Below are 144,179 nucleotides of genomic sequence, written 5' to 3'. Positions count from 1 at the left end.
ATTCCTGTTGAGAAATCCAGTTGGAACGCATTGATTCCAGTTGGAATCAATTGGAATCTCAATGGGTTCCAACTGTTTTTTACTGAGGATGCACAGGCATGAAGTGTTATTCAGGGACAGCTGACTGAATTTTCATTGACCTGCCGTGTGCAAGAATGTCCGCTCGTTTCTCATTTGAGGGGTATGCTTATACAGCATTTGTATTATATTTGAGCTCTCGAATGCATGTTCAATGTCCTGTTAGAAATTGTGACGATTTAATACGATTGAAGTGCTGCTTCTCGGGTCATTTGTTGAGGAAAAATAAGCTCAGCCAAACCCATTCAGGTGTTTTGACGAGGCGCTCCAATTGTCGGTTTCTCCTACACCTGAAGGTGAATTTTCCACCACGTATCGGGGGTTCATGGCAGTGAGATGACAGGACCTACAAGTCCTGTTAGGCAAGCACCAGTTCAACGATTGAAAAAAGGCCGCCACCGTTTGGAAGACGAAGTACGAGCGTTAACATTTTGCTTTAATGGCCATGCGTAAAACGAAAGGCATTCCGCATCCAGCGGGGCCATTGAAGAAAACCTTGAGCGGCTTGGAAAAGTAACATCTTTTCCACCTAGCGGAGCAATGGACGCCTAGCGCCATCTATCAGATAAATTATGATGCACGTCTACCCGTTGTCGAGTTACACGCCCTCAAGATACGTCCCAAACAGAATTTCCTTCGTTTGGGAGTCAAGGTGTGCCTGAAATTCGGCTTGTGGTGCAATATGGTAGAGATTCAATTTTGTTAATTGCATGTATACAGTGTTTACCTATTATATATTTGTGGTGTTATTTTCATACCACAACCCATATGGTTTTTGTTTCCTTAAAGGCCCCAATGGGGCATTACATAAGGGGGGGGGGGGGACAAATGGTAATAACGGGTCACAAAGATAGAACACAAATATAAATGGCAAGCACAAATAAACGCAGTAAACGCATTGAAATTACCGAGACAATAAATATGTAAATAAAGGGCATTCTACAGGAATTGGAGAGAAATAGGCAGTCAATAAGTCTTTAAATTTTACTGAGTTGGTTTCATTGACAATACCGTCATGGAGTACACTCCACTCAGATATAACAGTTGGCAAAAATGAATTATTCAAAGCTTTAGTGGTACCATGAATACGCTGAACACTGTTGAAATTAAACAAACGTCGAGAAAATCTCAAGGGGGGCAGAATAAGGCTCTCACGTAATTGCGGGAAATTATAATAAAGTTTGTGAAATAGGCAAAGTCTTGCTATCTTACGTCGTGATGACAGGGGGGTTAGACCAATGGAAGATTTGATATTAGTAACGCTCAGCCGAGAATCATATTTGGATGTTATGAAACGAGCAGCTCGGTTTTGGACTGCTTCTAACGCCTGGATTAGGTATTCTTGATCGGGGTTCCAAATAGTCGATGCATATTCAAGTTTGGTACGGATAAATGTTTCATATGCGATTAGTCTAAGCGTGGGCGCAGAAAATGTGAGAGATCGTCTAATGAAGCCTAGTGATTTGGAAACGCGTACATCAAGTTACTTGATGTGCTTTCACCAGTTCAGATTACTTGTTATTTCGATGCCAAGATACCTGTAAGATTAAACTTGCGATAGCACAGTCGAGTTTAGCGAATATGAGTAGAGCAAGTTAGATCGTTTCCGGGACACGTGCATAAACTTACATTTAGTCACATTCAACTTCATGAGCCAGGTAGAGCACCAGTTTTGGATTAAGTTTAAGTCATCCTGCAGCAGAGACTGATCACTATTAGAACAAATACGACGGTAGAGAACACAATCATCTGCGAACAGACAAACGGATGACGAAATTCCAGCGGTAAGGTGATTAATAAAGATTAAAAACAGAAGCGGGCCAAGAACTGATTCCTGATGGACTCCAGAGGTAACATTTGTAGCGGCGGAAGGATGACTATCAATGACGGTGTATTGCGAACGATTAGTTAAAAAGCAGTGAATCCATGATAATAATAGTGGGTCCAGATACAGGTAGGAAAGTTTAGTCATGAGGCGCTGGTGGGGAACGCGGTCAAAAGCCTTAGAAAAATCGAGGTAAATGATGTCTGTTTGAAGGGATGTGTCTAGGTTTGAGTGGAGGTCAGTCGTGAAATCGAAAAGCTGAGTTTCACATGAATAACCAGAACGAAATCCGTGTTGTTTAGAGAAGAAAAAGGAATTATTATCTAGGTGCGTTGCAATGTGAGAGTAAATTATATGTTCGATGAGCTTGCATGCAATGCACGTTAGCGAGATAGGCCGATAATTGGACGGATCGGAGTGGTTTCCTGCCTTAAAGGTGGGTACAACTCTGCTTAACTTCCACTCGGACGGGATTTGGCCACTGGAAATAGACTGCGTGAAAATTATTTGTAGGATACGGTTGGATATTAGTTTGGTACCTTTAAGAATTTTGGCAGATATGTTGTCGGGCCCAGGGGCACTTGATACCTTTAAGTTATCTATTAATTTACTTATTCCATCAACAGAGATATCAGTTGGCGCCATTTGAGGAAAATTTAAGCTGGGCGCTAAAGGAATATTTGTAACCGGTTCCTGTGAGAAAACAGACGAGAAGTACTCGTTTATAACGTCTGAACGGAGCTCCTTTAGAACGTGAGAGCCGTCGGGATCTAATAAAGTGATATAATGTGACCCGCTATGGTTGGGAGTTAACAAAGACCAGAACTTTTTTGGGTTATTTCGGAGGATGTCAAGTAGGTCCTAGTCGTAAAATTTATGTTTGGTGCTCCTGAGCAACCTGGTATAATTATGCAGACAGCTTAAGTACTTTTCCCATTTAAGAGCTGAGTTCGAGCTCTTAGCTGGTCTGAATAACCGTTTTTTCTTGTTACATAAATTTCTTAAGGAATTTGTAAACCATGGTTTGCCGGCATCATCACGAATGCAGACAAAGGGTACATATAAGTCAATTAGAGAAATAATTGTTTTTTTATACGAACGCCAGTTATCACCAACAGACCTATTAGGAGCGGACTCTGCAAAGTGGGGAAGAAATTCAGCCAGTTCATCATTGATTTTGGAAAAATCGGCTTTGCTGTAATCACGAATGTATTTTACTGAACGTTGTCGGGGAGAGATTGAAATCGATAGGTTGAACAGCACTATGTTATGGTCGCTAAGACTATCGCAGGATGACAATGACTGGATTAAATCTGGATTTGAGACAAGAGCAAGATCTATGGTGTTTCTACCACAAGATGGAAAACTGACTGTTTGAGAGAGGTTAAACGAGAGAATAAGATCCAAAAAGCTCTGGAATGGCGTGAGTCTGCACTTAGGTTCTCCTAATCGATGTCTGGAAAGTTAAAATCACCGCAAACTATAAGGTTCCCGGAGGGAAACTGGTTTTTCATGTGAAAAAGAATGGTACCTGAGTCTTCAATGAAGGAGTGATCAGAATGAGGAGCTCGCTAGCAGGCAATGATAATATTAGTGCGATGACCAAGTGAAACGTTCACACAAAAGATTTCGCTATTGCTAGTGATTTCAACAGCAGAAGAAACCAAGGTACGCTTAACGAGGACCATCACGCCGCCTCCCGTGCGCCCAGGTTTATCACGCCGGAAAAAATCGAAAGATTGCTTATCTTGCAATAGCTCTTCATTCTGTATATCAGGGGCGAGCCATGTTTCGGTAAAGATCGCGATATCGGTGCTGTTGTCATCCAAAATAGCTTCAACGGTGTCTTTCTTTGAGAAGTAGCTTCGGATATTGGTTAGTAAAACTGATACTGATTTGTCTCTTGGGGCAGGGGTGGCGCGCTCAGAAGTTTGCAAAGGTTGGCGAATCAACATCTTCTGCGACGGCAGTGAGTGCTATAAAGTTTGTTCGGCTACGGAGTCGGTTCCAGCATCATACACAAATTGTTTTTTGTTCATAATTAGCATATTAAAGCGGATTTTGAATGAGTTAGAACTCTGCAGACCATATGAAAAAAGTTTTTTCCTTGCCAAGCGTACACGTGCAGAGTAGTCTTCTCGGACTCTGAACGACGTGTCTTTAAGCACCGAGCTGGTGGAAAGGATTCGCGCTTTGTCTTTAAATGTCGTGAAATTGACTATAATAGGGCGGTTCTTTCTCGACTGGAAATGACCAAGTCTGTGAGCGCGCTCAATATCTTGCCTATCCATTGCGATATCAAGTTTCTGGGAGCAGAATTAAATGATGCGCGATTCAGATTGTGACCACGTTTCCTCTTGTTTATCTTCTATTCCGAAGAACAGCAAATTTGACCGGCGGAGACGATTATCGGCGTCATCACATTTGTCCGAAAGTAGCTTAATATCTGAGGAAAGTTTAGCTACATCTGAATCGGCTACAGAGCCTGAGCCGCCTAACTGATTTGTTTTGGCGACTTTTTATGGGGAATCAACTCGGGAAGGCTGGCAATTGAATACTCAACTTTCGACTGAGTGGTGCGAATCAGCGCTAGTTCACTTAACATAGTATTTTGAGAAAGTTCAATGCGAGATATGGCCAGAGCATATGATTCGAATGACGGTTGAGGGTTACTATCCACTGTGGGTCCGGGGTTCAGTTCTACGACCCCAGCCAACACTAACAGAAGGCAAGTGACATATGCGTTGATACACTGGTAACATGATATGCACAGTATTCTTCGAAAGCAATGCGTAGGGTCGATGGGGCATGACACCGCTAGCAAAAATGCATTATCAGAGCGGATGCAAGTTGAATCATGTAAATAACCAACCTGCATGAAAAAGGGAATTCTCGTGACCTGCATCGTTGCGGTGGCGTGCCCCGAATGACTCCACTAAGACGACGGTATTTGTAGTCCTTTCGAAGTTGCCACGCTGAGCGTAGCACTCGGTTGCCAGATGTGGAAGCAGTCCGGGCTTAAAGGCGCTAGACGCTAGACGTCAATTGCTCCGCTAGGTGGAAAAGGTGTTACTTTTCCGACCCGCTCAAGGTTTTCTTCAATGGCCCCGCTGGATGTGGAATGCCTTTAGTTTTACGCATGGCCATTTAAGCAAAATGTTAACGCTCGTACTTCGTCTTCCAGACGGTGACGGCCTTTTTTCAATCGTTGATCTGGTGCTTGTCTAAACCAAAGACTTAGACAGAATTATTGAATAGATATGGGTCCCGGCTCACTCGGGGGACACTGGTAACGAAGCGGCACACATAATAGCTCGAGGATTCGTCAGCCGAGCAGGGGACGCTGTCGTTGCTGAGAGTTTTTCGAAGGACGGCCTATCATCTTTTCACGATATTACTAATCATTTTAAACTTGAAAGGAGGATATCCCCTCCTCCAGACAAAGCCTTTAATAAGGAGCAGGAGACCGCTTGGAGGCGACTCCAGACGCGATCTTTCATGACGCCTTACCTGTTGTCAAAATTCTACCCCGGTGAATACGACCCTGCATGTACATTATGTGGTGACTTAGCCACCTATGATTACCTATTGTGGAATTGTAAAGAGGAGCCGCCCCCGAAATCTTTAATACAGGTTCCTACTCTCGAGCAGTGGGAGGCCGTGTTGGTCAGCTCAGACTTGGGAGTTCAAACCCGGGTCATTGAATGGGCTACCCAGGTCGCTGTCAGCCGTGGACTGATAGCCACCTAGCACGGATCGTCTGCATTCTGCCTTTTCTGACGAAATAAATGTTTTCCAATCCAAAAAACAGGACTTGTAGGTCCTGTCATCTCACTGCCATGAACCCCCGATACGTGGTGGAAAATTCACCTTCAGGTGTAGGAGAAACCGACAATTGGAGCGCCTCGTCAAAACACCTGAATGGGTTTGGCTGAGCTCATTTTTCCTCAACAAATGACCCAGGAAGCAGCACTTCAATCGTATTAAATCTTCACAATTTCTAACAGGACATTGAACATGCACTCGAGAGCTCAAATGTAATACAAATGCTGTATAAGCATACCCCTCAAATGAGAAACGAGCGGACCTTCTTGCACACGGCAGGTCAATGAAAATTCAGTCCGCTGTCGCTGAATAAGACTTCATGCCTGTGCATCCTCAGTAAAAAAACAGTTGGAACCCATTGAGATTCCAATTGATTCCAACTGGAATTGTTGCGTTTAAACGGGATTTCTCAACAGGAATGTTGGTTCCAATTGGAATTCTCAAGCCAGTTGGCCAGGTAAACAGGTCAGTCTAACCTTTTGTAACTGATATGCCCTTTCACATTAGTGAGTCCAGCTAGACAGAGCAGCTATCCAAGTGAAATTCAAGTCCCGAATGGGCAGTCCAAATGGAGAGGCAATTTATTTTCAGATGGAATGCATATTTCATATAGATGGCCCTATTTTTTTCCCGTTGAAATTATTATTCTGTTTGAGTTTTGTTCAATAGTCATTGCTAATTCATTTCCCACATTTCAGCTGCCCACCCAATAGTGCAAGCCATTTCATTTATATATTTATCATTCAGATTCCTTTCTTTATCAATTTTGATGGCGCAGCATTATTTTACCTTCAGCAATTTTTTTTACCAAACCGTCTTCAATAAATTCGGGACAGTCCACCGTTTGTGATTCCTGTGCGGTTAAAAAGGCTAAATATCTAAATGTGTGTGATATCAAACGCTATTTTTGTGATATTGATATCTGGATTGACTACTTAAGCCCCATCGCACTAACTTCGGTTAGAAATAACAATTTTCCATGCAAAGTGTACACGTAGGTGATGAAAGGCGCATCAGTTGCACGACTTGATTTATAATAGCGGTGAGTTGGGCTTGTTGGTACACGATAATGTTATTAACACCGCAAAGACGCACTTTGTTGTGTTTTTTGTCCTGTCCTCTTCGTGCTGTTACCACCATGATTTGATTTACCTCACATACCATCATAGTGTTCATCAAATTTAAAAAAAGCAATAAAGCACAATCGCAGTAAGTACTCTTGAAGTATTATACATTTCTTTATTTTAAATTTTCACAAATCATGTAGGTGACCAAAGCATCAATTTTTTAAATCATGCGTGGCTCCATAAGACAGAACCGCAATTACAAGAACATGAAAGACTTACTAGCACATTAAAGAAAAACTTAAAAATGATAAGCACATAAATCTTGTAGGTGAGCTCAACGTCTTCCTAGAAATTCACAAGGGAAAAAAACGACAAATGAAAACAATTATGACAAATGATTAAAAGGTATGGAACAAAAACACTATCGAGACTTTCAGAGATGCATAACATACATACAGCACCGACCTAAAAAACGTACAGTGCCTCAAAAAAGGCCCGCATTGGAAACATGAAAATTAACGCTAGATTTATCAACATTGCGTGCATCATTTTTAAGAAGGCATGAGGATAACTTAAATGGGAGTTGGGAGGTGAGAGCCACTTCTTTTTGTCAGTTTCAAGACTCGCGAAGAAGTACTACTGCTTTCCTCCTTTTACCACATGCGCTGCAAGAGTTACGCAGAACCCGAAAAAAAGGTGCCATTGCCTTTCAAGAAATTGCCTACTAGTCAGTGCCGTCATGAAGCCCTGTATAGAAGGATACAACTTAAACAAACAGCAGTTGTTAACACCGGCCGCGGTCCGCAGCGAAATGTATTAGTACGCTGCCCAGTCACAAAATAAACGAAATCAACTTTTTAATGTTCGGCTTTATAAGGAAGCCAGATATCAAAAGAGTAGAGCTTATAACTTTTTCTCGTGATTAGCTTGATGTTTAGGTGACAAGAGAAGTTTTAGGAACGGACTACATTTTTGTCATGGAGGAATTCTGTTCGCCGGTCCTGAGTATAGGTTGAGCTTCACTGCAGACCTAAGTTGTATCCGACTATAGCGTGAAATTTCATGTGGCTTGCAGGTGTCTCCATGTAAAGGTATGAACTGGAAAGAATAAATATAAAAGCTCGAAAAGGAGGTTTTAGCGTGTAAATATTTATCAGCTGAAAATAATACACTTCACAATTATGTCTAACGTATTCAGTGTGCAGGGCGCTAAGCAATACAGAATGAACTGAATTGTGCCGCTAGATGGATCACGCTTCTACTTCGTTTCAGCTCTAGTACAATGAATCTGTATTTGTTCTAACAGAGGGTACTTGGACTTTCGTTGCGTGCCTTATATCCCATCTTTTCTTTGCCCATTTTTATACCTAAAATATTGCAGTGATTTTAAGGTACACTGTTACATTATACAGACATAACGAGATCCTACAAGGCAGCATGAAGCCTAAAGCATTTGGTTCTTCAACATGTTATTTCAGGTCATTTTTTACTCTGTTGGGCACATATACGATAATAAAGTTCAAATGTGGCCTAAGTTTTGTACGACGCTCCAAAAAATAAAATTCCCAAGTGAAAAAATTATTTCAAATCCAGAAGCCCCCGCTTTGACCTCCGTCGTCTCTCATTGTCAGGAGGCTAAATGCCAGCAATGAACCCCGCCGTGGTGGCACAGTGATCAAGGTGCTCGTCTGCTGAGCCCGAGTGCGTGGGTTGAATCTCGGTCGCGGCGGCCGCGTTTCAAAGGAAGCGAAACGCCAGGCGCCAATGTGTTGTGTGATGTCAGTGCAGGTCAAACAACTCTAGGTGGTTGAAACTGTCCGAAGCCCTCCACTATGACTTACCTTATTTCCTGAGTCGGTCCGCAAAGACGCAATTGTTGCTCACTCAAGAACGACAAGATAAGCTGTTGGGCGAGTTGGTTTCAATATTCCGTGACTACAAAGCAATGAACGGGACAAAGAAGGACACAGGCAGGGACACAACACAGCGCTAACTCACAACTGAAATTTTTATTAGCTGCCAGCCGGAATAAGTACCCAACTGTCGGCCAGAAATGGGAAGTAATGAACACTAGTCGTGCAACGGAAACACAATTATAAAAAAATTTAAAAAAGCACAAGCGCGTCAACGTTCGCAGTCTTAATGGCTTTTTTCTTTTTTTGACAGCGTACAGAGGGTGCGATTTTACGTTAGTATGGGAGCATTGCTATCATGGGTGCTTCTATAATTTTCCTTGTCAGCGAGTTTCAGTGCCTACCTATCACAACGAACTCGATGTAGTACAATGGCTCGCAGGTATCGATGTCATCTTCCTCATCATCAACATCACTTTTGCAGTTTCTGCCGTGTTTCGCTACGTGGCCTACGATGGGGCCACGTCTGAAAATATAATCATCCTCTTTAAATCTTTTATTGAAACATCGGCCTGTTTGACCAATGTATTGCTGCCCGCAAAAAAACGGCAGAGAGTAAATGACTCCCTCCTGGAAGGGGACAAATTGTTTTGAATGCCTTTTCAAGCAGCCGCATGGTTCATTGTTGGCCGAATTACCTTCTTGAAAGGAGAAGTATGTCCCTGCTAAAGTGGCTGCACATCGCTCTACAGGAAAACCTCGTCATCCACCTAAATACGCGCCCAATTTGAAGAGAAGTGCAACCTCGCCTTCTGAAGAAGCTTCAGACGCTCTCTCACCGTCTGAAGCCTCCTGGGAATCATGACTGCAGCTGAGCTAGGCACTTACTCTAGGCTTAGTGCCTAGGCTTAGTGCCTGCGCTGCCACTCTGGCGGAGGTAGCTCTGCCGGCGTCTCTCCTGGCATTACCTGCCACGCAGTCGACACCTGATTCGCTGCACCAGGTCCAGCTTTGTGCTCCCGGTTCATCGGCAGATGCACCCCTCCTGCATTCCCGAAATGCTGAACTGCTCGTAACTGGTCTGCCCCCGGGGCCAATTGCCATCAACTCTACACTTCCGGATTGACCTCAAACCACGGCATAATGAACAGGACATTCCAGTGGACTTATCGGCACCTCTACTCGTGCAAAAGTGCATTCGTGCAACTCACAAGCGTCCGTCAAACGACAGCCAACCGATTCCATCTTCGGCAAGTAATGGCTCCCAAGACCAGCGCACTTGTCCTACGATCGAGAACTCGGTGGAGCCTACACTCGGATTGTCTTCTTGCAAAGCGACCATCAAAACACAGGCCAACAAGAGCCTTACGGATATACAAAACAAGATTTTGCAACCTGACTTGGACGCGTGCCTCGGAATCAAAAGTTTTCGGTGCTTCACATCCAGGTCAAAGTCCAACACCATTGCACTGTGGCTTCCGACTCTGACTGCCGTAAAACGGCAGCAAACGCTTACCAGTATTTCACTAACAAGCGAAATCTCATTGCCATTACAAGTGTATTTAGTTGAAGGCTCCGACTTGCAGCGGTGCGTCGTCTACAACGTAGATATCACATACAAACAAACTGCACTCCAGCGTGAGCTGTACTGTCCCACACACCGTGTCATTCAGGCCAGACGCATCGGAAAGGGGCTCTCTTGCATAGTCACCTTGCAAGGCCCTCTGACACTACCAGCCCGCCTGTACTATTATGGCTGTACTTTACGGCCCCGGCCATATAAACCGAGTGCGGTATATTGCTATAACTGCTTCCGTACTGGGCATATGTGCAAATCCTGCCCCTTCACTGCTCCCCGTGAAAGTACATCGGAAGGGAAAGTGGCTCATTGATGGGGCCTTTGCAAATCCGATGACGACGGGATTACATCTCCAAGCTGTCCCACAAAACAAAAGGCTACACAAAAGGCTCGCTATCGAATGACTAAGCATTGGCCAATACATGACAGTATAACTTCATTGAAGCCATCCAATTGGTTCGCAGCTCTCGAGTGGGATGACGACGAGTGGCCGGAGTTTCCTCGCATAAGCCTTCAGCTCAACAACCTTCTAACGATACTGTGCAAAAAGAACGTCTCAAAAAACAGCCAAAAAAGCAGCGCAGTGTGCCTGAACTACCGGAGGACGATATGGCCGCAGTCGACGAACAAATCGCACGTCTTTTAGCGGAGGTCACGAAGCTCCGGCAACAGCGTGAACTGCTCGCTCGACGTAGACGGAATCATCCGCCACATCTTTCAATGGCGCAGCAACATCAACTTCCTGCTGCCCACCTGTGTCATTTCCTGCCGCTTCTTCCCAGATTACCGTAGTGCCACTGGACAACTCTGCGACTTCTTTGCTCCTATTCACGGTCAACCAGTTGCCCAAGCTGACGTCCGTGATACTGCAGCGTTGGGGCTAGTAACTAGAAATGGTAGGTTCCAGTCGTGTTGGTATGCTGCAGTGAAACTGCAGAGGCATTTCCACGAAAGCGGGAGAGCGCGAGACCGGACTACGAAGTCACAAGCTCCAGGTATGGTTCATGTTGCTGCAGGAAACACGCGCCTTGCCAACGATTCCAGGCTTCAGTGCCTACCTGTCTCCTTCAATGATATACCGTCGTGTACAAACTACTGCTCCCCGGGGAAAGGCATAGGCATATGTGGACTCACGTTTTCCGCATGTAAGCCTTGCTCTTGAAAACTGATGCACGTACTATCAAGAGTTAGTGGCAGTCGCTGCGAAATTTGAGAAGGAAACCGTTCTGGTCGTTTTATTTTACTTTAGACCTGCCGGTGGCGATTTGTTCTGTACTAAACTAGGGTAGTTAATAAGTCTCCGTCGGCAGTATCCCGGGTGTCCGATTTTAGTCGGAGGCTACTTTAACGCCCCTCACCAGGATTGGGGGTACTCCACATCGAGCCCTCGAGGCAGGCATGTGCGGGACGCCTTCACGGACGCCCAGTTTGTTATGATTATCCATCCTGGGACAGCAACAGGACCAGTGCTTCAAACTCGCAGTGCTTCCTCTGCTCCAGACACGACGTGGTGGTCGGGACCGGGTACTCCCTCCTGGAAAATGGAGCCAGACAGCTGGGGAAGTGACCATCACCCTATCATCATCGGTCTTCACACCTCACATTTCCGACATTTACGCTTCAAGTGTTCTGTGATCAACTGGGGCAGTTTTCGCTCCTGTCTCGACAATCTCTCTCCAAAATCTTCGCCAATCCTTGTTGAGTGCATGCAAACAGCGCTCAACAATGCTAGAACTACCATCTGGACCTATATTGGACGACCGGCACCAGACCTCGGCCTTCTTAACTTGCGGGGGGCACGCCGTCAAGCCGACCTGGCTGCTACGCGAGACCCTACGTCGTCGCAGGCACGTACGCGACTGCACTATCTTACAGCTAAGGCACGCAAATATGAACGCGACCTCTCTCGACGGCAGGGGCATAAGTGGTGCGAACAACTTTCTGCAAAATAATCGAATCCCTCTCTCTGGGGAAGTCTCTGTACAATGGAACGCGGTCGCCATTCGACTGACGCAGCAACAACGGCATGCTGCGGCTTACTTGTCGCCAGATGATTTCGTCAAAGAAACAGCGCGAAAGTTTGTCCCAAAATAATATGCTCTGCCTTCTACACCCGCTAGTTTAAATATGGCAGGCATCCCAAGGCATGTATGCGGTCAGATGTCGACGGAGATAAAATTGCGTGTCCGTTCTCTATGCGTGTCCGTGAGCTGCTGGCTGCAATAGATGATGCGAAACAGAAAACAGCGCCAGATCCGGACAATATTCAGTAGGATGTGTAAAAGAGCCTGAGTGTCGCTGCACTCCCTCAACTACTAGACACCATAAACAAAGTATGGCTGGTTGGCGCCGTGCCCGAAAGCTGGAAATCCGCTGTCGTGATTCCTATTTCGAAACCAGGGAAGCCTCCGACGGACCTTGTAAACTTTCGACCTATGTCCTTAACTTCTGCGCTGTGCAAGCTGGCAGAGAAAATGCTAGCCACAGGATTGTCTTGGTGGCTAGAGCAGCACGGTTTTTATCACCCAGTACAAATCGGGTTTTGTCCGTAGGTTGGTAAAGAGGACGAAATGGCTGTGTTGGGATCTGCAGTTTTTTTATCTACCCGCTGTGGCAATGTGCGTAACGTTTTAGTAATGAACGTTGAAGAAGCATATGACAACATCAATCATACAGCCATTCTGAACTCCATTGACATGCTTCATCTCCCTTTGAGAGTGCGTAGTTTTGTCTAATAATTTTTGGAAGGCAGAAAATTTGCAATACGCCTCAATGGCGATACGGTCGGATCATTTGTCGCCGACATTATTTAATATTGCTTTCATCCCGCTGGCTTGGCGCTTACATGACATCCGTGACATAAAATGTCTTCAGTACGCTGACGACATCACGGTGTGAATCTCCGTACTCAGGAGGCTTCCCTTCAATCTGCCTTAGATGTTACCTCTAATTACGCATCATCCATCGGACACAGCTATCCGTGCCTAAAACAACATACACATCGGTCGCCAACCGCTGGAGAAGCCGCAAACTCGCAGAAAAGTCCAATCCGTTTGTCTCTCAGGCACACTACTGCAGGAAAGTCCGAGCGTAAAAATACTTCGCTTAATGATTCACCAATCAGGATCAGCGACGACGTGGCTTTGTCAAGGAAAAAGGCAAGCTATTCAGACTTTGGGTTTGATTAGAAGAATTGCTCCTAAAACGGGTGGCGCAGGCTCGTTCATTGCATGGCTATTGGTGGGGCAGTTCTGCAGCCACGTATTGTTTATCAAGCCCAGTTTCAACAACTTACAAGAACCAAATGACATCGCCTTGAAGCCGTGAGCCCAGAGGCTATGAGGACAATTACGTGCCTTCCACGCATCACACTGGTCATAGCTTTACAAGAAAATGCGCAGCTCAATACCATTGATGAGCTGATGCAGCAGCGCCGTGATGCGCGCAGCTTTAAGCCCAATCTATCGCACTCCACGCATGCACTGAGGACTTATGCAACGTCACACTCCATTCCTGAGCCGCCAACACCAGTTCTTCCCCCATGGAAGTATGTGGAGATCAGTGACAACAAGCTAACAGATAATCGCCGACCAAGATCTGCCCCCTTCGTCCTTTTGTGTTGAGCTCGTTGCAGTTCAAGAACCACTCTGCTCCGTGGCCGCCATAACTATGCTCCTTGCGGCCCGCGTTGTCATCCACACTGACGCTCTCCACGTTGTCCGGTTCCTAAGACGTGTTAGCCTCTGTCAAACGATACGTCAGGACAAATAACTGCTCGCGGTACGCAACCGGCAGCCGGTACGTATTGAGTGGGTCCCACAAGATCTGCTGACCTCTCAAAGCCAGGCAGATTTAGCGACCCGCATTACGAATTCAGACTCATCACTGCCTCGGCTTCTTCATTTGGACATCTTAACCCTCCTTTCATCAAGAAAGGAACTCCTCCGGCTCGGCAAACGTGCTCTCATCCCTCCGTGTGCTATAATCCTCCCCCGCGGTCTTACCCGTGCACACGAGGCTGCGCTCACAAGCATCCGGGTCGGGGTTGCCCTCACACCTGCCGTCACTCCGAAGTGACCTCAGTACCGAGATTTGTTTCCTCAGCCAGGGTGTCCGATATGTAAACACGACGACATTGAAGCCGACATTCGTAACTTATTGTGGGACTGCCCAGCTCTGAAGCCTACAAGGATCCGGCACCTGAAGGTAGTGAGTCACACCAAGCAACCCTGCTTCATACATTGCCTGGACGCAGGGACCATACCATCGTCCTCTACTGGACATCATCAAATCAGCTAGCCTTTATGTATTCTTTTAATCGCTACTACATCTTTCATTACACCTTCACCCATCATTCATGCCCTGAGGCAATAAATTTTGCTTAAAAAATGAACTTTCTTCATCAGGCTGAACAATCGGCTAGAGATTTCAGTCGCGAGTCTGTGCTGTGTTTATCTCTGCCTGCGTCCTTCCTCTACATTCCTTTGTTGCGCTGTAATTATGGAAGATCACTAAGAAAATGGCATAAGTTTTAGGTCCTAGTGAATGAAAAAAATTTGAGCACATGGTTCAACTTAAGAGTGCTATACTTCCTGACACTGCATTTTATTGGGCGCACAAGAACGAACGTGGAACCCCAGCTAATGATGCTTACAATAACTGCATAAGTGTCATTCAGGAGCTGTACCACGAGAAACCCTCGGGCTCGAAACTTTTGACAAAGGATGTATACATTTCAAGGCATTCCTTCCTTATGCAAGCCTCTGGCAATCTAAGCAGTTCAAAACACCCAACCACCACTACAAATGACCACCAAAGATACTGCATTCTAAAAATAATTTACCTTCTCCAATTGCACTGCAGAGCCAATAAAGCTGACCAATGCTTCTGACAAGAAAGCCTACGCAAACGAAATAGTCAAACAGCTATAACCTGCAATGAGCTGACACCGTATTCCTGTGCTTTGTGTCACAACCACTTAACGTTGGTACAAGCTGTTGGCGACCACATGTTGATGTCAGTTTTCTACACAGTAACTGACAGCAAAAATCCACCTAGACATTCCAAACAACACATTACATACTTTGACAGGCCATCTCGGACTTGCTGGTTCCTTGGCGTACACCAAGGCCTTCTCAAAGGACGCCTCCAACGCTTCTGCAGAAGTCATGGGCACATAACAATGATGCACCGGGCTTAACAAAAATTTGACAAGCAACATAATTTGCATATATGAAAAAGGCATGCAGTATTCGCAATGAAATTTAAAGGAATACTTTGTAATTATGCACTCCAATGAAAGCTGGCGTTCCTGAACCGACTCAAACCGCATCGTTTTTTGCATGAAGGTAGCAGAAAGCGCTTTTTTATCTCATTTTTTTTTCTTGAACTGGTGCACCTGGCGGCGGTGCCCGAACTGCTGCTTTTTGGAAACTGTCACGTCACCCGTCTTCTTGTCTCTGTGCACGGCCGGCCCAACCATTTCCGCGTCACGGCGTGCGCCTGCTGCAGTTGTGTGGACGCTAGGCTCGATGTAGGGGACTCACTGCGAGTGCCGCCGCTTTTCTCCGGAGTCCTTTGAGCTCAAATTTGATCCACGCGGCTGTCAGACCAGCGAGGGAGGGGGGGGGGGGGGTTCAAAGTATTATTTCGTTAGAGAATGAAACAGTGGTGAGGCGGGGATAGGGACACCATATGTCATGCCTTCCAAAAGGATGCCTAGCTCTGAAGAATGAATCCGTGTGGCGCACCTAGCCTTCCCGATATACCTTCTAGTTCCGAATTCTTATAGCGGCAATTTAATCGACAGCGACTGCGACATAAATCTTTCTCTGCTGCAGATCTTCAGCCTGAAACGACAGTGTCTCAACTCTGACGTTTTGCCCTAAATAAAGCCACGTGTACTTCGGAAGGAGACATTTTTGAAGACCAAGAGCCAGGCGGGAAAGAGCGGTTGTTGTTTTTGTCCTCTATATAGCAGTAATGGCAGTCGATTAGCGATATCACGAGCGTTACATCGTCGTCTTCTAGATCAGATGTACGCAACCTTTCAATAGTAGGTGGCGATATTCCCTAGTAAGTGCGAAACCAAAGGCATGAAAACCCCCTTTAGTGAAAAGGGGACCTAACTAAATGCAAATTGCACGTAACTTATTAAGAACGCTGTTTACTGCAAAAACTGTGCAGTCTGTATCGAAAGTTACTGTGCATAATTACATAGAATATTAAGGCTGAAAATGTCACAGCATTTGTTGCAGGTATATTTTCGTTGCCAAGAGACCGTTCGTAAATATTTTTACTTGTTCCAGTTTTTTCGCTGATTCAAACAACTTCTGATGGAAAATCATCTTCTATGTGACGCGGAGCAGCAATACACAGTATAAACACTCTCATCTTTCTTATTCAGAATATGCAGTACATTCAGAAAACAAACCGCCTGCACGCTTTATAGGCACATGTATGCTTTAACGGGTAGAAATACAAATATATTGCAGAGAACAGTTTTCACGCGAACTTGCGCCAATGAAAATAAATAAGTGCGGAGAGGCTCTTCGCTCATGCCGGTGACCATCGGCAAGTGAGAAGAATGACAATTTACTAACAGGCCAGTTCGACGAAAATCGCGCACCTGTCCGTGGGAGTTACGCGCGCAAGTCTGGCAGCGAAGTAACAATACTCCAGTCGCAAAAACTGCGTGCTGTATACTTTTTCTCTCTGCCGATGCAAATAAGTTGGCTGCTTTTTTATGTTCAGCACTCACTCCACTATTCGCGCTGCTCATGTGATGTATAAGTCCTATTTAAAATGTCTTCCTGCATCCCCGCCAAATCCAAACGACGTGGTTGCTCTTTTTGGGTGGCTGGAGCAATAAATGAAGGTTGATTTACCTTCGGCAAAGAAAAATCTTTTCAATACCTAATCCTGGAAAACGTGCCCGTGTAACATCAAATTGGTTATAATATCCATAGCTGCCACTGCGCGGCGCGTGCATGGGCGACATGTTGTCCTCCAGGCTCTCTTTACTCGCCGTAGTTGAGTGAGGTCTCGGGGACGTAGCCAAGTTCATTTCAATACCTTAATGATATTGTCACCGAAAGCCGGCCGAAAGCGCAGAAGGGCACACCAGGAGTAGCCAAGCAGACACACTCAGCGAACGAACGCACGAGCCGGGGGAAAACAAAGACCAGCGGGCGCTGACCCACCGCCTAGCGGCGCCAGTAAATGGCTAACACTGTGGCATTGCCCCTCCCCTTAGAAAGGGCATCGCCCCGATGCCGAAGAATCACAGAAATCCGGAATGAAGTCTGTGGTCCCGAACTTGGCAGAATAAGTCCTACCGGGCGTGGTATGACTTAATCCTGGCAACGTGGACGATTTCGAATGCCGCCTGCCGCCTGGAGGAGCGAACACACTCTTGCGGGAGCACTTCGTAGTTAACGTCATTGAGTTTGCGCAGTACCTCTTAGGGGCCGAAGTAGCGGCGCCGAAGATTTTCGGACTGACCCCGCAGGCGGATTGGGGTCCAAACCAAACTTGACTGCCAGGGTGATCAAAGCACCACCCGTTGATGAATGTTGTAAAGTTGAGCGTCGCTTTCCTGCTGAGTACTGGTTCGCTGTCTAGCTAGCTGGCGGGCGCCTTCTGCGCGCCAAAAGAGCTCTTCAGCGCCAGCGACGGAGGGACGTGCAACGTCTGGCAGTAACGTTGCATCCAGCATAGTCGTGGCTTCGCGACCGTGCACCAAACGGAGCGACGGGAAGCGAGTCGTCTCTTGACAAGCAGTGTTATATGCGAACGTGACGAAAGGCAAGAGCTGGTCCCAATTCTTATGGTCGGTGTCGACGTACATGGAGAGAATGTCGGCAATGGTCTTACTGAGTCGCTCAGTCAGTCCATTTGTTTGAGAAAGGTAAGCAGTGCTTCGACGGTGACTGGCGCCACTGAGACGCATACTTCCTTAGTAGGAGTTGATGTAAAAGCCGTGCCTCGATAAGTTAAAACGACTGCAGGGGTACCATGACGAAGGACAATGTTGAAGACGAAAAAGTTCGCAATTTCCGCAGCGGTGCCGCAGGAAAGAAATTTCATCTCACGATACCGGGTGAGGTAATCGGTGGCAGCTATAATGTACCTGTTGCCCAATGATGATGTCGGAAATGGTCCCAGCAATTCCATGTCGACCTGGTGGAAAGGGATTCGAGGCGGATCAATGGGTTTCAATAGGCCGGCCGGTTTCACAGGTGGTGTTTTCCGACCTTGGCACTCGCGGCAAGACTCAACGTAGTGCTGGACAACTGTAGCAAGCCGGGGCCAGTAATACTTCTACCGTATCCACGCCTACGTGTGAGAGAAGCCGAGGTGGCTGGAAGAAAGGTCGTCGTGGCATGCGTGCAGAACGTCGTCTGGAAGCACTATTGGCACCACGTGCAGGTAAGGAGTGTCCGTGGGACCGTAGTTTCTCTTCTAGAGGATGCCACCGCGCAAGCAGAACGATAGCCTGCGTGTGAAGAAGCGGGGCGGCGATGAAGTGCGACCTTTGAGGTACTCTATGAGGTGTCGTAGCTCGGCGTCAACTCGCTGTTGTGGGGAAAGGACGGACGTGGTTAAAGCGCCAAGAAAAGCGGGATCGTCTTCCGTGTCAGCAATTGTGTACGGGCTAGGGGTACGGGACAGGCAGTCTGCGTCGCTGTGTTTGTTGCCAGACTTGTACACGATGGTAACATCGAATTCTTACAAGCGGAGACTCCAACGAGCCAGCCTCCCCGACGGTTCGCGAGTCAGGTCGCGAGCCAACAAGGCGAGTGGCGACTGCTCACGACTCGAGGTGGGTGACCATACATATCGGCGAAATTTCGTTGCCACTTAAACAACAGCAAGGCACTCCTTTTCAGTGTTTGAATAATTCGCGTCAGATCGCTACACAGTGCGGCTTACACAGAGTGCGGCTTACAAGCAATCACGCGCTCAACACCATCTTGCCAGTGAAAGAGGACGGCACTCAGAGCACTGTTGCTGGCATCGGTGTGTAGTTCCGTGTCCACCTCCTGGTCGAAGTGGCCAAGAATGGATGTAGTATGGAGGCGGTTCTTGAGGTCGTCGAAGGCCGTCTGCTGTTCTTGGGCCCCAATAAAAGTTTGGTCGTCCTTTGTCAAGCGAGTTAAAGGCTCGGCTAGTCGGGAGAAGGCTTGCAAAAACGTCCGTAATAGGCGCAGAAAAAATGTGGCAGAAAAATTGATATCTTCAAGGTAGACGAGAGAGGATTGCTATTTCAGGCCAACGAGGACAGTGTTCATCATTGTTTGAAAGTTGGCAGGAGCGGAACACAAGCCGAAGCGGAGCACCTTGAACTCGTACAACCCGTTAGGAGTAATGAACGCTGTCTTCTCGCGGTCCCGTTCATCTACCTCAATCTGCCAGTACCCACTGCGGAGGTGAAGGGAAGAAGAGTAGCGGGCATGACGCAGCCGGGCGAAAGAGTGATCGATTCGAGGTAACGGGTAAACCTCCTTTTTGGTAATTTTGTTAAGTCTTCGATAGTCGACACAAAATCTCAGTGTCCCGACCTTCTTGGCGAGCAGCACAACGGGCGAAGCCCATGGGTTCGTATACGGTTGTATGACATCATCCCGGAGCATGTCGTCCACCTGCAGTCGTATGACCTCACGTTCTCTCGCCGACATTCAATAGGTGTGTTGACTAATAGGCCGCTCACTGTCATCAACGATGAGGCGATGTTTCGTTATGGACGTCTGCCTGACCTTAGAGCAGGTCGCGAAGCAGTCATGAAAAGAGTCAAGGATGGTTTCCAAGCAGCGATTCTGATCAATGTTCAAAGCAGGGTTCACGTTAGCTTTAACTGTTCGACTAGGTCCTCGTGGAGGGGTGTCCTTGGACGTTGAAAACGGGCAGTGGATGGTAGGCTCGCTATATTTATCGAAATAGGTGATGGCTACTTTTTCGCCAAGTGGCGGTATTCAGCGCTAAAGTTCGTAACCTGAATCTCAGTTCGCTGGTTCTGTGAGGCAATGACACTCCGTGCGATGCAGACTTGTTGAATCAGCAGTAAAGACAAGTTTGCTTCTGCGATGCCGTTGGACGCACGTAGGTAGTCGCCTTCCACCGTAACAAATAAGCTGGCAGGGGGTGGTAGAGTGACGTGTTCGTTGAACACGCAAAAAACTGGTCTTCCTGGCGCACTGTCGTCGGCTACGGTGCATGGGGCAGAGAATGTCACCATGAGTTCGCGGAGGTCGATGACAGCCCCTTTTTCGCGAAGAAAACCGAGACCGAGGATGAGGTCCTTGGAGCATTCAGCCAGCACAGCGAAGCAACCAGTGAAGATGATACCGCGAATCTCAATCCTAGTGGTGCAGACGCCGAGCGGCATCACCACGTGACCGCCAGCGATCCGAATTTGTGTTCCGTGCCAGGGTGTCAGCACTTTTCGCAAGAGAGTAGCAAGACCACGACTCATAACTGAGAAATCTGCGCCGGTATCGACGAAGGCAGTCACATGGTGGTTGTCAGCGAGGACCGGCATTTCGGCTGAAGCAACCTCATTTTCTGGAACACGCGCAGTGGGAGGTTCCGGAGTGGACGATCGAGGTGTTCGTAGAAATGGGGCGTCGAGCAGAGGCAGTTTTGTGCGTCAGAAGGGGGTCGAATCAGGTGGAAGATCGGGATGAAGGGTCAAGTCGGCGAGCGGAGGAACTTTTTCGAATTGCGGAGCAACGGCGGCCCTATCTCCGGAGGTCGCCGTCTTCAGTTTTCCCGGCGTGGACGACGGGACTGCCGGATGGACGGCTGGCGTCCTGGGGAAGAGAACTGACGGGGCGACGGCGACGTGGACGGGTGCTGTGGTGAAGACGCAGGATGGACACTGGCCGACATGTACTGCTCGATGTCACGGAGTCGTTCATCATAGTGTGAACGGAGTGCGTCTGGTGAAAACCCTAGCACGCCCTACCGACTATAAGGTAGTGGCGCAATATGTGGCTGGCTAAGCCTCAGAGGAAGCACAGGGGCCGGTAGTTCGATATGCGCCACGCGTGTGCTTTGCTAGGGGGTGGTCGTGCGTCTGCGAGGGCAGGCGAAGTCGAAAAGCGTTGATGCGGTTCAGAAGGAGCAGGGCAGTAAACGCCGGTGGTGCTGGCACAAAGCTGCGCCAAGCTTCACTGTACGTCATGACATACGGCTCAGGCAGCGACTAGAGACAGGCCACTGGCTGCACCCCTCGACGGACTTCGTCGCGAATGACATCCGAGACGGCTCCGACACCCGGGTGTTGCTCGACAGGGCGAAGCTTCTGTAGCTCCTCGCGCTCAATGCTCCTGACAAGCTCACGGAGGACCTCACTTTCGGTTCCAAGCAGCGGCAAGTTGGCGTCCATAGCGGATATACTCGTCGGACGGCAGTAATGGGCGAACCTTTGCTGCAAGGCGCGCTCCATGCTCGTCGTCTCCCGAGCAAAGTCAACCAATGTGCAAGGAGGGTCGTGCACAAGTTCTACGAAAAGCTGCTCTTTCACTCCTCGCATAAGATGACGCACCTTCTTCGTTTCTGACATGATAGGATCTGCGCGGAAGCCGAGTCATCTCTTCTACAAACATGGCGACACTCTCATTTGGCCGCTGCTCTCGGGACTGCAGTGCATCTTCAGCTTGCTCCTTCCGTTAGTTGCTGCCGAAGGTCTCGAGCAACCGTCGCCACAAGTCTCGCCAGGTGGGGATAGAGGACTCATGGTTTTCGATCCACGTCTTGGCGGAGTCTTCCAGGGCAAAATAGACATTGCGTAGCTTGTGGTTGTCGTCCGAAAGTTTAAACGCAGCGACTCGGTCGTATCTGGCCAACCAGTCTTCCACGTCTTCGAACTTGTCGCCATGAAACGACGTGAGAGTGCAAGGCGCATGAAGAATCAGCGATGGGGAACTGGCGGCATTCTGGGTGGTCTAACTTGTCGCAGTGGACGTCATTGCGCGGGGTCTTGCCGTCAGGGGTCGGAACTCAAGATTTAAGCATCGCAACCGGCGGCTTGTCTTGTGGACAGGTGTCATGTCCACGGCGTTTAGCTGGGCGTTGTAGGAGGCTCCCGGAAGCTCTTCGTGCATTGGAAATACCCAGCACCTCCAACAAAATATCACCGAAAGCCGGCAGAAATGGTTGAATGGCAAACCAGGACTAGCCAGGCCGACTCACTCAGCGAACGAACGCACGAGTAGGGGGAAAACCAAGAAGACCAGCGGGCGCTGTCTCACCGAATCGCGGCGCCAGTAAATATCTAACACTGTGGCAGTATAATTCGTTGCCTCCTCTTTTCAGGCTGTAACTTACGATCATTCCACGTTTTCATGCCGCCAGCTCTGGGCATCCAGGCGCGATAGCTGAACCGATGCCATCACGGTGCGACGGGAGCAGACTGCCGCGAGACGTGTGACGTCAGGCACGCCTCCCGCCTGGGTGGGCGGCAACTAGCGCTTGTGCAGAAAACCTACATAATACCAACATCCACGCAAACATACATGAGATAAAAGACTGCAACTTTAGATAACCGCACCTTCTGAATTCAATTTGGGCGATTCGGCAGAAAGTGGCAATTTAATAGAGTCTCTGAAGGAAACGAGCTATGCTGGTGGTAAACTTTGGTACAGCCATGCCACCATTGCACTGATAAAAAATAAGCACCTCATCAAATGGAAATAAAAGTTGCTGCTATGCAGAAGCCAAACACCTTCCCCCTGATCTAAAATATGTTCCATAAAACTACATTTCAAAGTTATACCAGGACGCAAGGTACTATCGGGGACAGAACTGCCCAGGACGCGGCTCCAATGGCCGGAGCAGGGAAACTGCATCGCAGCGCTATCTAGGAATGATTAATCTGGCTCCATGTCAAAAATAAGCGCATGCGTGTCCTAGCTTCCCTACAACCGTCTACTGCCTGCGCTTTGACGCGAGTTGCTTTTTTTGCCCACGAATCTCCCGCGAGATGCCGCCATGAAGGCATCGATTGAAAGTGTCTGCTGAGGTGGTGACAAGGCAGTTGCCATGGCTTTCGCCGAGCGGAAGCGGTATCCTCTTAATCAAGAGTGCATTGAATGATAACGTTTTTTTCCTTTTTCTGATTGCGTTTCTTGTTTCAGTCTTTTTCTTGTCTTTTACCTTTCTTCTACGGCCACCTATTCTGCTACCCGGGCCCAAGAGAGAAATGAATGAGCATGTAGCGATTACAGTTGAGGTGTTAAATGCTGCAGGTGCGCTTAGCCTTGCTTTCTCTGCCGGCAATTGCTCCACCGTAGCGTCCCTTCTATATTAACAATGTCCTAAAGCCTGTCGCATCTACCCCGCAATGCGCACAGTCTCTTGTAATAGCACACATTCTCTCCCACAGTCACCATCTATGCACAGAAGCAATCCACACAGTCAACGTCACAGTCCACTCCAGAAGTCACCATCTATGCACATATTCAGTCACAGTAGAACATAGGCCATTGTAATGCTACGATCCATACACACATTTACTCACAGTATAACGTAGTCCACTACGGAAGACGCCATCTACGCACACATTCAATCACAGTAGGCCATAGTCCGTTCCTGCTGTCACCATTTAGAAACAAGATCCGTGCCATGCAGAAATGTTAAAAGAAGGCGTGCAGCCTCCCTTCTCTATATCTGGTTTCCACTCGGGTAGACAATGTCCTGAACTGTACTGTGACGGGTTCCTGTCTTCTTGAAGGAAGCGAACATCACGTACCTTTCCGCGTTGTACTCTGGGCAGTACATAATATAATGTTCGATATCCCCGAACACACCACATAAAGAGCAAAGTAGAGACGATGCTATGCCCGTCTTATGCATTCATGCAGGAGTGCGAGGAGAGGTCGTGCGAATTCGACGTAGAAGGGTCGCCTGAAATCTTCTCCGTCCCTTGATCACACATAGCTTGTGGGACGCACTCCACAGGGTACTGAAATGATCGAGCACCGTTTTTCTGGAGAGAATTTTTCAATCTTAAGGTACTTTTTTGATGGAATCCTTGAGAGAGCTTTATGGGCGAGAATGTCTGCCACCTCAATACCGTTGACTCCTATGTGAGAGGGCACCCATTAGAAATGTAGAGTAAATCCTCTGCTGTGCAGATTCTGCACCAAGCGCAGAGAGCTTATAGACAAGGCGTCAATTGGGAATCCGTGCTCTAACCTCTGAAGGACATATTTTGAATCAGTTAGGAAGAAAACAGGTTGAGCCGGACAAGAACCTAACTTCCGTAAAGCCACTTCAATAGCAACACTTTCAGCCGTTATGGAGGATACGACAGCAGAAAAGCGTACGGACCACTTACAGACCAAAGAAGGAATGCAAGAAACCACCTCGCTAGCTTGTTTTACCTTGTCCACAGAACCATCCGTGAAAATTTGAAGATGTCGGCATACTCTGTTTCCAAGTGTTCAAGTACAAGCGAACGCGTTGCTGCCAAAGGAGAGCTGCGCTTTGCGCTCACATGGGGAATTGTGACCTTACAGTCGAGGGTCGGAAAAGACCAGGGGGGCTTGAATCGTTTCCTTAGCCTTTGGACATTAACGCCTAAAGAATTAAAAGTATTGAGTGCCAAGTAAGCCCTCAACTAATATCTCTTGCAGAGCCACTGGAGAATGGATCGCCCAGCTACCGTGTCTCCTAGGCGGCCAAGATGCATTAGTAGTCTCTGAAAAGCGATAAGGCTAAGAGGTTTCGATAGGGACTCATGAAGTACTGCCTTATTCGCAGCCGCCTGAGGAACTCCAATGGCTCTTAGGCCCTTTCGGTGGGCAACTTCGAGACGTTCAAGTTGTGATGCCGTAGGGAAAATTAAAGGTAATTGATACATTATGCGACTGACGACCAGAGCGTCATGAAGTTTGACCATTGAAGAAGGATGGTTTCTTCGTTCCGCACGTGCAATTCTACGGCTCACATTGAGACGGGAAGGTATAAATGAAACCATCGCGTCTACAGCTTTTTGCCACTGTAGACAGGAGTCAATAATGACCCCCAGGAAACGCCTGTGGTTGAATTTACAGATTCAAGAGTGCCCGAGGTCAATCTTCAACCGCGCTTGACGTCTTTCTACACCTGGAAACAGAACAAAGCCGGTTTTTTCCACTGACAGAGACAATCCCACACCTTGAAGGGAAGCTTGTGCCGAAAATAGAACCTGTCGAGCTATCAGGGCTAATCGCTTGTGTTGGTAGCCAGTAATCCAAATACAGATATCGTCACCATATATTGACATACGCATTAGCCTGCAACTTTTTTCAATGAATCGAGAAGGCCAGCCAATAAAACGGTAAAGAGCGTGGGGAAAGAACACTTCCTTGAGGCACACCACGTGATAGAACCCTTTCGGTGCTTAACGTATTCCCTAACCATACACGAACTAAGAGATTACTTATATACTTGTAATTGAATCTTAACATATGGCATTCTATGCCCTTGCCTTAAAAACTGTTTAGAATTGAGCACTGGAGCACATTGTCGTAAGCTTTCGCAACGTCAAGAAAAATGGCTAAGGTAGAAAGGCCGAAAACTGTCTCGTGCTCAATGTGACTCACCAAGTCTAAGACGCTATCTTGGGCACTAAGACCTCAGCGGAATCCTGTCATACATGTCGGCAGTGCCTTGTTTTTAAGCCACCAAGATAAGCGTTCATTTACCAGCTTCTCCATCAACATAGCTACACAAGGTCAATGACACAGGGCGATACGAGGCAAGGTCTGTCATGTCTTCGCCAGGCTTCAGTACTGGAACTACATGTGCCACCTTCCATGATGGAGGAACATCGCCAGTCTCCCAAACTCGATTGATGAAGTTGAGGAGCTCCTTTCTGAGTTAAAAGGGCAGATTATTCAGCATTTGATTGGTGATGCCGTCGGGAACTGGGGCACACCGGCGCCGCAGGCCAGTGAGCAGTCTGAAGCTCACGAACCGCGAACAGGACGCCCATGATAGACCTGAAGGAAGAAGGAGGTATATATATATATATATATATATATATATATATATATATATATATATATATATATATATATATATATATATATATATATATATATATATACCAGAATTAGCGCGTACGAGTGCGTCTGCAAATTCCTCTGCTAAGCACGCAATAAGTTTTTTCTTGCGTATTGCAAGAGCTTCAAAAGGCTTCGAAGGGCGAGATTCTCCAGGAAGGCTGCCAATAACTCGTCAAATTCTCGTCATCGGTGAGAACGCTGTCAACCTACCGCAGAATGAGGCCCATTACGACATGTAGAGCTTGTTCGTGTGCCGTCTAATACCAGAATACAGCCTATTGAAGGTCGTCTTCAGTTGCCTGCCGTCCTTCCGCACGAGTTGGCACTCCACCCTTCTCGCTGCGCAAAGGTTCCTGAGTTTTAAATCCGGAGCCGCAATTTAATCAGTTAACTTGACCGCCGTAGTTGCTACTAGCTTACTAGAAATTATTTTGTCAACTCATCACCAGAAACACGTTCTAGGTGCTCTCTGTACTTGTCCTAGTTGACCACATTGCTAATTTTAGGACTATGCATACGAAAGTCGGCAGCAAACACAAAAATCGGATAGTGATCACTTCCCATGCGGACAGGCGCTGTTGACCAACTCACAGCGGACGTCAGGTGAATGCAGTGTCAGGCATATAGCTGTTGCTGATGCTGGAGGCCGGAAGAAAGTGGGGGCTTCCGTCATTGGCAACACACAGGTCCAAACTGGCAATAACCTCTTCGAGTTTGCGTCCTCGAGAATCCGTGTTCCTGTCACCCCAAACGGCATGATGGGAGTTGAAATCACCGCAGATGATTCTAGGAGCTGCGCAGCGGTCGCAGATCTGCTGTAGAAACAAATCTAATGCTACCTTCTTCCGCGGAGACACGTACACAGATGCAATAAAAAGGGTTCGAGAGCCGAGCTGCATTCTAAAAGCCGCTGCCTCAATGTCATCCGTGCAAAGGTCGGCAACGCTTAGAGAAACGTGGAATTTACCTTCTTACATAAAGCGCAGTGCTTCCTACAGTAAATGACTTTATGCTGCAGATTTTAAGGGCGACATATCCTGTCAAACATCTCCCACTTCGCAGGCCAGCTTCTGACAGGGCCAATACGGAACACAATTCGCAAAAAAAGTTTTAGCTCAGCTAACCGACTTAAAATCCGAGCGCAGTTCCAGTGCAATACAAGCGGCACTTTTCTGTGCATATGAGATCCACGATGTTTAACCCCATCTATATAAAATCGTAAGGAAGTTCGCTGCGAAGGTGGCAATTAGGGACTCAAAAGAAAGCACCAGCTGTAGGAAGCTATTCAGGTTACCAGGCGCCATCGCTGGAATATGTGAACGCAGGGCCCCAAACAAAACATGAAGAAGGTCTGGCATACCTTGATTTTTGAGCTACTTATTTTGCACAACGCACTCACAACATCGACAAAAGATGCCGACGGGGACACACTCTTGGCTGCAGTAGCTGGTTTTTTTTTCACTGGTGCATATGAGGGTCCCCCTTGCCGTGTAGTCTGGCTGTGATCCGGCTGCTCAGGAACATGGACACTTTTTGCTGGAGGTCGAACAGCCAACTCGCGCGCACTGGACCTTGGCGTCTTGCTGGACTCAGGTATCTTAGGGACATTGTTGGGTAACGCAACAACATCAGTCTCTAACACTGGGAACTCGCCAAATCCTGGGACATGCGTCTCAGTAGGTGGGGTTTTGGGACCAGCAATAAAAGATATCCGACGGTGCAGAGCGCTCACACGGAAGGAGCAGCCTGCGAAAGTTGCAGGATGATCAACGCCGCAATTGGCGCAGGCCAAATCGGCCTTGCAGGTTTTAAAGTCGTGGTCGCCTCCGCACCGCTTACAGCGTCGATCCTTTGTGCAAACTTTGGCCACGTGCCCGAACCGTTGGCATCTAGAACACCGTGGAGGAGCATCACTGAGATCTTGAACTGCGTGTTGTGTCAATCCCAGATAATTTTTTTTCGGGGCGCTCTGAGTTGGGAGCGAATGTCAACAAGATTGAGTTGGCATGTTTCGCAGCCCATTCTTTTCCTGGAGACTCCACACGACGCACAAGTAGTTTCACGTGCAGTACACCTTTTGGTTTCAGATAATCAAGCAGGTCGCGTTCTGAATACCACTTTGGTACACACTTAAGAACACAGGTGTTCTTCATGCAGGAATGGGGCAACCGCGCGTTAACTTTGAAGCCAAAAATCAGAGCTCTGCAGGAGCTTGTCAACCCGCTCTTGCGTCGAGACATCCAGCTCAATAGCTCCGTGCATGGTGAACCGACTTCGAATAGGAACTGATCCCAGGAGTGATTCAAAGGCCGCGAAAAGTAAGATGGGATTCTTCGCTCATAAATCAACCCCTTTTTCTGTAGGCTCAACCACTACCGGGATACCTACCGTTCGTTGGTTGCGATGACTCACCAACTTGAAGCCCTCGTTGTCCACGTCAGCCATATCGGCCACTGACTCGTCACCGTCCACGATCGTTGACTCAGCCTTACTAAGCGACGAGGTCTCACTGGACGGGTGGCCGTGTCCATGTACTGGTCGCTCTACAGCCTGGGAAGCCATGGCCGCCTCTTCCGAGAAAGCCTCCATTGATTGGCGTGGACCCTTTAGGCTTGCCGGGAACGGAGCAGCCGTACTTTTCCCATAGAGACAGTACCGCCTTGAAGATTCTGCCGTCCTCGAATATTCAAATAAAACTAGGTAAATTAGAGAAAATTAGGTAAATAAACAAAGCAGAGGCGACAGGAGATCGAAGAACGTCTTCTCTGGCGATTACATGCAACCACTAAAAATGATGCTGCCAATAACAACACGTGTGCCTTGCATTTAAAAATGGATTGCAAAGAAGTCACGCTATTGGTCAATGCCCACATAGCGGCTTCTCGCGGAAGTTTCTATGGGGAAAAGCAACTCGCACGAACGAGCCAGCAAGTAGAGGCTTGCATCCAAGCTAGGGAGCAAGCTTTATCTCGAACCAGGCGAAACATCGCTAGATGGCCCAGGGATCCAGTCTGTCATGCTGCGGCCGTCGGAGCCACAGAATGGCAGTGACAGAATCGGCACGAGCTTTCCCCTGGCCTGGTGCTCGCTTTTTTCAGGGTGACATGCTTGGCGAATGATTCTTGGACCCCCCTTGTGCATAAAAAGTTGCTGGCTGGTTAGCACTGGTAAGCAAGAAACATAGTGCGAAACAACAGCATTTCACATACGGACACCACCGCACGTACCTGAACGCGCGAAAGGATTCCACTGACCCAGGTTGACGCTCAAGCGCATCTGAAACTTTATCATCATGAATGCCAATTTACATAAAGTACACTGGCGCCATACGCTGCTGTGTCATCATTCTGCAGCAATGTTGCTAACGCCAACCTGGGTTGTTCTAGTGCTGCATTTCTGCCACAACACTGTCTACAACGACGCAGGAAGTGCACATTTCACTGTCACTGCCGTCACATAGGTCAAAGCGAAAATATTAGTTTCAAAGCAATATTAGTGGAAGAAGCAGATGGTGCGCAATGCATACTGAGAGATGTGTGGCAATTTAACACGACGCGTGTTTGGCTGAGGTGACCGCCTGTACTACATTTATTACATAACGTGCATATCTGTGAAAGGTACGGAAGTAGTCCGCACGGGAAAATAAAGAGGGGCATGTTACTCCGCGCTTGTTCGGTGGCCGAGACGTCTAAGCCCGAGACAGCGACAGCGTGTTGTCTGTAATAACACTGCATTTAATCAAGATCATGCCAAATGTGTCATTTGGTAAGCCTACAGTTAAAGCATTTACTATGTTTCGCTTACCACTAATAACGCACAACTTTTTGGTCGTGGATGCAGGCATCGCGAAGAAGAGCTCTAGCTTTTGGTGTCTTCGGCTGAGCCGCACTGGCTCCGTGCTGGTGCTCAGGAAGGGACGTCAAATACTACACGAGTTGCTCTTCTTCACGGTGCAAGCAGAACGTGCTGCGGTGTGCAGCGTGTTTCACCTCTAGCGCCTGCTGCGAAGCGCGCACGGAATTTGAGTTCAGCAGACGACAGTTCAGCGAAAGTCATCGCCTGTGAGAAGTGTTGCTGGTGCCGCTGCGCAATGAATTCAGTTCAGCTATATGTCGACGGCAAATATTTTAAATGTGAGCTTAAAAACGAAGAACTGCAAACTCTTCAGGCAGGTAACAAAAAAAAAAACTCCTTTCATTGAAGGTTACGGGATGGGGAATGAAATGAACTTGTACTGAAAGGAGCCAGCTTGGCTTTTCATAGGTTGCTAATATTTGCGCATGTTTTTATGTCATTGAATATTAGATCCATCTAAAGTGCAAGAGTTTATAGCAACGCTTCAAGACGGCCAAGAGACATCCACAGCTGATGACTTGGCAGGTAAGACGTCTGTTTAAAGCTGGCGCATATATTACATCATTAAACTGGAGCGCAAAAATGGGACATCGAGTTACAGGAGTTGTGAAAGTGTTTAAAACTGACTGAAAGCAACAACGACATTAATGAACGAATTTCAGAGAACAGGGAAAAAATTTTACTTGCAGGTATGGCAACTCGAATCGTAACCTGATTCCGCCTTGTCCCAGAGACCGCAGTATGCCTGTAAAGCAGACTACTGAAACCATTCGTGGAGAGCGCGACGTAACAGCGACACGCCATGAAGGCCGGTGTACTTCTGTAATATTGTTTTGCCACGCATGTTCTGCTGTCCTCAGCGTTAGTTAGCTCAGTGTTAGCAGCCGCGCAATCGATGTTAATTAAAATACCTGATCTTCAATGAAGACATCGTTTTCTGAAATGACCTGAGATGGGCGTCACCTAACCCGTATTGTGTGGGCGGATTTATATGGGGCAATTAATGGAGGAGGAGGTTAGAAAATAGTATAATCTGTTTAATTGCATGCCATCAAATTTTTAGGTCCAAAGATAAAAATGGTGAGGAACACGGTTTGCCTATGCATCGCAAATCCCCGACCCGTTGTGCGCCCCTGCATTGCAGAACGCATGCATTATAAATGAGCTTCGGCAATTAAATGAAACATAAAATTTTTTTTCAATTGTGTTTTGTAAATTCATTGCAACCCTTTTATTCATTGTTTTGGCAGCGTTCAACTCACGTGGTATATTATTTAGGTAGCCTATTAAATGACACAAACACACACACACGCACGCACACACACACAGGCACACACACAGAGCTCGTTTTGGTTTCAGTTTATTAAAAACGCCATTGAAAAGAATATAACCACTGCGAATATGGAAGGAACAAAAATTAAACTAACCTTTTATGCAAAGAAAAAAATGAGTGAGACCCATTGCAACATATATGCTCATTTAAAAATACCATACTCTGTGCTATACAATGCAATACCATATACAATTGTAGTATACAGTATGTCATATTTGTTACAGAAGGAGAGCCTCCCGGCAAAGAATTTGTCTCCGTGTGGGACGACAAAGAAACACGCCTACTTCTTAAAAAAGTTGCCCTTTACATGCCCGACGTGGGCCTCTTGAAGAAATTCACGGACAAAAAAAGCATGCGGGCTGCGATCGCGGCAGAAGTGGAAACAGTGGCAGGAATGATAAGAACCTCGTTGCAGTGTGAAAACTGCCTTAAGACGGCGAAGAATTACGCGAACGCGCGCAAGCACAACAGACCGAGCGGGGCAAGTCCTGTAAAAATTCCTTTTCCGCAGGAAATGGTCATGGTGGCTACGGTAGACTACAGTGTATGCCCCGAGATACAGCGAGGTGCGGGGCACGTTTAGCGCATGACACCGGCACGGAGTACCAGTCAGGCAGGCACATCAGACAACGGCGCGGCTAGTGTAGCAGCACCACGTACTGACGCTGACACTGCGGGCGGGCACTGCGCCTCCAGCCGCGAAGAAAACAAGTCCCACTCTCGGCGAGGTTCTTTGGTATATACACATGGACAAGGAGGAGGCCAGGGAGCGAAGGCACAAAGAAAATATGGAACCTCCTCTCAAAGATGTATGACTTTTCCAGTTGGTGTATTGAGCTGCGATGTGTTTTTGTGTTTTTGTGTTCGATTTTTCTCTTTGATAAATAAAATAAACGCTTTCCATACGTTGCATTTATGCCTTGTTTTCAAGAAAAAGATTGCGTCAAAGCGCGCCTTTTCATTTCGACAAATTGCCTGAGCACTCTCTCTGTCGTGGTCTCATCTCGTTGCGTTTTCTTGGTGGTGCTGTGGTCGTCTGTCAACTGTACTTCTTCATGGTTCTCATCTCCGTTCATTATGCAAATATTTTGTAGCACACAGCAGGCGATAATAAATTTTGTGGCCGTCTCCATGCCGTGAAACTCGAGGTGCAGCAACTGCCGAAATCTGCATTTCAGAACACCGAAAATGTTCTCGATCCGTGCTCGTGTTTGGGTCAATTTGAAGTTGAATCTCCTTTCTAGTGAAGTCATGTGTCCATGGTCGCGGAACGGCGTCCTTATATACTCGCGAGAGTGTACGCTACATCTTCCGAGAGCATGGAAGCGCCCCGCTTCACATCCTGCAGGCAACTTCTTGCTCAAGAAAGAGTAACTGTATACGTTGTCGTCGTGGAATATTCTCGTGAGACCACAAAACACGTCTGTAAACATTATTCTCTCGTTGCAAACTCCTTGGAGGGCTTAGGTAGGCATGTCATGCCTGTCGACATAACTGGCCTTGATTCTGTTGACTGGATACCATGTAGGAATGTGGGTGCCGTCAATAACTGCAAACACGAACTGCAAATCCAGCTTTCTAAAAAAAAACGGAACAGGCACCGCTATATCACATTGCGCTGACGATTATGAGGCGCGCGAGGATCGATGAAAGCACGCGTGGTTAAATCTATACAGTGTGGTCCCAATCTTCGTATAGAAAGACGCATGCGATAATCCATCCCTACCACTTCATCGTGCTTGCAGTTGCTTTACCATTCATTCGGTCTCGTGCGTGCGAAGGCATGACCTATAGTTGCCGCTAAAACATAACCACGAACACGAACTAATAAACAGTGAAAGTTAGGATATAAATAACCATCTTTTCAATTATGAACTAACTTAAGCACGCCATTCGAAAATTGGAAATGTACCTGTATTAGCGGAATAATTATACCGAAAAAAAACACATATTTCATAAACGTTCTGCAGGAAAGCAAACTTGCCGCTTTGAAGTCAGAGCTCGTCTGGAGTTTCTCTGCCTCTGTTCCGGGCATCCTTGTGTACATTGGATCAACATCCTCCAAAAAGTCCGCAACTCTGTCCACCAAACTATGCAGTGTGCTCTCTCCCATTCCAAACAGCTGTGCTACTGATCTAAAGGTGGCTTTGTTACCACCATGCCTGCAAAAACGAGTCAAGCTTTCCAGTGACTCGGAACGCCTGTGAACATACTTGCGAAAAGGAATTGTGCAAACGCATATATGTATTGCGCTTTGAACGATAATTCATTATGCGGTCATTTACCACAGAAAGGACAAAACGTGTTCTCCGGCTGTTTTTTCAAGTGTTCCGCCATGCCAATAATTTTTTGGAAACCAGCTTAAGTCTTCAAATTGCGTCGCCAACAAATTGCAAGTCGTTCTCGTCAGGCGAAAATTCCTCCGGAACTGAAAATACACACATGAAAGAAATGAAAATGACCGAAAAGACCAAACAGCGGGACACAACAGATAGACGCAACTAACTGTCGTTATTAAACGCAGCTCTTTATCTCTGTATTGCGGCACTGCGCTGGTTACGAAGTCCTCTACTTTCGGCCCCTGGTACAGGCGACCATGATCATGAATAGCGGCGACTAGCTCATCTTCACTTTCCGATGAACAACTGGAGTCCAACAATGCAAGATGATAGCGAGCGATACATTTCTTGTCCTTTTGCTCTGTCTGCTGCATTTGGAATGCGGTAGTGAAGCTGTAGGAGACGTCCGCCGAGTCGTCTGCTCCCGGCTCTCCCGGCGCCTGCTAGCGCGCGCTGCACGACGAGATTGCACCGCGCTCCACCGTCAGGTGGCGCGCATTCGTGTTGTACTCGTCCCAGCCGAACAAAGGGCAATGCACGAATGGAAGCCAGCCGAACGTGCGGCACCGCTCGATTGCGCAGAACACGCCACGAGTGCCGTCATCCAAAGACACCATTTGACAGCGTTGCGCATGATGTCTGAAACCGAGTATAGTGCTCTCACGCAGCGGCCTGTTAGGCTGGTGTGTTCGCGACGCCCAATCGTGGAAAATAAATTCATTCCTTTTTTAACTTAGTGCATTCTTGTTGCTAGGCACCGGCACAAGGTCCAAAGATGAGGAGATTCTTGGTCAGCATTGGTGAGCTTATGAGTACTTCCGCACTAAAAATTAGCTTGTGCCGTGCCACTCAGAGGCCAGAGCTGTCCTTGTGCCATAACCATTCAGCATTATTACCACCTTGTGTTCACCTCAGGGGAACACATGAATTGCAAATGTATCCAGCCACTGAAGCACAATGGAACCAGCCGAATCGAATAAGAACATTTCTTTCGTCTCAAAAAGTGCCTCCCTCTGTAAACGTTTACGTGTGTTATCATTACAAATATCACTCACTCATTCGGCTGTCCAGGATGTCCTGCAACCTGTTGTTGCGTTGTCGCTCCTCCTGCCAACGGTTTTCAGGCGGTCTAGCTTCTTCTCAAGGGCGCTAATCCTTTGCTCTGAATCTTGTCGCACCCTCTTAGGCTCAAGCTTACAGTCATCATCACTCTCCCTGTCAGCCTCAGAATACTGGGCTTTGGGCTTCTTTTTTCATTTTCTTGGCCATCACTGCCTTTCTTTGCAGCTGACATTTTTGTGTTTTTTTTCCCTTTAGGCCACTATAATGAGTAGCAAAAGGAAGATGCAGGAAAGAATATGCGCAGTATCTAAATACCATACCAGCAGCATGCTGCACCTTTAATATTAGGAATGAATTCCCAACCTTGGAGAGTGTTGTGTGCCCTTGAGAACTGTTGTCATCAAAAACATCATTTGGGACAGCCTTATGGCGCTTGGCCATTCTTATTACAAGGCGAGCTTTGGTCACTGTGAAACAGAAAGGTGTAGGTATTCCTTTTATCTTCCACGCTAAAGGAAGAAGAGTACACGGCAATAAATACTACACACAAGTAAACAGGGAAGACTTCACGAGGGAAGCAAAAACAAAGATCCCCATCTTCCTCCCTACTTTCTTATGTGTGCAAAAGTATTCTTAAGTCCTTTTCACAAGCAGGCCGAAATGCTCCAGATTTCTGCCGCTACAGCGTAAAAACCTGTTTCAAGTGGTTACTGCTGTTCAAGAGGCCACAGCAACGAAGTTCCAACAAGTTGAAAATTTTTCACCACACCGCTCAATCGGTTGTATGTGGATTGGCTTTATGCAATCCCCGGTTCAGGCGGTCCCGGTCAGTGAGGTTATGGCCAGACTTATTATATTGCTCATTTCCTTGATTTTTCCCATCTTGACAAATTTTTCCTTTTTTCTCACAAAATATTTCTTCCAAATTAAGAATGTTGGAGTAAGTAGCAGAAAAGAATACACAAAAATAAATGCAAAGCCCATAAACAACTAAGTGCCCCTCTGAGTCCCCATGCCTAACTCTAAGAACTAAACCAGAAGCGTAGGAACCACCATTATTTGCAGTGAGAGCTTTAACTTATTTTTGTGCTTATGATCTTCGTGGCAAGATTTATTAAGTAGAGTGTTTCTACTGTAATTATAAAAGGGTCCCCGAAACAAACTTCCAGTGCATTGATTTGCCTGTTGGTTGCTTGGAATGAGTTATTGTGATGCTATTAGCATCGGTCGTGCCGCGTATACTGCAATTTTTACTATTTTAATTAGCTCGCAAAAACAAACTCTTGGCCCTGTTGGTGTCATCATACAATGGCGGTTTTTAGCAGCGGATATGACATCACTTAGTGGGAGCATGATGATTGGATGAAGAGCAAATAATCTGAAAAATGTGTTAATACTAGAGATGTGTTTGTCGTTTTTGTGTTTTTTATTACATTAATAAAACCAACTTATTTGCCCTAGATAAAAGCACACTAAAGCAAGTAAAAGAAAAATACACCACCAGAGGTTCTGGATACTTTTTGAGTCGAAGGACATTGCGCCTCTCTGTAAACATCCTACGACCCAGCACTCAACACTTAAGGCTACTCTCTGTGTATCTGAGAGCAGCTTTGCGGAATCGATCCGATCGAGCCATTGCACTCTGTAAGCGTTCGTTTCGGTCCCAAAGAAGGACTCGTTTGTTTCACGTTTAGCAGGCAGTGCATATCAGCTTGTGGAGGATCATCGGACGGCTGCGCTCGATGGCGCCAAATTCCCGTCAACAGCGCGCGCTCCTTGCTCGCCGTCACCAACCAGCGCGCTAAAACCGACGGGAAATGGTTGGCGGTAAGCATTAGGGGTACGCGCTATGCTAAATGTGTCTGATATTTTGCTCAGGCTGTCACACGGACGCAGTATCTCGCGCTCGAGTTCGGATCCATAAGGGAACGTCACTGAGCAGTGTTCTCTTCCGCGCCGTCGACGTGATGATGAAGCATCGCTGGGACAGCTGGGCGTTGTCATGGTTGCTGTAACCATCCAAACGACGCTGCCAGCCTTGGCATGAACGAGTTACAGAGAACAGTAAACCATGGAGTGCAAACTTCTGCCACGTACTCAGATAGCTTGTTTTGATTCGTCGCACTGAGTGTCGTAACTAGAAGAGTGAAATGGGAATTCGAAGCTGCGCGAAAATCGAGTTGAGGGAAGAATTTTGTTTCCTAGTATTTTGAAAGTTTTTTCTTTGAATAACTTCTGTTGTTATGCATCGATTCTTGTAATTTTTAGTCAGCATCTGTGTGACATAAAGAGTCAATCTGAAGTGTAATTGGCTTCCGTTCAAGCGGTGTTTCGCAGACCCTTTAATACTACAGAAGAAATGAACATGATGAGTACATTGGATTTGGACATTTTTTGCGGTTCAAAAGTTTTTTTTAAACTTGACAAAATATAACCGTTTTCAAAAATATGCAAGAGGCAGAAAAGAAACGCGCTGGAGATATTTCCAAAAATTACATCTCTGGGACTTTCACACGGGCTCTCCCAAGGATCTTGTGATTCCTGCGAAAGTGTAAATTTTACTGAATTTATAGCCCCGTCTCTGGGGTTTTTACCTTTTGCGACCTGTGCAAAACAGTCACAACAGTAATGATATGTGTGCACATTCGATTTCTTTTCTAAACTTCCACACCAGAAAAGACAGTGAAGGTTTGTTAACTTTGGCGTTCAGATGTATGCATATTTTAAATGTACTTTTTCACATTGGTTCGCTCAAGGTACACAGGCAATGTCTACGAAGTCCCTGCTTTGTGAGATTAGAAATTGCATCTCATCGAGGCACACGGAAATCAATGCAAACTCTTACCTAACAAAATACAATGGCGTATACTGGGTGTTTCACCTAATGTGTTCTGAATGTATAAGAATAGTCTTTTTTCACTTGAAAGAGTGATTTTATCATATCATTATTGTCAGCAGTGTATAGCGTCAGAATGAAGCTAAGACTAGCCGACTATTACACTGGTTAACTAAGATGAAATAGTCAACGTTTAACTATTGCTGTTAGGCTGCCTATTCTGAAAGCGCATGTATTTTGGCACGATGTGCCCAAAATTTGTTGGACGACAGCGCCTGGGGTAACTGCATGTTCGAAAGTCTCAACTATTATTGATATTACGTACAGTGGGCTATACTCCTGCCTAAAAATACGGAGGCTAACGGTAGCAGTTAAAAGGTTACCTACTTATGCAGCCCAGTATTTAGCACATCTAAGCTGTATTCTGATTAACTACAGCGCTGAGAATAATGGCGTGATCAAAATATTCGCTCTGCTCATTCAGAAAGCCTATTTAGAAATAAAAACTATAGTGACATCTTAGGTGAAACATCAGTCCTTTAGATTGCACAGATATTCCAGTTACTATACCACAGCTAATGCTGTATAACTAGGTTGAGCGACCGGCTGCTGAAAAATATATCTTGCGCAGCCTAGATTTTCAATGAGAGCAGTATCCGAAATGACAATTTTACCGTTAGCGCAAAAATGTGGCACATTTCCATGTGGGGTTTTCCTTCTGCCGTTCTTATTTTCGCGCCATTCAACAACACTACTTAGGTACAAAGCAAAACCGCTTCTTATTGTGTTAAAACGCAGCTCGCTTTGCCAATCTCGAAAGGCAATTAAAACTTGTAACAGAACAGTGGCAGATTTGTGCAAAGAGTGAATGCATGCAGCAAAGCAGGCAGAAATGACGTTTTCGAAAAAGGGAACGCTGCATTGATTTGCTTACGTCCCAAGACGACAACGTTTCCGTCGTAATAGCCTTCCTCAGCTTCGGCGCCTGCGGCTTCGGAGCGCCAGTACACTTTTTTGTTCTTCTCGACGTCATTGACATCGCTGGGTGCGTTGTTCTTAAGACTGGTCGCGACAATCGCCTTGCCGCCATCCTTTACACTACGCATGCGTAGGTCGGAGCGGTGGGAGGCATTGCACGAGATTAAGTCCTCACTGTCGACCATGGTAGAAGAAAATACTGCGCTTTGAACCCACCGTACGAAGAAGCAGAGATCTGAGGCAGCTTAGTCACGGTGACGAGCCTAAGAGCGATGACTGTTGATGCGCAAACAAATGGCTTTGGCTTCACGCAGGAGCTTCGTCTAGTCGCGTGACCTGACAGCCTGCGCGCTAAATATGAACAGTGTTGGGAAGTACGCGAGGCGCGGGTGCAAGGCTTTTAGCGTTACGCCTGACACGGGAAATAATTAGTGTGAACTGTTGCAAAAACGCAGTTAGACATAAAATGCAGCACTAAAAGCCTCCTGCCTGTGCTTTCCAGATTTCCCAGTGCCATACAAATCTACCGTGGTTGCCGTAGAATTCCTGCGTGGTCAAAGCCACAGCGAGCAAGCAACTATCTGCTACTCAAGCAGTTGCGTTGAGATATAGCCCTGAAGCTAAAAAAGCGCCGTCGAGTGATGGATCTACCTAACAAACTACCTATCAATATCGCTTCATCAACAGGAGGAGAAAAAAAACATAGTTATGTGCCTGGTTGAAGCGGAGATGCGTTTAAGGGGAGGGGGATTTTCGCCAAAAGTGAACTATTTTACCTCTCAATCGCATGCTTGATACCACTTATTCCTATCAAACAGGCTCAACAATTACTGGTTACAAGAACACCACCTTCCCCCTTTCCCGCTTTTCAATCGAGACCGCCTGGCTAGGCTGCATATTGCAAACATTAAGTCTTTCTTCCTGAGTGCATTCCATTTATATATCTGTACGAGGTGCGCTCAGAGTGAACACGTCCAGCTTTTGAGCTATGAAAGGCCCCTCCGCACGGAGGAAACGAAGGACGTAGTTTCACGACAGCCAGCCATTTGATGTGCCACTGTCACGCCGCCACTACCGTCAGCGTCATTTACGCGAAAATCTGAAAGATGCAGTGTATGATGGCCATCCTGCGTTTCCTGGCACCCAAGACACAGCTGCAGGAACTTCTCCATTCGCGCCACCATTATCGCCGGTACAAGGGGGCATGTCATGAATACCTTCCGCTGAAGGCTCGGCAGTACTGTCATCCGCCGCCGCGGACCCAATTTCTGCGGGAATTGCTGCGAACGCAGAGGTTGGAGACGACAGTAGTGTCGACCCTTGAGCGGAAGGTGTTTACGACATGCCTACTTGTAACGGCAAAGCTGGCGAGAAAGAAGAACCTCGTGCATCCCCGGCAAGCAGTATGGACGACGGTAGTGGCGATTCTTCAGCGGAAGCTATTCCCGGCATGCCGCCATATGCCAGCGAAAATGAAAATAAACCTTTTGGACCTGGCCCAACGTTAAATGTGCACCAGGCACTGAGTGAAGCTTGGCAAGGGTACGGACTGCCACTCTTCCTGGCTCCACTACCGCAAATGCAGCGGCGGTCGTCATGATCGTGGCGTTCATCATCGCCCACGGTCTCCCATAGGACACCGCTGACGACCTTTCGCCCCTCATCGACGCATTGTTCGGCGTTAATGGTAACGTGCTGCCGAGAAGCCAGAGTTTGCGCAGCAAACTATGGAGCTCGCAATTGAATTGTCATGTAAAGCACCACTACTAATGCGCAGGTTGTGGCAGCGTGCGGAATCCAATGCATGGCACGGACAAGGTCCACTGTGCATCTGCAGAGAAAACTCAAGTTTGTGTGCTGAACGAGACTGCATGCTTCTTCAGCATTATGAATGTGAAGGAGCAGTTTCTTCAGCTTATTTTCGCATGCAAAAAGGCGCTATACAATGAGCTGAAAAAATGGATATACTCCAAGGTACTGATCAGATCAGTGACATCACTAGTGGTAGCCTCTACAAGAAGCTTAGGCGCACTGGTGGGATCACTGGTCAAGACTTAAGGATCGCTATCGACACAAATGAAAGCCGAGTATAGAAATCTTCAAGAACTTCTGTCTGGCCAATTAAGTTTGTTACTATTGATCTGCCACAAAAGCTTCGGCAACAGCCTCCTGTATTAGATAGAATCTGGTTTGGCCGTGCGCACATCAATATGACACTCTTCATAGAAAAGCTTAATTGGGAACTGAATGCAGTTGGAACAATTGTCTGGAAGTTGTGCTATGAGACATGTCAAATCAATGTTCATGTTATATGTTGCACAATATATAGTCCAGCTCGGGCTGCTGTGGGAAAGCACACCCAGTTCAATAGAAAGTTTGACTGCCCGTGGCGCCTTACATGAGGACAAGTGAGTCATCTTGTGTATGTGCAGCCAAACTAGGCCAAGCCCGCAAGAAAACAATTCTACAGTATAAGCACAAAGTGTCGATCCACATGACGTGTTTTTAGGCAGGTTGGCCTATATCGAATAAAGCGGTTTGTGTTTCGCTTAAGGGACATTCACAAGATAGACCTGAGATGATGAGAATTGTGCAACCCATTGAAAAGGTCGGGTACTGAGACAAGCCACCAAGCTACTTTAAGGCAGGCACTCTTCTGCGTTCCTATTACTAAATGTTCTGCATGAAACACAGCTGTCAAATAAAAGTGGTGCTGAGAATGTAGGAAGCAAAGCTGTGTCAGAAAATAGAAAAGTGAAGATTTTACTTTTACTTTGTGCTTCACATGTATTTGATGGTTACTACTGTTCTTAAGAAGGTTTGTCTGCTTCATTGCATTTTGAGGTATTTCGTTTAACAATTCAAAATAAGCACGACAAATTTCCCACACTCTACTGGTTATTCAGCTTGTATTTTAACCTTGTAGTGAGTTTATGAAACCTTACATCTCAAAATTATTGATTGAAGGAGCTTGCAACTACTACCTTGAAACAACAGGAGTTGCGAGAACATCAGCGGGCATGCTTTAAGGTATGGGCCGTGCCCTCGACTGGAATCTGACCGTGAATGGCCTCAAGGGTCATCTCCTTTAGTGAACCTGAGACTCTTCGACCTGTTATGAAACCAAGCAGTGCATTATATGCACTGCGTCCTGCTCGGAGTTGCAAGACAACTCAAGGGGTTCTGGTTGGACTCATCAAACTCACTCGAGCCTTTCTACATCGGCATGTGCCAATTCCTGCTTCATAGAAAGTTCGAAGAAAAATGCATGATAAACTCTCATCAGAAAAAATTTGCGTGAGTGGAATGCTAACATAAGTGAGGGTAAACAAATTATGAAAATAATGTTACTGACAAACGGGGCATACTGATTAAGAATTGAGACAGCGACAGCACAAAGTGCCAATTTTCAACTATATTTGATTGCAGTGCGGCAGCATATCTACCACTATACCTAGGCACGTATACCACAAATAGCCGGACCCCTAAAAAGGGAAGAACAGTGCTTGCGCGTCCTAATGTGATGAAGAGACTTGATTTATTTGGTTAAAATATTAACTGATTGCGTACTGATGCACACCACTCGTAATTTTCGCACCAGATAATCTTGCAGACCTCACGATCCCTGCTTCTGTCTTAATCTATGCATTCCTGGAACAATAGCTTTTACGATTTGCTGGGACAGTGATGGCAATGCACACACAAACAACAATTTCAATGCTGTGTCACATAACATTTGCATTCACCAAGCCTTCATCTGTGCATTTTATCTTGTGACCAATGTATACCTTACCACAAGTCAGTGGAATATGGTACACCAACCTTTCTCAGCACTGAACAAACTGTCTCTGATGTTTTCGCACCCGTGAGCGGCTAGAGAATGTGTTTGTCGTATTGCAAAACTTTTCCCCGGACAAGTTTTTAAAGTTTTGTGCTAAATGACAAACCAAGTCTTCAGCCACTGCAACACATTATGCTTAATACGCTACATTTGCTGACTTCAGCCTGAGACATTTGTTGGTACGTGTAGTCTGATACTTTTCTTTGGTATCATTCAAATCTGTAGTATACTTTAGCACGTCTGTGAGTGGCAAAACAGGAAATGTATTCTTAATTTTATGTACCCATTCTAGTTCACTGAAACTGCTATGCAGATTGGCTTCTTGTTAAGTACTGACAATCTACCATATTCCCAATATCAGTGAGGTGATTGAGAAATGTGCAGAATATTACCAACCCCTATATATATATATATATATATATATATATATATATATATATATATATATATATATATATATATATATATATATATATATATATATATATATATATATATATATATATATATATAGCCTTCATTGACTACGAGAAACCATTTGACTCAGTGGAAACCTCAGCAGTCATGCAAGCTTTTCGGAATCAGAGTGTACAAGTCTTGTGTGAAAATACTTGAAGGTATCTATAAAGACTCACAGGTACCATAGTCCTCCATAACGTCAATAAAAATTCCAATATAGAAGGGTGCAATGCAGGGAGACGCGAACAGGTGGTGAGCCTCTTTGCAGCAGCTATTCTGAGGCCCCGATTGAGGAAAGTTTGGTTAAGCGCTAATATAGAATACCTGAGCATTCTGCAATCTGAGGATGGCAGTGCCTTGTTATTTCACTCAGGAGATGCAATGCATGATCAATGAGTTAGTCAAACAGAGAAGACAAATGGTATAAATATTAACACACAGAAAACTAAAGTAATGTTTAACAGTCTCACAGGGAAACAGCAGTTCAAAATTGGTAGCGAGTTGCTTGAAGTAGTAACGCAATATGTCTGCTTAGGGCAGGTAGTGACCGCTGAGCCGGATCAAGAGAGGGAAATAACAAGGAGAATAAGAATGAGAAGGTGCACATATAGCATGTTCTCTCAGATCATGATTGGCAGTTTACCAACATCAATCAAGCGAAAAGCAATCAGCAGCTGTATCTCACCGGTACTCACCTATGGGGAAGAAATGCGGAGGCTAACGAAGAATTAAGCGTAAGTTAAGGAAACGCAGCGAGCTAACAAAAGAAAACTGATAGGCGTAACGATAACTGACCGGAAGCGCGCAGAGTGGGTGAGGAAACAAACAAAGGTTATGGATATCCTAGTCGAATTCAAGAGGAAGAAATAGGCTTGGGCAGAGTATGTAATGCGAAGGCAAGGCATCCACTAGTTCGTAAGGGTAAAAGAGTGGATTCCACGTGAAGGCAAGCGAAGCAGGGCGCGGAAGAAAGTTAGTTGGGGAGACGAGATTAAGAAGTTAGCGGGAATACGGTGGACCCATCAAGCAAATGACAGGGTTAATTAGAGGAACATGGGAGAGGTTTTTGTCCTGCAGTGGGTATAGTCAGCCTGACGGTGATGATAAATAATTTTCACTCTGACAAGTACTACAGTGCAAGTAATAGAGCTCAGAACAGATCGGGAGGTATCTCAAAGGAAGTGAATCGTAGCAGACTGTGCCTGTCTATCAGAGAAATTTAAACTGAGAGACGACCCAAATTCCTCCTCTTAATTTTGCATTCACTTCATCTAGAGTAGCCATCCTGGAGGCGTTTAGTGGGCACAAGCCCGCCACACTCTTTTCAAATGGCTTCTAAGGACCCTGAACGAGCGGTGCTTTTGGAATGCCAGCGAGTGGAAGAACTGGCCGTTGTTTGACAGCCTTCCAACGGTGCATGGGGTGCTGCAGCCCTGGTTTTGAAAGCACACATTGTTATTGGTTGAAGGTGCATTTGCCCTGCTTCTCCACAATATCTCGCCAAGAGGCCTTCATCAAGCAGGTAACTTTAGCTTGTTTTAGATAGTGTGTACAATTATTATGCTGTGTAGTATTTGTAGGGTGGGAGACCAAATGAACAGCATTACAATGCACCGAGCTATGTCACCAAAAATAGGTGCCACGGGTGATTTTACATTTCGATTAATTCCAGCAAAAAACTATTTTCCGAGCACAGAATGTTGCTTCCATCTGCAAAATAAAGTAGAAAATGCAGTGGTGACTTGGATCTAATGAGTTTTTTTTATCAGGGGCATTATGTCATTTCCAGAAAAACTTTTTTCCCTTCACATGCTGTGTGCTGAAAGGGAAGTGTTTGGAAGGCAATCTTCCTAATCTGTCACCCGAGTGTCTATTCTTTTGTATTCCTTCCTTTCATTTTCTAGTATTGTTTTGAGCCCCTTTTCTTTCTGTGAAGTATTGGAAATTCAGTTAGAAGTCCACTAGTAGGCGAAGTGTTTCACTGACTGTGTGACAAAAGTAGTGTCTTCGCCACATGCACATAGTGTAAACTAGAAAAAACAAACGTATAGGTCCTGTATTGGTTGCAGAAATGGCAGAATTTTGATTTCGCTACAAAGATACTCTTCACAAAGGAAAGCCATAAATGTGTTTTCAAATTTCCTTCTTATGAATTCCTGCAAAGTAGGGCACTGCAAGAATGCAGCGTTTTGTAGCATGACCCATACCTGTCTTTGCAACGTCAGATAGCTTGCATCCCTCGGGAACAAGGGAGAACTGGGTGTGAGTTTACATCTGCATTTCGAGATATTTCTAAGGTGTTACTTAAGCGAAGTTCATAATATATAAAGCTATAACATAGTTAATGTGCCACCAAATGAACGTATCTCCAGCTTGGTAAAAAATGACATATCTCCAGCTTGGTAAAAAATTGAGAGCACTCTAATAGTAGCTGGAAGACATTCCTTTGCATTGAAGGCTGCCTTATCACGGAGCCTAGCTTAATTCATATATGGAATGTTATATCAAAGCCTTCATACTTTTTTCAGCAAGCCGGCTACATGACTTCGTGTCCAAGGCAGCAGGATATTATGAACAGCGTTTCATGACCTCCAATATCTATCAGCTCTTGCGCCTAGCCAAGAGTGTCGAAATCCTTGGACTGCTGTGGGCAAATTCTGCCGCTCCATTTGAGACTGGAAATGGAAATGTAGTGAAGATGATGAAGGAAGCAAAAGGGGCCCCCCTGCAAATTTAGAAAGGGTTGTTGTTGAGCAAGCACTGCATGTAGCCCTTCATTCACTTTTTTTGTCCAATGATGTCAAATCATTCTGTGCTTGAGTTTTTGTAATCGTGGTGCACAAGAGGCAATAAACAACACACAGGGGGCGCTGCAAGCAGCCGTCTCGAACTGACGCACGTTCGCATCGCTCCGATATTTCGAAGCTTTTTTGCCCAGACGTTTTTGGGCTAGGCTCCCAAAAATGGATGGGCCAGTGCCATCGTGTTCCTCGTCACCTGTGGACAACAGTTTCAACGCTTCCATGTCGAAGACTACCTCAGGAAACCATCCGGATACATCCAATACGCCCACCGCCGATGCCGCCAACATGGCTCCCGGGGAGCCGCAGCAAGCCGCCGAGGCAACATCGCTTCGTAGCGGCACAGATAACGCGGCGCAATCTGTCGCTGTGCTTGACGCCGACGCAAGCATGACGGACGACGAATCCAGCCAAGTGGTTGCGGCGATACCCGTCTCCAATCCCTTCTCTGTTCTTTGCACGGAAAACATGCCTGGAAATAACCATTCTCAGGTAGGATCTCGCACTTTTCAATTTTCGAAATTTGCCAAGCAGCCTAGGATGGGGTTAGGCACTTCTCAGATAACTCAACAAAACGCTCGCTTGGTGAACAAACGACACGGCGTAAAATTTGGCCGCTCGCAGACAGCAATAAATGGTTGCTACACGGATACGCATTTTCAATCGCGGGGCCCTTCCTCGGCCCCCATAATCACTACATTCGGCAGAACCGATCACTCGGCTGATAATGACCACTCTGAAGAGGATGACTGGCAGCCTGTTAGGCGAAAGAACAAAGCTACAGCTGCCGATCCAACTGTGTTAAACATACTGTGATAATGAAGCTAACTTCACCTGGACAACTAGGCTCACTCCCCGCACACTGGCTGCACAGAGCCATTGCCGATGAGCTTCAAAAAATCCATTTTCACTCAGGCTTTCAAGTACGGCCTCTTGAAAGAAGCAGTTTGCGGTCGACGTATCGCATACGCATGCCAGGGACCATCTTCTCGGACTGCAGTCTGTCTTAATTTCTGGAAAGCCTACATCTATACAAGCCTATGAAACCCTTCCCTCCGGCCAGATCCGCGGGGTCATATATCGGGCCAACGGGCTAACAAGCGAACAGCTCATGGCCAACCTCACGTGCTACTCGTGCAAGGTAATCAGTGCCAGACCAATGGGCAAGAACGGAGCAGCTCTCATAACATTTGAGGGCTCCAGCCTTCCCCGCAAAATCCATCTATACAGCATACTCCTGCCGGTCATACCTTATCACCCGAAATCTGTCATATGTGAGACCTGTCATAAAATTGGACATAGGACAAATTCGTGTCCACTTGTCGACCAACGTCGATGCTTGTTCTGCGGTCGCCCCGCACATGGAAACCTCGAGGTATACCCGACAGAACCACTATGCCGTAATTCCGGAGGTCAACACGTAGCTACAGACCCGAAGTGCCCTGTTCGGCGACAGGCTACCAAAACCCTGAGGAACGGCATTGTCCGCCGAATCCGAGTATCGCGAAGAAAGGAGCGCAAGCAACAAGCCGAGCTTCTACACGGCAACGAAACGTTTTCGACGGCTGCGCACAAGAGCCCTGCCAGCGCACAGCGATCTTCCTCGGAGCAAATTGTGCTGGTTAAGGAGGACTTCCCTCCAATGCAAAGTCAGCCGTTACCAAAGGAACGAGGCAGTGAACGTAAAACTAGAGGGAAAAATGCGCGCGGCAGCTCTACACAAACTGAGAGCACTAGTCCAAGGAATGCCACACCTCCATCCCTAACGAGATCTCTTGAGCATTCCGCGACGGCGCCAAAGCAAGCACACATACACCGTGCTTATGCTGAAACTCTCCGTGCTAAACAGCGCGGTGCAGAAACGCATCTGGCGCAAGATCGCTCACGCAAGGTGCACTTAGATGAAGACCAACTCAAGCATATTATCGAAATGGTCACTGCTGAGGTGATCAAGCGCATGCTTCCACTCTTAGGCCTGTCGCAGGCTTCTCCGAATCAAGAGACCGGAATTGGGCACACATCATCTTCTCTTCCGCGCACCTTCCAGTTTCAGAATGGCGGGCACTAGCGCGAAACCTCATGACATTTTTGCTTCGGACTCTCGTATATGGTTCTTACAATGGAACTGCCGAGGAATCCGTCGCAAACAAGCAGAACTTCAAAGGAGACTGTCCATCACGCCGACTCTTCCTCTAGCTATCCTGCGTCAGGAGACTGGTACTAATAGGCCCAATATAATAGGGTACAAACCTTACTGCACCCCTTCCATAGAGCACCGACGTCCTGGGCCAGGATCGCGATCCGCGAATCCAGTAGCCTATGGGCAGGCATGCGTACTTGTTCTCTCTCGCGCTGCCCACACCGAGCTTGATACGTCCGCGTGGTGCACGCAGACGCAAGAGGTAGCGGGAGTGCGCCTTACATTAGAAGGGGACCAACAAGCATTGGTTTTTTCGGTTTATGCCAGATCCTTCGGTACTACGACATATCGAGTAGATATATCTTTTATAGAACACTTCTTAAGGATATATCCTCAGGATCGCGTTATAGTTGGGGTGATTTTAATGCCATGCACACCAGCTGGGGATATCATCGCTCAGATGCTAGGGAAGGCATCTATGGCAGCACATTGTCAAAGACAAACTGACCATCGTTAACGGCCTTACGCTGCCCAGTCGCTGTGGCCAGCACAAAGGTCAACAAGACACTTCTCCAGACCTGACACTTGTTTCCCATCCTAATGAGATCATATGGTCACGGGCTGATGATGTCTTGGGCAGTGATCACTATCCCGTGGTGGTGTCATGGACCCCTCGAGGGCGAAAGTCACTAAAGCGGCAACAACGCCATCGAATAGAGGAGCACGTCTCATGGGACGATTGTCGCAGAATGCTCGGTGAGGTGAACGTTCCCACAGAATTAGACGAACTCATTACTCAGATCAACGGTGCCAAGAAGAAAGCCACAACAAAGCTTTCAGTTAAATACGATGCCCAAAAGCCGGACTCCCACCTTTTGAGCCTGTGGAATCGTAGGGTTCATGCTCTCAAGGCGTACCGCCGCTCTGGTCGGACATCCCACCGTAGGCGCGCCCTCACCCGCATTACTCAAGAGGTCGAGCAGTATACTATGCAGCTCGCTCTCCAAGATTGGCAGCTGCTGTGCCACTCACTCAATGGAACAGTTAACTTGTCGAAGGCCTGGCACATATTTCGAGCTGTCCTTGGACGCAAAAGGCCGATTCCCCCTTCGCAAAGCATGGCCCTGAAATTGAACGTCTCCCCGGCTGATCTAGCTATACAAGCAGGGAAGGTCTTTTTTCCCCAACCTGAAAAGGTGGATGCCTTGCCTGCGGACCCCGTCTCCGATACATCGAATGATTACGACGTTCCCTTCACATTAGACGAACTGGAGGCAGCCTTGTATGACTCAAACCATAAAAGTGCCCCGGTACCAGATGGTGTACGCTATTCAACACTTCTTAACCTTCCCAAATCACTTAAACTTGCCCTGTTGAAAGTATTCAACGAATGCTGGATCAACGGTGCTCTTCCCCCTGCCTGGAAGGAGTCAGCTTTCATACCAATTCCAAAACCCGGTAAGCCAAGTCGGACATTACAAGACCTCAGGCCGATATCGCTGACGTCCAACCTTTGTAAAGTCATGGAACGTATGGCTCTGAGAAGACTGGAATGGTACTTAGACAAGTTCAGCGTCCAGTCTCCTATGCAAGTAGGTTTTCGACGAGGCCTCTGCGCGCAAGATATTCTCAGAAGACTTCATAACGACGTTCTCTCATACCCTAGCAGCGCACAGCTCCGGGTGGTTGTTGGGGTTGACGTCAAAAAGGCTTTTGATTCCGTGCCCCACTCTACCATACTTCAACGGCTCCAGGAAGTGGGGATACGCGGGAACCTCTACCGCTTCGTGAAAGCGTTTCTTGCGGACAGAACTTTCTCGGTAATGGTTGGGGATACTCAGGGTGCACGGCAACCTAACCGAACCGGCGTTCCCCAAGGCGCCGTCATATCTCCGGCTCTTTTTAATATCGCGATGTCAGGTCTTCCGCTAATTCTAACGTCGATACCCGGTCTTAATTTTGCCGTGTATGCGGACGATATAACGCTCTGGACCAATTCTGGGTCCCCTGCGGAGCAGGAATTAGCCTTGCAGACAGGCCTTAATGCCGTCCACGACTACATCAAGAAATGTGGCATGAAAACCTCTCCGGAAAAAACCGAGTACGTGGCTGTCATAAATGGTCCGCGGCTGCGAGCCGAGGCCGAACGAAATCTTATCTCTCTTCATTTAGGGGACTCGGTTACTTGCCGGAAACAAACAATCCGTATACTCGGAATGCTTATTGACGAGGATGGAGGAGCCAAAAGCTGGATTTATAACACGGTGCTTAGTTGCCATCAGGCTTTACATCTTATGCGCCGCGTCTCTGCTCGTGGGAGGGGAATCAAAGAGGTGGGACTCTGTCAGATAGCCCTGGCACTCATAACATCAAAAATACTGTATGCATATTCCTACATGCGGCTTAACGCGACCCAACGCCTTCAGCTTGAGCGAATCAATCGGAAGGCGATGCGCCTTGTTACTGGCCTACCACAGTTCTGCCCAGTAGAGGACCTACACGCATGCAGCAAAATCAATGCCCTACAGGATGTGGCAGAGCAGCACTTGCAAGCCCAGCGTGTCCGTCTCTGCACAACGGCGGCTGACCGTCAGATCCTGCGGGAATTAGGCTACAACACTGACAAATAGAGCTGCTGTCGTCTCCTGCCCCACCATGGGAACTAATCGATTTAGTAGAGGGTATGCCACTACCAAAGAACATGAGTTCAGCTAATCCCCAAAGGCGCAAAGCTGCCGCTAAACGTCACGAGAAGATGTCATACAAGCTAGCCCAGGAAGGGGCTATCCAACTATATACAGACGCCGCTCAGTTTCAACTTGGCGCCGCAATAGCTTGTCACGACTCTGAGTCAGATACCACAAATGTTGAACGGCTCTCCGAAGAACACACTGTCACTAATCTCGAACTCATTGCCATACGCCTTGCATTACTCGAATAGTAGATCGACAGGATCCGGCTCCATGCACCTACCATGTTTACACTGATTCGCTAGCAGCGTACACCGCATGCCGCGCGGGGGGAGCAGACTATGCCGTTCTTAGCGCAATTCGAACTGAAGCCCGACGCCTGCGAGAGGAGGGCTACACTATTGTTATTAGATGGATTCCTGCACACGAAGGAATCACTGGAAACGAAAAGGCACACCAGGCAGCGCGTGCTGCAGCTCTTTACGCACCTTTGCCTGGATGCACACTCGTTTCCGCTTCTTGGGCCCGTGATGACGTTGCACATCCGTCGTCACCTCCTATGGATAGGGCCGAGACATGGCATCGCGCACAATGCTATCGCCGCCGCATCCTCCAGCACGTGGCGAACCCTGAGCAATTATACCACCGCCCACCTAGAACTTTCCGAAGGGTAGAGGCGGTACTCCTCCGCCGCGCCCAGACTGGCCAGCTTCTGTCGCCAGCAAAGCTCAACCTCATCAACCCGCACTCATACCCGACCCCTCAATGCCCGGCATGCCCGGCCAGTGGCACGGCCGAACACCTTTTGTGGCGCTGCCCTGCTTTTGACGTGGTGCGCGAGCGAGCACTTCAGTCCCTGGGCGGGCACCGACCTGGCACCTTGCAGGAATGGGTCGATCCACCATTGCAAATCGGATCATCGGACGCACTCCGGCTCTGGCGGGCTTTTCTCCTATACTTCAAGGAAGAAGAAGGGCCTGGCCGTTTATTCGTAGAGCCGACCACAGGGCCACCCCACTTCGAAGAAGAAGTGGAGACCAGCCCTCCTCCCCCTCCCCCACCTCCACCTCCATGAAGCCCCTCATTTCTGCCGCAAAGCTAGGCCTATTTTATGCAGAAATAAAGACGTATAAAAAAACATAACACACATCTGCTTGTTTGGGGCGCCACTCAAGCCATGCCTGACACTGCAGGAGGACCAGGCAGTGAATGGATTTTTAAACAAGCAGTGCACCAGTGTAAATGAATTTTTTAAAATGAGTTTTCAGGGTAGTATAAACATTAGCCATCAATACAAAAAGGCAAACAAAAGCAAAAGCTGTGCAATAGTGACGCATAATAATGACTTTTTTGTCCGTCGGATACTGCAAGTCCTGCCAGGTGATGATGTCTCTGGCAGATTGGTTCTGCTGTGTCAGAAACTGGGACTTGATAGCGTTGAGGGCCTGCCATTCCACATTAGAGCATGCTTTAGGTCCCCATTTACCACCTGTGCTCTATTCACACCGTCGGATGTGGCAATGCTATGCCTTCTCATAGACTTTACAGCCGAAGCCACATCCTATGTATGTACTTTTCCCAACCTAATTGTGCGTGACTGACTTGAGACAGTCACCTTTGTTTTTGTGGCACTATAAATCAAACTTATGTACATTCTTTGCCCAAAAGCAACTGGGCAGCCATGCCAGCAGCCGGAGCAGGCTTAGAGTTGAATGGTGGTATGGTTTCCACACTGGCAACCGCTTTCAGGTGCGCAATATGACTGCACATATGCTACCAGCTTGCTCATCATCCAAATAAAGAGAGCGAGGACGTGCATGTAGCTGACATCAGCCAGTTTGCGATCTCATCCAGGGAGCAGGGGCTAGTGTTCTGTACTGCAGCACCGCCCCTCAGCTGCAAGCTCGTTCTGGCTGCTTGCGTGGCTGCTCAGTTGCATTTAGCAAAAAGCGCTATGTATTGATGTGGGTGTTATGAAACGCCTCTTCAGTATAATTGCAACTTAGGCAATTTACACCTTGCTGATGATTATTTCCATTACGCAAAGTCAGCTGCGAAAGAGTGCCTTAATTGGCCTTGTACGTTCTTGCGAGTGGGCGTCTCTGGGGACCGAACCATGCGCCTCCTGCATATGAGGTGGATGCTCAAACTACTAGGTAACTGCTAGGGCATGTGCACATTGTTTGAACAAAAACAGCGCAGGAACAGGGACAAGAAAGAAGCGCTTGTCCTGTCATCTTCTTTCTTGTCAGTGTTTCCTGCGCTGTTTATCTTCAAGTTTGTAATAACTAGCTCAACTCGCCGAGTTGCTGAAGTTCATTTCTTGTACATTAAGCCCTGCTCCATATGTTAATCTCGCTCTATTTAATAACCAGGGCGCCTTGGCGTCCTTAATGTCACTCAGTTTTTAAAGCACGCACAGCCTCTTGGCATGCTAGACGTTCTTTACAGCGCTTGTCCAGTCTTCTCCTTTGTTGCTCCTTTCCCGCGCTGTTTTTGTTCTAGTATGTACCAACTCGCTCAACTTCCCGTGTTACTGATGTGCACATTAGCCACTTTAATTGAGACTACAGTAATGCTTGAAAGAAATTGCTCAAATTTTGCGGTTCTGAGATAATGATGGATTTTTTATGACGCAAAGGCATCTGTGACCCAAAAGCGCCATGTCACAAGGTACTTTTCTTCTTCTCAAGGTGGGGTCGAACACCCATTTCCCAAGCGTTTTCTCCTAAATAAGCCGAGCACCAGACCAGGTGTAGCTTGTACCCGTTGTATCACCGGTGGGTACCTGGCGGCACTGGTGTGATCCTGAAATGGCGTCATATATGGTACTTACACTATATTGAAGTAGCTTCTATTCTCAGCCTTTGCATCGGCAGCTCTGACCACATGCTATTTACACAGTATTGATTTATAGTACTGATTCCGAGCTGGTTTGTGATACTGACATAGAATAATAATTTACATATTGAAGCACCTTCAATTCTGTCTATTTCTGGCTCAGTGCTTTCTGTGTATGCTTTTTTATCGAACTTCCTATATTTCAACTGCTTTCAAACGATTAAATTTGAAAGATTCACTCGTTATTTCTGATTTTGAAGTATTTGGTAGTACAATAATTAGAGACACAATGCAGCTGCAATATGGAGGCACGACTCCACCATGCAGTGCTTAAGCGCCATAAAGACGATTGCCATTGTCTGGCATTGCGCATTAAATTAAAGCCACATCTTGTGAAAGTTGCTTTGATTCAGCACATCAATCACTAGTGTGCTGAAACTGAGCAAAGTTACAGGTTGGTTAAGATACTGCAATCATCATGGTGCTTTAAACAATTTGATTAAGAAACAGTTACTGTATTACTTGCGTGAATCTTGTTTTATATGACCTTAATGATGTGTCATAAGCTAATTGCGACAACAATCATGTCACTTTCCCCACATTGACTTCGTATTTACTTGTACAAGTTGCAGCATACTTAATCAAACTCTGATATCCCTCACAAGTGATGCCGTGTTCGATTAGCTGACTTCTCAACAAGATGAATCGTACATCACAGAAGTTCTGTCATAAATCATAGATTCTTTAACGACATCCTGTCTGACTGCATGATATACGATGCAATCTCAGTCGTACATTATAAAAGCTACGTCATAAGTGTAGAATATCGTGCCTTACTCTAAGACTTATGATGATATCCGAGTCGGACATCATAGAAGCTTCATCGTATGTCATATATTCTGTATGATATATCATTCATCCTCAATGATTTGTCGTACAATTTTATGAAGCGTCATCAAACTGCTGCCAAGATCATAGATCGTAGTCATAGACATTTTCCGCCGGGAAGGCACTGATTATGAAATCTGTCGTGGACGCTGGGTTCGGCGCAGACATCTCCATTCTTTCATGAGAGCTCAACCATCGTCAGTTTTCTGTTACAAGGGGAAGAATGGAATCATAAAGAGATCCTAAACCACGTGAACGTGCATTGGTTGAGGCATGGAAAAGTTCTGAAGAGATGTCTTTAGCTCAGAGATGAAATTGAGAGCTTCTCAAGGGGAAAAATCACGAAATTACTCAGCTATCAGTTGAGCAGTGGCTTCGTGCCCTTCATTTTCTCATATGCGTATATAATTACTTGAACATCTTGAACGAAAAATTTGAGCGAAAAAAGTATAACGAAAATGAGTGAGGACGTTCGTGCATTTAAGGTGAAATTACAACTCCGGCAGCGCCAGATAAAATTGAATAGCCTGGGCCACTTTCACACTCTCAAGAAGCTTGAAAACGTTGGCCAACAATCTTGCAATCTTTTCGAAGTTATGCTCTGGAATGTCGGGAAAAAATTCAAACTATACCTTCAAGACATGCGCTGCCTATGCGCCCACAGCTGTGGGAGTCCACGATGTGTAGGCATAGTTAAAAATAGAGCTTATTGAACTTCAAGCAAGCACCATATTACGACTTAAGTTTGAAGACGTAAGTGTCCTTGAAGTTCACAATTTTTATTGACTTTTTTTCCAACATGCGGCAGCAAGCGACAAGGGTCAGTGCCACGTTCGGGAGCACATAGTAGTAGGAGCACCTCTTCTTTTTAATGAGAGTGAACAAATGTACACTGTGTTCAAGTATGAGAGCCGACCACCTTAGAGCCATCACGCTAATTGTCTCTGCACAATACCCAACGGCGGCTATTGCACACCTTGCAGCTGCTGAGCGCTGTCAAACGTAGTCAGCAGCATGCTTAGAACTGAAGAGTAAGTCCTGCGATTAAGAAATAAAATCCCTTCTTGAAAAGGCCAATTATCTTTGTAGTTTAATTTAACACACTGCAAGACAGACTTTCTTGACACCACCATCCCCCCCCCCCCACACAAAAAATAAACGCCGTTGTTATTGATCCCGTTCAATCTTTTATATCCTGGTTTATGGTCCGCAAAATTTTCTAAATGCGTCCCGCATAGCAAATTGAGTTTGGAGTCCCTGGTCTAGATCAGCCCTCTCCCCACTTGTGAACAACCAAGACTTTGCTAGACTTGTCTTATGCATCAACGCTGGGGTCCCGGGCGAATGCGGTACACATAGTCGCTTATGTTATCTTTGGTCCTTTGGTGACACACGGCGTGCACCATATGGTTCCGGAATGGTTGAGCGCAGTTTGGTTGAAGTATCTCGTTTCATCTAGAAGAATTCTTTACGGATCCGCAAGAAGGGCTTCAAGTGCGATTCTGTCCGCCAACTCGCCGCCCAAGGTACCTTTGTGTGAAGGAACTCACTGGAAACGTAAAGAGGAAACTTAATCCTCCGTCCGCTGTTCAGTTGCTGCACCAAGTGCAGAGAATGAAGGCGCAGCCTCGCAGAGGGGACCACACGGTGTAACCTTTGAAGAGCAGGTTTTACATCTCTCACGATAGATGACAGCAGGCTAACCCAAAGGGTCCTGAACTTCCGTAAAGCCGCTTCAATGGCAATGATTTCAGCCGCAGGGAAGGAAACGGCCCCAGTAGCGCCGGAACAACAGCAATTATTCAGAGGCGGAATATAGAAAGCTACACCGTTAATTCCGCCTGTCATGGGCACTTAAATTTTAGAAACTATGGAGTTGGTTATCAAATTCTCTCGAAATGTTGGAGTATGAACTAACGAGTTTTCACCGCCAAAGAGTCGTTTACAGCAAATGCGAAGAATAGTAAAAGTACAAAAGAGACTAAAAAGACAATGGCTGGTTTAATCGCGGCCTCGGCCTTCGAAAGTTAAGGCTTATGGCACTTGCAGTGTTCACGGCCCGAAAGACTCACCCTCTTTTCAAGATGCTCTAAAGAAGCTCTAATAAATTTTTACCTTAAAGCGCTTGAGGTTTAGAAACTGACGCATGACCAACTGGATTATTTGTATTAAGAAATAGCTCTTTCGCATCCATCCAACAGCACCCGTATGGGTACAAAGGAAAGCAATATACTTTTCTGAGAAACTTCGCAGTTAAGGAAAACTTTTTCTTGACCCGGGGTTGAAACCTTCGACCACCGTTTCACCGGAGCAGCGGCTCCACGAACTAACCTAACCGGTACGGCAAGCTTATGATAGGCCGCGAGCGAATTCATTACCAATTCGGTGTGGGAATAGCGCTGTTCAAATGAGTAGGGGAATCCCATAAGTTGGAGTAGAATTTAATAAGGTAGTAATTCCTCATTGGCATCCACCCAAGCGCAGCCTTACGTCTACAGAGGAAAAGATATACAGCTTTTTCAGAAACATTGCACATAAAGAAAATTTCAATCTGGTCCGAGCTTTGAACCCGGGACCACCACTTCGCTGGAGCAGTCGGTGTGCCAACTGAACACACCGGGACAGCACGCTCATTGTAGGGCAGCAGCGAATTGATCAATAACTCGAAATGAGATCAGTGTTAGTGAAATGTTTAGGGGCATCCCCCAAGGCGGCATAGATTTTTAATAAGGGAGTAATTCCTCATTGGCAACCACCCAGGCGCAGCCATACGGCTACAAATCAAAGATAAACAGCGTTCTCGGGAACTTTGCAGTTATATAAAAGTTCATTCTGCTCCCATGTTCGAACCCAGGACCACCACTTCGCTGGAGCAGTCATTCTGCCGTATGAGCTAACCGGACGGCACACTTATGGTAGGGCAAGAGCGAATTGATCAATAACTCGAAGTGTGAACAGTGTTGGTCAAATGTTTAGGGGAATGCCCCAAGGTGGAGTATATTTGTAATAAGGCAGTTATTGATCATCGATGGATGGATGGATGGATGGATGGATGGATGGATGGATGGATGGATGGATGGATGGATGGATGGATGGATGGATGGACGGACGGACGGACGGACGGACGGACGGACGGACGGACGGACGGATGGATGGATGGATGGGTGGAAGGAAGGAAGGAAAGAAGGAGCTTCCCCTTGAAATGGGGTGATTGCATCTGCCACCATGATCAGCTTGTTTTTACCTGTATTTTTGTTTAACTGTGTTGTAATTGATGAAAATTCCCCACTTTCTTTAAATACGTCTTTCTATACTTTTAACCTTATGTCACCTCTCGGCTTTTGAGCCACCAATCTTTTAATCGCTTTTTGCTAATTTTCACGGCAGTTTGATTTGCATGGTCATTGTTATCTCTAAACCATAGCGCCTCAGGAATAGTGACTCTGACTCACCATCACGTTTTATTATGAGGTGTTCTACTTTTTGCTACAGAAGTATCATACACAGCACATTTGCATTCTTCGTCAAATTTCTTGTTGTAGCTGCGTGTTCTAGGACGCCATGACCAATCTTCATTGACTAGGGCGCTGCCTCTTGAGTTTTCATAAAACCCTTCCTTCCTGATCTGCCTTTTCCAGTATCAATATAGTTGTACACTATGCTTCGTTTCCATTGAATCTATCCAATTTTTACCTTCCGCGTTTTTACCCTGTCGTTCAATGCTCTTTCTTTCACCGTCCTGGTGTCTGGCATGCTTACTGCTCAGCTTTGTAGTCCTTTTCCGCCAGTGTTAGTCAACGCTCTTTATGTATAGGTATTTAAATACCTTTGCCGCCCACGTGTTATCATGCAATTTCCTCAGTCGTTCTTAGTATAATGTTTTACTCTGAGCTTCCCGTGCTTCAAACGATGCCCTGCCCATATTCCGTGTAATGCCTCATTTGTTGCTTTCTCGTGGGCACCTAGTGCTAATTTTCCAACAGCTCTCTGCTTTACTTCTACTCTCGACTGAACTTCTATTTTTAAGCACAGAACCGCATTTCTGAAAGAAAGCCCCGACATCATTATTCCTTTCCAAATACCTCTCAGTACTTCATATTTGTTGCATCCCCTTAATGCTTTTTGCTTCATTATCCCGGCATCTCTTCCCCCTTTAGCCGCAGTGGTGGCTGAGTGGTTACGGCGCTCGGCTGCTGGCCCGAAAGACGCGGGTTCGATCAAGGCCGCTGCGGTCGAATTTCGATGGAGGCTAAATTCTAGACGCCCGTGTACTGTGCGAGGTCAGTGCACGTTAAAGAACCCCAGGTGGTCGAAATTTCCGGAGCCCTTTACTACGGCGTCCCTCATAGCCTGAGTCGCTATTGGACGTTAAACCCCTATAAACCAAACCAACCTTCCCCTTTTACTATGATATACTGTTCGTGCTTTTCCGTGTACAGCTGCCCTGTGTTTACGCATACTCCGAGATATTTGTATTCAGCCACTCGGGGTTTTTCATCGTCTTGTATTGTGATCACGTGATCAGTTGTATCGTTGAAAATCATCACACCTGATTTAGTGTCGCTAAACCTGAAACCTAGAGTGTCTTTTTTGTTTCCACAGCAAATAACCACAGTTTGCAAATCTTCCTGGCTATCTGCTAAGAGTACAATATCGTCCCCATTCATTATACCTGGTAGTCGTTGTTCAACAACTTTCTGCCTAATTTTCACGATAGATTATAACCTAGATTTCTTCCTTGCAGCCATCTTTCCTTACTTATCAGATAAAGCATGAACAGCGGCAGTAATAGAGGCCAACCTTGCCTTATTCTTTTGTGTACCTCGACAGTTGTCGCACTCTTAATTCCTACCCATGTTATTTCAACTTTATTTTCTCGATATATTTTTTCTAGAAAATAAATTACGTCATGATCGATACCTTCGTCTCCACAGAAGTTTCCTGTTCACGTTGTTGTATGCACCGCTTATGCCCAGACAGAGGTCTGTTTTACACCTTAGCTATTTCTATGCATTCGGTAAGCACGAATAGGCTATCATTTAAGCGGCTACCCCTTCTGAACCCGTGCCGAAGTTCTCCAAGTATTCTATTACTTTCTACCCATGACTCCATTTTTAATTTCAAAGCCTACATCGCCAGCCTGTATATAACAGATGTCGTTATCAGTTGGAAGGACTTTATGTTTATCTTATCTCCTTTTTCTTTATAAATGAAATTCATGTTACCCTGTTTCCAGCTGTGCTCAATTTGCTTATTTGTTATGACTGCCTCCAATGCTTTCATCAGCGTTTCGTTGCCTCCTGTGCAGAGTTCAGTAATTAGCTTCATTGGAATTTCGTCTATTCCTGCGTACATGCATTTTGGAATATTTTAAGCTGTTTTCTATTGTGCTGTCATGTGGTGCTCCCTCACTTGGGGTGGGTACGCTATAATTGATGCAATATACTCCATAGCATCGCCTCCCTCTAAACATTTTCCCTCAGCATCTTGAATCTGTGCCTGCTTTCTTTGATTCGTTTTACCCAACCAGCTTATATGGTTTCAAAATTTTCTTAGCCAACTTTGTAGCTGCATCGCGAACTTCAGCCAGCCAACGATCAGAGGACTGCTTTATTTTAGCCTAGACAAGGACCTACACTTGCGGTTTCTTTTGTCGATGATATTCCCATTTTTGGCCTTTCTCCTTCAAATAACTGCGCCCTCTTTATCTGTCGTTTTTCAAAGGCCTCCATAACTTTCTTTTTCCGCAAACTCCGTGGCTTTCTCTTTCCTCTCCAGCGGTTTACTGCTTTTACTTCTTTTATTTTTGTACTAATAAGAAGTTTTGACTTTAATCGCACTTTTCCATGGAGCTTTTATTGCTCCCTCTATGCCGGCCGCTTTTAGCTCTATTTCTTCATTTTATTCTGCGTTGTATTGTTGACTTCCCTGCATTTCTTTTTTGAGCAGGGCGCCCAACTCTAGACTGATACGTTTATGGTCACTTCCGAGGCTGTACTTCCCTTCGTCGTCCATTTCCATTATTGCGAGCCTAATATACATCACCTGCGACATTAAGCAGTAGTCGATGTTCGTTTGCCTGTTACGGGATTCCCACATGATTTGACCTTCACACTTAGTATGTCTATTCAGAACAGCTAGGTTGCGTCGCTCACAGAAGTCAAGCATTGACTTCCCGTTACAATCTGTGTTTCCATCCAGATCATCGATGTGGCCATTCATGTCAACCAGCAGAGTAATATCGGCACCTTCTCCAAAGTGCTTTATACCGTCATTTAGACACTTATCTGGATCCTTGTTTTCTCTCCTCCATTTGTCCACGGCCCCTAAATAAACCACTCCCTGCCTTGTCCTTCTTACCAGAAATTATACCTGATGCCCTGACATGTTCTTTTTGCAAGCTGACTATTTTTTGCCAATTTGTTCTTTTATATATCAGCATACCTACCACTCCTACCTTCCTCTCTGTTGTTTTGTTGCTCGCTTCCCAGACGTAGCGATCAGTAAGCGGTGGATATCGAAATCTCTGAGATGTCTCTCCCATAGCGGTTGTACACCTTCTTCTTCGGCCTTTACCTACTGTTGTATTTCTCACCATTTCGCTCTGTTCTACCTCCTTGCATGTTTACCGACCTGATCCTGGTGTTAAATTTCTTTTTTGTACTTTTCTTGCTGGACCTCCTAGTGGCTATTTAGATCGGGTCAGTCGCCATTGTTACACTTTCTACTTTGCTTCTACTTTACCCTAGGCTCTGAGCCGCAGAGGACCCCTAAAAATGATACTGCCCGGCCTGCCAGGCACAATCCGATCTGTGCATCTAGCCTTCCATTCAGATGAATGCCATCTCGTTAAAGCGTCTGCCAAAGCCTGATCTATGCACTTCCCTGTTTATGTCTGCCACTTCACAGCCGTTCTCCAGGCTTAACTTCCTTTTCTCTCGATTAACAACCACAACGTCCTTGGCAACTTCTTCGTTCCGTCCTTGCACCTCCAGCACTGTGCACACCACGATCTTCTCTTGCTGCGGTATCGCCCTTAAATCGTCAACTGCCTCCGCTAATCTTTCCACTACTTTTGCGGATTCATCGTACGGGACACCATATAGCCCTGTCGCTACCACTCCCAAATTGCGCTCTGCAACATTCTCCGAAAGTTCGCTTTTTGGGTCTCTCAGTACAGCGTAGTTTGTCCTGCCTGGGAATGTCCCGACTGGTACCCGCTTATCACCCTTCACACGCTCCATTATAGTTCTTTTGCTCCCTCCCAACTTTTGCTGCCTCTTATCATTCACTGTGACCTCATTCCTTGTGGTCAGCTTGTTCCCCTTTCTTCTTCACCTCCAGAGTTCCTTGCTGAAAGGTGTGCGTAGCTGTTCCTGTCGGAACCTGCCTGACCTACTTTCTTATCGCTGTCCATGTCAGTGCAGGCCCCATCCACGTGGCTGGCGGTGTAATGTCTGTCAATGTACGTGGCTTCGCTTTGCGATATCAGCCATTTTTGCGTCCAATAATAGACTAAGCTGTTCTTGAAGTTTGCGCTTCTCTGCCCTCTCTACCTGTAGCTCTCTTTCTAGAACATCTATAGGCAACGATAGTTTGGTGTTCACTTCGTCCGCCCTGTCCAGGCGTGCACCTAAATACGCAACATTTGCACATAAAATTAGCGCCCTCGGCCTTCTCTACAGGTTCAAACTGAGTTTCCGTCAAATTCACCGATGCCTCATACTCCTTGCATTTAACCTTCAGTTGCTTGGCCATTTTATCAGCACTCGGTTATTGTTACAAATTGCTAGAATATCTACAGGCTAAAAAGAACCTCCGGCAAGCAAGCACTCAAATAAAAATTATCTCTACTAGCGTTCAACCAAACCCCCCCCCCCCCCGCTCGACCCAGCGTTCTCATAAACTTCGCAGTTATAGAAAAATTTTTCCTGCCCCGCGGTTGAAACCCAGGACTACCGCTTCACCGGAGCAGTTTTTTTTTTCTCCAACTGAGAAGTTCTTCAGAAAGCTGTACAGATTTCCTTTGTAGCCGTATGGATGCGCCTGGGTGGATGCCAATGAGCTATTATTCTCTTATTACAAATCTACTCCTTTCGGGATTACCCTATACATTTGACCAATGCTGTTACTAATTCGCGTTATTGATCAATTCACTCTTCGCTCTTGACCTACCGTAAGCTTGATGTCCCGGTAGGCTGTGTTGGTAGAGCGAGTGCTCCGGTTATGCGGTGATCCTAGTTTGGAACCCCTGACTAGGACGAATTTTTCTATAGCTGCGAAGTTTCTGAGAAAGTTGTATTGCTTCTATTTGTATCCGTATGGCTGCTGTTGGGTGGATGCCGATGAGCGTCTTATTACAAATAATGAAGTTGTTCATGCGTCACTATCTAAACCTCAAACGCTTTAGGGTACAAAAGTTAGTAGATCTTTAGAGGATCTTGAAAAGAGGGATTAGTCCCGGGCTTACTGGCAGTGAACTCTGCAAGTGCCACAAGTCTTAAGCAGTTTTTTTTCTCTTAGTGCGAAGTTCTAGAAAAAGATGGACAGCTTTCATTTGTAGTCGTATGGATGTGCTTGGGTGGATGCCAATGAATAATTACTCCTTTATTACAAGTTGTCTCGATAGTTTGGAATTCCCCTAAATATTTGACCAACTTGATTATTTCCAGTCGCCTGCGGTACTCCAAGTGCTTAGGATTTATGGTGCAAATATTCTAGCCGACCACACCTCGATACAGATGAGAAAAGTAACCCTTTTGTAAGCTTGGACGAGTCATACTCGTCATAAGCCGACTGTAATTTCTGGCTCATGAGTCCAGCTTCTGTATTTTATGGCGCTCCGTGCACCGTTTAAGGCAAGCATGGCTCGTCCACAGCATTTATTGGTTTTCCGACAGATGGCACCATGGGTACTGGATGTCCGTTTTGGAACCACTTTTGAAAATAAACGTCATTTAGGACGTTAAAAGAGCTTATACCTTATGCGGCTCACCACCGCGGCTTCGTGGATTACGCTATGTGTGTTGCTAGCCTGCAAGGACGGCGACGCAGCTAATGTAAACAATGTCATCGTGTGCCTAAATAACTGTTTTGACTAAACATGCAAAAAATGTATGCATATCCGAGCCGAATATTCGCGAGTGCTGACAAACCGTTAAGGTAGAAATGTCCGCGCTGCATCCCGAGAAACGCTTCTACTCCACAGCTATATTTTTGGACGGCACTAACTTTATCATCACCAACGTATGTCGATGTAGTGAGTGCAAACTCTGAGTAGTTCCTACCCTAGCGCGAAAATAACTAAAAAATTTAGAGGGACTGTAAGCTCTGCCATTAACGATATGAAGAGATAGCATTAATGGCTCATTTCAGCAGTTTCTCTTCACACAGAGGCGCTGTTTTTTGTTAGAATTCACACATTTTTCACAACATAGTTCCCACATTCTTCTCTTGGAAGTCTTCCACACTGCAGTTACGCTCGTCAAGTTGCTTCTATATACATACACATTTATATGTACTCACGGTTCCCCACACACAATCACATGGCCATAAAATAGCGGTACACTCGCACGCAAGGTCCGAAAGGGAAAAACTTGATCCTGCTCGCGCCATTTCTTCAGGCAGCGGGGTGCATCAGACTGTGGGGTTTCACCAGTGGCCGCTGTATGCAGGCACCGCTATGCCACTTCCAGCAAGAAGGATATGGCACGCCAACATGCACATCGCTGCTCGCATAATTACTTTCTTTTTTATTTTTTGAGCGAATTATTGGGACAATAATTTCAATTAATCTTTTCATTTTACACAAAACTACTTACAAAGCAGCAGAAAAAACAACCATGCTGCCGGTGGGATCTGAACCCACGATCTCGCAATATCGCGTCCGGTGCTCTACCAACTGAGCTACGGCGACAGTTGTCCAATCTGCTGCTCTCGTGGGTATTTATGTTTATTGAGTGTAAGCGTACCTTGAGAGTGTTCACCAGCGCCACCCTCCTCCATAGCGGCGAACGTGGCACGTCCTGTATTACCGCGAGTGTGACGTGGAACATCATCTAACGGCGAGGGCGGACACTGTGCGAGAGCCCTCTTATGCTACCTATGGCATCAAGACTGCCAGAACCGAGACCCTCATTAAGCTATTAGCAGACAAGGTAAGGGAAATGAAGGGCTCGTTTGACAAATACGTGAAGGAAGCCAACAGTCACCGAAACCAATGTGCATAGGGCAATGCTTCCTTTTTTTAAGTTATAGCACGGATTAGTGTGAGAATAATACTTCAATTATTCTTGTGATTTTTAGAAAACTACTTACAAAGCAGCAGAAAAAACAACCATGCCACCGCTGGGATCCTCTCCCACGACCTCCGAATATCGTGTCCGGTGCACTACCAACTGATCTACGGCGGCGGCTGTCCAATCTGCTGCTCTCGTGGGTATTTATGTTTACTTAGTGTAAGCGAACCTTGAGAGTGTTCACCTTCACGTATTTTTCAAACGAGCCCTTCATTTCCCCTACCATATATACATATATTGCAGCGGGCAGTGGGATAATAATACTTAAATTAATAAATCGCTTTAAGCGATTTATTAATCTAAGTATTATTATCCCACTGATAAGCATAACAAATAAAAAAAAATTAACGTTCCCCTATGCACCTTGGTTTCGGTGACTGCTGGCTCCCTTCATAAATATGTCAAACGGGCCCCTCATTTCAATTAACTTGTCTTCTAATATATATATATATATATATATATATATCACAGAAAAAGACTTCTTGGCACGGTCAGTAGTAGTGAATAAACAGAGACCAACGCTTGAAACAATGTAATTTTACGTTTCGGCTGTGGAACGGCCTTCATCAGATTGACAGAATATGAACGGAGGGCACAGAATATGATGGAGGGTGAACAAAAAACGTACAAACATATAATGCACAGAAGATTAAAAATGTATCACTCACGTGACTAGAACGCGATATGTAAGTATACGAAAGTTGGTGCCAATGGGTGAACAGGAGGGGTACGTTGCGAAAATTAGTGCTTTAACAATCATAGCTAAAGAATGCGATGAAAGACGATTAAACCTGTCATGCTTACAGTGCAAATATGAGAAACCAGAATTACTGGACAGCAAAACTTAGGAAGCCAGAAGTTGTACTTTCTAAAATCGCTAAAGAACACGGTCACTAAAAATCACAGGTCACGATAAAGCAGCATAAACGGTAACAGTATTGGCTTTTATTACATTCGGGCAAAATACCTCATGACGCTATCCTGCCTGTTCTGTCCGAACACACGAAAAGAATAAATGAAAAGCATACCCGTGCGGTGATGTAAAAAGATGAACGTAGCGAAATTTTAGCTTTATGATGCAGCGGCAAGTTAAACATACAGGTGCGGTTAAACGAAAACGCGTTGTGCGATATACATGAAGAAAAAGCACGAACACAATAACACTTAACACCATGGATATCAGGGTGTTTGAACTGGTAGAGTGCTCAATTTCCCCGTGCTTTTGTTCAAACCAGAAGATACTGTATTAAGCTTATAGATCTGGAAAGACTCTCTAATTTCTCAGTCGTGATTAGATTTAAATGCAGATTCCAGAGTAGTAGCTATATTATGATCTAATGAATGACCTGGGAGATGAACATGTCTTGGTAGGGGCAGGTTTGGGAGGGATTTAATACGGTCTCTGTTGTTATTGAAGCGTAATCTAAAGGGGTTTCAGTCTGGCCTACATACCGAAGGTTACATATCGTACACTGGAGTAGGTAAATTACGTTCTCACTACCTCAGGTGAAGTAACCCTGAATTTTTAAATGAAAGTTAGAACCCGTACTGCTAACGCTGTGAGACGTAGACATATGCGGACAAACTTTACAGCGGCTCTTGTTGCAAGGGTGGCAGCCTGCCGGTTGCGGAACAGTAGTTTTTGAAGCAGTTAGTATGTCCCGTAGATTTCTCGATCTTCTATAAAGAGCCCTTGGTGGCTCTACGAATATTTCCTTCAGGTGAACAGTCTGCATGAGATTGTTATAGTTTTTTTAAGATTGCCGAAACTTTTGGTGCGGATGCAGAATGAGTGAGGACAAGGTTGGTAATCGAGTAGGAAGTATCTGGTCTTTCTTTAGCGAGTATAATCCTTCGGGTTGTGTATCTGCACGCTCTATGGCGTCATCGGTCAGTTGATGTGGGTAATTTTGTTTAATGAGCACGCTACGAAGTGTGGCGCAGTTGCTTTTAAAGTCAGTTTGTTTCGAACAGATACGTTTGAACAAAAGTATTCGACTGTAGAGGATGCTTCGTTGAACATGCTTGACATGGCTACTATAGAAGTGCAAATATTGCTGGCGGTCAGTAGGTTTTTCGTACACCGTTGTAGTCAATCTGTCTTCGTGAAGCGAAACGGTGACGTCCAGAAAATTCATTTCACATCTAGAGTACGTATGGGAAAATGATATAGAATGACGCAGGTTGTTGAAATCGGCTATAAATGAAAGCAGCTCGGCTTCGCCATGGGGCCAAATAGGAAATATGTGATCAATGTAACGCCTGTAGTAAAATGGTACTAATGACCGGCTTTTCAAAACTCAATTTCCTAAAAAAGCCTTAAATATGTTTGCATAATTATGGCCAATGCGCGTGCCCATAGAAGTGCCACAAATTTGAACATAATGATTTCTCTCGAACTCAAAGTTGTTAAGTTCTGATATCAGTTTAAGTAATGTGGCCAGTGTACCACCATCCACTATCTTTTGAATGAGAGCTTCATTGTAGACGGCCACGACTGCCCGAAAACCATCTGCATGCGGAATGTTCGTATAGAGTGAAGTGACGTCGAGGGTGACAAGCAAAGAACCCTGATGAATGACAAGATCACTGATGTTTGACAGGAAGTTAGTAGTATCCTTTATGTAGGACGGAAATGTGGGCGGAATTCTATTAATTACCGCATCGACGTAACGGGATAGATTTTCCGTAACAGTGCCGACACCAGAAACAATGGCTCGACCCGGAATGATTACTTTATGGATTTTTGGTGAAATGTAGAATCTACCAGCAACCGGGCTAAGCGGAATGATTGAGCGAAAAACGTTTTATGTAATTTGGTTATCATTATAAAGGTCTAGCAATGTATTAGTGAGAATTTCTTTGAACTGATTTGTGGGGTCATGTTCTAGAAGTCGATAAAAAGAAGTGTCTGCTAGCTGCCTGTGTGCCTCTGCGACATAATCACTCTTGTTCATTACAACCACAGCTCCACCCTTGTCAGCAGGTTTAATGATGATTTCTTTACGAGATGCTAATTGTTCCATTGCTTTAGTTTCGCGAACTGAAAGATTACGGTGGAAAGGTACATTACTCTTGTACAGTTGTAGAATAACTCTTTGCACAGCACCAATATACAACTCTAGACACTTGTCCCGCCGTTTTGGAGGAGCCCAGTGCTTGTAAGACGGCAATGAATTTCGCGGGGCGTTAGAATTAGGTTTGTCGTAAAAAAATTCTTGAAGGCGCAGGTTCCGGGAAAAATTGTCCAAATCTTTCAGCAGCTGGAACTCGCCGTAGCCGCCTATAGAGGAGCCAAAACTAAGGCCACGGGACAACACGTTGTTTTCTTCCAAGGTTAATTTGCAAACAGAGAGATTTATTACGGTCAAATTAGCTTGGCTACTAAGTTCTTTGTTGATGGCGGGCACTGCCGAGAATGCAGAGGGTCAATCTGCGGCTGTTGAATGAGGACCGAATTCATAACCCGTAAGTTGTTGCTGGGGAAAAGAGCACTGCGCGTTGTCACGAAGTAACTTTCTTGATTTTAAGGCGCAAAGTTCATTATTTTTTGGTTTCATATTTTTTAATGCAGATGATTCGACACAACCGAGTTTGTAATGAGAGCGCATTTGGTATTCTTGTTAACAAGCACTTTTTTTGATGAGGCATAGTGCTCTAAGACAACACTGATTACTTCAAGTGAAGCGGTCGTTGGTGTTGTGTTCCAATTTGTTTTATATTTGACGGACATTTCACGTATATCTGGTTTTACTGTTAGCCGAAGGTCCTTCGGGGAGATTGAAGCTGCCAAGTAGGTGCTAAGGGTGACAATATGCGAATCATGACGAATACATTTTTTCGGCGAGTTTTCTAAGCTTTACAAATCCGAGTGAAAAAGACGTAGATCTACAGTTACCGGAAAATGGCGCGTCTAGTCAGTCATGCTTCCCAGGCCGGGAGGAGTTCCGATTGGTATTGCGGAGGTTGTGGTGGCTACCTTGGGATGTACCAGTGGTAGTCTGACGTGAAGCCGCGGAGCGTGGCTTAAGCTTAAGGGCGGTCGAAGAACTGCTTGAGGCTGAAGTAGATCCTACATTTGCACATAGTGGGTAAGTCGAAGGTGCACTCGTTGACAGTAGCACGCCAGATGTTGTGTTCCTTGGGCGTGGCGTGCTCTGGGCTGAAGAAGCTACTACATTTTCATTGGGTGGGCGAAGCGGTGTCGTGTTCGTCAACGTTAGGTTGCTACTGCGGCTAGTAGATGGGCAGTTGCTGCTACTTGTAGCAGCAGGAGTATCAGTCGTGCCGGCAGGCAGGTGGTTAGGAAGATGCTTTACGGAAGCAGTGGACGCTAATGTAGGCCATTTGTTGATGCTGGACGGAGGAACACGAGGCTGTTTTTTTAAGGAAGAACCACTAGAAGTGGGGCTTGATGAAAGACTGGGGCTATGCGGCTGATTACGTGGAAGAGGAGTTTCAGCAGCTGAAATTTTGGTGCAGGGTCGAGGAGCATGTGCAGGTGCACAGTCATCCCAGGAAGGTGAAAATTTGTCGTAGAACGGCTTGAAACAGATATATCTGAGATGACCAGCAAGAAGTGCAGCACCTTCGAAATTTGGGTGCAGGCCGTCAGTTGCTATAAAACGGGGCGTCGGTAGCCATTCGAAGCCGAGCTCTAGGAAGGAGACGAGTTTAGAATGCACACAGAAGTGTTGCAGAAAGTGATTGAAGTGGCTGGCTTCTTGGTTGCAGCGGTGCACGAACGCGCCATTTTGGTTCCCTCGACGACGGTTTGGCGTCCTTGGCAAGATGAGGCCAGCATATATTCGGGTGATTGCTGGGCGCTCTCTTGAGATGTAACCAAGTACGGCACTATGCGTTTTGAACGCTGTTGCTCCAGAGCTTGACGTAATATCGTTAATGCCGACATGAAAGATCAACGTTGTCGTCAGAGGCATGAAATCAAGGAGTGCCCGTTTATATATATATATATATATATATATGGTCATCCATGCAAAATGTCGTGAAATAAATCCTGCTATATATATACATTATAAAATCACCAGAAATTGAAAATATACCAGGATTTAATTCACGACATTTCGGCTGCCGGACCAGCCAGCCAGTCCTGCAGCCCAAACGTCGTTAATTTAATCCTGTTATTTTTTTTCATTTTCTAGTGATTTTATATTATATTGATCAATCAGCTGCCATTTAATTGCATATATATATATATATATATATATATATATATATATATATATATATATATATATCCTTATGATGGGAGCTAACAGTCACCGAAACCAAGGTGCATAGGGGGCAACGTTTAGTTTTTTTTTATGTGTAGTGCTGATCAGTGGGATAATAATACTTCGATTCATCGTTAATATTAAGTCATCTCTTTCATTGCATTTTTTTAAACACAACATAAAAATAATACTGTTAGCAGAACCATCTTTTCATTTGTCATAAATACATTTATTAAATTTTCTTTACATTATTTCTGTTATTGTATCATTAGGCTTCATGTTTCTGTAAAACACTTTCTATTTTTCTTTGTTCGTAATATGCAGAAGAGCCAAATTTTTATTACAGAATACTAGATATTCCTGCTTATGATTATTTATTGTGGTATTACTGTATAACGCTGTTTTTAGTATATATCTAATTGTCCTCTATTTATTTGCACTTCTTCCTTATGAATTGTATTTCTTGACGCGTTTTTTTTCTTCTTCTTTTTCTTTTGTTTTGCTTGTTTTTTCACCCTCTACTTGCTGCGCTAATACTCTTATGCACCCACTAATGATAGGAGGTCCTCCTGGCAGTTTCTCACTCTGGGACCTCCTGATGCTGTATATAATATGTAAGCCCGTTTCTTGTACAAGCAATAACAATATACTTGAACTTGAACATCCACCGGTTAAAAAAATAGCTTTAAAGCAACCAAAAAAAGAACTATGTCGCCGGTACCTCTGAATACCGCGTCCGGTGCTCTACCACATGAGCTATAGCGACGGCTGTCCAATTTGCTGCTCTCGTGGGTATTTATGTTTATTGGGTGTAAGCGAACCTTGAGAGTGTTCACCAGCGCCACCCTCGTCCATAGCGGTGGACGTAGCACGTCCTGTATTACCGCGAGTGTGACGTGGAACGTCATCTAACTGCGAGGGCGGAAACTGTGCGACAGACCTCTTATACTACCTATGGCATCAAGACTGCCAGAAGCGAGACCCTCGTTAAGCTATTAGCAGAAAAAGTTAAGGAAATGAGGGGCTCGTTTTTGATAAACTTATGAATGGAGATGACAGTCACCGAAGGCAAGGTGCATAGGGGAATGTTTAGTTTTTTTTTTTAATGTGTAGTGCACATCAGTGGGATAATATTACTTCGAATAATCTCTCGCTTAAAGAAAATTACTTGTAAAGCTGCAGAAAACAACCATGCCGCCGGTGGGATCCGAACCCACGACCTCCGAATACGGCGTCCGGTGGTCTACCAACTGAGCTGCGGTGACGTATTTTGCTAGAGCATTAAAAGGCTTCGAAGGGCGAGATTCTCCACCAAGGCTGCCAATGACTCGCCATATTCTCGTTATCGGTGACAACACAGTCAAACTAGCACAGAATGAGGCCCATTGCGACCTGTACAGCTTGTTCGTGCAATACGAACAAGCAATACGCAATACGCAATATGCAATACGCAATACGCAATACGCAATAAGCAATAAGCAATAAGCAATACGCAAGCTCTTGCAATACGCAAGGAAAAACCTATTGCGTGCTTGGCAGAGGAATTTGCAGACGCACTCGTACGCGCTGATTCTGGAATAGATATATATTCACCACCTGCTTCCTCCAGGTCTATCATGGACGTCCCGTTCACGCTTCGTGAGCTTCAGACTGCACCCAGTGGCCTGCGGCACCGGTTTTCACCAGGTCCCGACGGCATCACCAATCAAATGCTGAATAATCTGCCCTTGCCACTCAGAAAGAAGCTCTTGAACTTCATCAATCGAGTTTGGGAGACTGGCGATGTTCCTCCGTCATGGAAGGTGGCACATGTAGTTCCGGTACTAAAGCCTGGCAAAGACATGACAGACCTTGCCTCGTATCGCCCAGTGTCATTGACCTCCTGTGTAGCTAAGTTGATGGAGAAGCTGGTAAATGAACGCTTATCATAGTGGCTTGAGGACAGCAAGGCACTGCCATCCTGTATGACAGGATTCCGCCGAGGTCTTAGTACCCAAGATAGCATCTTAGACTTGATCAGTCACATTGAACACCAGAGAGCTTTCGGCCTTTCCACCTTAGCCATTTTTCTTGATGTTGCGAAAGCTTACGACAGCGTGCTTCAGAGCTCAATTCTAAACAGTTTGCAAGGCATGGGCATACAGGGCCATATGTTAAGATTCATTTACAAGTTTATAAGTGATCGCGCGGTTCGTGTATGGTTAGGGAGTACATTAAGCACCGAAAGGGTTCTGTCACGAGGTGTGCCTCAAGCAAGTGTTCTTTCCCCCACGCTCTTTAACGCCGTAACGGCTGGCCTACCCGATTCGTTGAAAAAAGGTTACAGGCAAGTGCGTATGTAACTTTATGCTGACGACATCTGTATTTGGATTACTGGCTACCAACACAAGCGATTAGCCCTGATAGCTCGACAGGCTTTACTTTCGGCACAAGCTTACCTTCAAGGTGTGGGGTTGTCTCTGTCAGTGGACAAATCCGGCTTTATTCTGTTTCCAGGTGTAGGAAGACGTCAAGTGCGGTTGAAGATAGACCTCGGTCACTCTTGCATCCGCCAATTCAACCACGCGCGTTTCCTCGGCGTCATTATTGACTCCCGTTTACAGTGGCGAAAAGCTGTAGATGCGATTGTTTCATCTATATCTTCTCGTCTCAATGTGATCGGTAGAATCGCACGTGACCAATGGGGAAACCATCCTTCTTCAATGGTCAAACTCCATGAAGCGCTGGTGGTCAGCCGGATAATGCATCAATTACCTTTAATTTCCCTCTCGGCATCACAACTTGAGCGTCTCGAAGTTGTCCACAGAAATTGCCTAAGAAGAGCCATTGGAGTTCCCCAGGCGGCTGCGAATAAGGCAGTACTTCATGAGTCCCTATCGAAACCTCTTAGCCTTATCGCTTCTCAGAGACAATTAATGCATCTTGACCGCTTAAGAGAGACGGTAGCTGGGCGATTTCTTCTCCAGCGGCTCTGCAAGAGATATGAGTTGAAGGCTTACTTGGCACAAAATACTCTTAGTTCTTTGGGCATTAATTTCCGAAGGCAAAGGAAACGGTTGAAACCCCCCTGGTCTTTTCCGACCCTCGACTGTAAGGTCACAATTCCCCATATAAGCGCAAAGCGCAGCTCTCCTTTGGCAGCAACGTGTTCGCTTTTACTGGAATACTTGGAAACAGAGTATGCCTGCCATCTTTAAATTTTCACGGGTGGTTCTGTGGACCAGGTCAAACAAGCTAGAGCAGCGGCTTTTTACATTCTTTCTTTGGACTGTAAGTGGTCCGTACGCTGTACTGCTGTTGTATCCTCCACAACGGCTGAATGTGTTGCTATTGAGGCGGCTTTACGGAAGTTAGGGTCTTGTCCGGCTCAACCTGTTGTCATCGTAACTGATTCAAAATCTGCCCTTCAGAGGTTAGAGCGCGGATTCCTTACTGACGCCTTGTCTCTAAGCTCTCTGCGCTTGGTGCAGAATCTGCACAGCAGAGGCTTTACTCTACATTTCCAGTGGGTGCCTTCTCACATAGTCGGTCAACGGTAATGAGGTGGCAGACAGTCTCGCCCATAAAGCTCTCTCAAGAATTCCATCAAAAAAAGTACCTCAAGATGGGAAAAGTCTCTGCAGGAAAACGGTGCTCGATCACATCAATAAACTGTGGAGTGCGTCCCACAAGCCATGTGTGACCAAGGGACTGAGATCTCAGGCGACCCTTCTACATCGAGTTAGCACGGCCTCTGTTCGCACTCCTGCATAGATGCATAAGACCGGCATAGCATCGTCTCCGCTCTGCTCTTTATGTGGTGTGTGCGGGGATATCGAACATTATATTATGTACTGCCCAAAGTACAACGCGGAAAGGCCTGTGATGTTCGCTTCCTTCAAGAAGACAGGAACCCGTCACAGCACAGTGCAGGACATTGTCTACCCGAGTGGAAACCAGACATGCAGAAGGGAGGCTGCACGCCTTCTTTTAACATTTCTGCAGAACACGGGCCTTGTTTTTAAATGGTGACAGCAGGAACGAACTATGGCCTACTGTGATTGAATGTGTGCGTAGATGGTGTTTTCCGGAGTAGACAACTTTATACTGTGAGTGAATGTGTGTATGGAGTGTGGCACTACAATGGCCTATGTTCTAGTGTGACTGAATATGTGCATAGATGGTGACTTCTGGAGTGGACTGTGATGTAAACTGTGTGGATTTATTGTGTGCACAGATGGTGACTGCGGGAGAGAATGTGTGCTATTATAAGAGGCTGTGCGCTTAGCGGGGTAGATGCGGCATTGTTAATATCGAAGGGACGCTGCGGTGAAGCAATTGCCGGCAGACAAAGCTAGGCTAACCCCACCTGTAGCATTAAACACCTCAACCTCAACATCAACTGCGGTGACGGCTGTCCAATCTGCTGCTCTAGTGGGTACCTATGTTTATTGGGTGAAAGCGAACCTCTAGCAACTGGGGAAAAATCATGGTTAGAATGGGAAAAAAATTTACGATGCTCACTCGGTAGCGTGTCTGCCGGCGTACTGAAGGGTATGGGTTTGAATCCCTATTAATTATCACAGAGTTTTTTCCCATGAAATCAATGACTTCATAAAAGTAACTCGTTCTACATATGCCCCAACATTAATTGATATTAGTTATTTTTGAATTATTTTTATTCCAGACATCGACCCGTGAGCGGTTTTGTCGACACGCGTGACGTTGCTTTGTGGCCACAATGCTGACGCAGGCTTTTAAAGTGAACAGGGGCCTTGTACAGCTAGCGCTTCAAGGCGCACGTGGAACTCGCCTCCTGTACTTCATCGCAATAGTTTCTTGCAGCACTACCAAAGCTGCGGTGAGTTCAGAAGCGGTGTTCTCACGGTGCAGAACATAGGGCCAGTAAAAAATCGGAATATTAAATTTACGTTTTAAAATAGCGTTATTGGCAGTGTACATTTGCCAAACGCAATTTCAAATCGATCCTTAAAGTGCGTTCGTGTTACTTACGCTGTTTCCAGAGCTAGGCGTGCGTAGCTTTTCGGAACGCTAAAATATCATTTCCAAAATGGCGCCGCCTCTAGAAGCAGGACCATGTCCGTAATTGTGCGACAAAAGTTTAGAAATTTAGAAACTTGTAACATACAGTTATGGAACTATTAAAAGCAATGTTTCATTTTTAAATTTAGCAATCTCTATCATATTATGTGCTTCTATCGATCACAGCGCAAAGTTAAGACGGCCATAGGAAACAACAGAAACGTTTTTTTTTCGGTAGAAAAAATGTTAATAGAAAAAAATTGCAAGAGTCATGAGGTGCTCTGCAGATGTAGGGATTGTTATAGTGAGATCATTAATAATATGAAAAAATTACGCTCATTAAGAGTTTCGTGCTCAGATATGCTGTTGTGCAAAATTATTTGGTATGGTCTTCTTTCGGACTGATTTTCTTGTTATTACTCCCTATTTCAGCACGCTCGCTGGCCATAGTTTAACGGGTTTCGCATCGTCTCATATCTCGCCTATAAGATAACGTGTGAGCGATAATTTTTGCTCATTTTTTCTTCAGACTTCTGATTGTGCCGCTTCTAGGCCTAATGAGAACCGTTGGTTTTTTGACAAAAAAGGTTCTCGTTCTAATAACCAGAGGGGCCACTAGGCTGAGCTTATCGTTGCGTCCCTCTAAGCACACGCTGGACTAAATGTGCAAATGTGACAAATGGCGTAATGTCCCACAAATCGCTTGCATTTAGCGTATGTTAGTTTGCATGCGCATATGGTACGCAGACCGCGAAATCTTGATTTACAGTCGTTTCTATTCATATCTGTGTACGCCGCGAGCTAGCGGCGCGCAGACTGCGATGCACGGAGAGACATGTTTGACGCCCTTTGCAGATTGGTCTGGGATGTCTCTATCTTCAATAGCGCTGCTTCGAACTTATGAGATGCAGTATAGAGCGAACAGGCTATAAACACACAGAAAGAATGTAATAACGAAAGAACGGAAGGACAGAGAGAAGAAAAGAAAGAGAGAAAGGAAGAAAGAAAGAGAGAGAGGGGTGGAAGAAAGGAAGAAAATTCAGAGAGAAAGAGAGAAAGAAATAAAGGAAGAAAGGAAAGAAAGGGATATTTCACCTATTTATTTGTCTGAACAGCGGCAACAGACAAGTGACGTGAGAACAGCAAAATTGGTGTCATTTGTGTTGCCTGGCTTCAGTCATGAATAATGACTATGTAATATCCGAACATCATCAAGTATACTAGCGATTCCATGCTCTGTGCTGTTCTCACCTTCCGGGTAAATCTTGTTTCCTTTTACTGGTTGCAGCTGCACAATATAGGTATTAGGTTGCCCGATACCATCGGTCTAAAGGAAACTATCTCAGAATAAGTGTAAATTTTGAGCATAGTCCAGCTTTCACGTATATTCGACCAGCCCTCGTTGCGCGTTCCTTTCGGCACTACCTCAGAAGAAGTCTAAACTTTGAGCACACTTCGGCTGTCACGTGGATTCCATCATTACTCGTAGTGCGTCACTTTCGGCAGCTGTCCCAGAATAAGCATAATCTTTGAGCACAGTCTAGCTTTCACGTAGATTCCCCCAGCCCTCGTTGTGGGTTATTTTGGGCAGCTATCTCAGAATAAGCGTAAATTTGAGCACAGTCCAGCTTTCACCTAGATTCCACCAGTCCTCGTAGTTCGTTCCTTTTGGTAGCTATCTCAGAACAGGTGTAAACTTCGAGCACAGTCAAGCTTTCACATCCATTCCATCATCCCTCGTAGTGCGTCCCTTTCGGCAGCTGTCTCAGAATAAGTGTAAACGTTGAGCACAGTCCAGCTTTCACGTGGATTCCACCAGCCCTCGTTGTGCGTCCATTTCGGCAGCTATTTTAGAATAAAGGTAAACTTTCAGCACAGTCCAGCTTTCGCGTAGATTCCACCAACCTTTGTAGTCCTTCCCTTTCCCTAGCTCTCTCAGAATAAGTGTAAACTTTGAGCACAGTCCAGATTACACGTAGATTCCACAATCATTGGTAGTCCGTCCCTTTCGCTAGCTATCTCAGAATAAGTGTAAACTTTGAGCAAAGTCAAGATTTCGCGTGGTTTCCACCATCTTTTGTAGTGTGTCCCTTTCCCAAGTTATCTTCTTTTGGTAGCTATCTCAGAACAGGTGTAAACTTCGAGCACAGTCCAGCTTTCACATCCATTCCACCATCCCTCGTAGTGCGTCCCTTTCGGCAGCTGTATCAGAATAAGCGTAAACTTTGAACACAGTCCAGCTTTCACGTTGAATCCACCCTCTCTCTTAGTACGTCCCTTTCGGTAGCTATCTCAGAATAAGTGTAAACTTCGAGCACAGTCCAGCTTTCACATGGATTCTACCAGCCCTCGTTGTGCGTCCATTTCGGCAGCTATCTCAGAATAAGGGTAAACTTTGAGCACAGTCCAGCTTTCGCGTAGATTCCACCAACCTTTGTAGTCCGTCCCTTTCCCTAGCTCTCTCAAAATAAGTGTAAACTTTGAGCACAGTCCAGATTTCGCGTGGTTTTCACCATCTTTCATAGTGTGCCCTTTTCCCTAGATATCTCAGAATAAGTAAACTTAGAGCGCAGTCCAGCTTTCACGTATATTCCACCAACCTTCGTAGTCAGTCCCTTTCGGTAGCTATCTCGGAATAAATGTAAACTTTGAGCACAGTCCAGCTTTCGCGTGGTTTCCGCCATCTTTCGTAGTGTGTTCCTTTCCCTAGCTACCGCAGAATAAGTGTAAACATTGAGCACAGTCCAGCTTTCATGTAGATTTCACCAACCCTCGTAGTTCGTCGCTTTCGGTAGCTATATCAGAATAAGTGCAAACTTACAGCACAGTCCACCTTTGACATCGATTCCACCCGCCCTCGTAGTGTGTCCCTTTCGCCTTTCGGTAGCATGAATATGAAGGTGGCACAGTGCAGCTCAAAGGAATGTTTTTACAATCGCCGCGCGTCGCTCTTAAGATAGAAACACGTGTTTCAGTCGGTCTTGTTTACTGCCCAAATTTCCAACCTGTCAGTCAAAGTGAATTTTCCCGCAAAACGTGTGTAGGTCGTCAGGAAGGTCGCCGCCCTCGTGCAGCAACACCCTGAAGTTGTTGATCGTGCAGCAACACCTGCAACTCAATTCTCTCAGCGAAAGTGGAGCCCTTTGTCGAAGAACCCAGTGTCCTTTGCTCTCTTGCAAGCTCTGTCGATCATATTGAGCAGTTCGTCTGGCTGCCAGCAAGGCAGCGCAGCCTGCCACTGCTCCGGTCTAGTAATCTTTATAGGCTGAACCTCTATTTTTATCGACCCACGAGGCTTTGTGTAACAGTGGTTTGGGTGGCGGAGCAATGCTGAACACGCCCTATGTTGTGCGATGTTAGCGGACGTTAAACTGCAATCATATTAGCCCTAGATTTCCTTCCTAACGCCTTCGAGAGGCCAAGCGGTGACGCAGTTGCCGGTTTATGCCCTGGCAACGGAGACAAGGTATTTCGTTGCTGTCTCAAACGTTCCCTTGTCCCTGCGGTTTTCTTTTTTTAGGTTAGCATTCCACTTCGGCAAAATATGACCTTGCGTACGCCATGAATATGCACGACGTTTCAGTAGGTGCACTCAGACTGGGGTGGGGTAAAAGGGTGGAAAAAAGGGGGCTTGAGAGATGGCCAAAAGGAGTGGATGACGGCGAGAGAGCAGAAAGCGGATTAGAAGGGCGAAGACACCCAGCGCCTAAACGTGCGCCTCTGTACTCACGATGTCGATCTTTTAATTTTCTTTCCGGCTGTGGAGCTCGTGCCTAGAAATTTTGAGCGCTCTGCTTGGCCTCCTGGTGATGGTGAAAAACTTCACTCTAAGCGCAGCTCTTATAGTTCAAAATTTCAGATGTGGGCTAGTTCCTGCTCGTAGGTGCTGGCCGCCAGCCCGTGTCAGACGGCGACCTTCTCCGCCCACTGCACGAGCCTCAGTGACGGTGGCGGGTCTGAGCTAGTGACTAAGAGCTTCCTCCCCTCCGAGTTCGCGAGAGCACATTGGGCAGGTTGTTGCAGTTGTCGGCAGATGAACATAATATGGTCGAATGTGGGTCACGGGGCCCCACAGAGTGAACATTCGGGGGTGTGTGTATATGGGAAGAAAAGTTAAATAGGATAGGAAAAATTTATTGTCCAACCGAAAGAGGGTAGCCAGAGGGCTACCTGCCTAGACGACGGCCGAAAGGTCTTGACACTCGGCTACGGCTTCGGCCAGTCGGATGAGTTGTAGCGGATGCCGGGTCGGGGCTCAGTAGTAAAGCCTGCGGTTGGTCTTTCGTCTTTATGCTTCGTCCCTCCCGGGAGGCATTAGGACATTTCCACAGGATGTTTTCTAAGGTGGCCCTAAGTTCGCAGTTTGCGCATTCTTCTGAAAATTACCCCGGGTACATAAGAATCCAGAGAGCCGGGTTTGGAAACGTGTATTTTTGTAACCGGCGCCAGTTGATGCCTTGGTATCTGGCCAAGGATCCACCCGCTGGAGGAAATCTAGCTCCTTGCGAACCATAGTGCTGTGTAATTTCTCTGTATCCAAACATGCGATTCCTGACAAGATTACCTCGGTCGGATCCACCCGGAAAGAAAAGCCATGGGCGAGCTTGTGTGACGTCGCATTAACAGGCGCTGATGCATGTGCTGGTGTCGTGACTACCCAAGTTGCACAGCGTTTAGGGCCCATCTGGGCCCCATGAGGGCAAAGACAATTTGGGCTGGCCCAACATAGGCCAATTAGGGCCCCATATTGGTAAATTTGGGGCAATGTGAGCCTATGCTGATAAGTTCAGCCCGCACGGGTCTCTTTCCGGCAACATTAGGGCAACCTTGAAAATAGTTGGGCTCAGTGCAGGAAAACTAGGTGCAAGCCCAACTTGGGCAGTCCGTCTATCACCCCAATTGGTCCAACATGAGCTAAAAAGGGGCTAAACTAGTTTTCATCTCCAAAAAAATCCAGAATGGGGCCTTAATGGGCTGTGATCGGGCTGATTTGATGCAGAACTGGGCTATACACAGAAACATGACGGGCAGCCCTAATTTGGGCCGCCCATCTTGTGCCCAGCTTGGACCCTTATGGGCATCATGTGGGCATACAATTTGGGCTGGCCCATGACAAGCCAATTAGGGACCCATATTGGTAATTTGGGGGCAATGTGAGCCCATGCTGCCAAGTTCAGCCCGCACAGGTTCATTTCTCGCAACATTAGGGCAAACTTGAAAACTAATTGGGCTCAGTGCAGGACAACTAGGAGCAAGCCCAACTTGAGCAGCCCGTCTATCACCCCAATTGGTCCAACATGAGCTCTAAAGATGCTAAACTAGTTTTCATCCACAAAGACCTAATGGGGCTTTAATGGGCTATGATCGGGCTGATTTGATGCAGAACTGGGCTATACACAGAAACATGACGGGCAGCCCTAATTTGAACAGCCCCTCTTGGGCCCAGCTTGGACCCATGTGGGCATCTTGTGGGCAAAGACAATTTGGGCTGGCCCATGACAAGCCAATTAGGGCCCCATATTGGTGATTATAGGGCAATTTCAGCCCATGCTGCCAAGTTCAGCCCGCATATGTTTCTTGCCAGCAACAATTCAAACTTGAAAACGAGTTGGGCTCAGTGCAGGAAAACTAGGGGCTAGCCCAACTTGGGCAGCCCGCCTATCATCCCATAGAGCTGGTCTACACCAAGTTAGCCCATGTATATACCTACCAAAGCGGCATGTATATGTATTACATGGACACATGCATCCGTTTGCCCCCCCCCCCCCCCCCAGAACCCATGTGCAACCCGGTAGTGTATAAAGTGGCCCATCCAAGTTGGGTCTGTCCGCGTTCTTTCTGCAGGCAGCCCAGCTACTTCACCGAGACCCTATGCGGGTATTACAGGGCTCCAGCACAGCTTGTGTAGCCCGCGCAGAGCCCATGTGACATCCGCTGGGGTATTACATGGGCCGCCCAAGTTGGGCTTGCCTACGATCTTTTAGCATGTTAGATTGACTGAAACACCTATTTTGTAGCAAGGCCCTCGCTCAAACGCCGACTTGCAAATTTTCTTAATTGTGCACTGCTTTGTATGTGGCCGCGAATTCATTTTGCATGCTATTTTCAGAATCCCGGCAGTTTGCAGGATCATGCACTAACTCTCTTCAATGATGTTATATAACGGTCATATCTTCGTCAACAGTTGACACGGTAAGTCATTAAATCAATGCACATAGTAATAATTCAGAAATCTGTAGCATGATCTCAATTCAGCTGTGATTTTTAGTCTTTTGTAGTTGTCAACAAGAGTGTACTCCACTACTCAGAATTTTAATGAGCAATCAGAGCTGACAAAATCTGTGAGTAAAAGATGCCGCAATTAAAGCCCAGCAACTGAACAAAAACAGCAGATGAACAGAAATGAATACGATGCCACTTGGGGTGGCGCAGGTGATTACTGCTACATTCACTACAGCATAAGGTGTAATCTAAAAGAGTGCGGTGAGGGGCTACTTGGTACGACATTATGGAAACATTGAATAACTGCACAAAATCAACGGGAAAGAGAGACGAATCACCCGAGACAAGTGCAGACTAACAACTGGTTTATTGAACCAACGCCTCCTTCCTTCGGCAACAAAGCGCATGCGCACCAACTGCAAAGACAAAAAACATAATCATCACGTAAAACCAAGAAACTCCAACTCCTTGCGGTAGAGGTGTACGGAAGCTTCGCTAACACATTTGTCAGGCACTTATCTTGCGATTTCCAAGGCTTCGATAACTTCACGTTCTTTTTTGTGTGATTATTCTCTCTTGTCCCATCCTTTCTGCGCAGTTATTCATTGTTTTCATATTAGCATGAGGTGCTTAGAAACACTGCGCGGCAGATGATAATCAGCTTAAGTAGATTTTTACAAAAAAATAAATATAAGCATAATATGCATGGCAACCGTGCAGAATGAACAGCTCAGTTTGCAGCACTCAATTGCATGACAATTAATGTTCTTCCAGGCTAGTTCATTTCTTTTATTCAGAATGTACTCAGTGATGTTCACAGTATAGAAAACCAAAATGTGGATCATATTATGGGTTAAAATTAATCGAAGAAAACCACTGTGACAGGTGTGCTGGAGGGTCCGCCCCTATATAGTTTAGAGGGGCGGAGACTGTAGAGTCCCCTACAAATTAGAGGAGTGCGACGCGGACAAAGAAAACAAGCTAAGAACCAGGTGTGAAACTGCTCTTATTTTCCTTAGCGCGTGGCTCCGCGCAGCCGGAGTCAGCGCGTGTTGCAAGTGCAGACGGTGCAACACTTATGATGGCAATTTAGTGCCGCTACGCTGTCATAGATCGCAAGACAGCTAGCCATATTTCTTGAGAGCTTCTGGCGCCTAACTATATATTATACCTAAGTATTTACTTTCCTAACCTGAGTGTTTTAGTGAGTTTATAGATTTGCAATGTGCAGTCTGCTTCAAACCATCAAGAATATTAGAATAAGGCTGGCAATGGCATAGCAAGGTAATGGCTTTCCGAAGCAATGACATAGATGTGAACAAAAAAATAAAGAAAAAATTATAAAACAGCAGCGAAACAATGAACTATTTCTACTGTATGCAAAATAAATAATATAAGCAGTTGTGGCTTGTTAATATGTACACTAGGTTCCTCTAAGCAAGTTGTCTGCAAAGAATAATTGTGAGGAAAAAACGATAAATATGCTCACAAAAAAATGTTCATGTCGCTTCTGTGTAGAGTAGTTTGCAGAGAAGTTGTAATTTGTTAAAATTTTGGAAGGCCCAACTGCGTCATCCAGACGGTCATATTATTTATCATAATTTGGTGCTCTTTGAAGTGCTGAGCGGGTTATACGATGCATATTGGCGTCTCATGACGTAACATATGACGTAACATGACGTCTCATGACGTAACATACTCAGTCGACCAATACGTGCTCAAAGTGGCTTTCGATATGGCAAATGCTGCATACAAAGTTCCCTTCACAGTCATTCATACAATGTAACAAATGGTAAGGCACATCTACGGAGCACTGTCGCATTGGAAAGCACAAGAGATAAAATAAAGGCATCGTCGTCGCATTTATACACACTTTCATTAAAATTTTGAAGTACAGGAAAGGAAACATATGGATGGGGAAAATGAGGTTTTGTTTTGATCATTGCCTATAGTGACATGGCAAGAATAAATTAACACCAAAAGGATCTGTGAATTTCCAATTTTCCATGGTCTACACTGCAAATTTTCATATAACGTGGCAAAAATACATGAAAAAGTTTAGTCCCCCAAAATTTGTCTATAATTCGCAAAATTTGCTGTGAAGGGGAGACAAACGAGATGACAGATTAAAAATTAACTGATGAACATGTGCTGGTTAGTTTGCAAATCACTGATTATAGTCATCTCTTTCATGAAAAAATACTTTCCGGAAAAAAAGACGGATCGAAAGAAGGTAGAAAGAGTGCAGGCTAGTTCATATGTGCAGTTGTCTTGCCTAACTGCTATCATCAGCGCATAATTTTGCCCGTGTGATATGTAGTAGAAAAGCTTAAGATCATGGGATGGTCCAGATATGGTAGCAGCATTTTTATAGAGGCAAAATCCAATAGCAACCATTTACCCTGCAGTTTTGATGTACGTTATAGGGCTCCAGCTGGTCTTATCTGGAATCCTTTAATACAATATCCTTCATAGACTAAGCATCATTTTTGGACTAGCAAAACTGCCCATATTACATATCTAAATAGCATAAATATAATGCTATAATGAAAGATTACGACTTCAGATGGGGACGAAGAAATACAGACAGGAGGTGCAGTAATAAGATAACTGAATTTATTACCTTGATGAAAGACCCACATGTAGAGTTCAATAAATCATCTGTACACTGCACTGGAATTACCATAAAAACCGGAAAATACAAAAGATAATGCATTCTAAACACTTAAGGCGGACTGCCACTTACATATCCCAACTGCTTTCGTGACAATGCGATATATCGCTTGCTAAACAATTTTCACCTTCCCTATAATGTGCAAGGTTTTACAGATTTCCCATTGTAACAAGGTGCCTCCCTACCAAGCAGATGTGTAGCACAGTTGGTGGGCTCAAACTCATAATGTCTGCAATTTTTGCCAGAAATTCACACGTTGTTAATGATTCAATGTCTGTGCTGTGCTCTTGGAGACCATGATTTAAGGTCTGTCCTGAATACGCGTTTTCAAGCGTTAGGTTTGTTCTTCAGTTCTTGGTGTTGGCACGTTTGACTTGAGTGCCAGCAACGTGCTTCGTCAATCATTATAAGATCTCCTGTCCAAAAAGCATTTGTTGTATATTCACTGCAGGCCGCGCATTATTTTTGTCGAATAAAGAAAAACTTCACTAGTGGCCACCAGTTCAACGTTTCTGAACGGGTGGTGCGTGGGAGTGGCGTCGGCAGTGGCGCAAAATTCTCGACTGTGATGCCAAGCGAAGAGACTTCCATGGGACAAAATCTGGACGCTCTTTGGAAGGCAGGGAACTTACGTCAACAGGGTGCGTGAATTTACCCACTCGGGCGACTGTGTGCTTATGGATACTCTCGGCATGGGCGGCTGTTCCAGGTGATGTCATGATGAAGTTGTTTGCAAAGTATGGAATTTCACTCAGTGACGAATGTGTTGTGAAGCCGCAGCAGTGATGACAACAGCACCACCAGTGAGGACAACGGCACAAGTGGGGAGCTTCTGGATAATAAATTTGCATTGTGAAACTTGTTCTTTTTTGTTTCGGAAATTATATTTCGTGGCAGGGTGGTCGACTTACATTAAAGTTGACTTACAACAGTAAACACGGTATGTGACGAAAGATGCAGTGATGATCTGGACATGATGCACAGGCAATGAACAAAGAACCCGCACTGAGCACAAAAGCAGCGAGCACTGAGAGCAGGAGCATGGGCTACTGAAACACTTAGGTCATTTCGATGTCACTGATTAACCGCAGCATGGCCTTCCGGGCACAAACATAGTCGCAGTGTAGTCAGATTTGGGCACATCAGGGCACAGTAATTAGTATGGTCTGAGGCACAAGCGGTGCGCAATATCAGGTAGAGGTGGGTCGAAGGTAGCCTCCAAGAAGGCTGGAGTGATCTCATAGGTGACGGCAGTGACCTAGCACCGCACAGAGAGCCTGATGCAGCGAGATGGTGACCAAAGCAGGACAAGGTAGCTAGCAGTAAAAGAAACCATGTGGTGAAGGTGGTTGTAATAGTCCTGTTGTGATTTCTGTGAGGCGAGTAGTCGGGAGCTTGCTAGATGGTGGGCTTGGTCGGAACAGGCAATCACGTCGTAGTCATATTCAGAAAGTAGAGCAGTAAAGTTAGGAAGCAGTGCCCAAGGGAAACGGAGGCTCTTAGCCGTACAAAAGATAGACAAGGGAGGAACCGCAGTGCAATGAAGGGAAGAGTTCTTTGCAAATGTAACGTGAGGAAAAGCAATATCCCTGTCACAAAGATCCAGTGAAATGTATATTGTGAGCATAACGGTAAGAGTGCTACTAAGGCGCTAGGTGGGGCTATTTGTGGCTATCATGTGTACGAAGGTGGCAGGGGCATTGCATGAGCCGAGAGGCATAACCTTAAATTCATGCAGCCCAGCAGGCACAACAAATGCCGTCTTCTCACCGTCTTGTACATCCATGGCAAGTTGCCTACAGCCAGAGCACAGGCCAGTGGAGGAGAAATATTTGGCACCTTAGAGACAATCAAGGGTGTCACTGATTTGTGGCAATGGCTAGACATCTTTTTTGGTTAATCTTATTGCGGTGTCGGTAATCCAAGCAGAACTTCCAAGAGCCATATTTTTAGAGGATGATTGGTAAGTCCCAAGGGCGGCTTCAAGGCTCAGTAATGTTCTTGGCAAGCGTTTACTACCTTGTTTCAGGTAACCTGGCGCTTGGGGTGGGACATACTGTAGGAGTGCCAGCAGTCAGGAGGAGCACCACCAGTTCCTATGTGATGTGTGACAGCTTGACCGAGGGCACCTTTATGCAGATTAAAAATGTCCAAAAAAGACGAGAGAAGTGTGAAAACGTGGGCAGATTAGGCAGGTGAGGGGTCTGTGGCTTACAAGGTAGTGAACACGTCTGTTAAGAAAGGGAAATGCTGGCGGGTGGCATCGGGGCCGCGAACTAGGGTAGCATCTAATGCAGCGACTTGGCAACAAGAAAGGCGAGAAAGCATGGCCACACAGTACTTCCGGATGGAAGTACTAAAAGGCAGAAGCTGAAATTCAGAACTGGTAGAAACGTGTGTTGGCCTTGACAGCAGCAAACGTAAGGGGCAGCGCAACGTTATAGATGAACAGCATATCGAGAATAGGTGCAACCATATAGTCGCCATCAGGGACCGGCCGCAATAGCTACAGGGCAACAAAGGATGCAGTTTTAGATGGCCGGAAAACATTACCTTCAGAGAATAATAGATGTGGGTAACCCACAAGGCAGTTATCAAAGAATGAGACTTCGAGGTGGTCCTCCTATAAGCAGCCAATGAGGAGTGAATGTTCCGACAGGAAATCTAAACCGAGAATCAGATCATGGGCGCACATGTGTCCAACGGCAAAACAAGGCGGGGTGCCATGGCCAGCAGTAGCAACACGAGCGCTGCATTGGCCGTCAGCAACAAGAGCCAGTATCCACAAACCACAGACAAGATGTCGCAGAAATAAGGACATTGCAATGGCATGGGTGAAAGTTCGAGCTCATCACGGACTCATGCAAGCCAGTGTCGATGACAGCATATATGCAGCGTCATCTCTGGCGGCTGCATCATCTAGTTTTCCAGATCGGAGCGAGAAGAGGCGACTGTGGGGATTGAGTGCAACAGTCTAGAAGCGACAACAAGAGGAAAAATTGGCGAGAAGCATGCTTTTGAGGACTGTGGTGGTGATTGTGATGAGAAGCGGCAGGAAAGTCTGGACGGGAGGTAGAGGTGAAGGCACTGTGGGGAGGTGAAAAGCATGGAGAACGCATAGTGTAGTTTCCATGGGGGTGCGACTAGGGGCTGCAGCAGTGCCAAGCAATCTAGCCTATGCGAGAGTAGTGAAAGCGGTTTGGTCGGTTGTCTGCGGGATTCTGGAGAAACAGTGGGGGTGGATACTGGTGGTTGGAACCTCAGTGCCAGCTGGGCTACAAAGAGCGCACACACTGCCGGATTGAGGTTCCAGTTGCCAACTTCTTGCTACCCGAATGCCTGCATGAGCAACACGATAGGCAGAGGCATACGACTAGGATAGGCACGAAGGCCTCTAATTAAAGTCACAGAATTCTTGCGACTTCGTCTGCGATGGCAGGCATTTCAAAGAGTGGACGTGGTGGCAGCTGCTGGTCCTCAGAGGAAGAGGTTGCTACTGTGTTAGGAAGCCGAGAAAACAGCTGCGAAATAGAGCAGCTTTCAATTTGCTCGAAGCGATGGTACTCCTTGATGGGGTCAATGATAGTGCAGTCCTTGCATACAAGCAAATGAAAAGCATCATCCACAATGCCATTGCAGCCCACGTTGTCTGATTCAGTCAAGACAACGTCCACTTTGTGGCGAAGTGCCAGGACATCCAGAATATAGATATTTAGCCCTTTGTGGTGGACTGGGCACGCAACGAAAGCTGTTGTTTCGAGGTTACCTTCCAAGCATCAGGTCTTGCAAATAATATGCATAGTTTTTCCTCACAGGTGTCCCGGCTCATGAGCTCATTCTCGTGTGTTTCATATTACACCCTGGCAGTGCCGGTACGGTAAAAGATGTTATAGATGATGACTGGCAGGTATGAGCACAGCGAGTCATCAACATCCGTGTCATCAATTCAAAACATGCTGGGGTATCAGGGTGACACCATGACTACGAAAGGAGCGCTAGCCATCCTATGTGACTCTGTGCCGGTCTGACTACTTCAAGCTTTATGGCGCAATCGTACACCCGGCTCCTCCCACAACAATGTTAAGTGGCGAATGATACAGTGACGACCCTGACAGAGTGCACAGGCAAAGAACACAGAACCTGCAATAAGCACAAAAGCACCGAGTACCAAAAGTGGCAACGCGCACCGCCAAAACATTTAATTCACGTAGCACATAAAGCGAAAGAGGGGAAATCATGCAGCATCACTTGTACTAGATAAGAAGGCACTATCACAGTAAAGTAGTAACACAAGGGGCACTGGCAACCCAGACAAGAGGTATTGAACACCGATTTTGTGCAAACTGATTCTGTCAACTAACAGCAGAAGCAAGACATATTAGGGCTGTGCTAACCGAATCTTTGGAGATAGAGGAAGCTTTGGAGATAGAGATCACAACCCTAATAGAGGAGGGCTTTTATTTCTGGCACGAGAAACGTTCATAGATAGTCCCAGCTACACCAACAATGCATCGGTTGTGCTGCAATTCAAGCGAAACAACGTGCCATGCGCATCGGCCTGCAACCGCTTTTAACACTAAGCAGACAGCCCACATTACACAGCGTGTCGCCTCTCAGTTTGCTATGCAGCTGACGCATGTTTCACAAGGGGAAGTTTTGGGCCACTTGGTCAGACATGATGTAGAGAAAAAAGAAACAGCAACTTCAGACAGGACGCAAGACTGAGAAGTGGTCTTACGCCCTCTCTGAAGTTGTAGTTTTTTCCTGTACAACCTATCAGTGTGTTCACCTCAACCGCACCTACTTAGGCCAGACCGAGATATCATATCATATAAAGGTGAACACAAGCAAAACTAAAGCCACAGTATTTCGAGCGAAAAACAAAGTTGTAAAAGATATGCTTAGGTTTGGGAACAACTGTATTGAAATCGTGCGTACTAACAAATGTATGGGAGTAACGTTCACGGAATCGTTTAATTTTGATGTCCAAATTAATAACATACGATCAAAAATAAACAAAGTGAATGGGGTGCTATGTCGTCAACGGTATGTGCTATCAACAAGAATTAAACTATTTATCTACAACGCTTTCTTAGTTCCAATACTTAGCTATTGCCACACTGTTTGGGCACAAGTACGAAGCATAATTTATCCAAGATTATTGTTACTCAGAAACGTGCGATAAGACTAATTGCTAACATACCATGGTATGCCCACACAGAAAGCTATTATTCCGAGTTTAACATCATTCAAGTGTCTAACTTTATGAATACAAATATATTCTTATGTACAAGATTGCTATTAGAACAAACAGCGCAGATATGTTGATACTATTCAACATTGAAAGCCATGTGCCCATGTACAAGGTACGCCGTTGCACCGCCTGGTCTACACCGTTTTGTCGGACTGCGTACAGATTTCAATCAAGCGCCTATAAACTTCCTTGTTACCTTTACACACTTGAACGTAATAACATCTCACTGGAAGAAATATCAGAAAATAAGTTAGTGTTTTGCCGCTCCTGCATTATTGTATGGTGTCAATTTTGTCAATTTTGCCAATTGTCAATTTTGTCTGTTGTCAATTTTGTGCGTATATTTTCTTACTTATCCCTACTGTATTTTTGCCCTTGTACGTTCACAAAATTCGCAATGTATTCCAATGTTTCCAGTATTTTCTCTGCATTTGTCATGACTAAGCTGTTTCTTCGTCATACTGTCATGTGGTGCGTAATGGGGCTTTTTCAAGCCGCTGCATGCGGCTTTTACCCTTACGTCCGCTCTCATTCTGTATTCTGTATAAAGAGAGAAATAAAGATTATTATTATTATTATTATTATTATTATTATTATTATTATTATATCTGTGAACACTAACCAGAAGACGTCCTCGCTTCAGTAGGCATTGGAAAGAGATTAACCGCGTGTCTGCAACCGAAAGAGCATAGGTAACATGTGCACTCCGCCATTATCACTACAACTAATGATGAAGATACACAAAAGGCAAAAGTAGCTATTGTGTTTGAACAGAACAATAAATGCCATTTTTACTGCCTGCAACCCCGAATACTCAGTTAGGCAAAACACTCAGGTAATACAGCTAAGATATAACAACGCTCAAAGTACACAGCTACTACCTATGATACACTAAGCCAAGATACACTTCTGCTAAATATGATAATGGAGCAGAAAAACAACACTGAGAATACACTTCTACCATAATAGACTTCTGCTGGCTATGAAGATGAAACACAATGCTCAAGATAAACTGTAATATAGTCCTAGCTATTAATTATGATGGAGAAGAAACAAAACAAACCCAGTCTTCCCCACAACTTTCACATATTTCAAGCGGAATGAACCCACAGGCCACATCGTTATCTCATGTAAAGCATTCTCTGTGCGGAAAATCTTGAGCTGTTCGGATGGAAGCTGAGAACAGAAGTTCCTTGCATGAACAAACTCATGGCCGAGAAGAAACTTCGGAGACACCTCTGTCACACTGACAATGCTGCCATTGCTTAGTAAGCAACACGAGTCCTTCCCTACACCTCCTTTCAAGGATGATACATCTGTCGAGCGCACAGTCGGTGGGAGTTCTCTCGGTGAATAAGCCAACTCGGACAATCTGCGGCTCACCTGTCCAAGTGGCTTTCTGATTGTGCACAACAACCGTTTAACTCACCCTAAACAGTTCTAAAACGGGAAGGCGCTAACATTGTCCAGCGGACCATAAATTAAGGGGTCATCCGCAATGTGACACAACATGTGTACATTGTAGATCAGAAACTCAGGTCCATAAAGAACCCCACACTGCTGTGAAAAATACTTCAGGAGATCTGAAGCAAACTTGTTCATCTATGTCGCAAGAACATCAATGAGCAGAATGCACATCGTCACATGAAGGCACAGGAAGTGTTTGTATTGGTTTTCGTCCAGCAAACCGCATAGCACGAGCGGGCCAGAGTAGAAAAGGAAGGACATAAACTGCACTGCTTTCCATCGGTCCAATTCATCAAGGCCTCTGGGCTGCCAAGCAAATCCTGACGGCACACTTGTTTGCTGCAGTCTTGGCACTCATAATGCTCGGCTGCTGTGCGCCGAGACGATGCGGCAATGGTCCATTGTCCACGTCTGCAGCAACTTACGGACCACTCCCAAGCACACAGTGTGCATGTAGTCCGCCGGAAAGTGTTTCACCACGTCCACATGCAACTCCAAAAGTGGACTTGCAGCGTGGTGGTTGCCAGCGTCGGTCATTGGGAAGAAAGAATCATCTCTGCGATTCGATTCCTGAAAGCAGCACACATGGGGAATGTTTGCCTGTGCTCAATTCTTCTCCTTTCTGTGTGCAGCGGTCACAACCGTAATAACCAGTACCAGTTGGTACATTTGACATACGAACAGGCTGGCGCATCACAGATTACTGCAGCAAGTGAAACACTTTGACATACACCTTTTATGATGACACCAGAAGCTTCCATACTTTTCATTTCTTATAGAGATGGTCGCAAAAACTATTCAATATTTGTAGGCTTTTTTGCCACAATAGATAGAGACAACAAATGGTCGGCTGTCAACAGCATTCGCCACTGAACACAGCAAAACCCAGAAGCCCAGCGAAGAGATCTTGAATATCGGCATTCCGTCGATGTTCACGTGGAGGTCAACGTTAGTACCTGCAACATCGCGAAGACCGTTCTTCACTCTTTCAATCATCTGACTTCGTAGGCCAAAATGCCCGTAGTCGATACGAACATCACCTTTTCGCTCAGTCGTCAGTAACGTGCGAGCGTCACGAGGTAGCGGATGGACAAGGCGACGGAAAAGCAGACAGAGGTCATTGACTGCCGAATCGGTGAGTGAATGCTCCCGAGCTATGTCCGCTACCTCTCGTGCAGCATCTGTCGTTGAGGGGCTTGTTTCTGTGCTTTCTTGCGCGGTAGACGGATCCTCCTCGGACGAACACAAATATTTGTCACTTTCATCAGAATCGGCTGGCAAGTGAGAGCATTCAGAAACGCCGATTTGTCTTGCGGATGCTTCAGAGCATTCTTCGGGCCTTTTGCGTATGTCCGCATTGTCGGTATTGATTTCACTGTCTTCGCGTGCCGTCGTAGAAGGCCCAAGGTCACCCTCGGCGGGGGAGGAAATGTGGCGGTAAAAATTCGCTGACCTCCCGGTTCAGCCGCCGGTATTTCTGCCACTTACTGGCCATTCCAAATGAGAACGAGTGCGATCGAGAAGATTCAACCGGAGTGCGCAAAGAGCTGGAGCTCTTCGAAGGTAGGTGAGCCGATCGGCTCTTCTGCTCAGCCGGATCAGTGGTCATCGGCTTGCGCGAAAAAAGAAAAGTGGTATAAGCGTAAGTGGCGGAAGTACGTATGGGTGGACTGAGGTACCTGGAAGCGAAGTTAAAGCGGCAAACTTAAATTCAGCTTTTGGAATATTTTCGTCAAACACGATGACAAGAGGACTTGAGTGATCACTTTCATTAAGTTAATGGAGCTGCTACTACTAAATTATTTTCTTCCACCATGAGTGTAACTGAGTTACTAGACGAGCAAGCTGGCAAATATCCACAGTGCTGGGATCCAGACGAAACGCGCACTGTTTATGCTCACAATTAGAGCAAAATTCAGATCACGCTCAATATGTAAATCGCAAATAGTAGGCTACTTAATGTTCTTCAGTGATACATGGGCTTAAAGCCCCTCCATGACGTTTTCTGGAGACGAGGAACTGACCGAAAATTACGGTACTCGGCAATGCTAAGTTTGATCGCAGCTCATCAGGTATTTAAGTTTTGTTGCAAGCAGGTTTTCTGTGACTTATTGGATCAGAAACGATGTAAACGCGTGAAAAGGGTTATTAAGCATAAAAAGAACATGAACATAGTAAAAATGAAGTAAAACTAAAATAAGAAACGGGAAAAGTAATAAAATATAAATAAAACTAAAACCAACAAAATTTCTAGTAATAAAGAAAAAGTAAAAAATGAAAAATTCAGGAAGAAAGGAAAAGCCTTCGCAGTTCCGCTCTTAAACAGACTGAAGTGCATTCCTGTAATTTTTTTACGGAAGTGCATTCCTGTAATTTTTTAAGGCGAAAGCCTTTAATAGCTCATCGTTGTCCATCCGTCCCTCCGTCCGGAACTTCTGTCACACTATTGTAACGAATAGTACACCAAAAGCACTCGGGGACCAAGGAGCTACACAGTCGGTAGAGCGAGCACGAGCAGGAAGAAGATTTTCTTCGTCCTCTGCTTCTATCGCCTGAGTTCCCTTCGTCCTCTTCTATCACCTGTGTCATTGCTCCCTCCCCTGCAGCATCGCCCCGATGCGGCCATCGTGCGCTAGAGTGACGAGCAGAAAGCGAGCGTGCTAGGGTGAGGCACGAGGATCACAACATAGAACAGGGCACAGCGGTCAGCCTCAAGTTCAATCGGGTGGTCGGTCGTGGTACGGCTTCATACGAACGACGTGCACAACGTCGGTAAGCTTGCGTCTGTGGAATGAGCTGGCTTAGGTGGCGGGTTGAACTTCGTAGGTGACGTCGCTAATGCGGCGGAGGACACGGTATGGGCCGAAGTATCGACGGAGTAATTTTTCAGACAGCCCGCGGTGACGAACGGGCGTCCAAATCCACACATAGTCGCCTGGCTCGTAGGCAACGAAGCGCCGTCCCTGGTTGTAGCGGCCAGCGTCTAGTTGCTGTTGACGGTGTATGCGCTGCCTTGCCAGTTGCCGCGCTTCTTCCGCACGCTGCACAAAAGTGGCGATGTCGAGGTCAGGGTCACTCTCGCAGTGGGGGTCAACAGGCAGCATAGCATCCAGCGTAGTAGTAACTCGACGGCCGAAGACAAGCTGGAAGGGAGTGAGCCGCGTTGTCTCCTGCAGTGCCGTATTGTAAGCGAATGTAGCGTATGCAATGAGACAGGTGATAGAAGAGGAGGACGAAGGGAACTCAGGCGATAGAAGCAGAGGACGAAGAAAATCTTCTCCATTGTGGCCGCCTCGCTGAGAAACTCGGCCACAGTGCGCGGTGGGCTGCGCACGAGTCCCGCGAATAGCTCCTGCTTGACACCACGCATTAAATGGCGAAGCTTCTTGTCTTCCGACATAGAGGGGTCCGCGCGCATGAAAAGGCGGGTCATGTCCTCAAAGAACATGCGGACACTCTCGTTCGGGCGCTGGTTGCGCGAGTGTAGCGCAGCTTCAGCTCGCTCCCGGCGGTCGGCGTTTGGAAAAGTGGCGAGCAGGTTGCGGCAGAAGGCCTCCCAGGATGGAAACGAAGCCTCATGGTTTTCGCACCATGTCCGCGCCGACTCTTCGAGAGCGAAATACACGTTGTGGAGCTTCCGCTCATCGCTCCAGCCGTTGTAACGGGCGACACGCTCGAATGTCACGAGCCAGTCCTCGGCGTCCTCGAACACGTCGCCATGAAAAGACGGGGGTGTTCGTGGCTGCTGGCACAGGATGTGAGCTGGGAGCCTACTCTCCGTTGACATGGCAGCTGGCTCCTCCGACGTCCGAGGCTGTGTCGTCCTGGTGGCTGTCGGAAGGGGTCCGAACTCTGGGGACTCTCCTCGCAGGCGGCGGCCGCGGCGCTGGTGGACCGGGGTGAGATCCGTGATCACAGGTGGGCTGCGCGGGTCTGGAAGCGTACCCAGCACTGCCTCCACCAGATTTGTAACGAATAGTACACCAAAAGCACTCGGGGACCAAGGAGCTACACAGCCGTAGAGCGAGCACGAGCAGGAAGAAGATTTTCTTCGTCCTCTGCTTCTATCGCCTGAGTTCCCTTCGTCCTCCTCTTCTATCACCTGTGTCACTATGACGTTATCAATAGCATAATTGCTATAATACATATACCTTTTGTAATTACTAAGCAATGGGCGGTTAAGGATTAGTCACCAATTAGTGATCAGTCATTACTTACAAATTAGGTATTAAATAGTAGCTGATTAAAAATAAAAGTTCAAAATAGACATACTTGATGAAAAATAAAAATCGAAAAGAAAAGCTAAAAGAAAGAAAAATAAAAAGAACAAATAAAAAAAATTAAAAAGAAACGTTTGTTAACGTCCCCCTTTGTGTTCCTGACTTTGTAGCCGTGCTGCACAACAAGCACTCATTAATTAGTAATTAGTCATTAATTAGCCAAAGTGGGTGCAGAATGGCTTTCGCCTGGCGCAGTTAAGCTCGCCCTGAATTTTCGTAGAGGAGCCGCAAAGAAGAGAAAGAGGATCGACATGCAGGAGCGAAGCAAGACGACGAAGATGAGGTGATCAAGGAGGGAGCGTTCTGGGAAACGGCTGCATGTCCCCTCTGATGCGTCACAATATATCTACGTTGCTCCTGCCAACTTGGACAACTTTAATTTCAGTGGCCTATCCCCGAAATGAGGTCGGAAGATCCTTTAATGTGCATGGACAGTCGATATTTGTACGCTGGAATCCGTCTACTCTCGCTTTTCTACACGGCGCTCGGTGATTACTGAACGTGTTCTCAAGATTAATGTGTACAGACAATTAACATTCACGCGAAAATATTTTTTGCAATTAGACCTCGACTGTTACGAACATTTTTAACTCAAAACACTAAGAAGGCGAGAGTTTAAATAAAGCAATGTGTTTTGTGCTTCTCTGTGTTTCTCCCACGTTATGGCAGTTTTGTGCACAATATTCGTTCATCCCACCAAAGTATGCACTGAACCTCGACTGTCATACGTTGTTGAACATTTATAGCAAAAGAATGGTTGGCTATATATAGCTAATTCACTAACTGTCTTCTTTGTTAAGTTTCCGAACAATGCACCGTGTGATCACTTTTGTGCAGCTTGCAATATGTGCAACATGGCCTAAGGCGCGATCTCATAGGGGCATGGTGCCGGCTCTTTTTGTATATGCAGCCGACCACCGTGGGTTGTGCAAGGCTGCAAGGCCGCGAGGCTATAGCAAGAAATCACGATTTGAAAGTCAGTACTTATTTTTTGATTGGAACTAAGGTGCCTTCAGAGCGCACAGATATATGAACAAAAATATGCACAGGAAATTATTACTGAACATATATTCTATTGAGACGCTTAGGTATGTCGATTCCAGCCAGATCAGTATCACTATACGGTCTGGTGTTCTTGCACCGCCGGTCTGGGTCTACTTGCACCGCCGCGGTGGCTGACGCTGGGCTACTGACCAGAGTACCCAGGTTCCAGCTCGACTGCGGCGGTCGTGTTTCGATGAAGGCGAAACACAAAACGACATCAGTGCGTGATGAACGTCCGCAGGTGGCCGAAATTATTCCAGAGCCCTCCACTACAGCGCCTCTCTCACTGTCACCTTCCTCTCTTCCCTTACATCGCGGTTCATGTGTCCACGTAGAATTGAGACAGATACTGCGCTTTCCTTTCCTGAAAAAGCAATTTTCGTATCACTGGTCTACTTCTCGTTCTTTCCCTGACCCTGGTAGTACACTATAGGCAGTAGCTGGTGTGTTTAAAGGAATATAGAGCTTTTTAAAGACAAGATAAAAAATAATCGCACGGAGAGAGGCGAGCGTCGTGCTGTGTGTCTGTCTGCGTCCTTCTGATGGTTATATTTGTTCGAAATATGTAAAAAATGATAGGTGTAACGTTACGAGACCGGAAGCGGCAAAGTGGGTGAGGGTACAAACGCAGGTTAATGATATCCTAGTCCAAATCGAGAGGAAGAATTGGGCTTGGGCAGGGCATGTAATGCGCATGCAAGATTACCGCTGGTCCTTAAGGTAACGGAGTGCATTCCAAGAGAAAGTAAGCTTAGCAGGGGGCGGCAGAAGGTTAGGTGGGCGGATGAGGTTTAGAAATTTGGAGGAATAGGGTGGGCGCAGCCGGAAAAGGACAGGTTTAATTGGAGAGGCATAGGAGAGGCCTTCGCAGTGGGTGTAGTCAGGCTGATGATGATAATAGATAGCTTTTAATTGCGTGTTTTATTCTTTGCAATGATGCGTAAAGCAAATTACTAAACACTGATGACCACTTGGCATTCGCCGTTCATATGTTCCGATTTCAACAGCGGAGTGGTGAAAAAAAGTGTACGTTGTCCAACTTCAGTACTGGTGATGCTAGGAATGAAAAGACTGCGGTGTAATCACGCCTTCGTCATTGTGGTTTACTACATCGCTAAAATGTCTCGCGCATCACTATGAAGAAGAAAATATGCAGCCAAAATTTGGTGTCTGCACTCAGTCCCGCAGCCAGACACATTCTTTCCTTCTATTTGGTGTTGCTTTGATAAGCCACCACTACCAGGCCAAGAAATCATAGACTCCAGCAAATACCTAATATCAACATAGGATTTCATGAGAATGGTGTTCCAGGTTAAGAAAGAAAGCATTAAAAATGATTTCAGCGAATGGTCATGGTACAGTGTAGTCATGGTGGCGCCAGCGACTGCTCTGTTTAAAAAGAGTAAACATATAATCTATCAACATATACAAGGTTGGAATACCGAAGCGCCAATATCATTCCATGGCAGAATATAATCCGAATAATGACGGGGATAAATACCTACCTGAGAAATTTCTACAGAATATTTTGCGTCATTTTATGCCGATAAATTAAAATATTGATGGAAAACTGTAGATGCTCAAGGAATTGTGCTGAAAACCGTTTGCTCTTCAGTGCCCAGTGGTAAGGAACCAAACCGGAACTTCGGGCCCGGACTACTAAGCGCAGTGACACGTAAAAACACGGCTCGTATTTGAAATTTCTTCCCCGTGTACTCGCCGTGCCCGTGTTGACGCTTGTATAGCTGCGTGCAGTGCGTGCAGTCAAGCCTGAAGCGCCAGCTTTGTCAACTATATCATCCGTTTTGTGGAAGACTGCTCTCCAAGATAGGTAAGTAAATTTTTGTCAGTACTAGCGTTGGCTTTCAGTAGCCCCTTGGGATGCTACACGTGGGAATGGGACAACACGTATATGTATCTATACAAAGGCTGCAATGGAGCTGCACCGCTGTGCTCGAGTGCCTGGCTCACGTGGTTAAACTATCATCTTGTGTGCAATTTTTAGTTATACATAAATCTCTCTTGCACTTCTCGGGTGCATTACGACTAGCGTTGTTTCCATGCTGACAATCCTAACATGTGAATACCGCCTTGCTGTCAACCGCGGGCTCTGACAACGCGGTATATTTCCACCGTAGTGCCGAGTTTTGCTTTGAAACGGTTGGCCGCTTTCTACATTTGTCGACAGCAATGATAACTGACGTCTGAGCAGTTGGAAGTCTTTGAAACGGCATTCACGACGTTGGTCCAGGATCGCTGTGGGTTCCACGTGCAATGTTAAGCGGCTACTTAGCCGTTTTACATGGTTTTCTAGTAATGCAAGGAATGTTTGCATAATGGCAGTATGGCTTTCGCGTTTTTTTTTCTCAGAAACCAGCCGCGGTGGCTCAGTGGTTATGGCGCTCGGCTGCTGACCCGAAAGACGCGGGTTCGATCCCGGCCGTGGCAGCTGAATTTCGATGGAGGCGAAATTCTAGAGGCCCGCGTACTGTGCGATGTCAGTGCACGTTAAAGAACCCCATGTGGCCGAAATTTCCGGACATCTTCACTACGGTGTCCCTCATAGCCTGAGTCGCTTTGGGACGTTAAGCCCCAATAACCCGAATTTTTAAGAATAGTAGTCATGCTGGACCATAGTATTCCTGTCGGCAACGTGAATGTTTTAGCGAGTGTGAATACGCCTGACGCGTGTAAAAGTTTCGCGAGTGTCGACAAGAGCAGTGTGCAACGAGAGAAGCATAAACTTGCTCTACATATTATTGGCTTTAACTTGCATTATTGCGTTTCTGAAAAAGGAAGAGACCAAACCCGCAGTACTTTTTCTACGTGGTAGAGTTCACGAAAGAAATGGATTCAGTCAGTGCAGTGCCGACTAACTGGCTGACGAAGTCAAGACAAAGGTGCCTGTGGCCACCTCAATGCACTACAGTCTGCCATTGAGCAGATGGCGAGGCAGAGGGTAGAGCCACTACTGGACTTGCAGCGATGCCCTTGTAGAGTGTTGGGATATGCAGGTAAGAAGAGATGTGCTTTCGAGAAACTCAGAGCATTCTTTTACAGTTTTTTTCTTCCCTAGTCACAGAGTTGAAGAAAAAAGTTGTTATGGACTTCAATAATGGTGTCTTCAAATGGTCGCTCCCGCGATCTGGTTAGGATCTGGCAGAGTGGGAGCCGCTCTCGCTCTGAGAGCATAGCGAGACTAGTCAAGCCGAATGGTCAGCGAGTTTTTAGAGCGGAAGCGCAGGAGGCAGAAGGGGGACGCAACTTCCGGAGCCCCTACGCGGCACCGCTGCTGATGTCAACTGTAGCCGCACGTAAGGTCCCTTGATTACCTTTAGCCGCACGTGGCCGCACACAGTTTGCATTGCGGTCGCCGCTTAGCATGTATCAATCGCTACCCCAGCTTTCCGTCCCACGGGACGCTCATTTTTCGAACCTCGCCTTGTGGATAGCACTGTCGTCCTCGTCTGAGCTGCTGCTGGAATCGCTGTTGTCATGCGACAGCAACACAAACCGCGTTCCTAGCGTAGTTATCCGGGAATCTCTTAGTCATTTTGCCTCACGCAGCGCGGCACCCGCAAAACACAACACAGCAAGGACGCTACAACTGCGTAAAAAGCCTACACTTGCTCCTGCCTACGCGCTGTGGACGCCGAAGCCTCGCACCGCTTTTGCGAAATGGCGGAAATGGCTCTGTCGCGTCGACTCATCTCAGAGCCGCTCCGACTTTTTTATCTGATGCAAAAAAACAGCGCGAACAAACGGGGACTAGACGAAGAATACACAGGAACAAGCGCTGACTCTCAACTAAAGTTTAATCACAGGAAGCACACTTATAAAAGGAAACGAAAACGAAAAAAACACAAAATCAGAACGCATGTGTTACTATGTGATGTCCAGATATGCAACCTCACAGTCACGCAGGAGCAGGGATGGTTGGCTGACACATAATCTTGGTTTCTTTGTCATGTTATACGCCTCGATAATTTCCCTGGTCAACTGGTCGGGGTGTTTGTACAAAATTTCAGTAAAATGCAAGGACGGAAAACATGATTGACACTCTCGGCAATGATCGACTAGATTAGTGGAGCGATTAGATTCTAATGAATTGAGATGTTGTCCGAGACGTGTGTTAATACAACGTCCCGTTTGCCCAATGTATATCTGACCACAGGATAGGGGGATTTTATAAACTACCCCTTTGGAGCACGGCACAAAACTTTTAGCGTGCTTAACACCACAGGACGCTACAGATTTATTGGGGTTGCGGGACTTATTTTCTACTGCTGAACAAATTTTACTGAGCTTATTCGGGGCCGAAAAAACCACATCAACTTTATACCTATGGGCCACATTTTTAAGACCATGAGACAGGCGATGTACATAGGGAAGGACTGCGAACTTTTTCCGTTTCTGTTCTTTCTGTGAAGACGGCAGCAATGTCGGCGCTTTAAGCTTTTTAATTATTTTATTGCAACCCAAAGTGATAAGCTCAGCTGGATATCCTGCTTCCTTTAGTCTCTTAGCCTGATTATCAATGCTTTCTTGCATAGCATGGTGACAAGATTTTGACAACGCAGATGACAAGGATGAAACAACAATTCCACATTTCACTACCTTAGAATGATGTGACTTATAGTTCAGCAGCGGTTTGTTGGCACGTGGCGCGTAATTCCAACACATGTGTCCCTTCCCCTCAGTCAAACATAAATCTAAAAATTGTATCTGGTTATCGACCGGTACCTCAGTGGTGAACTGTAAACCCCCTGCATTAGCTTTAAATGCTTCTAACACTGTAGACATGTGCTTAGCATAGTCCGTTTTTTCAATGAGGATTAAAAAATCATCGACGTATCTGAAAATTCGGTACGGCATTCCACACAAATCTTTCTGGATAGCTCTATCCACGAATGAGAGAAAAATATCACTAAGCGCAGGCGCTACTTTAGACCCAATACAGACACCCGCTTTCTGGGTATAGAGTGTGCCTTCCCATTCAACAAAGGTAGATTTAACATAAAAAGACAACAGCTCAAGGAACCCAGATACAGCAATACCACAAACACTTATAAACTGTTCTTCATCATTGTCCGAAGTGATGCAATCAGAAACAGCAGTCATCATTTCCTTGTGCGGCAGGGAGTAGTATAAATCTACCACATCAATGCTGAAAGCCGAGCATGAACCTGGGTTATGCGCCTGTAAAAAACTTGACGACACACTCAGAGTTTGGTACCTTAAAAGGATCATTAATAGATAAAGCTGCCAAATGTTTCTGCAAATATCCAGAAATTTCGTGTTGCCAGGTGCTCTTTTCCGTCACTATGGCCCTAAATGGTAATCCCGTTTTATGTGTCTTAGCAGAGAAGAAAATCTTTAAACAGCTGCTTTTTGCCTTAACTACACTCCCTTTAAGTCGCTCCAGATTCAATTGTTCAAGCAGTTGCACCGCTCTGCTTTTTACCTTCTGTAACTTCGCCGAGACCGGCTGAAAGTTCTTCTCGATGGCTACTAATGCTTTATCCGAAAATAATGATTCAGGTATGACTACAAAACACCCTTCTTTATCCGCAGTTACCAGTCGCAAGTTATTCGAGACAAGGAAGTTAATCAGTGATCCGAATCCCTTTCCATGCTTGACCGCCGTAGAGGTCCTGGCTAAAACCGCTGTACATTCCTCTACGCACCTGGGTCGAGACTCATCCGGTGCCAGGCGAGAAATCGATCGCGCCATGGTCACCTTTTCTTCCCCTCGCAGGTGTGGCTCAACACAGAATTTTGGGCCCATCTGAAGAAGGGCTTCATGCGGTTTTGGTAGTGGCGTATCACCAAGTACAATCACTTTTCCTGGTTTCTGCGACGTCCCTTTCCTTGACGGGAGATTCGGTCGAACCCTGCTCCACAAGAACTCAGTGGACTCGTCAACGGTTTTGCACCATTCACGGTACAAACGAGGATGGTGATGTAGACTTCCGCTGTGCTCACAGGCAACTCTCAGGCGGTCCTTGAAAAACCGGCCTTGGTGCCTCCATTCCGAAGACAGGATTTTACATACGCGGCGAGCATGTCCTTTGGACGGTTGCAGGAACCCGCAAATCACTTGAAGTTCTGGTGGACACCAACCTTTCCTTGCATGCCAGGAGGATACACGAGCTTTGCACACACACACAGCAACCAACGAGGCCAAGACAGCCGGGTCAACAGGGAGAGGGTTAGGGTACGTAACAGAGCCCGTAGTACTAGAAATGAAATTCAACAGGATAGATAAGCGGGCGAGTTGGTGATACATAATGCAAAAAAACAGCGCGAACAAACGGGGACTAGACGAAGAATACACAGGAACAAGCGCTGACTCTCAACTAAAGTTTAATCACAGGAAGCACACTTATAAAAGGAAACGAAAACGAAAAAAACACAAAATCAGAACGCATGTGTTACTATGTGATGTCCAGATATGCAACCTCACAGTCACGCAGGAGCAGGGATGGTTGGCTGACACATAATCTTGGTTTCTTTGTCATGTTATACGCCTCGATAATTTCCCTGGTCAACTAGTCGGGGTGTTTGTACAAAATGTCAGTAAAATGCAAGGACGGAAAACATGATTGACACTCTCGGCAATGATCGACTAGATTAGTGGAGACTAGATTATTTTCGGATAAAGCATTAGTAGCCATCGAGAAGAACTTTCAGCCGGTCTCGGCGAAGTTACAGAAGGTAAAAAGCAGAGCGGTGCAACTGCTTGAACAATTGAATCTGGAGCGACTTAAAGGGAGTGTAGTTAAGGCAAAAAGCAGCTGTTTAAAGATTTTCTTCTCTGCTAAGACACATAAAACGGGATTACCATTTAGGGCCATAGTGACGGAAAAGAGCACCTGGCAACACGAAATTTCTGGATATTTGCAGAAGCATTTGGCAGCTTTATCTATTAATGATCCTTTTAAGGTACCAAACTCTGAGTGTGTCGTCAAGTTTTTACAGGCGCATAACCCAGGTTCATGCTCGGCTTTCAGCATTGATGTGGTAGATTTATACTACTCCCTGCCGCACAAGGAAATGATGACTGCTGTTTCTGATTGCATCACTTCGGACAATGATGAAGAACAGTTTATAAGTGTTTGTGGTATTGCTGTATCTGGGTTCCTTGAGCTGTTGTCTTTTTATGTTAAATCTACCTTTGTTGAATGGGAAGGCACACTCTATACCCAGAAAGCGGGTGTCTGTATTGGGTCTAAAGTAGCGCCTGCGCTTAGTGATATTTTTCTCTCATTCGTGGATAGAGCTATCCAGAAAGATTTGTGTGGAATGCCGTACCGAATTTTCAGATACGTCGATGATTTTTTAATCCTCATTGAAAAAACGGACTATGCTAAGCACATGTCTACAGTGTTAGAAGCATTTAAAGCTAATGCAGGGGGTTTACAGTTCACCACTGAGGTACCGGTCGATAACCAGATACAATTTTTAGATTTATGTTTGACTGAGGGGAAGGGACACATGTGTTGGAATTACGCGCCACGTGCCAACAAACCGCTGCTGAACTATAAGTCACATCATTCTAAGGTAGTGAAATGTGGAATTGTTGTTTCATCCTTGTCATCTGCGTTGTCAAAATCTTGTCACCATGGTATGCAAGAAAGCATTGATAATCAGGCTAAGAGACTAAAGGAAGCAGGATATCCAGCTGAGCTTATCACTTTGGGTTGCAATAAAATAATTAAAAAGCTTAAAGCGCCGACATTGCTGCCGTCTTCACAGAAAGAACAGAAACGGAAAACGTTCGCAGTCCTTCCCTATGTACATCGCCTGTCTCATGGTCTTAAAAATGTGGCCCATAGGTATAAAGTTGATGTGGTTTTTTCGGCCCCGAATAAGCTCAGTAAAATTTGTTCAGCAGTAGAAAATAAGTCCCGCAACCCCAAGAAATCTGTAGCGTCCTGTGGTGTTAAGCACGCTAAAAGTTTTGTGCCGTGCTCCAAAGGGGTAGTTTATAAAATCCCCCTATCCTGTGGTCAGATATACATTGGGCAAACGGGACGTTGTATTAACACACGTCTCGGAGAACATCTCAATTCATTAGAATCTAATCGCTCCACTAATCTAGTCGATCATTGCCGAGAGTGTCAATCATGTTTTCCGTCCTTGCATTTTACTGACATTTTGTACAAACACCCCGACCAGTTGACCAGGGAAATTATCGAGGCGTATAACATGACAAAGAAACCAAGATTATGTGTCAGCCAACCATCCCTGCTCCTGCGTGACTGTGAGGTTGCATATCTGGACATCACATAGTAACACATGCGTTCTGATTTTGTGTTTTTTTCGTTTTCGTTTCCTTTTATAAGTGTGCTTCCTGTGATTAAACTTTAGTTGAGAGTCAGCGCTTGTTCCTGTGTATTCTTCGTCTAGTCCCCGTTTGTTCGCGCTGTTTTTTTGCATTATGTATCACCAACTCGCCCGCTTATCTATCCTGTTGTTTTTTATCTGAGCGCGTCAGAGCGCTCTGAGCTTGTGGCGTACGCTCAGAAAGAACCACCCGAATGTAGTCAGAGCCGCTAGTTTCGACCAGTCGAATGTGCGGTCGTCTCTCAGAGCGCTCTAGAGCGATCCAAAGCGACCAGTCGAAGACACTATAACAGTTGGAGACATCGCAGAACAGTAGTCGCCTTTTAGAAGTGTAAACACGGGCAAACACATGCACATCATGATTACATTAGGGTAACCAGAAGTGTTTCTGCATTTATCCCATTGAAACTAACAGTGAACGGCAAGCTCTACAACAGGTAACCAGGCGTTTGTCGTTCATGTGCAACAAGACGCGTAGCACTCGAAGCTTGCATACTCAACACCAGTAGCTTCATTCCGGGTAGCAGGTAAATATTCTCAAATCAGAGATATAGCTTCCGCAATGAAAGAAGCAGCTAGGAGGACACTTAGGATAAAATCGAGCAGATTTGCGAGAATTGAATGCCCAGGGCATATCTAAGAAGTGGGGCCACCACTCACGCTACCAAAGCGTATCAACTTCATTTCTTTGCTACAACTCATACTGGTTTAGGGGTGCTAACGTATCCGCTTCACATAGTCAAAATTGCTAGTAAAATATTGTGGGATGAATTCTTTGAGAGAAAACAGATAAGATCAAATCAGTCTCGCTGTCTCATGAAGAAAAAAAATGTACTGGGTTACTGGGTACATCCGGCATGCCTTTAGCCAGATCCTTCAGATCGCATAGACGTGTCTTAAATATGAATGTGCTGGATCTGTACGATGTATTTTTAGCCACAGCCGAAACTAAAATCTGAAAAAACAAGATGCCTAGGTCTTACATTTCAAGAAAGCAATATTATTGCGTTTGAGCCTTGGCAATTCAACTCATTTAATATTGTTAAGCTGGAACATGAATTGCTTGCTTTTTCGTGGTGAATTTGTGGCTGTTTGTTCACGACAATAAAAAATATGCCACAAAAATTGGGTTGGATTATGTTTATATCCACATCGTGATGTCTTGTACGTGACAAAAAATATGCCACAAAAATTGGATTAGATTAAGTTCATATCCACATCACGATGCCTTGGATATGTAATTGGGAAGCAAGACCGAAGTGAACTTCAGATGCAGTTAAAAAATGGCACAGTAACCCCTGATATCATAATAATGTAAGTTAGGTGGTTAATAATTCATTTGTAGGGGTTTTTCACTTTCACCAAAAGAGAGAGTAGTTGAGGTATCAAAGCTGTATATGTTCATTTGCACTATTTCCTTTCCATGTACCCATTGCAGATTGCCTGTTACCCAACTTTCTGCCTAGGTTAGAATCAAGGAAACCACCTTTTTATTCATTACAAACCGCAGGCTAGTTGCTCAGAAGGATCACCCTTTGAAATGTTAATAATGCAACAAGCCACCTATTGGGAGGGCATTCTCAGTGGAGTTGTAGGCATGGAGAATACTTTACAGAGAAAGAGAGAGTCTGCAGTTTTCAATAATTTGTTTCTTGTCTGAGTCCTGAACTCAAATTACTGACAAATTCCGGTTTCTGTAAGTCATGAATTTCTGCAAAGCAAGCTGTGTTGGAAAACAGCAGTGTTGGTATTAGGTTTAGTTTGCCACAAGAGTTACTTAAGTACACCCCTTGATGCTTTCCATGCCTAATTTTGCTCCCTTGTATCTCCTACAACCTAGTCTCCTATGCGAAAGGCTGCGAAAAATGGCACATGCCGAACAGACTTCACACTTGGAGTCTGCAGGCTCTAGTGGCGAGGATTGTGTTTCGCCAAGAATGGGTAAGTCTTTTTTTCCTTATTAAGTTTTGTGCATTTATCAAAAATTGTTTAAGTGTAGACTGTAGGCGCAATAGCGGGGGCTTAGGTTAACACTCGGTTTGCGGAGAAACCACGGCGGCGACAGTCTCTCGTCTTTTCAGGTCAGCATGTGCTCGCTCTGAGCGATGGCAGTGCGGCTACGATGGTGCCCTTCTTCTTCAGAATGGCCCCAAAGAGAAAAGGAGCCATCCTGGTGCGACCCATGGTACCGACAACACAACCGGGTCATAGTATGGCTTGAGTCGTTGGACATGCACAGACTCGCGATCACGTCGGCGGAGATCGGCAGACGGTGTGAGGGGCTCAGTAAGGTAGTTCACGAAGGATGTGCGCTCCAGGACGCAGTGGGGACCATGGTGTTTCGAAAGAAGTTTCTTTGAGAGGCCAGGATCAGTGAAAAGGATCCACAGCTAGACGAGTGAACCGGGTGGGAAATCCGGATCAAGCTGACCGTCGTCATGGCGGTGTTTTTGGCACCCCGCAGCTCCACCAAATGTAACGGGGGCTTAGGTTAACGCTCAGGCGGTGGCGAAACCACGGCGGCGACCGAGTCTCTCGTCTGTTCAGGTCATCAGGCGCTCGCTCTGAGCGATGGCAGGGCGGCTAGGATTTTTCCCTTCTTCTTCTTCTTCTTCTTCTTCTTCTTCTTCTTCTTCTTCTTCTTCTTCTTCTTCTTCTTCTTCTTCTTCTTCTTCTTCTTCTTCTTCTTCTTCTTCTTCTTCTTCTTCTTCTTCTTCTTCTTCTTCTTCTTCTTCTTCTTCTTCTTCTTCTTCTTCTTCTTCTTCTTCTTCATAGAGCATATATATAATGCAGTGTATTTGTATAGAATCCAAGAAAAAAGCAGCAGATGCCTTTGAAGGAGGCCCTTCAGACATTGGTGTCTTGTGACTTTCGTGATGTCGCGGTTCATCCGACTAAGCCATGGTGAACGCCCTTTCAGTGGAGCATACCTGAAGAATCTGATTTTCTAATGTAACGTTAATGTTCAACAGCCTCCGAAGAGAACAGCAGTTTACGATAGGTAGCGAGGTACTGGAAGGGGTAAGGGAATACGTCTACTTAGGGCAGGTAGTGTCCGCACAGCCAGATCATGAAATGGAAATGACTAGACTGATCAGATTGGATGGACTGCATTTGGCACATACTTTGAGATCATGAACGGCAAGTTATCAGTATCACTTAAGAGGAAAGCACATGACAGGTCTATTTTACCGGTACTCGCGTAAGGGGCATAAATTGATGGGCAACGAAAAGGGTTCAGCTTAAATTGAGATTAACGCCAAAAGCTATGGAACGGGAAATGATAGGTGTAATGTTAAGAGACATCAAAAGTGCAGAGTGGGTCAGCGAACAAATGTACTTTTCTGATAATATAGTTGCACTCGAGAAGAAATGGGCAGGTCATGTAATGTGAAAGCAAGGGTAGTGGTCTGATTTCCAAGGGAAGGGAAGTGTAGGAGGGGGCCGCAGAAAGACAGGTCGCAGGATGAGGTTAGGAATTTTGCGGGGATTATGTGGATGCAGTTGGCGCAAGGCCTGGTTAATTGAACGGATACGGGAAAAGACTGTTGCTAAAGTTGGTGTAGTCAGGTTGATGATGAACCCTCTTTCATCTGTGACACCCTATGGTGTGAAGCTAGTCGGTCTAAGGAGATTTCTATTTAGGACATAATGAGAATCCGCTAACACCACTGGCTGTAGGGAAGTATTTTCCGGGGCAAAAGCTGTGTTGTTGCTTGAGTTGTATCTAACTATAGTATCATATTGTTCTTCCTGTGTACAACCTCTGAGTCTGTATGTTACTGTTTTAAAGCATTGGCATCACAATAGAGGGGTGAGGGGTGCTTGGCTCAAGGAGATACAGCTGAACCACATGAGTGGGGGGGCAGCGACAGAGGTGGTGACACTGCACTTGTCGAATGGTCTTATTTAACTCTTTATGAGCTCATTGTTTCAAGTCCGAAACTCTCATTCTTCTGTTTCATTTGGTATGGAGACACCACAGAGCAGCAGGTGATGGCGTTGAAGTGACCAAGCTCATACATAACATACATAAATCATGCGGATTTTCTTTCACACACATCATTTTCACTACACCTGCAAATAATATGATATTAGGATTATTCCTGTCTCTGGCATGAGGAGATGAGGCAGTGGGTTTTAATTGGAAATTTCAAAACAATTTGAATTCTACTATGATTGCACGTCCAGGTTCTCAGGCCTTGCAGTATTAACTGTTAGCGAACAGACAAAAAGTATCTTTGTTTAAAGGACTATAGACACCTAATTTTTGGTTGTTTCATTTATTGTTTTTAATGATGCACAATACTTTACTATACACAGATCATCATGTGGTATTTGCCTACAGCTGCTGTATAACTTGTAATCGAATTTCAACTCACCTCTTTCGGTTTTGGTTTCAAGAGCCGAGCAATGGCTTTTACGTCTAGGGCATGTGACAGATAAAAACCTGCCATGTTGTCACGAAGGAGTGACTGCAATCCGGGGAGCAGAACGACAGCGAAAATGGCGTCTAAACAAAGTTTTTTATTTGGGCTGACTTGCGCCCACAATGGACTCAATCACTCGGCGGCGGCGTAGCAACATGCGTCCTCAGCGGTCGTCCAACAGAATGCCCGCCGCTCTCGGCCGTGCTCAGCGATAGCGAACTTTCTGATAGTGAACTTTCGAGATGAAGCGTTCAAAGTTACTAGAACATTACGGAACAACGTAGAATCAGCTCTGCCTGGATGCGATAAATTTAGATAAATCTTGTCGCGTCTTGCATCGCAAACAAAGCGATAAAGCGGCGTGCCGGTAGCTTTGAAGAATGAACAAACACTGCAAAAATTCGCAGCAATATAGTCGCTGCTTCGCCGTTTTGATTCACTAAAATGCTAAAATCAGCCTACCTCAGAAACAAGAATCGCAAGGGGTGAAGAAGCAGCAATTATACAGCAGTTTTTATCCGTCACATGACCTAGACTTGACTTTGACATGATAGCCATCGCTGAACTGTTCCCATCGAAACCTAAACAGGCGAGAAAAAAATTACGTTATAAACTATTAGGCGGTTATAGGCAAATATGATTTGGGGTCCGTGTATAGAAAAAGCTTGTGCATCACTAAAAGCACTGAAACGTTCAACCAAAATTTGGTGTCTTTAGTCCTTTAAGAAACAATCATCAGCTTGAAAGCCATGACAGAAGAAGAAAAATTATCCTTTTTTTTCTTACTCCATACACAATCTGCGTTAGTGGAGGCATTCACTGGGTGTATCCACGCGGATATTTCCTGACCAGGCTAATACAAAGGGTACTCAGTTGTCTGCCCAAATATATAAAAATATGAGAAAATTAAACTTTCTACTAATCAGTCTAACCTTCTTGACATTAGCGCGCTAATTTGAATTCACCTCATATGGTTTCCCATGCAACAGAAAGAGATGTGTTGCTGCTGCAGGAGGAAACCTGTTACTGCTTCCTTGACTGCAATATCATCAGGCAATTGTAGCCTGTGCAGAGGTTTCTTCATGTTACAGAAAAAAAAGTAACCAGTGAGACACAGGCCTGCACAGCAGGTTCAGTGGTTGAGCTTCATATTCATATTCGCAGATAGTGCAATTTGACAGACTTGTAAGTTAGGGCATTGCTGTGAAAGAGCAGCAAATTTTCTGACAAGTTCTCACAATTTCGCTTTGACTGCCCACACAATGCCTAGGTTTATTTATGAAGCATAGGAGTATCCTGCTATTTGCTTGTGTGGTGCTATACTGACGACGATGCCAGCACAACCAATGACCACATATCGCAGTAGTGTAAAAAATGAGCTTAGTAGGAACCAGAAGAGAGCGGATGCTAGTTAGTATGAGATTCCTTGAACTTAAAATTTTAAAACCTTATTAGACCTTATTCTAGCCACGGTGGCATACACGACGTGTGTACACCAGCGAAGCTGTGCTTTCCGTCGGCGTCTGTACACAAAATCCAGCGGCGAGGCAAGTGACATGGGCAAAACACCGCCTGAAAATGCCACTCGTTGCTTGCCGCCTATGCTTGGGCTTGTGCAGCCGAGTGCAAGCTTCATGCCCGGTGAGGCAACGGTCTGTAAAAACCCGCGCTTGTACCTACCATATGCGCATTTAAAAAGGCGCAACGGGCGGCTGCGTTTCATATCTTCACACTTTGATGGAAATCAGCAGTGAACTTCTGCCAGATTCTTAAATTTGTGTCTGTGGCGGACACCCGGCCCCTTTTGTTACTTTGCAGAGAGCGAACTGATAAGCTTTAGTGAATGTAAATCAAAAATCAAATATTTGTGACATTGAAGGCAGCAGATACAATTAGCGGGAAGCACCGGTCCTACGCGAACCATTTTCCAAGCAGGTGATAGCATCATTGTCTCTGATTGCAATGTTATCGTAGTGTGTAAACAAATAAAACTACAATTTATGGGCAAGAGCAGATAATATTTAAGATATGAAGAGCCCGCCTTGCGTGTTATGCCGAGCAAACGAGAAGTACTGTTTGTGCACAACAATGTAAACAACCTCAGCGCGGGACCGCATCTGTTGTAATCGTCGCATTCCTAGGGTACTTTCCATGCACGCAGTCAATGCTATATGATGTACTATTTTTCTTGAAGCACTCATTTAGATGGTGGCGACTATTCATTGGTGCAGGCAGTGAAACATTCGAGTCGCTTTGGCTTTGGCAGCAGCTTGGTTCTGCAAAAGGGTTCTAATGGCCTAACTCCAAGGGCCCTTCCTTGGCGTGTGCGCTCCGCGTCGGCGCTCTTGGCGTACACCGGAACGGACGTCGAAAAGGGGCATGCATCTCCATGTTGCTGGTGCTGGCTCGCTTCCCCTCTCGAGCCGAGGGAGAGAATTTCAAGCCGTGGAGAGAAGGGGTTGGGGGCGATGAAAGGACAACTTAAACCGCGAAAAAAATTTGGGGAACCAGAAAGAGCTTCAAGCCACGAAGAAAAGAGCCACCGAGAGCCTCGCGATCCTCCAATTGTAATATACCGGACCCCTCTTCCGGCCCCTCTTCCGACGTGTACGCGAGCGCCCGTGCGCTGACGCCGATATCTAGCACGGACAGATATCGGCGCCTCACAGAGGCTCGCTGGCGTCTCCTGTAGTGCGCATGCGCAGACCGGTTTTGGCATACGCCGAGAGCGCCGACGCTGACCGCGTACGCCCAGGAAGGGACCTTGGAGTTGGTGCTTAAGAGCTGAAAGGAATGTATGTTCGACTGACACATGCGTGCAGCAGCGAAGCTGTCGCATTCGGCACTTTTGTCGGCTCCTTATGCCGCAAGCTTACTGTAGTGACGCCTTGTTATAATTTGTTTAATTATAAAGCCAACGAATAGCTCTCAAGAATTTGGTAGCGAGTGACAGAATGCCAGCACCATGCCCTTCACGGCGTACAGTGGCGAAGGCATGCATGGCACGTGCCGCTTTTCTCATATGGAAGCACTTGACTGCTAAAAAGAGACCACACTCATAACATGCGAATAACAGGATTCTGAGTGCAAATAATAAAGCAGGGGTCCATATGTGTTTTTCAACAATCGGAAAACTGGCGCCACAAGCAAGTCCGCTTTCTCAAAGACCATTGAGCTTGCGTACTAAGCTTTTGTGAAAGAAAACACGGGAAATGCATTTTATTTCGTTCAGCTAAAACACTTTTCGAGCGACCGCTGTCCACGATGTGCATGCAAGCATGCCGGAACAGCAAAATTAAAGCTTGCAGCCATAAGCACGCAGCAGACGACACGTAGTACGTATGCTCTCGTGATACCAGCAGTGAATAGTTGTCAGACCAGCAATAATTTCGCAATACAGTTAGAACTCGATCTAAAGAATACCCGATTTATGAAGTTCGAATTTTGTGAACAAATATTGATTCCCCGGCAAGTACTCACAGGGTTCATTGTTCTCGTGTACCCGAAGTCACGAAACAATCAGTGAACTCGATTTAGCAGTTTTTCCGGAAGAAATGAGTAGAAAAAAGGTGTGATTTCTCCTTTTTTTGCCCACAATGCCTCGCAGCTTTTTAGTAGCGCACCAGGAGTAACGTCTAGTTGCCCAAGTAATGGCCCTGGTTTTGTTTTGACAGCGCAGTAAGCTGCTCCCCTGCATGGAGCAACAGACTCTGTAAACAGCGGCACTTCCACCTTGGATTTGAATCCGTTTTACGTGATGTCGCTTTCATGCACAAGCGATTCGGCTGCCTTGGCAAGTTTTCCACATGCGCAGGGACGGGCTGTCTACAAAAGTGATGCGGTAGCGTTCCAGTGCCGCTACGTTACTATTTTAGATTTCTAAGGGCGGAAAGATGCCGTCCTCTCTTTTGCAAATTTCTCAATTTAATGAAATAATTCTTTAAATCGAGTTCTAACTGTATAAACCCGAAAATTTGTTTTAAATATACCTAGCACACAGAATCAACTGAAACTGCTGGGAATTGTAATTTAACGTGTTGGGAACTAAACGCAGCTAGCAGGGCATACACGAAAATATGCTGTCATGGCCCCCTTTAAGAGAATCAACTATTATATAGGAAGAAGCACTTTGTACAGCAGACATAGTGGGAGCAATAAATGAAATTTGAACAAAACACCTAACACGTAGTCACTTAAAATATGGCCTTCATGCCTTAAAAGTTTGTTACCTATGCTGGTATAAAGACTCTCTTGTTAGTCTTCATTTTTCTGCCAATGTTGTAGTTGCATTGTTTGCATTTAATTTCTTGCTAATAGCACATCACACTGTAATGATCCAAGAAAAATATGGTAAACTCAAAAGCAACAAGATAATTGAAGAATTTCTGCCATTTAGGTGTTAGTGTTGGAACTTCATGACAGAGGTTTTAGCCATTCAGCTAACCTTGGCAGAGTTATTTTGTTGCCAGAATCAGTTCGACTCTACATTATGATTTATGTGCCACCCTGCCTAACACCACTAGTCGGATATTGTAAATAGTAGTTCTAGTCTTGAAATAAAAGTTCTCTGAAGGTTCCGCTATGTGCAAGTTATTCATTTGTCCTTGTTTAGTATGCTGCAGTTCTAAAAGCAAAATGGAGAATGGCCTTTTATTTAATGATGAGGAGATAGTAGTGTGGAGCAGGTAGTAACTACGAGGAAAAGACTAGTGTGCTATTAAACTGCATGTATATGTATGTGTGTTCCAGCTGTTTATGTGGTTAAGCTTACCAAATTTTTTTCTACATATAAAAAGGATGTATTGAAGAACGGAGCAGTGCAGCAGCGTCACCTGCCAGTCCCATTCGTGAAAGCTGCAGGCATGCGCAAGTTTGCGACGATGTGACCCTGGTCAAGGATGATCATTGCAGCGCACCAGAAATGAGGCCGCGAGAATCAACGACTTTCCAGAAGCAACTTCCAGGTGCAGTTACCAATGAAGCAGACCTTCAGTTGAGCGAGTTGGTATATATGCATATTTTGTAAAACAGCGCGAACAATGTCGGACAAGAACAAGGACACGCTCGTCCCGTGTCCTTCTTGTTCTTGTCCGACGTTGTTCGCCCTGTTTTACAAAAGAAGCAGACCTATAGGTCTGGTATTTTTAATAACAGCCACTTTCTGCTCAGCTAAGAAGTGTATAGCATGCATGGTGATAACTAGACGACCTGCTTGCATATCTTTTTTTCAATCTTAGTTATTTTTTTTATTCAGTACCAGCGAAGCTTGTAGCTTTCCAAGCCTCTGGGAGGTGTATTGTGTGTCTGTATGCCTATTGACACTAAGCCAACATTCACTGACACAAGGAAGGTATGGGGGATATTTTTTGTTGGTCATTGTGAACTAATCTAATGTAATGAATGCAATAATTGATTAGAAAGTGAAAGAAAACAACCTAATGAAGTCAGGTGGGTTTGAACTTACGAGCTTCGAATTTCGTGTTCAGTGCTCTACCAACTGAGCAGTTGAACCTTCTTTCGCAGGTATCTGCTGCGTGTAACCTATCCTTGACATGTTTACGTGCGCCACCCTTGTCCGTAGCTCTGTATGTACTATGTCCAGTGTAACAGCGAATGAAATGTGATCCAATGGAAGAGTGGGATTTGTGCGATCACCCTCTTAAAGGGGCAATTATAGCCTATTTTCACGCATACCCTGCTTATCTCATTTAATGCCCAACAGGTTAAATTACAATTCCCCCCATATTCAGTTGATTGTGTGCGGTAAATATTTTTAAAATGAGTTTTTTTCATTTCTTTTGCGAACTGCTTGCTGGTCTGGCAACCTCTTATCGCTGACGTCACGAGCACATAGATGCCACGCACACTTCTGATTTCTTAACATAAATTCTTTCAGTGCATCAATTTACCTATTCAGCAATCTATATTTCCCCCTCTGCTCGTCCTAAGTCGCTGATTTCAGGTCAGTGGCAAGCCACCCTATTCACACTCCATGGGTAGTCACAGGTGCAAGACCGATTTGACGGCCTAGTTGGTTCTGCTGTTGCTTGTGCTTATGTTGGACCAACGCTCTGTGGCACGGCTTGGCACGGACCCCATAACTATTTCCCTTCAAAGTAGTATTTGTAACTTTTCGACTATAAGTATTTCATGGTGTGTGTAGAGCCCCGTGTCGTCTCCTACTACATGCGGTCAATCAATAGTCAACTGGATGGCCGGATGCGCTGCACGAGGAGGCTGCGACATGGAGCGGTATGGAGATCATGGTCGGAGACGCATGTTCTGCCACAGGAAATAAACAGACGAAATTGAACGAATAAAACGTATTTAATATTCTGGTTTGTAACGAAGAGGTCATCATCATCATCGTATGCAGCGCCCTGTGCGGTCCGCGTCGCCAAGCCAATCCTAGTCTGCGGTCGTTTGCGTCCAACGTTTGCGTCATCACTCAGCACAGTGTCGGTGTGTGTGGCTGTTACAATTATTAGATTGTGTTTTGCAGCTACGTGTGACACTTCCACTATGGGTTCGTCAGCTGCGGCGAGCTATGCGTACGTTAAATACTTCGACCGACGGCGCAAAACTATCGTACACGTCTCTATGTCGTCCTTGTTTCTTTTGCGCTACACCTTTCAATGATGCCTCACCAACTGGCGTTAGCAACCTGGCGAAAAAAAAGGACGTCTACTGGCGCGGCGGAAAAGACGACAAGGCATTTTATTCCACCCAAGTAATGGAGCTTGGAGGTGAGTTTTGCAGTTACTTCGCTACGTGGTCAGATTTCCGAAGTGCCAAAAGTGTTATGCGTGTGCAGTCTAGCCCAACGTTTTTAACAAAGCATGGTGGCATTTTACATTAATTCGATGGACATTCTTTTTTACTGTTGCGAGCACTTCCAGAACGCTTACGATACCACTTCCTCTGTGCTTGCGATCGGTGCACACAGCAGCCCAGCGCACGCTTCCCAAAGAAGGGAAAAACTGCGTGGTCGCGTTGTAGCAGGTCTCGACGTAAGGGTCACTTTGAGCGAAATAATATTTCGTGATTTTTTCATTATTCAAGAAATTACATGAGGCAGGGAGAAATCGGCTGTGTTCAGATCTGCTAATTTTTCGCATCATATGCTTCTTGGAAGCAATGAACGAGACACACTAACTGATCCGTTTTCGTAGCTTGCCCTGTGTTTGCTGGCGCTTTCATTATTTTATCTCGCATTTCTAGTGTTCCAGTAACAAAAGCGGAGCTTATCCAGAGGATGTCGAAGAGAAAAATCACTGTGATGGACTTTGAAAAGTCTGACCCAGCAACAACAGTTGCACAGATACATGTATGTACTGAGCGAAGTTTTACTGCAGATTCCTCTGCTACTGCCACTCGCACGCTTACCAGTCGCAATATGTACATTACATAGCAGCAAACTTCAGAGCCAGACAGGTGTCTCTCTCTCTCTCTCTGTGTCTAAAAGATTTATGGTTGAGGGAAGCAGCCGGGTTCCCTTCAGAAACAGAGAGCCTTGTAGCAGATCTTTGGATTGTAGTATAGACATATTGCCTAAATGCCACCGTTGTGAAAGATTGCGTAGGACACTAGAGAACCGCATGTGGAATGGAAGCATCGTGCTGTTTTTTTTTGTTCTCTCATGTATCGTGTGCTCAATGCCAGGCCAAAGGTTCATTTTTCATGTTGCCTCCTCGCGTTGTTCTCTAAAATATTTTTGGTTTGGGGAGCAGCCAGGCTGCCTTCAGCAATAGACAGCCTTGTAGCGAGCCCACCGATACGGCGTTGCGGGACAGCGCACTTCTCTCATTGCAGCACGTTGTCTTAGCTTCGACTTGCAACTCGGTGGCCTGTTTTCTCAGTGCCGTGATGCTGGCTAAATATATGTATTGCTGGAAATTTATAAGCCCTGCTATTCTTCGGTTATGCGGCTTACCAAAGCGAATCGGGCCACGTGAGACGCGGATAGGGCCTCTGATAATTATTCACGAGGGGTCTTTAACATGCACACACATTGCACAGCCCTTAGGCATACTTGCATTTCATCATTCATTGAAATGCGGTACCCACGCGCCGATCCGCAACCTCAGTTTCGGTGACACTGGTTTAGCTCTTTTATATTATCGCGGATCAGAGCGGATCCAGAAAAAGCGACCAGTGTGGCAGGCTATTACAACGCACTACAAATAAGGTCCTGTGAATGATCGCTTGAGCATATAAATGCATTGTCGCAGAGCCTGCTTAATGCTGGAATCAATGACATCCATAAAACAAAAATTTTGTGATGAGTTAAACATATTCTGATTTCTTTCAAACTCATTACAACTGTTGATGATGTTTATCAGTTCTTTAATAAATTCGATGTGGAGCGGTGCAGTCTGTGAACACTTTCGTGCGAGGCGTATTACGAGAGAACTGTGGCCGAGAAGAATGACATTGATTTCATCGATCTGCACAGAGATTAGCAGCTGCAGCAAAGTATCTCATCCGCCTCACACAGCAAGCGCATAAAATGAAGTTGTCCGCTATCCACGTCACTTGCATAGTGCGGTAATGCTCTGAGGAAGCCTTACCGCGCTGGCTCAATGCAGACCTCCCGACTGCAGTGTCGGGGCACCCGAGATCGATCTGAGCTGCGGAGACCACGTTTGAGTGGAAGTGAAACGCGAAGCAGCTGTTTAATGCGCTATTTCAGTGCCAGTTACCACCCTCCCCATGGTCGTCATCGTTCGGGGCCGTATTGGCGTCCCAAGAAGCACCGATTCGCTTTGGTAAGGTGCGTAACCGAACAATAGCAGGGCTTCTAAATTTCCAACAATACATGTATTTAACCGGCATTGTGGCACTGAGAAAACAGGCCACTGAGTTGCAAGCCGAAGCAAATACAACACGGTGCATTGAGAGATGTGCGCTTTCCCGAAACACCGTATCGGTGGGCTCGGACGCTATCGGCACACAGTCTGGTGCGCTTCACTGCAATGGAAGCACAGTGCCTGTGCGCATCTGCACTGTAGCAGACGACACGAATCACCACCTCCGGGCCCGTGTGCGCCTGCGCCGCTTAGTTTCAATGCACGCCGGATGCGCTCCGCAGAGCGCGGCCACACTGAGCCGTGTCCGCATATATTCTGAACGACCCTATACACTGCTTCGTGTTCATTCATCTCACACTTACTGCACTTTTACTGTTTCTCTCAGCGCAGTTGACAGTCACGCACCCAAAAATACAGAAAAGACAAACACGCAGAAGATATGCACACATGTGTAGGTGTGCTTTCCAAGAAATGCTGGAGGGTTTTCTGGTCCCTGCCTAGGATATCCATTGAGGTCAGACAATAGGCAATGGGCCCAGTTATGGGTCGGGTAGCAGCATCGTAACGCTGCCACCATTTGTTACGAGGCAGGGTAGCGCTTTTGGGCCGGAGAGTAAATGAGGAACGATGGAAGCTTGACATTTGGGAAAAACACAAAAAAAGCGGGTTTACTGGCACTTTCAAGAAACTTATTTACATAAATTAGAAAATAGCAAACAGTCAAAAATTAAAAGTTAATAGCTTTGAGCCAACTGGATGAGCCTTGTTAAAGAGAACGCTTGTTAAATACCGTAAGGCTACGCCCCTTCACCAGGCGGGGATCAATACAATATGTGGCACATTTCTTAACGATGAGAAAATTTGCACATAGCACTTAGCAAGCGGAGGCACTCGTGGGAATGGGTGATGGGGATTCACAGGTTCGCTGCTCTATCGCACCGTAGTGCAACCGTATTGCAAGCGGCACGTGTCTATCGAAAACACCGGTGCCGCGCTGTGGACTACAACTGCGGTGGGCTCTCTCCGGTCGGGGCGGCTCTTGTCAGACACGATTAATTACTGGAAGACACCGTTCCCCTCTTCCCGTCCTCTGTCCATCGCCGGTCGCTTCTTGAAGGGAACCAGTCAAAGGGGGAAGGTCTTCTGCATCGAGCCGAGCGTGGGAAGAACAGGCTTCTTCTCAGCTAGTCATCCTTTCTTTTTGTGTAGTCGTCGGCCACCTGACGACGCTGTCGAAATTGCCGCTGCTGTTGCTGCGTCACCGTGGTCATCCCTGTCGATGAGATCTGCACCTTAATCCTCTTCGGCTGATGTGCATTCTGCTCATAACAGGCCCAACGCGGACGCCACCGAAAGCTCCCCATTTGACTTTCAAACAAAAGGGGTGCTGTCTACTCTTGAAAACGGAAGGGCAGCCACACAGAACAAGCAGGGATGGAGGACTAAAGCTAGTAGACCAAGCGGAAAGGACAAAAACCTCTGAGAGGGAATGGAAGGAGAGGAGCATGAAAAGTCGCTGGTTTGCCATATATGTAGCTCCAATATAATTTCTTTTATTAAAGAATTGTTTGCGGTTGTGTGTTCCGGGGACGGTGCCTCACAACAACCTTGGTAGAGACCATTTTCAGCCAGAGGTTGGTCAAGGCCCTTTGAATAGTGGCTGCCAGCTGGCGTGCATGTGTGCTCTGCCAAGTTTGTTGTTCAAAATTTTTATTCTCTACGGAGGTCATTTTGATTTAACGGCTGAAGATGAAGCATAACCTTGCGTGTGCCGATTCGGTCGTTGCCATAAAGCTTGGTGCTCGGGTCTTCTGCCAGAGCTGCTTAAAATACCTGAGAAATACCTTACGCATACTTCACCGTGCATTTGACTCATCAAGAAGAAAAATTTCCCAGTGTGGATTATCATGCCTGCACACGCAGTGCGGGGCCGACATGCAAGGCCAGATTGTAATGCCTTTCATTCGATTGCTAGCTTTGCAGTAAAAGCGATAGCATACAGACAAGAGGTGCAGCTAAATTTGTACAGTACACGCACTTCAGAAAAATGTTCAACCAGCTGATATGCACGCTTGTCAAAATTATGCGTGCATTACTTGCTGGCAGCAATATTAACAGCTGGAGGGCGGCAGACTACAGTTGAGCGGAACATATCCTGATTGTTTTCTGCTTACAGCTCACAGGAATTAGTTCACAAGCAGAAATTGCAACTACCACAGGAGAGTCAGTATAGGCAGGGTCGATCATTTGCGCCCAAGTATTTAGATTGTAGTTAACAAATATGCAATAATCTGAGACTACAGCATGTTGTTTGAGCAGTGCATGCGCAGTTTTTCCCTCCTCCTCCTCCTCATCATCAGCCTCACTACACCCACAGGGCAAAAGCCTCTCCCATGTCTTTCCAATTAACGCTGTCCAATTAACCCTCCTATGTGCTGTCCAATGCAAGTCTTTAGAGTGCGACTCCGCGTCACATATGCTTTTGAGGATATCTCGAAGCTTACATGCAGACTTCACGACAGCACACAACGCTCTGAAGGACATATACTTGTGTTGTCGCCGCCGATGTATGCATCTGAGTGCAAGAGTCCGCGGCTGCCCTGAATAACTAACGTCCTTTCTTTCGCTCCCAAGGATCAGATTTCTGCTGTACGCATGCGAGCAATGAGACACAACAGCACGCAAAGCAGCAGAGGGCACTCGCCTTCCGTGATCAATGGACGGCCTTGGCACCATGATTGCCAACGGGCTGATTCTGGCGGCGACCAGTTCATGTGAGCATGATGCACCTTCCTGTCAGGAGTAAATTTTCTGGCAGCGAACAGGCTCTCCGAGCGCGGCAATTTGAAAAAGCCCAATGATAACTTAAAGACGTATAGACAAGTAATTTTGGTGGCATGTTTTATTCTCTACAATGATCCAGAAGACACTACTGTGAATGAATCATCATGTGGTGTTTGCCTGGGACCTATAACTAATTTATAATCAAATTTTTCTGTCATTCTGTTTTTCTGTCATTCTGTCTCGGTTTCAACAGCCGAGTGAAGACTGTGACATCAGAGAGGTTATATGTAACGTGAAGCATGAAAAAAATGCGATATAATTGCTGCTTGATCGTTTGAATTCACTACAGTGCTGAAGCCAGCCTTCCTCAATAGTCGGAATGACAAATGTAGCAGCACCGATTATATTGCAGTTTTTCATGCCTCGCATGACCCATAAGCTCACTTTGACGTCATAGTCCCCGTTCAGCTCTTGAAACTGAAACAGCGCGAGAAAGAAATTCGATTATAAATTATTTAGCAGTCATGGGAGAATCATCATCATCATCAGCCTGATTACACCCACTGCAGGGTGAAGGCCTCTCCCATGTCTCTCCAATTAACCATGTCTTGCCAGCTGCGGCCACCTTATGCTTGCAGACTTCTTAATTTCATACGCCCACCTAACCTTCTGCGGCCACCTGCTATGCTTTCTTTCTCTTGGAATCCCATAAGGACCAGCAGCCATCTTACCTTCGCATTACATGTCCCGCTCAAGCCAATTCCTTAATCTTGATTTTGGCTAAGGTGTCATTAACCCGCGTTTGTTCCCTCAACCATTCTTCCTGCTTCCGGTCTCTTAAAGGAGTATAGACACGTTATTTTGGTGGCATGTTTTCTTCAATAATGCAGAAGACGCTATTATGCATGAATCACCATGTGATGTTTGCCTACGACCGCTAAATAGTTTTTAATTGTTTTTTCCTGTCAAGCTGTTTCAGTTTCGGAACAGCCGAACGATGGCTCTGACGTCAAAGAGAGCTTTTCTTTCACGTGAGCCATGGATAAATGCCCATTGAATGGCTGCTTCATTGTTCTAATTTGCTGCAGTGCTGAAATCAGCCTTCCTCAATTGCCGGAATGACAATGAATGTGCAAGCAGCTATTATATTGCTGTTTTTTCATGTCTCATGTGACGTGTAAGCACACTTTGACGTCACTGTCCTTGTTGAAGTTCTGAAGCCGAAACTGGACGAAAAAGAAATGCGATTATAAATTATTAAGCGGTCGTAAGAGATTACTAGCTGCTGCTGCATGTATAATAAAGCCTTATGCATCATTACAAACAAAAAAGCACGCACCCAAACGGTAGGTGTTATACTGCTTTATCGTTACGCCTATCATTTTTCTTTCCGCGGCTGACTGCGTTGTCCTAAACTTAAGCTGAACCCTTTTCGTTAGCCTCCACGTTTCTGCCCCATAGGTGGTTACTGGTAAGATACAGCTGTTGTACACTATTCTCTTGAGGGATATTGGTAAACTGCCATTCATGACCTGAGAGACTCTGCCATTTGCGCTCCATCGCAATCTTATCCTTCAAGTTATTCCCTCATGATCCGGATCAGTTGTCACTATTGATACCTGCCTTAAATAGACGTATTCCTTTACCACTTCCCTTACCTCGCTACCAATAGTGAACTGCTGTTCCCTTGCTAGACTGTTGAGAACAGGAGGATACCACAAAGTAATCCATGTATAATAATGCCTGATGCCTCATTAGAAAGCAGAAACACACACCCAAAAGATAGGTGTTTATACTCCTTTAAAGCTAGTTGGTGCATTTCAGAATGTGACAGCCACCAGTCACCAGTGTTACCAATCCAACCCTTTAACATCTTATTTTGATCTGTTGATTGAAATCAAGTTTTTTGTGAGTTCTAGTTAATGGTGTTTCATTATTTTTTGCTCCTTATCTGGAAAAATTATTTCTCAGGACTCTGACCAGGCTCAAGAAGTGTAATGTGATAGTAAACTCAGTATGTTTGAAAAATCCTCTGAAGTTGCCCTTTAATTTACCTTGTACCTTAATCTTTTGCAGCACATGTGAACACTTTTCATACTTTGCAGTCTTCCACTATCATGGATCCTGCTGCACCACAGAACCCGGATATCTTCCTGACGTCAGCAGCCAGGTATGAAGGTGTCGCATATTTAGAATGTAAGACAGACAAGTGGGCTTTGATGCCCCATCGGCCAGTGCTGACGAAGGAACAAAACGCACACGGAGGACGAGGCTGACAAAGTTCAGTTTGGTGCTCAGTAACGCTTGGCTACCGGGGTGCGCCGTGCTAACAAAGATTGTGGCCGTCCACACTTCTTGTTTGATTTGCGTCTTTACACTTGTGGAGGGGCTGGGTGCGCCGTGCTAACCAGAAGTGTCGACGGCCACAATCTTTGCTAGTACAGCGCACCTCAGTAGCTAAGCGTTCCTGTGCACCAAACTGAACTTTGTCAGCCTCGTCTTCCGCCTTTGTTTTGCTCCTTCTTCAGCACGGGGCGCTGTGGCATCAAAGCCCAATTGTCGATCTTACAAGAATGATTTTGTAAGCTTGAAATGCTTTTAGCACTCATCTTTGATAAATGCCGGCGAACAATTTAGAAACTGGAAACATGGGGATGAGCATCACTGCACACGTATTGGAAATGGAAAATGTTCCGTCCGAATGATATGAAGCAGAAAAAAATTGCCTGCAGAGCTACGCTATGCACAATTTTAACCTCTGACAGCTCGGAGCAGCTTTGCTTAGCTATGGCTTTGTGGTTGAAATCTAGTTTTTGTTTGTGCGCTAGTTGTTGACGTTTCAATATTTTGCAGAATTATTTCTTGCAACTGAGACAAGGTTGAAGAAGTGTAATGTGATAGTGAACTCAAAGTGCTTTAAAATCTCCTGGAGATGCTAATTAAAGGAATCTGAGGAGATATTGATGTTGGCTTGTATCGATAGAATATAAGCTCCTGATCACAAAAAGGCCACTCTTACTGAAAAACAAAGCTCTTGCAAAGGAGAAAATAGCAAGAGCCAAAATGCAGGTATCGCCGCCACAGGGCAATCTCGCAAGTACAAGCGTGATGACGTCATTGGACAAGAGACGCCACGTTGAATGAATTTTCCTTCCTACATGAAGCTGCGAATCTCTGAGGCTTACAAAGTAAGGTTTAGCGGTTCAATAGTGAAGTTTTGTTTTAAAACAGATAGTGCACTTTTATCAGACAAGGAAGAGAGACAAAAGACAACCTGATTGTTGGAAGCAAAGAAAGCCGATGCTTGGCGGCGCCACAGGCGGCCAGGAGAGTTTCGACTTGATATGGCACTTCACGTCTATGAGCTTTGTGTGCCTCATGGTTTTGTTTTTAACGCGTCTCCATTTACAAGTGCAGAACAGCAGAGGAACTCCGTGCCGCTTCAAGTGCTAGTTAACCTTTGAAGGAGCCTGTTAAGGCTGGTGAGATGATTGCCGCGGTCGATGAAAAACTATGATGGCACGATGGTCGGTGATCGTACAAGGCAGTGTGCAGTACAAAGAGCACTTGTCTTCGGACGCACACCCAGTGAAACATTCCTGGCTGTGCCAGTCAACTTCAAACTAGTTAACGAAAATCGTTTGTTAGAGACGGGAGACAAGGTACAAGGCAGTTAAGTAAAAATACGCTGATGGCTTAGCTCCGTTAGCCCAGCATATACGTAACGAAAGCCCGGAAACTTCTGCATCGGAAGAGTGCATTCACTATATGCGCCTTTATTAATGAGTAAATCTTGAGCCGTCCTGGCGGAGTGGTAGCGTCTCCGCCTCAAACTATAAAGGCCCTGGTTCGGTTCCGAGCCTCGGCACAGTTTTTTTTTTATCAGGGAGTGGGCGGGGGGTTTCAGTGGCGCGCACAGATGCCGCCAACAAATACGTTGGTTAGCGGATAAGCGCAGGGTCTGTTAAAGGGGCCGTGAGGAGAAATCTATCAAATTTCTTTTGTTAGGAAAATCTGATAGTTCGCCATTTCACGGCTTTGTTGCCGCCTGTCTGAGAGCGAAAGATGCATTTAATACAAAGAAATTTGGATTCAAAGTTGAAAAACTTTTTCTCGCCAATTCGATTCAAACTCGGGAACTTTATGACATCACGGCGCACTCTTATGACGTTACAGGACGCAGTGACGTGAAACGTGACGTAAGCGCAGAAGTTGTGATTTCTCGCGGCTAGCGGTTTGGTCTAGCAGCTTAAATGAAAGTTGCTGCCACCGCACGTTGAAGGAATCTATCGGGGGTCGTTACCGTCGCTTCGTTCACGTTTTCACCGGCGTCTTGCCTGCGTTACAATGGATCCCGTTCCCGAACCTGACGATGAAGTTCTCGCAAAAACTCCGGCCTTCATTTCAGCGACCTCAGCCCCACAGAGCGTGCGATGCTTGCTTTTGAGGGAGCACGGTTAGGTTAGGCACCGGCGGGTCGTTTCTCCCTTCCACCGTGAGCAGCCGTTGCAAATTAATTATCATAATCCCAGTGCGGGGAGTCGCAAGGGGCCAGGACAAGGTTGGTGCGTCGCGCCCATTGGAGGCTGGCTGGAGATTAGGCGCGAACGGATTGCGATTCCTTGAACGGCGCGGTTCCACGGTGAAGCAGGCGGCATCGAGGTCTCCAACGGTTGCAAGGGCCAGGTTATTTATTTTATTTTTGCCACGAAAAGGATGGGTGCTGAAGGGCGCTTGCGTTTAAAGTTGGCGGCTTGAAAGTAATGCCCACGATTCAACGGCTACCGCGCGTTTCCTGCGGTACGGGGTCTACTGGATCGAGCTCTCTCGCCCACTTGCATGTACTACCTTCAGATGTGTACTGTGAATGGATGAAATTAGCTGAGAGCTCGAAAAGAACAGCTCCGTCCAACTGCCGAAGCTATTGAATGACGTCACAACACGTACCTCACCGCAGAGTTGAATCCGTCTGGCCGGGCCGACGGCGGCTGGCGCACCATTCGCGAAATAGAGACATGCTTAACGTCTCCGCCAGTACGGTCAGAGTGCACCCAAACCGCCGACCGCGTCGGCGGTCAAGCACAGTTCGAGCATAGAGGGTCTCGATTTGGCCGACGTGACGTCGCCATGCAGTGCGCGTGCGCATTACTCCGGCGTATAAAAGCGCCTTAACAGAGCCTGCGCTTAACCGCAAAACCAACGTATTCAGTGGCGGCATCTATGGGAGCCACTGAAACCCCCCATCCACAAACTGATTAAAAAAGAAACCTGCGCCGAGGCTCGGAATCGAACCAGTGTCTCTGTAGTTCGAGGCGGAGACTCTACCACTCCGCCACGAGGGCTCAAGATTTAACCATGAATAAAGGCGCATCGAGTGAATACACTCTTTCAAAGCAGAAGTCTCCGCGCTCTCGCTGCGTAAATCCTGGTCTAACACAGCTAGGTCATCAACATTTTTTTAACTGCCTTGTACCTTGTCTCCCGTCCCTTATAAACGATTTCCGTTAAGTAGTTTGAAGTTGACTGGCAGAGCCGAGAATGTTTCGCCGGGCGAGGGTGCGAAGACACAAGTGCTCTTTATACTGCGAGCTGCCTTGTACGATCACCGACCACCGTGCCATCATAGTTTTTCATCGAGCGTGGCGATCATTTGACCAGCCTTAGCAGGCTCATTCAAAGGTTAACTAGCACTTGAAGCGGCACTTGGAGTTCCTCTGCTGTTCGGCACTTGTGAATCGAGGCGCATCAAAAATAAGACCACGGGGCACGCAAAGCTCATAGACGCGAAGCGCCATAAAAAATTGAAATTCTCCTGGCTGCCTGTGGCGCCGCCAGGCATTGGTTTTCTTTGCGTAAAACATTCAGGTTGTCTTTTGTCTGTCTTCCTAGAGTGATAAATCTGCGCTATCGGTTTTAAAACAAAACTTACTTCAATATTGAACCGCGCAACCTTCTTTTGTGAGCATCAGATTCGCAGCTTCCATGTAAAAAGGAACATTCCTCCAAGGTGTCGTCTCTTGTCGTATGATGTCATCACGCTTGTACTTGGGAGATTGCCCTCTGGCGGCGATACCTGTATTTTGGTCCTTGCTATTTTCTTCCTTATAAGAGCTTTGTTTTCAGTAAGAGTGGCGTTTTTGTGATCAGGTGCTTGTATTCTATCTATACAAGGCAACCTCAATTTCTCCTCAGTGTCCCTTTAATGCGCGTTTATAGCCTGGAGTAACGCGTGCACGCGCACAGCACACCAACGTCACATCGGCCAAAGCGAGACCCTCTATACTCCAACTGCGCTTGACCGGTGACGCGTTCGGCGGCTTAGGCGCACTATGACCGCACTGGCAGAGACTTGGAGCATGGCTCTATTTTGCGCCGAGTGCGCCAGCTGTGACGGCCAGACCAGACCGATTCGGTTTCACGGCGAGGTGCGCGTTGTGACATCATTCAATAGCCTCGGTAGTTGGGCGGTGCTGTTCTTTTCGAGCTCTCGGCTAATTTAATCCATTCACAGTACACATCTGAAGGTACATGCAAGTTGGCGAGAGAGCCCGATCCAGTGGACCCCGTACCTCCGGAAACGCACAGAAGCCATTGAAGCGTCGGCTTTACTTTCAGGCCGCCTACTTTAAATGCGAGCGCCCTTGAGCACCCGTCCGTTTTTGTGGCAACAAAATAAATAAATAACCCTTGCCCTTGCAACTGTGGGAGACACGACGCCGCCTTCTGCACCATGCAACCGCGCCGTTCAAGGAATCACAATCCGTTGACCCCAAAGCCCCAGCCAGCCTCCGATGGGCGCGACGCGATGACCTTGTCCTGGCCCCTCGCGACTCCCCGCACTGGGGTTATGATATTTAATTTGCAATGGCTGCTCCCGGCGGAAGGGGGAAACGACCCGCTGGCGCCTAACTGAACCGTGCTCCCTCAAGAGCATCGCACGCTCTGTGGGGCTGAGATCGCTGAAATGCAGGCGGGAGTTTTTGCGAGAACTTTGTCATCGAACTCGGGAACGGGATCCATTATAACGCTGGCAAGACGCCGGTGCAAACGTAAACGATGCAACGGTAGTGACCCCCGATAGATGCTTTCAACGTGTGGCGGCGGTAGCTTTCATTTTGGCTGCTGCTAGACTGCACCGCTAGCCGCGAGAAATCACGGGGTCTGCGTTTACGTCACGTTTCTTGTCACTGTGTCCTGTAACGTCATAAGAGTACGCCTTGATGTCATAAGAGTTTCCGAGTTTGAATCAGAGTGGCGGGAAAAACTTTTTAAACTTTGAATCTAAATTTCTTTGAAATAAATGCATCTTTCGCTCCCGGACAAGCGGCAACAAAGCCATAAAATGCCGAACTATCAGGTTTTGCTTAGAAAAGAAATTTGATTTCTCCTCACTGTCTCTTTATTGTACTATGTACAGTCTTGATCAAAAGTGTTAAGGCTGCAGCATTCAGCTGCAGTGAAATCAGTGTTCCTAGAATGATTCATGTAGCGGATCATTCAAAACTGTAGTCAAGCAGGAAGCTTCTGTATCGCAAGAAGAAACCTGCTAGCATTTCAAGGTCACTCGGTCTATAATATTGCCTTAATGGCTCTGTTATACGGCTGAAGCGAAAAGCCTTTAACCTCAAAACTTCACCGACACTGTACATTACTCTTGTTGCAAATGCGAACACTTTGCACACTTTCCAGGCTTCCACTAGCATGGGTCCTGCTGCACCATGGAATCCAGGTGTTCTTGCTGGGGTCAATGGCCAGGTACGATGGCTTCTGATATTTAGAACTAGTTTGTAAGCTTGAAATGCTTTTAGCTCTCGTTCTTGGTAACTGCAGGCAAATAATCTAGAAACTGTGGAAACGTGTAGGTTCTAGGATCAGTGCGCACCTCTCGGACAAGTGAAATTTTCCATCCATACGGCATGGAGCGGAAAAAAATTGCCTGCACAGGAGCCCCAGGCACAATTTTAACCTATGACAGTTCAGGGAAGCTTTGCTTAATGAAGGCTTAGATCACTAGACCATGACCACAACCTCTCACCTTTCATGTTCTAATTAGCACAGCCTCTTGTGCTAACATTTATTTGCTGTTTTAAATATGCATAATTTTTCATCTGTTAGTTCTGTGCTTCCGAATTTTTGGCAGCATTACTGTTGCCAGGGTGCAGTGGAGCCTGAAATGCAGATAAAAAGGCTCATCTATGTTGTCAAAGGCAGCGTTATACGATTGCACACAAACGTGACCTGGTGGCCCAACGCTCTGCTCACTCCAAAGAAGAGAGCGATGTGTCAAGTTTTATCATTAGTAGCGTTTGCAAGGAAAACTGACATTTTCGTAATGTTACATATAGGAGTCCTGAGGAATAGGATTTTAGCAGTTTTAATGTGGCAAATAATAACTCTCTCCCCAATCTGTTATAGGGCTTTATACAAAACATATGTGCAGCTAGTTTATTACAGGTCCACCTCAGGAGCGGAAATTGTCAGTGCAGAGCCGTGGCGCGGACTTCTTTCTTGAGGTCGAGTTTTCTTGTTTTGCAAGGACGCCACAAAACTCTTGTGGGGTTCCGCACAAAAGTGACACTCCTTCCTGGTGATGCTACTTCTCCAAAGAGCATTAGGGGAAAGAGCGTTCGGGAAAGGAGCATTACCGGCTCAGTATGCCGGCAATTCCTTAAGGCTTGTGCCATGCAGAAGCTTCGGATGAGCTCAGAGAAACTAGCAGCTGTGGGCAGTAAGCCTTTTATATTTAGGTACATTTCTTGACTGACAAAGGCATTAGTTTATTTAAATGTGCATGAATTAAATACCTTTATTTTTGATGCACCAGCATATCTTCAATTTTGTCATGAATAATACTCTTTCAGATGCATTTGATGCATACATCAAAGCTGCACGAGCTGCCGAGGATGAGAAAATGCGGAGAGCAGTTGAATTGCTACCTGGCGGACATGCTGAGGAACATCAAGTAATCATCGCCTGTACCTGCCCCTGTAGTCAGTGGCTGTAGTCAGATAAAAATGATAAAATAAAGGCAGCAAGAAAAATTATTTCACTGACTGTAGCCGGGTAATTAGTGCTGGGATGCAGCATTTGCTGCACTGAAGGGTTGCAAGTTCATTCAGGTAGCCTACATATTCAGAGCTATTAACAGTACACCAGAGTACGTGTTCTAAGGCCATTGTATCCCCATGACGAGGCCCTCGTATTTGTACGAAGGTTACGTGGCCCTCGTATATACGAGGGACAGGTATGACACGTAACCAAAAGCGTATATATGAGGCACGTATCACACGTATATGTGTGTTGCGCCATACGTGGAGAGGAACGCGTATGCCATGCGAGCACGTATACATACGAACATATATGTGGACACATATCCAATAATTGCGTATATATGAGACACATTTAACACATATATACGAGATTTTGCAATAGGGAATATGTGCCAATAATTGGGAAACTACAAATAGCTGGTCAAATGTGTTTTGTTCGGTTTACTTAACGAAAAAGTGTAGTGCACATTCGAATGGAATAGTGCTTTCAAGTTTTCGAGGTAGACCTAATTTTCGTAATTTTGAATAGACGTTTCAACAGGACTTGTCGGGCTAGTTGGTTGATCATAATGCAAAAAAGACGAACTGCGCAACAAGAACACGGACGAAAGGGAGGCATGCGGTAGTTTTTTCCTTTTCTTTTGCTTTCTCAGGAAACAATCCATTTTGTGAGTCGCTAGCAACACTGTGCTCTTCAATTTGGTTTGTACAGCTTCCACGTCTTTACAGATTTGCACAAATTTCGTGCCCACATTTGTGGTTAACGCAAATACACTTAAAGTGTTTTTGCTGCTCTCTTCTCTATGTCATTACAAGGTTTGACCACATAGCTGAGAATTCATGTTTTTCACATTCATGTTTTGCACAGTTTGTAATTAACTCTCTGATTACAGCTGCACTGGAGCGGAGGGTGTCTGATGCAGATGTGGCACGCATCAACTTCCATATTCCAAGCTTTTTCTGTGGCACCAGGGACGGGATGGTGGCCGGAAGGCCAGGATGAAATTGACGCGGGCACTCTATCCTGACCACTAATGGAGCTTTTGTGAAATAATGCGATAAAACATGCAACAAAACCAGTTTTGAATTTGTCATATCATACTTCAGTTTTGCACTGCCATGCCAGAGTCTGACTCTGACCATGTTAATGCAGAGAAGCTTAAGACATTGGTGCATCTGCATAAGATGTTACTGTGAATACATCGGATTTTCTATAATTTGACCTGTTTATGCATGAATAATGTATGTGCAGCCAGTATTTTGTCGAGCGGAAATGAGTTGCCCACTTGACCCAAACTGGGCTTCATCACGGCAGCCCAGTTTGGTTGCCTTTATAAAGGCCGGTCTGGGCCAAATTGGGCAGCCCACTTCTGCCCAGACTGGGCTTCATCTGGGCATTCAAGGAGGGCTGCCCACTTTGGGCCGAACTGGGCTGCCTAAGGGCATGAGAGTGGGCTGCCCACTCGGGCCCAACAAGGGCCCCTCCAGGGCATTGAAAGTGGGCTGCCCACTCAGGCCCAATAAGGGCCCCACCAGGGCATTCAAAATGGGCTGCCTACTCGGGCCCAAGGGCCCCACCAGAGCATTGAAAGTGGGCTGCCCACTCGGGCCCAACAAGGGCACCACCAGGGATTTGAAAGTGGGCTGCCCAACAAGGGCCCCACCAGAGCATTGAAATAGGCTACCCAATTTGGGCCAGATCTGTTTTTTTGGGGGGGCAACCGAAATGGACTGCTCAAGCTGGTTCTCTACTGGCTCCTTTAGGGTTACCCAAGTGGGCTGCCCATTTGTGCCCCTCCTGGGCACGAGTTGCAAATCCCACATGGGGCCCATATGGGCTGCCCACTTGGGGCCGAAAAGGGGCCCCAATTCGGAGCCCACTTTGTGCTACTTGGGTAGTGTAATTTTCCGGATTATTACATGACGGTGCGAGCCTGCTGTTCTCGGCAGCTAGCCTGTTGTTGTTTTGTTAGGAACATGTGTGGCGGGAGTAAAGTAGACGTTCTTTGCTGTAGTGTTGCTTGATGTTGTAACATATGATCTGCCGGTTTTTCGCGCGGCCTGGGTCTTCAGTTCACTCCGGTCGGTTGACGTACGCTCTAACAGCGAAATAGACCGCTTCGTTATCTGGTGTGCCCGAATCGGCCGGTACCCCAGGCTATTTCGATGGGGCCAGGTGGTTTAGAGTTCTCGCTGAGAATTTTATATCCGGCAGCATGCATCTGTCCTCGTGCTCAATTCGGAGTGGTGGTTTTGGAATCGCGCAAAATAAGTTTAGCAGTGCTAACATTCTTCTCTAAGTCCCACCTTTATTCCTGCCCTTACGCGCGTTTCAGATGTCCGTCGAGATGAGAGACAGATACTGCGCCATTTCCTGTCCCCAAAAAACCAACCAACCTACCTAAAGGGTGGGAGTAGTCTGCGGCACCTGCGTAGAGAACTTCAGGTTTGTTGTCATGTGCGTTATGCAAGACACGGGCGAGGGCTGCCCCTCGAGCCTGGCGGAGCACTGTGTGCATGTTTTGAGGTAAGAGGTGAGTAGGGAGATGGTCCCTGACGTATTGCCAATGGTTGTGGTAGCTAATGGGAGGTAGGCGGATCAGTCGGAACTACAGTGAGGCTCGAATGCGGCATCCAGGGGCAGTGCAAGACAATCTGTCTGTCTGGCCTATGCGGTGTGCTTCCGTCAACTCACTCATCGTGTTGTACATCCTATTCGTAAGAGATGAAAGGTCGGGGTGCGTGTGGGCAGACTTAAAGCCACCTCTTCAGCTTGTTTGTCTGATGTGTGCTTATAGCTTTTCTGTCTCCGTTTTCTGTCTCCATGTTGACCCGGAGATAGCTGACAAGGACCTCTGGTCGCTGAATAAATCTACGGCCCCGATTGTTGACATTCATTGTTTCGGGCGCTCCAAGTGTGTCAAACTAGTTTTTGAAACTGACGCTCTGCCATCCCACGTCAAGGTGGGCTATGTGAGGCATCCTGTCCGCCCGTATGTTCCCAAGCCTGTTCAGTGCCAAAAGTGCAACAAGATAGGTCATGTGAGTGCTGTTTGCAAGAATGAGGTATCCTGCCGTCGATGCGGCGGGATGCACCAGAGTTGACACCTGCACGACGGAGACTATAAAGTGCGCCAACTGCTCGGGTGCCCATGAAGCCACAGCTCAGGACTTCCCTAAGCTGCAAAACGAAAGACATCCTGAAAAAGATGGTGAAGGACAATTCGACCCACCAAGAAGCGGCGGCGCGTATTCGTCGCCGCAAACATCGTTCCCGGCGGCGTCGTCCGGTTCCACCCAATTCTAGTCCACCTGCACCCCAGTCGCAGGAAGTATCAGCTCAGCCGTCAGCCGGCACAGCAGCATGAGCCTAACAACGATAACAAGATGTCTGCGGCCGTGTCCCATGTTACTGCAGTAACTCAGTCTGATGCGTTTGTGTTACCTTCTTCCTCTGATGCTGAATGGCCTGCTCTGCCATCCAAGGAGATCGCCATGGCAAGACCAAGACCGGTTGCCACTCCAGCTGACACTGTTGGCAAGCCCGAAGGTCAGGATGTGAGCATAATGTTAAAATAGCTTGTGTGTTCAATTCGCGTGCTGCTTTCAGGCATTAACACGCCAACAGCAAAGATTGTTGTGCAGTTTTTGGATGCACTTGAGCCGCTCTTGGCGGCGTTGCAGTAATTCATTATGGCACAACCAAACCCCACCTCATCAGTGTCAATGCACGTGCGCCGTAGTTTAGTGGTGCAATGGAATGCCCGAGGCCTACGAGGTCGTCTGAGTGACTTCCGGAACGCGTCCACAAGTACCGCTTCCCTGTGCTGGTTATATGTGAGCCCAACATGCCGGCGCCTTTCCGCCTTTCTAGATACGTGCTGCTGTGGTCTCGCACAGGAGACGAAACTAGCAAAGTGTTAGTTTGCATAGGCCAAGACATTGCGCACGTTCGCCAAGTTCTACAGCCACACAACACAAACCATTACATCTGTTTGACAGTCACGCTAAAAGGACGGGTCTTTTCGATAATCGGTGCCTACATTCCACCTAGAGATGCCATTGATACTTCGTACCTATATTCAGCCATCCAGAGTTGTCCAGCTCCTTATATCATAGTGGGCGATTTTAATGCTCATCATCCTCAGTGGGGCAGTGCAGTTATGAATAACCGAGGCAGGAACCTGTTTGACTTTATGCACTCCCAGAACTTCATCAATATCAACGATGGTTCACCTACGTTTCTGCGTGCCACGTCGTACAGCAGCTGCTTGGATCTGGCGTTTGTTTCAGCAAGTCTCCAGTTTTACGTCAGCTGGTGCAGTGACGTGGAAACACATGGGAGTTACCACATTCCAACGTATGTTTGCGTCAAGTGGTATGCACCTACTACTACGTCTCGCGTGCGATATACAGACTGGCCTGCCTTTAGGTCGTCCGTGGAGATTTCCTGTGTGGACCTCTCAACACCATCTAAAATAGAAGGCCTGATTACGTTCTCTCTCAGTGAGACCACGCGGTATATATGTGCGCCTACGCCAGGGTCTACTATTGACGTGGAATTCGAAAGACTACGCGCAGTCCGTCGGCGCGCCGAAAGGAAATACAGAAGAACAAGATCCACGTATGATCTTGCCCTTTGTCGCCGAGCTCAACGACAAATAAAGCGCCACCTAGCGAGACTAGGGAGACAACGTTGGAGGCAGTTCTGTTCATCGCTGGACCCTCGCAAACCACTGTCGCGTATTTGGCATGTAGCCAGGAGCTTGCGTTCACCCCCGCAGGAACGCTATCCTTTCCATGCCCTGTCTATTTACCAACGCCGTAATAATGTAGAGGTAGCAGAAGAATTCTGCAAAATGGTTGTGGGCACAACTATGGTACCGTCAACCAGTTTGGAGGCTTTTGTACCACCTTCGCCAGATGACCACTACGACATGCTATTCACGATGCCTGAACTAGAAGCTGCTCTTTCCTCGTGTAGGCGTCCATCTGCACCTGGTCCTGACGGGATTTCGTACGCGTCCCTCTCTCATCTTGGCATGGAAGGCCGAAATGTGCTGCTCAGTTACTACAATGATACATGGGCTTCCGGAATAGTTCCAGAACACTGGAAGATCAGCCGCCTGGTTGCACTTTTGAAGCCTGGCAAACCTCCTTATGAGCTTACCTCATACCGGCCAGTAGCACTAACAAGCTGCGTCGGTAAAGTTATGGAGCGAATGGTACTGGCGCGGCTCGAATGGTTTTTAGAGCAGAATGCTCTCTATCCGGATATGATGACCGGGTTCCGGAGGGGACGTTCTTCGATTGACAGCGTAATCGACCTCATATCGACAGTGGAACATGAAAAACGTAGTCGCCGACCCGTCGCTGCTGTCTTCTTGGACATCAAAGGGGCCTACGATAATGTACTTCATGAAGCCATCCTTGATGCCCTTGACATTGGCGTTGGCGGCCAGATGTATTCGTGGATTGGGAGATACCTCAACGGTCGGTCTGTTTACATGTCTACGCCTGATGGGGAGACTACCCGTCATCAGGTTTGCCGTGGAGTTCCTCAGGGAGGAGTTCTTAGCCCAACCCTAATTAACGTGGCATTGATTGGACTAATGAATGAACTTCCCACTAACATTCAAATCAGTGTCTATGCTGATGATATCTACATCTGGGCGTCGGGTTCGACACGGCTGCAAATGCGTGCGAGATTACAACGTGCCGTGTCATCTACTTCAAGGTACCTACGGCGTCAGGGTTTGCACTTGGCAGCTGAAAAATGTGCTGTGGTCGCATTCACGCGCAAGTCTGTCTGCCACTACCTGGTAACTCTTCAAGGGGTTGCAGTACCATACGTCTCCCACCACAGATTTTTGGGCATTATCATTGACCGCGATCTGTCATGGTCGAGGCATATAAACATGCTAAAGAAAAGACACTCTTTTTTGCCATGTGCTTCGCTTTGTGTTAGGCATTAAAAGGGGCCCAACGGAGCGCACCTTGCTTCGACTTTACTATACCCTCTTTATTGGCTACATTCGTTACAGCCTTCCTGTACTCTCTAACATGAGTATTTTCTGCTTGCGGACATTAGAGAGTGTCCAAGCACAGGCGCTCAAGATATGCCTCGGATTACCACGTTGTGCCTCGAACAAAGGCACGATTGAGGAATCTCGTGCGTGCCCAATATCGGTAAACCTGTCACACGAACCACTTCGTGTATATTTACGTGCGCTTACACGGCACCGCTGTCACCCGCTGACGAAGATTTTTGATGAGCGACCGGACAGCAGTTTTGCACGCGCACTGCGCTTCCATCGCTCCGAATTGTTATCAGACTATGCCCGGCCGCATCATTCCTTGCAGCCCCCATGGGTAATGGCTCAGCCTTCAGTCTGCCTGCATGTCCCTGGCATAATCAAGAAGTCTGCGATGCTGGTTAGCGGACTGAAGCAACTCGCACTTACCTACATCTGGTCAGAATACCACAAATGTGGGCACGTCTACACGGATAGATCTGCGTCTCCAAATGCATCAACAGCAGCTTTCGCAATCACTGTACAACAGACGACCCGCAGATTCATTTTGGGACACAAGTCTACTTCAACCGCTGCAGAGCTTGTGGGCCTTCGGGAATCGATTCGCCACATCTGCGGAGTACCGCCTCAGGAGTGGTGCATTTTCACCGACTGTAAACCTGCGCTACACATTTTAGGATGCTTCCTACGCCACACAGCCTACCAAGCTCTGGCTCTTGATATCATTAGTCTCGTATCATTTGCTCAGGGAAACGGCCACCGTATAGTGCTTCAGTGGATCCCCGGACACTGCGGATTCGATGGAAATGAGACCGCCGACGCTGAAGCATGGAGCGCCATCAGCAGTGGCCTGCGTACAGCTGTACCGTTCTCTATAGTGGACACAACTTGTCTCCTTTCGGAATTGATGAGGAAGGCGACGGATAGGTACTGGGCCCTGCCAGACACCCGCCACATCCGCCTTAAACGGCTAGATCCGACGATGACCTTTTCAGTTCCTCGCGGAATACCTCGCCATATTGCATGCGTTATCCGTAGACTACGTTTAAACGTGGCATTCACGCGCAAATACTTGCACTTAATAGGAGAAGCGGACTCCCCGCAATGTACCACATGTGGCGTGCTAGAGACTATAGAACATGTTTTAGTGGCGTGTCCAGCGTATGCACGTGAAAGACTCATACTCGCATCTGCTCTGAAGTCTATGGACACATCGCTCCTCTCTGAGGATTTGATCCTCGGCGCTTGGCCAGATAGTTTTAGAACTGTAAACAACGCGAGCGCTCTCACGCTTTCTGAGCGACACGGACCTTGTCTCGCGTTTGTGATGTCAGAAAGTGTGCTTTTTTGTCCTTTTTTTCAAACTAGTTTTTCATCTGCCTTCTCCCATCATCATCGTCCCCCATCGTGACCTTCTTTTATCTCCTCTTCTCGTACCCCAGAGCAGAATAGCAGGCCAGAAGATATTTATTTTTAAGGCCAACCTTTCTGCTTTTCCTAATAATAAACCCTCTCTCTCGCTCTCTGTGCACTTTCTTTTTCTTTCTTCCTGGCAACAACAGACAGACAGACAGCCAAGCGCCCTAGCCACTGAGCCACGGCGGCGAGAGCGCACTTTTAATCATACAAAATTTCGGTGAGGCGCTTGTTTCAAGTTTCATAGCGAAAGCTACACTAAACTAGTCGTCGGCGCATTTCGGATAAGCTTCGCTAGTTACTTCTGTACAAGCTCCACTAGCTGCGCCGGGCTCTATGTGTTCCGCCGCTGAGCCACACAGGGCCGCGCTATTCCTCAAAATACAATTTTCAATTTCCTCTTTCTTCCTTCTTAAACTCCCTCTTTTATCCTTTCCCTTACGGCGGTGTTCGGGTGTCCATCGAGATATGTGAGGCAGTTACTGTGCCATTTCCTTTCCTCAAAAACCAAACAAAAAGTGAGCCGTCGGCGTTCATTCGGTCCATGGGCGTTGACAAGGTTGGAGAGGACGTTCATTTTCAGGAAAGTAAATGCGCACAACTTCCTCCCTCTGTCAGTGGAAACCTCAATCTCACATTTAATGTAGGTGGCGTTGATGTCCGACTGCAAAAGCCTGCTTTGATTGCGTTCCGCACATATATAGGCAGCGCCCCCAACCTGCCTCTGTGGCAGGTGGCACCAATGGTTGATCGCGAGAGGTTGGTGAGGCAATGAACACTGCGGCCTATTGCTGCATTGGCACGTGTGTGCCACAAAGTTGTCAGCGCTAATGCATGCAGCCGACATCTCTATCTCACCACCGCCACGTACCTCAAAGCGTGATTGACGCGTCAAGTGATGGGAGCCTGTTATGCGCCGTTCCTTTTCTCAAAAATACCGGCATCTAGAACGTTGTTTACGCCATTGCCAGTGAACACAACGAACGCGAAAAGCTTTTTCTTTGTGTATCCTGGATTAGCTGAGCTAACCACATTGATTTTAAGGCGAAAGCTTTATACTGGCCGGTGGTTGAGGAGTTTCGCGTGATTCTTGGAGAGCCGTGCTGCGAATATGCGAGGAGCAGTGACGACACACGGCGCATTTCTCTCTCTCGCTCCCTAGTCACACCTGCGCATGCGCCACTATTAGCACCGAGCCACAGGTGTTCCGCCCCTGAGCAGAGTCGCGTCTTTTCTCAAAATCCAACTTTAAATTTTTAGTATTCTCTTTCTTCTTTCCATGCCTTCTTTATCCCTACCTTTACGGCACTGTTCGGGTGTCCACCGAGATATGTGAAACGGTTTCTGTGCAATTTCCTTTCCTCAAAAACCAAACAAAACAAGTGATCCGACGGCGTTCATAAAGCTCATTGGCGTTGACAACTTTGCAAACACCGTTCATTTTCTGAAAAGGAAAGGCGCACAAACGGCTTCTTGGCTCAGTGGAGACCTGGATTACCTGGGCTAATCTGCATTATTTTTTAAGCCGCTGAGGTCGCTTTGTGGTTACGGCGCTCGGCTGCTGGCCCGAAAGACGCGGGTTCAATCCCGGCCGCGGCGGTCAAATTTCGAAGGAGGCGAGATTTTAGAGGCCCATGTACTGTGCGAATCAGCACATGTTAAAAAACCCCAGGTGGCTGAAATTTCCGGAGCCCTTCAGTATGGCGTCCCTCATGGACTGAGCCGCTTTGGGATGCTAAATCCCTATAAACCAAACATAATAATAATTGGTTTTTGGGGTAAAGGAAATGGCGCAGTATCTGTCTCATATATCGTTGGACACCTGAACCGCGCCGTAAGCGAAGGGACAAGGGAGAGAGTGAAAGAAGAAGGGAAGAAGGAGGTGCCGTATTGGAGGGCTCCGGAATAATGTCGACCACCTGGGGATCTTTAACGTGCACTGACATCTCACAGCACACGGGCGCCTTAGCGTTTTCCTCCATTAAAACGCAGCCGCCGCGGTCGGGTTCGAACCCGGGAACTCCGTAGCAGTAGCCGAGCGCCCTCACCACTGAGCCACCGCGGAGGGTTGCTTTTGATATGCTTGGTTATCGGGACCGAGGCCTTCACCGCATGACTATGAACTCTGCAGACGACGGAGGGAAGCCTTCAGGAGGGTTGTCAAACTTGAAGGTTTATTTACATATTTACAACAGAAGCAGGGAGACCAAAAGTCAGAGATGAAGTGCCGTGAAACAAGCCAAATTGCGGCTTAAATACAGTGAATATTCCCTAGACACCTAGCTAGGGAAACCGGTGGCTGATCAAGCGTCCAATGGGCAGACACACTCTTCATAGTCTCCGCCCTAACCTCGTGACCGTTCCACCCTCACAAACACGTGCACAGGCGATAAGAAATCCTGGCGCCTTGAGGTCCTGGAATGCTATTTCCGACGGGTTGACCAGGTGCATAAGGTCGTTGGCTTTGCAGGCGGTGATCCCCTCCGTGGAAAGATGCGTCCTGACGGCCCCGTGCATTCCAGAGGGTAAGATGAATCAGCCGTGTCCGCCCCCGCTTTGTCTGGCCGCGCAGGTGCAAGCGAGCAAGGAGTGTCCGGCGCCTTTGTTCGGGTCTTTCTGCCGGTCCACGTGAGGGCGCAGTTCGGGAGAAATGCCGCATTCGATACTCCGGACGAAGGGAAGAGAGGCCTTTCGTCACAGCTCACCGTCGCCAGGAGCCGTTCCTAATCCTCTTCTCAGGACGACAGCACCTTTGGTCAAACATAGTTCGAGGGCGCCTGCCGCGCTCGTCTGTTCCCGCTGTCGGGGCCTCCGATCATAACACTTTCAAGAAGAGTGTGAAAGAGTATGTTAACGTCCTTTCGAAGCTATCTTTGTAAAATGCCACGATAAAGGTGCATTGCGAATGGGGACTTACATGAAAAAGGCGCTCTATGTGCTAGGTGTTTCCCCAAATAGCGCAAGCTTCTATTGCATTTTAACATTCCTGCCGCGCATGCTACATTCCTTGGAAATACTGGTCAAACGGCATTATGGTTCATTTTTTATTGCAAAAGCATTTCTTGTCTCGTGACTGGCGTGTGCAAGAACAGTCATCATAACGTGTCCACAAAAAATGACCATTCGAAAGAATTGATCAGCCGCCAATACGGCACTGCAGTTCACCCGTCACGGTGGCACGGTGGTTAGAGACACGGCTACTGATCCGGAGAACCCGTTTTCGAAACCGATCATGGCGGCCGAGTTTCAATGCAGGCGAAACGCAAAGACCCCCGTGGGTCTTTGCGTTAAAGATTCCCAGTGCACATTAAAGATTCCCAGGTAGTCCAAATTATTGCCGAGCCCTCCACTACGGCACCTCTTCATTTGTTCTCTTAGTCCCTCCTATATTCGTTCGCTTAAGGAGCGGTTCAGGTCGCCGCCGTGTTGCGAGACCCATACTGCGCCAGTCCCTTTCCCCCAAAACAAAATTTTCATTTTCATCTTACCCGCCGTGGTGGCTCAATGATTACGGCGCTCGACTACTGATCCGGAATTCCCGAGTTCGAACCCGACCGCGACGGCTGCGTTTTTATGGTGAAAAACGCTGAGGCGCCCATGTGCTGTGCGATGTCAGTGCACGTTAAATATTTCCAGGTGGTAGAAATTAATGATGATGATGATGATAGCCTCTGGTCGAAATTATTCCGGAGCCCTCAACTACTGCAGCTCTTCTCCCCTTTCTTTCACTCCCTCCTTTATCCCTTCACTTACGGCGCGGTTCAGGTGTCCAACGATATACGAGACCGATACTGCCTCATTTCCTTTCCCCAAAAACCGATTAAAGTTATTCTTACTATTTTCTTTTTCAACCCGCCATGGTGGCTCAGAGGTTAGCCCACTCGGCTACTGATCCGGAGTTCCCGGGTTCGAACCCGACCGCAGTGGCTGCGTTTCGTTGGAGGGGAAACGCTAAGCCAACCTTCTGCTGGCCGACGTCAGTGCACGTTAAAGATCACCAGGTGGTAGAAATCATTCCGGAGCTCTCCACTACGGCGTGTCTTTCTTCTTTTATTCTTTCACTCTTTCCTTTATACCGTCCCTTACGGCGCGGTTCAGGTGCCCGGCGATATGTGAGACAGATACCGCGCCATTTCCTTTCCCGAAAGATCAATTTTCATTTCCATTCTCACTGCGGTTCGAAGCCATCCCTTTTGCACCAGGCGCACACGCAACGCATACGCTACGAAGGTGTTTTTTTCTTAAATACGGTATTTATTACAGTGAAGCAAGGTTCTGTGGAGAATAACTATGTAAAAAAACATGAAAGAAACAGTCGCCTATAAAAAAAGGCATAATACGGCACAGCTAAAAAAAGAACAAGAAATACTGGAACAAAGAGGACATCACTACTAAATCACAAAAACTACAAAACTAAGGAACGATCCGCTAGAAAAAAAACGAATGAAGAGCACAGCACTAGTGGGTGCCACTCCTATTCATAATGACACGAGGATTGGAAGTAGAAGAAGAAAGAGATCGCAGCCTCTAGAAGTAGACGACGCTGAAGTGTAGGCCCGATTCTCTGGTGTCCTCGTTCAGCCGCTGCAGTTCCTTTTCAGTGTAACAACTGTTACACATCTGGTGGAGCAGTGCTGGGTACGCTTCCCGACCTGAGTACGCCTACGAGATAAAGACGGCACTCACACCGGTCCATCAGCGCCCAAGCCGCCGACTCCGCGGTGAGACACCTGAGTTCGGGCCTCTTGACAACCCGACGAGGAAGACGCAGCCTCGACCGACGGTCCCACCGGAAATGGCCACAGACAGTAGGTTCCCGGCGCCCATCCTCTACCGCACGCCGCGAACACCGCCATCTTTTCACGGCGACATGTACGAAGATGCGGAAGACTGGCTGGACACCTTCGAGCGGGTCGCCCGCTACAACGGTTGGAGCGATGACCGTAAGCTCCATAATGTGTATTTTGCGCTCGAGGACTCCGCTAGGACATGGTACGAGAACCACGAGAGCAAACTGTCCACCTGTGAGACATTTCGCCAAAATCTCATAGCTACATTTCCCAACGCAGACCGCCGGGAGAAAGCTGAAGCTGCGCTTCGCTCCCGTAACCAGCGGACTAACGAAAGCGTCCGCATGTATGTAGAGGACATGACGCGCCTCTTCAAGCGTGCTGACCCATCCATGGCGGAGGAGACGAAGCTTCGCCACCTCATGCGCGGGGTCAAGCAGGAACTTTTCGCGGTCTTGTCCGCAGTCCACCGCGTACTGTTGCCGAATTCCTCACGGAAGCGACTACCATGGAGACGACGCTCCTGCAACGAGCCCGGCAATACAATCGGGATGTAACCACACTTGGGCCCGCTGTTTCTTCGATGCCGCTATGGAGTGATGCGGCCGTTTTACGGGACCTAATCAGGTCGATCGTCAGGGAGGAATTACAAGCCCTCCAGCTGCCTCCCAGCGCGCCGTCTGTTACATCGCTGTCTGAAGTCGTCCGGGACGAGGTGCGCTTAGCAGCACAGCAGCAACAACTGCCTGAGATCCCAAGACAGACTGAGGTCAGACCAACCTATGCATCTGTCCTCTGCTGGGCCCCAACGCCAGGCTACGTCGTGAATACCGCGACTCACACAGCGCAGCAGTCTGGTCTTTGCCGTGTGCCTGCTCGACCAGCTTATCAGCGGCCACGGAAGTGTGAAGTGTGGCGTGCACCGGACCGGCGGCCCCTTTGCTACCACTGTGGTGAGGCGGGACATCTTTACAGGGCCTGCCCGTACCGCCGAGTGGGTCTGCGTGGTTTCGCGCCCGATGACCCTTGCCCCCGGAATGGCGAACGACCATTCGAAATTGAAGCTCATCTGTCGGCCCGTCAGAGGCCTGGGACATACGGTCGCTACGATCCTAGGTCGTCATCTCCGCTGCGTTACCGTTCCCCAAGCCCTCGCCGAGACGCCGGCTACCCTGAGCGGCGTTCTCCCAGTCCACGCCGGGAAAACTAATTGCAGCGGTCTCCGGAGGCAAGGCCGCTGCTGTCGGGAAAACTGAAGATCCTCCGCCGCCGATATACCGATACGCTGATTCCTCACCGGGGCAGGGTAGCGACAGCATCCGACGCGCTGCTTCTGATTTGCGTGTGACGATTGACGAAACTGACACCATCGCTTTACTTGATACTGGGGCTGACTATTCCGTGATGAGCCCCACCCTCGCCCAGGAAGTGAGCAAAGTTTTGACACCATGGTTGGGCCCTAGCATTCGCACGGCTGGAGGTCACCTCATTAGCCCGGCCGGAAGGTGCGCAGCCCGAGTCGGCATCCGCGGTTTCGTCTACGTGGGTGAATTCGTTGTGTTGAGCGAGTGTTCGAGAGATTTGATCCTGGGCCTCGACTTTCTACAGGCAAACGGTGCTGTGATCGATCTACACGAGGCGCGAGTCACATTTTCGACGAAGCAAGCCGTGGCGCACAGTAACACAGAAGGCCCAGGAGTCAACGCTCTGCGTATAGTCGAAGACGACGTAATGCTGCCACCACGGTCCAGTGTGCTGGTGTTAGTGAGGAACGACTCGTTTCACGACTACGAAGGTATTGCGGACAGTCACCCTTCGCTGTCGCTCGAGACGGGTGTGGCTATCGCGCGCGGTCTTGTTGAACTGAATGACGAATGTGCGACAGTTTTTCTGACGAATTTCACGAACGAAATTCAGCACCTCGCCAAGGGAACGGCCGTCGCCTTCCTCGACGACGTGGATAGGTTGCCGAATCTGTGCCCCGTACAGGTGAATCTTCACGACGATGCCTCACCAAGTAACGCCCTTCAGAAGGTTAAAATCAACCCGGAGTTGACACCTCATCAGAAGAACCTTCTGTCGTCGCTGCTACTTGATTTTAAAGATTGCTTCGCGGCGAGCTCCAAGGTCGGACGTACGCCGGTAGCCAAGCATGGCATTGTCACCGATTCGGCCACGCCACCAGTTTGTCAGCGTCCATACCGCGTTTCGCCTAAAGAGCGCGAAGCTATTAGGACGCAAGTCGATGAAATGCTTGCAGACGACGTTATACAGCCGTCAACAAGTCTGTGGGCGTCAACGGTGGTCCTGGTGAAAAAGAAAGACAGCACGTTGCGACTCTGTGTTGATTACAGAAAACTGAATAATGTTACCAAAAAGGACGTATACCCACTCCCGAGGATCGATGATGCCCTTGACCGACTCCGGGACGCCAGGTTCGTCTCTTCCATAGATCTCAAAAGCGGATATTGGCAGATCGAGGTGGACGAGCGAGACCGCGAGAAAATGGCTTTCGTGACACCCGACGGTCTGTACGAATTTAAGGTGCTCCTGTTTGGACTTTGCTCCGCTCCTGCCTCATTTCAACGCATGATGGACACTGTTTTAGCTGGTTTGAAGTGGCAGACGTGCCTTGTGTACCTGGACGACGTGGTCATCTTTTCGTCTAGCTTCGA

General features: G+C 46.6%; 1 protein-coding gene across 1 annotated transcript; it reads left to right on the top strand.

Moving 5' to 3' along the window:
• The first annotated feature begins 49,749 nt into the window (after positions 1–49,749).
• Positions 49,750–130,266, top strand: LOC144126275 (uncharacterized). Its single transcript, XM_077660368.1, has 3 exons — positions 49,750–50,418; positions 50,879–51,404; positions 130,157–130,266. Exons 1-3 carry the CDS (start codon positions 49,750–49,752, stop codon positions 130,264–130,266), a joined length of 1,305 nt encoding a protein of 434 aa, XP_077516494.1.
• The last annotated feature ends 13,913 nt before the right edge of the window (positions 130,267–144,179 follow it).

Source organism: Amblyomma americanum, chromosome 1 (assembly GCF_052857255.1).
Source record: "Amblyomma americanum isolate KBUSLIRL-KWMA chromosome 1, ASM5285725v1, whole genome shotgun sequence".
Lineage (NCBI taxonomy): Eukaryota > Metazoa > Arthropoda > Arachnida > Ixodida > Ixodidae > Amblyomma > Amblyomma americanum.
This window is presented reverse-complemented; position numbering and strand designations above follow the sequence as displayed.

Bases quoted from the DNA above. Each gene is read 5' to 3' on its own strand.
- LOC144126275 (XM_077660368.1), top strand. From the start codon at position 49,750: ATGGTTGGGGATACTCAGGGTGCACGGCAACCTAACCGAACCGGCGTT. The intron at 50,419-50,878 runs GACCTACACGCA...GTAGATCGACAG, and splicing joins CACAGTTCTGCCCAGTAGAG to GATCCGGCTCCATGCACCTA. The intron at 51,405-130,156 runs GCACGGCCGAAC...CTCTGATTACAG, and splicing joins CCCGGCATGCCCGGCCAGTG to CTGCACTGGAGCGGAGGGTG.